The sequence below is a fragment of the Ixodes scapularis genome, unplaced genomic scaffold (genome assembly GCF_016920785.2).
Source record: "Ixodes scapularis isolate PalLabHiFi unplaced genomic scaffold, ASM1692078v2 PGA_scaffold2__306_contigs__length_199485367, whole genome shotgun sequence".
In the NCBI taxonomy this organism is placed as follows: Eukaryota; Metazoa; Arthropoda; class Arachnida; order Ixodida; family Ixodidae; genus Ixodes; species Ixodes scapularis.
In genome coordinates, this window is record NW_024609857.1 from 191534673 (window position 1) to 191678851 (window position 144179).

Sequence of the window (144179 nt, forward strand, 5' to 3'; positions counted from 1 at the left end):
AGTTACCGCTCATGCAACAGGCACAAGGCTGGCATGAAAAAAACGTGGATGATAGGAGACGGAAAAACAGCGCGGGCGCCTTGTCGTACCGGTAGTCTTGTTCCTACTGCACGAACGGTGACGTTAGCGTTCCACCGTGCTTTCCACGTGCCCCAATTAAGTATTTCTAATACTGACTAATCTAGTGGTTTTCAATGTCGCTCAGCAACTTCCTAATTAAAACCCTATGTTTATTATAAATAATTAAAACGTTATTTACATTAATTAACATATCTTAGTTACTTATCCTGCTGATCGTCACGACTAGCCCCGTACACTCTAAAGAAAGTCTGTGCGTCTACTTTCACGCACAACACTCGGAGAGCCAATCAGCGCAACTTACGGAGGGAGCTCAACGAATGACGATGCCGAAACATATTTTTAGACCAAAAAACGCGGTCTGAGTTGTGACATTAAGCAATGCAAAACGTCACGTTTGCATTGCTTAATGTAACAACTCAGACTGCGCTTTTTGGTCTAAGCATATGTTTAGACCAAAACCCAAGCGCACGCCGGTACGATACTCATCGAGATCGAAACGGCCAGGGGTGGGGATTGAACCGCAGATCTCTGGGTTCTGCAGCGCGAGCTTTCGCTCCACGTGCACCGAGCTGGTGTGCGCTAGCCCACTCGGCCACCAATCCCCCCTCCTCTCCTTCAGTTTCTTCGCTCGCAGGCTGAATACACACGGCGGCGCGACACGGGAGGGATTAAGTGCACGCCGATCACGTCATTTCGTTTGGTTACAAAACGTGTTTCATCGTAGTAGTCTCGTTTCCCCCACTATAATAATAATAATAATAATAATAAAAAAGAAGCAAGCTCTTACGTCAACCTTGAACCGCGCGGGTACGATGGCCGGAACTTATCAGCCGTGTTGGCGGATGCCCGGAGTAGCCCGCGAAGGCGGAAGCAATGGGGCAGGATTCGCTTTTATTGACGGCGTCGCGAGGACGCGAAGATGACCGGGTCGGATTAACGCAATCTGCCGTCTACGAAGGACGTCCAACGGAGCATGGCGTAGAAGCAATTCAGTTACAACACGCCGGAGGTAGCGCAGACGACGAGCAATGATCGTGCTCCTCAAAGACCCGGAGCCCGACGAAAAGGTCATCCGGATAGCGGTAATTTTTACCGGGACCAAAATATACTTTATGTCATCCTATGCGGAGCGCAAGTTCGTCTGCTTCTTTTGCAGGGATTGTGGTGACGTCAAAAGGCCGAGTTCTGATTGACTCTGATTGGAAGGATAGTAGGTAGACCTCTTTGCTAGCTCCCTTGAAGTCTACCCTCTATCTTTCCAATGAGGGCCGATCAGAGCTCGGCGTTCTGAAGTCACCGCAACCCCCTGCGCAAGAGGCAGACGAACTTGCGGTACGCATAGTTCGTAAGTGCGTGTCGGAGGGGATCGGTGGCCGAGTGGGTTAGCGCACACCAGCTCGGAGCACGTGGAGCGAAAGCTCGCGCTGCAGAACTCATCCAGACCCCAGGCTAGCGGTTGTAGCGCACTGGCTGAATTGCTCATCTACAGCTGGGAGACTCGACGCCCCTTGAGGCAGACCAAGTTCTAGACTGTATAAACATACACACAACCCATTTTTTTTTAAGTGCGCGTCGATTGTGCTTGGAACCAGTATGGTCCGTGAGTGGCGAGTACCTAGAATCTGACTATCATTGCCTGAGGCGCTCAGCCAATGGGAATGCGGCATTAGCCGATAAGAACGCAGACCAACCAATCACGAAGCAAGACGCCCGACGAAGCACTTCGTACACTCTAAAAAAATATGTGCGTCAATTTTCACGCACAACACTCGCGGAGCCAATCAGCGCAACTTACGGAGGCAGCTCAGCGAATGACGATGCCGAAACATATGTTTAGACCAAAAAACGCGGACTGAGTTGTGACATTCAGCAATGCAAGCGTGACGTTTTGCATTCCTTCATGTCACAACTTTGGTCTAAACATATGTTTCGGCATCGTCATTCGCTGAGCTGCCTCCGTAAGTTGCGTTGATTGGCTCTCCGAGTGTTGTGCGTGAAAGCGAATAACGGGGGCGCGCGTTAGCCCCCCCCCCCCCCCCCCCGCGCTGCGATTACGCCGCCTCGCGGCGACAGTCTGCGGCGGCTCATTATACAAAAATATCAACCGACTTGGCCCACACGAAAACGCCGCTTGGCGGCGTTCAAATATTCGCTAAAGTGTCATTTGGTGAAACGTGGGCGACAGCGTTCGCTAAAACGTCATTCGATCAAGTGAGTGCCTCCCGATGATTACTGCATCGGAATTTCGTCGTGATGTACTGGTACGAAGTGGCGATGGACGGTACGATTTACGACTCAAGTTAGCGCCACACGTATGCACATTCCCCCCTCCCCCTTAAGATGTTAGTTTCGATAAGCGCCGTTTGGTCATCTGAGGAAAGTTAGTTTGCGCCAGCTGAGCCGCTCTCCTCACGCAATATGACGCAATTCATCGTCGGTCTCAGAGCCCTTCTCTGTGATCTCTGTTACTGCTTACACTAACAGAGTACAGTCAAGGCGGCTGGTTCATTCACCCAGCGGCACAAGATCCAAAGATTATTGTCGTAAATAGCGTTGATGTCCTATCTGGTATTTTTGGTAAAAGTTAAAATCCAGAAGGACAACATGAGATCGGAGAAACCACAAACCAAGCAGAGACAGATAATACATGAACCTTTTCTTGTATCCCCCTCGCCATTGCTCTTTCACTTTTCCCGAGTTTTCTACACGATGAAAGTTCACCAAACTGCCTGCGCTTTCAGTCAGCATTGTACATCTTTAGGGAGGTGTAATGAGTTTCAATCCCCGTTCTTGCTTGTTTGTGGCTTTGTTGCTCTTCCTTCGTAATCTAATCAACGTGCTTTTCGAGACGAGGGCCGAAATTTTAGTAACTCACATCAGGCTGGAAAGTTATCTCTCTCCCCCGTCCCCAGGTCTAAATTCAATTCTACAGGAAGGAATATCGATCCTGACAGTCACGGGTTTGCTGCTTTCCAGCGTTTAATTTAATTCGGGCTGGAACGTAGTGTCACGGAAAACACGGACGAAGTTAGTGTCTCCGCCGGGGCTCCTTTGCATGGTGCGAAGAGGGGACGAGCACGCAAGTAAGATAATGCTGTAGTCTGTTGCAACACAAGATTTGCAGTAGAGGCCTCGCCTCCAGGTCGAGCTTCGTATACCTTCCATAATACGCCGACGTCTCGTGAGCAGCCTCCAAAGTTTTTAACAATATCGCACGAACGCGGACCGGTCTATAAATCAGCAGGGCTAGGCGTGTACCTTCTGCCACACGCGCGTAGTCTCTCTGACGTGCTGTCTTACGCCGCGATAAAGCGTCGATCTACCAGAAGGTCGGCGTTCGCGCGATATTGTTTAAAAAAAATCCCGAGTCTTTACAGTCAAAAGCTCTATGGAAGGCATCGAGCGGGTGCTTGAGGCGGAGCTTTGCTGGCGACCTTTCTTATTTCCCCAAACGATAGGAGACGCCTGGGAGGTACAGGAAACCTTAAAGGCCCGTTCACATACTTGCGTTTTGTTTGGACATTGTGCCTTAAGACCTCTTAAAATTTCTTAGGACGAGAGAACACACTGGCACGCTGGCGCCATCTATGTGTTGAGCTCAGAACTCTATTTTGCTAGAACGAAGGCTTTGCGGTATTTGCGAGATCAAATGTATCATTATCTATGAGAAATTGCCGTGTATAGCAATTGCCAAAAGCTTTCCAATTCAAGAAGAAAATAATGATGCACAAAAAAGTAGTAAATAGACAGACACTTGTAGTGCTGTACAGCTTCCCGATAGATGGCTCCAGTGTGTTTTGTCGTCATAAATATATTTTAAGATGTTTTAAGGCACACGGTTCTAAGGAGGTGGCTATAGACGCTTTGCAGCAGCTTTGCATGGACGCCGCCATAACTGACCTTCAGTTTTTGTTTCCTCTTATTCCGTTTATTTCACTTCATCATTACCATAGCAGGACAGGTTATTGCCATATTAGATTCAACTGTGTCCTTTTCTAAAGCATCGGCCTTTGTAGAGGATCGTCAATTACCGTTTCAGTTGCTCGGCATCTCGGTAAGACAAGAGAAGGTCAGCAATGGCGGCTGTAATTTGGCGCGTGTGTAAAGCGTCTATAGGAAGTGAACGAGCCTTAAAGAAGACAACGGTTGGCTGTTTTTTGTTTGTTTTGGCGCTGAGGTCTGTTTGAAAATATCGATATAGTTCAAATTGTATTCTTGAAAATACTCTGAATTTCGCTTCATCTCTGTCATATGTAATGAAAAACATGCGCACTTGACAGTGATGTCTCGTTCATCGCCATGCAGTATGGTCACATCAACCGACATGTCTGGCACACAATGTAGAAAAGCGATCTAGCCTTTTGACTTGCTTTCTCCTATACAAGTTGCGTCAAATGTGGTGTCGCAGAAAACGGCGTGTCCTGCGGCGACCTCCACGGAGGGCGCTAAAGCGGACTGAACTGACGGGTCGAGACCCTAATGTCGGTTCCGCAGAGCTCGCTCTCGACACGTGTTGCTGCGAAAGACATTACACGACTCGGCGGATACGGTAAATGTCCGGCAGGTGACGACCCTCCGCTACAAACCCCGAACCGGAGCCGCGCGCGTGATCGACCGCCGCAACGACCGCGGTCCTTGGCCCGCACCGACCGAACCCGAGGCCTCGAACTCTTCTCTGTATCTTTATGTGGACACCTGCTCCGCGATGGCGTGTCGATTGCGTCAACGACGCAGAGCACTTTTACGCTTTCGCTACTTTCTCCCTTGAGCGCATGTTTTGTTCATTTTATTTCGCTTTATCCGTCTCGGTCATTGTTTCTCCTCTTTTGTTAGCGTTGCGCGTCGCCGTGATACGGACGTCCAGGCCGGGATGTTTATGGCGGGGCCATTGTGTCTCGCCCGTTTTGTGACGGAGTCCCTTCTTGGCAGCCGGCTTCGGCGTGCAGATAAAAAAATTCCGGGTCTGGTTTGGCCCAACCCGCGATGAGGTGAGCAGCCGCCTAATAATCTCAGCATAACACATCGGCGGCAATGTTGTCATCTACACTGTCATCTATGCGGTCACGAGGGCTTAAAAAACCTCTGACACGCCCAAAAAAAAAATTTTTTTTTCATGCTAGGTGTTGAAATGGCATATCAGGGCATTACAAAAAATTTTTTCACTATAGAGTTGCGTAGTTTCTTTTTTTATAAAAAAATAGAAATATGAAGCCCAATTCAAAGTTCCCGCCTGTGCACTGTGACGTAACAGTGCACCACAAGGTGTCGGGGCGGTCAGAAGGGAGGAATCGCCGGAAGTCACGCGAGTTGTATCTCTCCTCGTGCTTACCGCGAGCGCGTGTAATATCTTTTTAAAAATATGTTAATTATTCTCCGCACCTCCAAGAGCGATCCAAGCAGACAAAATTTATTTTATTTGCTTTTCATCGCTTAATGTTGCCGTAGAGGTAGAAGAAGCGGAGTCAGTGAATTGACGTGATAACTACAATGCCTAGAAGGTGCTGTGTGAGGGACTGTCCCGGTATTTCAGCAACCGAAGACGTCCCGCTGCATGCATTTCCGAGAGACATACAACAGATGGACCTGCGGCTGACTGGGGTTCCCGCAGGACAGATATTAGAATACGCGGGGAGGCGATGGATATGCTCGATGCACTTTAGTGATGAAGATTACAACCTTAGGCGAAGTTTACTAAAACTCACAGGTCTCGATGTGAGACCTCAACTGCAGGTCTGTAAGTTTCTTGCTCATCTCCCTGCAGCAGCGGCACTCAAGAGGCTTGAATTCAGGCATCACGACGCATCGGCTGCATGTGCACCTAGTAAACAAGTTTTGCTCATGTTCTAGACAAAACACATACTTTATGCTTGACGTTTACTGGTACTTGGTACACTCACCAGTTCTTAATCTTTATGCGACAGGCATCTTCAGCCTGGAGAGTATCCGATGATTCAACGACCTCGGTGTCTCAACCTTCAGCAATGTGATCACGCGTGTCGTATGCAGGCAATCCTAATTTTTGCCAGCGTTCTAAAATTTCTTTTTTTTAATTGATAGCTTGTTTTGGTGCCCAGTATAGCTCTGTATCATCGGACTGACGGCATGCACTCGTACACTGGCTTGTACTCGCAATGCTTTCATCATTGACCTCCATCACGTCGATCCACTGACTCTTCGTCCTAAACTTTTACAGCACGCAAACTAACCGACGGTGCAGCGATAAAGAGCTATGCTCTGTTTCACCTTATTATGTACCCCAGGAAAGGCTACAAGCGCGAGCTCCTTGCTATGGAGCACATCTCGGCGGCACACGCTCTCATGACTCAAGAGCGGCTGTCAATGCTATGAGCTCGCGCTTCTAGCCTTCGCTGCGGTACAACATAAGGTGAAACGAAGTATAGTGGAACTCAAACTTCGTTTTCTACGATCGCTCGTACGAAAAGCAGAAAAAAAAAAGTCTTAGGCACTGTCGCGGAGAGCACGAGGGGTGAAGCTCACGTGACTTCCGGCGAACCCACTTTTAGTTATGTAGGTTGATGTCTCCCTTCTGACCGCCCCGACACCTTGCGGTACACTGTTACGTCACAGTGCACTGGCGGAAACTTTGAATTGGGCCTCGTATTTCTATTTCTTATAAAAAAAATTACGCAACTTTATAGTGAAAAAATTTTTGTGTAATGTCCTGATAGGCCATTTCAACGCCTAGCAAGAAAAAAAATATTTCTTTTTGGCGTGTCAGAGGCCCTTTAAGGCTCGTTCACACAGACCCGTTTTCTTACGTTACGTTACGAAAGTGACCGGGAAATCTGTGCTTCGTATTAAGCGTGGCTACCAATTCAAGGAATACGCGAAATTCGAGACACGAATGTTTCGGTGACTGAGACGTAACGTAAGAAAACGGTGCTGAGTGAAGAGTTGAACCGATCTCAGCTGCTTACGTTACGTTAGGACGAGCCTTGTATCCTTGGTTGCCACGGTAACTCACCGTCCTAGCTCGTCTTCACCGAAACAATCGCGTCTCGAATGTCAGGTGCCAGCCTATAGACCAACACGCGGCCCTGACGTCACGCAGCTGCGGTGGCGCTGTCGACGGCACGGCGCGTGCGCACACGCTTCATTCCTTCCGAATTTTGTTTCTGCGCATGCGCAGTGCCCACACCTGGTGTGGGCAAATGCGCGGTTGTTTGTAAACAGCGTGTCGGTTCATATCCTTGAAATGGTAGCCACGGTTAATACGAACCACAGATTTCCCAGTGACTTTTTGTAACGTAACGTAAGAAAATGGGTCTGTGTGAACGAGCCCTTAGACTTGTAAAAGCGTGACACGCTGGTTTTGCGCCGGTTACTCAGTGGTAGCCATGAGCGTTCTCGTGACCGTTGAGTGTGCGCTAGCTGATAACAGACTTACGTACAATTCACACCGTCAAGCAAGTGAAGCTGCAGTTCTTGAAGAAGAATAAAGTTGGGATATTTAGAGCGTGAAAATCCCACCACGAAATCTTACGCGGTCTTCTATCCAGACGCCTATGTGAACTGACACCTATGTGAACTGGGGAATTCACATATGAGCACTTGCTTAGGTTTTTTTGCGTTACGTCCTCAGTCATCGGGACATCTTTGCTTCGTACGTCGCGTGAAAAACTACTTTTTGAATTCGTGCCCGGCGTCATACGAAGCACGGTTGTCTTGATGACTCTTGATGTAAGCAGACGTGAGCTTCCGAAGCACAATGTAATGTAAGCAAATCGTACTGTTTGGACGGACCATTAAAGGGATACTGAACCAAAAAATGTAGTGTCCATAATAAGTGGCGCACCTTCTTTCCACGAGCCAGCAGCCGCCGGTGTGCGCGAGCACACGCAACGAAAATGACGCTTAAGAGGACAGTGAAATGCATGGGCTTCGGGCCAAAGGAGAATAAAGACAGGCTTTTCATCTCTACAAGTGAAAGCTACGTGCTTGTTAGACCAATTAACCGCTTACCTTTTACACCAGACACCACTGTGTAGATGAAAGACTTGTCTTTATTCTCCTTTGGCCCGAAGCCCATACATTTCACTGTCATCTTAACCGCGAATGGAGGTCTTTGACGTCATTTTTGTTGCGTGTGCTCGCGTACACCGGCGGTTGCTGGCTCGTGGAAAGAACGCGCGCCACTTATTATGGACACTAAATTCCTTGGTTCAGTATCCCTTTAAGGGGTATTCACATGGTTGGGAAATCCTTCCCTTTGCTCCCCGGGATGCGCATCACGTGGTAACAACGTCACGCTTTTGCGCTGAGCCGCGATGACGTAAACATCCCAGGGGGGTGGGGGATTTTTTGATCGGGCCGCGCGAACGCTCCCCGCCTTGGAGTGGAATATCTCTTTGCAATTGGCGGTATTGTGCTCGCGTATCTGGCAACTTCCCAGATTTTGCTCAGCGAGATACCGGCGGTGGCATCGGGATCGCCTAACAAGTGGCTTTAACTGTTGCGCATGTCGTCCGTGGTAGCGAAAGGCTGTGCTTTTCATGCTCTCCGATCAAGAAATGCTCGGCGCCAAGCCCAGCCCCGTGCTACCAAGTTTGGACCCTTCTTCTTAACTTCAAGGAGGCCTTAATCTTCAGATCAATCAAGAAGAAGCGACCAAAACTTCTAGCCAACCTGGCCAAGACCAACCAGAAGCCATGGACACGAGGACCGCTGCCGCACGGCAAGGCAACGCCGGACCCGTCGCTCACACGACGGGGAAAGCAGGCCAGGCCAGTACAACGCCCTCGATACTGGAGAAACTGACCTTCGAGGTTCCCAGTGTATTTCAATTCAGTGAGCGAGCCACATTTCTTTCAGCTAGCACGGCGCCCTCAGCCGAGCAAGCCTTGAGGGCTCTCCTTTCGACCATCTCAAAGGAAAGCCTGATCGACATCTTCAAGAGCGTTCTTGGCGAATCTCACAATATATTTCCCACAGCCAAGGCAAAGAAGAAACCGACGGTCAAGAAGGCCCCGGCAAGTTCCCCAATGTTGGTCGCAAGCGAGATGGTTCCGCTGGTACCGGTGGTGCCAGCCGCTACGCCTGCACTTCGAAACGCCACGTCTGACAAAGCCGCGACGAGTCGGCAACACGGCGCGGCGCAAGCTACGTAAGAAGTCAAGAACACCGCAGGCGTGGCACAAGCTGCGGCCGAAGAACAGTTACCAGAGGACAACTGGACAGTCGTCACTAACAAAAAGAAAAGGAAAGGGTCAGGGGAGACCCAACACAGCCAGCTGCCGTCGCCGCCGCTACATCTCGCCAACGCCGTCGACAGTATGAATACAAGATCCGCCTCACGAGAGCACGTATACCGATCAATCCACTTCTACCCCACCTCAAAATGCACATCTCGGGCACCCACAAGAACGCATCGTTCACCATGCATCTAATCGAGAAAGCCAACACGATCTGGGTCAAGACCGACTCGAAGGAGGTGGCAGAATTCCTTGAGAAAATAACGGAAGTTAAGATTGAGGACTAAACCATTCCCGTAGAAGTTTTCCGCACGTACGGCAACACCTACTCCAAAGGTGTAATCTACGACATATACACAAAGGCACAGGACCCCCATGACGATGTTCTTAACCTTGAACTAGAATCAGAGAAAACCCATGTTGTTGCTGCTCTGCGCCCTGGGAGAATGCAACACAGCAGTGCTCACGTTTGGCGGCGAAAAGCTGCCGCGCGCGTCCTATATGGAACGCGGTACACGCGGGTCTTTCCGTACAAACCAAAAGCAGTGACATGTACCAACTGCCGCCGTATTGGACACAAGCCGGACATATGCCCGAATGCTACAGTCTGCACCGCATGCGGTAACCACCACGACCCAAATCAAAAGGGATGCCCCACCCCTAACGCACCTTTCTGTCAAGGATGCAAGAAGGCGGGACGTCTCGGCACGGACCGCGCGTGCCCGACTTGGCAAGGAACGAACAAACAAATGCGCGAGGAAGTAAGAAAGTACAAGGAGGTGCATAAGCTCCAACAACAACGGGTGATCGCGACCAGAGACGTTAGGACTCCAGTCCCACCTAGCGCTTCCTCTCTGTTGGCCGACTTGCTCAAGGAAGGCAAAAACCTTGCAGCACTTCAGACTCTACCACCACCGGCACCGGCAGTCCAAGAATTGCGCAACACCTGCGCATTCCTCAAAGCCCAACTGGCCATAGTCCAAGTTCAGCAAGAAGAAAATGATCAGTACAAATCAGCCCTCAGCCAAATGAGAGCACTCACATCAACCTTCATCAAAGCATGATAAGAGTGCTTTAATGGAACTGCCTGAGGCTGCGCAAGCGGGCGGCGGAGTTCAGGGCACGACTGTCAGATAAGCCTGATGAGAAACCTGACGCCTTGCTGTTTGAAGAAACCAATGTCACCGACATGAACTTTACAGGCTACTCGGCCTACTCCAGCCCATCCATTGCATCAGAGCGCCCAGGTAAATCAGCTGTACCCCCGGGAAGATTGTTGTTTATGTCAAAACTGATGGGCCCCAGTACCAAATAGACCTTAATTTCACTGCAATGAAAATGAAGAAGTAGCGGCGGTCCAAGCCTTGGTCCTGCAGCAAGCCGTCATCTTCACGTCTATCTATTACAGACCCCTACAGAGGAAGATATATAACCACGGGTGGACCGCGCACCTGCACGACCTCCACTCACGGGATCAGAAACTTTACGCCGGGGACTCTAATCACCACTGGGCGTAAGGCTACGACACCGACCACGAGAGTGCGGAGGAGCTACTGGGCGAGATGCAGGCTTACCGTGTACATCTCGTCAACAAGGCAGGAACCAAAACGAGGATTGGAGATGTCAGACAGAAAGACACTACCCCGGGCCTCACCTGGACGTCAAACACACACACACAACACCACAAGTGGAAATGCTCCAAGGATCCCTGGGGCAGCGACCACTTCCCGTTTTTCCCCGAGTTTTCGCTTACAAGAAAGGTCAAAGAAAAGACCAAGTAAAGAGCAGTCAAGACTATCCACGGGGATAACTTTAGGACCGCGCTAGAAGCAGACGAGTGCACGGGATCCAGCTTTGAAAGTCTTCTTAAGAGCGCCATGAAAGCAGCCACAATAGAATCAAATGTCGAAGAAGGCGCTCCGACTCCTGACCTCCACCTACTGTATCGTATTGCGCTATACAAGATAGCCACGTGATGAAGCGATGAAGTGCTCGCGCTACCAACGCGAGCGCCCGGTACATCGTTCGGAGCTTTTGGGCTGAATGGACACACGCTGGAAACTGTGGGACTTAACGTCGAACTGATAATGATGTCGCAATAATAAACATCGATACATGGTGTCAGAAGTGGCCGGACCATCCCACGACACGTCGGAACAAGTAAGCGCTTAAGAAGCAACAGCCTGGAGAGATGGACCTACTCAAACCCCCGACCCACTTCGTATGACAGGTGACATAGGCCAGAACTGGAAGTTGTTCAAGCAAAAGCTGGAGCTATACTTCACCGTAACGGAGCCACACGGCAAGCCGTTAAGGGACGATGCGAAGACTGCGCTACTGTTAAGCTTGGCGGGAGAGGATGCCATCGAGATCTTCAATAATTTCACGATCGCCGAAGTTGAGAGCGCCAACAACTACGAGACCGTCGTAAACAAGTTCGACAGTTACTGGGACGCTCAAACGAACGAGAGTTACGAGCGGTACATGTTCCGAAAAAGGATCCAGGCAGAAGGAGAGACCTTCGAGCAGTTCCTTCGAGACGTGAAGAAACGAGCACGTTCATGTAACTTCGGAGGGCTGACAGAGTCAATGATTCGCGACCAAGTTGTTATCGGAATCAACGACGACCACCTGAGGTGAAACTCTTGCGAGACAAGCAACTTACGCTGGCGCAGGCCGAACAAATGGGCAAAGCGTCCGAAGTAGCAGCCCTTCAAAACGAAGCCTGGGGGCGGAAAGAGGAACACGTAGATCCTGTGAAGATAGAGACGGCAACGAAAGAACTACAAAAGAAATTCAAGTGTTCCAGGTGGGACCGGGAGCACAGGCCACGTAGCTGTCCCGCCTACGGGAAGACCTGCAGGGCATGTCAAGCGAAAAACCACTTCGCAGCCTGCTGTAAAAAAGCGTCGGTAGTCGGTGAATTGAAAGACGAAGACGACGACTTCGATATTCTCCACGTACAAGTTGACAGCCTCAGGAGCCAGCGAGACTGAACTGTGAAGGCAGTCATTGCCGGCGAAGAAGTGGTGTTAAAAGTTGATACGGGATCCCAAGCGAACTTCCTTCCCTACTCAGTCTACAGGAAGATTAAAGGGGCGGTGCAACAATTTGCGGCCTTTGGCTAATTAATTGCGGGAATTGATCCCAGCCACATATAAACGAAGGACCGAAAACTATTCTTTCCTACTTGCCCTAATTTTCATTAAAAAAAATCAAAGAAATTGGTATCTCCGGCACCCCTCAACTCAACATTGAAGCGGCACCAGCTTCGCCTGTGACGTCATTCGGAGTGGCGTTGGTTTCCGGTTGGGTTCTTCTGGCTTCCGTTTCCCCAGCGCTCGCCGCTCTCCCGCTCTCCCGTCGATTCCCGACCAACATGGCGGCGCGGCGGGCAGTCGAAGTCAAAGTCGAGGTCGAGACACCAGGAACAATAACGATTCCACGATACTACGGACCACGACCAACGCACTCCGTCGAGCGAGGGAAAGACAAAACGTCCGGGTTGCTCGTGTAGCCGCCGCAGGCGCCACGGGCGTCGACGGATGACGGCGACGGCAGGTTCTGTTGACTTGCGGTAGATGGCGCCACAAATAATTCATACCCTTTTAGCGGCAATATTAGGCTTTTGAAGCGTTTCTGCGTGCCTAAACAACAAGATTTTTTAAACTTAACCTTAAATTAAGCTTGCAATTGCCTAACACTATCACTTACAAAAAACACTGCGAATGACGTCAAACCACAGGTTCCATTTGCGGCCACCATGTGGCCGCAGGTTGGGAAAAAAAAGGGTTTTTTCTTTTGCGATTACGCACCGAAATAGAGGTATTTTGGGGTATGGTGGCACTTTTTCTTTTACTTATGCCGAAGTAAACAATATAAAAAATACAAGCTGCACATTCGTTCAGTGTTAAAATCATTGCACCGCCCCTTTAAGACCAGGGCTCCCCTTCGCCAGAGCGGTTCCATCTTGCGGTCCTACAGCGGAGGTGTGATCAAACACATGGGTGTCATCAACCAGCAGGTGACCTTCGATGGCCGATGCTGCAGCCTCGGTTTCTTCGTCGTAAAGAAAGGACGTCAGGCGCTACTAGGTCTCCAGGCAAGCGAAAGTCTTGGGCTGGTCGCCCGCAACGTGGCTTCTGTAACAACGAACAGCTCTGAGCAAATGCTGGAGGAATTTAGCGACCTGTTCAAAGGCACAGGGTGGGTACAACGCCGATACAAGATGGTGCTACGCGACGGCGCAACCCCAGCTGTCCACGCGGCTCGACGCGTTCCTCTGGCCTTACGAGAACAGCTGCGCGACGAGCTGAAGAGAATGGAGCAGGCTGCCATAATAACAAAAGTCAACGAGCCAACGGACTGAGTAAGTCCGCTCGTGATTGTCAAAAAGAAAGACGGAAAACTTAGAGTTTGTTTGGATCCAAGAATGATCAACGCGTGCATTAAGCGGGAGCACTACGAAATGCCGAGACGCGAAGATATAGAAGCCGAATTATCAGGAGCGAAAGTGTTCAGCCGGCTGGGCGCGAAGGCTGGCTTCCACAAAATCCCTCTTGATGAAGAAACATCGAGGATCTGTACGTTCGCTACTCCTTTTGGACGGTACAGGTTTCTAAGACTGCCTTTCGGAATCTCGTCCGCATCAGAGGTATTTGAAAAGACTTTGAACGAGATTTTTGACTCTCTGCCCGGTGTTCACGTGTACGTTGATGATATCTTGGTGTGGGGAACATCCAGGACGCAGCACGACCAACGGCTAAAAGGTGTGCTTGAAGCCGCCAAGCAAGCAGGACTCACTTTTTATCCAGAGAAGTGTAAAATCGGAGTCTCGGAAATTGACTTTCTGGGCGATACAATATCTCAGGAAGGAATAAAGCCAAACCGGGAACATATCGAGTCTATGAAACTGATGCCGATTCCATCCGACAAGCTAGGCGTGCAAAGGCTGTTGGGTGTAGTCAATTATTTCTCCAAGTACCTTCCCTCGTTGGCCGATAGAACGCCTTTGTTGCGAAGCTTAATTAAGCACGACGCTGTCTTTGAATGGACTCCTAACCACACCAAAGAGTGGCAAGGCATGTGCGAATGCCTAAGCAAAGAACCACTTCTTGCAATGTTTGATCCGCGTAAAGAAACGAAGGTAACGTCGGATGCATCAATGAATGGTCTGGGATCATCGCTTTTACAGCGTCATGGCGACAACTGGCGTCCCGTGGCGTACGCATCGCGGACGCTAACTTCAGCCGAGCAGCGTTACTCGCAAATTGAAAAGGAGGCTCTAGCAGTGACCTTTGGGTGTCAAAGGTTTCACTACTTTGTTTATGGCCGCAGGGTAATTTTGGAAACAGATCATCGGCCATTGATTGCAATCGCTCAGAAGGCAATTGGAGAAATGCCACCCAGATTGCAAAGGTTTTTTCTGCGGTTGCTAAAATATGACTTCGTTATGGAATATCTTTCGGGGAAACAGGTCCTTTTGGCCGACATGCTCTCGAGGGCCACGAATGACAAGTCAGGGGATGATACAACAAGCGAGGACGAGGTCGAAGTGCACGCCGTGAGTGTAGTGACAGCCTTTGTCAGTGCTACCACAATGAAGAGCATTGCCGAGGGAACCGCTAAGGACCCGTATTTACGCACCGTAATACAAAGCGTCAGCAACGGCGCGAGAGTAGAAGGAGAGCTAAAGCCTTTTGAGGGCGAGCTTTCAGTGGTGAAGGGTATTCTGCTGAAAGGCACAAAAGTTTTCGTACCCGAGGCCATGCGACCCAAGATGTTGAAGAGAATTCATCAAGGTCACATGGGCCTAAATAAGTGCAAAGCGAGAGCACGTAGATTCGTATTTTGGCCAGGTATTAACGCAGATGTTACATCTCTGATAAAACAGTGTGGGATATGCAGACGCTACGCGTACAGTCAGCCAAGAGAACCCCTTATCTTGAGCCCGACACCGGAATTTCCGTGGTACAGGGTTGGTGTTGATCTGTTCCAGTATGGAGGAAAATCATACTTATCCGTATATGATGCTCTTTCCAACTTTCCAGAAGTGGAGGAACTAAACGACACGTCGTCAAGCACGGTCATTGAGAAGATGGCGGCCATATTTGCGAGATACGGCATCCCAGTCGAAGCATGCAGGGACAATGGACCCCAGTTCTCAGGTCGAGAGTTCACCTTATTTGCTCGCAAGTATGACTTCAGACACATAACGTCAAGCCCGGAGTTCCCTCGGTCAAACGGTTTATCAGAGAAAGGCGTGCAGGTTGTGAAGCGGATCCTCAAGAAGACAAAAGAAAGCCGAGAAGATTTTTGGCTGGGTTTGCTGAGTTATAGATCAACCCCACTAGAAGAAGGACGTTCGCCAGGGGAGCTGCTGCAAGGACGAAGGTTGAGGTCAAGTCTTCCGGACTTCGGTGACCAGCCAGGTTTGAAGGGGCAGAAGCACGTCCAGACCGAGTATTCCAGAGGTCCAGTTCCGCGGTTGGAAGAGGGCCAGGTCGTCAGAGTCAGAAAGAGATGGTGGTCTAAGAAGGCAAAAGTCGTCGCCAAGACACGCCCGAAGTCGTACCAAGTTTTAACCGAGGACGGCAGGGTTATTCGGAGGAACAGGCAACATCTGCTACCGACAAGCGAGCCTTTCAGACCGAACAGACTGCAAGATGACACCCCGGACGAGGAAACTCATACAGGCTTACCGTCGGTGGTATCACCGGGCCATGCTTTAGTGCCTTTAAGCAGGCGTTCGCAATCTCCTCCACGAAGATCCCAGCGGCAAACAAGGCCTCCTGTGCGACTACACTATGACTGTAACTTTAATCAAGTGCCTTATACCCCTGTCAGACGGGCTAGTTTAGTGTCACTACAAGCGAGTGCACTTCAACCCGTTGAAACACACTCCAAGTGTGTTGGTGCTACACGGGAAAACTTAGTGTCACTCCAAAATGATGGCAATAACGATGGGTAAGTAATGGGCACGCAACATATTACAGTGCATACGCATTTTTTCATAAATAACTTCGTCGTCTTATTAGAAACACGTTACCACAAATTGTTGCGCTAAGTCACGAGTTTTAATCCAAATTTAAATCCAATTTCATCATTACGATCAGCCATTACAAGCCAGTGATACACGTCCGCACGCCGGTACGATACTCTGTTTCACCTTATGATGTACCGCAGAAAAGGCTACAAGCGCGAGCTCTTTGCTCTAGGGCATATCAAGGCGGCACAAGCTCTCGTGCGTTAAGAGTAGGTCCCAACGCTATGAGCTCGCGCATCTACCCTTGTCTGCGGTACGACATAAGGTGAAACGGAGTACAGATCGAAACGAGCAGAAGTAGGAATTGAACCCAGGGTTCCTGGGTTCTGCAGCGCGAGCCTTCGCTCCGCGTGCTCCGAGCTGGTGTACGCGAGCCCACTCGGCCACTCGCCACTCGCTACAATGAAACATCATGGAGTGTGTGGAGGACGAGCCGGAGGGCAATATCCGTGATGTTGGACAGTGGAAGCGCATGTTTGGGGCACTTTTCTCAGTGAGAGCCCAACGCCTTTCAGATAAGAGGCAGCTGGACCTGGATGCCGACGCACAGGCAAGAATTTCAAGTAACATCGATCAGCAGCTGCAGGCCAATGCCTTCACCATAGCCACTTTCATGACCGACAACGTACCCGTGATCAGTCGACAACGGTGGACTTTCCAGAGGAACGAACGGTGGTTCGAAGACACCTTGCCCCATTTGGGCGAGTTCTACTTCAAGAAAGCCTTTCGCGTCTCTCCTGCCACCTTCAGATTCCTGGTGGAGTCGTGCAGGTGCCTCCTGGCCTTCGTTGGCCGTCGCGCAGGAGCCAAGGCTGGAAACTAGATTAGCCGCTTGTTTTTCTACAATGCACTACTTTCCTGCCAACAGAAAACAAGTGCGCATCTAACATTAGTCCTATCAAAATAATACTAATTTTACGCACCGTTAATTTCTTCTGTTATTTTAACGCATTGAACACTGCTATCGAGATTACACACTTGGTCTACCGGGGCGAGCGTAGTGTGCTCCCCGAACTCACTTCATTGGAAGTGTGTTCTTCGGGCAGGGCTGGGGATTGAGCTCAGAATCACTGGGTTCTCCTTCTCCAGCGCGAGCTTCCTCTCCACGTAGTCCGATCAGGTGGGCGCTAGCCCACTCGGCTTTGATACCCCTTAATAAAGACACTTTAAAAAAATTGACGTTTACAATTCTCTGAAATGCCGAATTGGAGTGAAGCTCTTAAGGAGGAGGGAGGAAGGGTACGATTCCGAAGGGGAGGGTATGCCAGCTGCTCCCCTTCCGTACCCTCCCATCCTCCTCTCCTGTTCCCATCCCACTTAGCGTAAAAATTTAGCTAAATTTCAAGCTAAATTTAGTGGGGAAATTTTTCCGCTGAATTGACGTGTGACATCACATGACACGTCATCTGAAATTTTAAGTGTGACGTCACGTGACGTCACACGGGTGAAATCTTTCCTCTAAATTTAGTGGAAAAATTTTCAGCCAAACTTAGCAGAAACTTTTACCGCAAAATTTAGCGGGAAAATTTTAGATGACAGGACATCTGAAATTTTAATTGTGACGTCACGTGACGTCACACGGGTAAAATTTTCCCTCTAAATTTAGCGGAAAAAATTTCCGCCAAACTTAGCAAAAACTTTTACCGCAAATTTTAGCGGGAAAATTTTACCCTCGTGACGTCACCTTGGCGACACGCGTGACGTCACGTGTGACGTCATTTTGGGAAACAGCCCTTAATGCAACACGCGGTTACGCCAACGCCGCTCAACCCTGAAACAGGTGCCTAGGAGCTGTGCTCTAAAACAACGTTACATTAATGAACGATTTTTATGCAAATTGGATGATTCTGATCGATCATCGCAAGCCAAGATAAAGAACGAAGCATATCCAACTTTGGCGTTCCGCTTCGTTCCACGGAAGTCTACGAGGAGGCCCTGACACTGCCTAATCAGATCATAATTATCGTGTTGTCTCGAATAGTTACATGCTGAAACAAAAGTAGGTTCTATCATTTTCTACTAACCAAGATAGCCATGAATGACTGACTTTGTCGTCGTCTTTTATCAATTCAGCGCCCCGCTAGTCTTGATTCAGATCAGCCTGAACTCCAAGTCCACCCCACTATTTTGTTTTCGCAATGCTACTCTTTTACATGTCGTCGCTTTCACGAATTTCTTTTTCTTTATAAAATAAAACTTACGCCACGCTTTTGGTTTCTGTCTTTATGTTTTACTGTTGAAACACTCCTACTGATTCCACGCGCTCGATCGAGCGAAGTGAGTTCGTCAAACTCACTCCGAGCGAAGTGTGTTCCTCAGGAAGGAGCCGTGTGGCACACTACAGAAATGACGCTAAGGGCGAAGTGCACTCGCTTGTAGTGATACTAAACCATCCCGTCTGACAGGGGTATTAATGTGTTCTCTCTCTTTTTATTATTTGTTTTTTTTAACTAACGTGACGGCAGGACATTTTTGTAAAAAAAAAAGAAGAAAAACAGGGGGGGATGTATCGTATTGCGCTATACAAGATAGCCACGTGACGAAGCGATGAAGTGCTCGCGTTACCAACGCGAGCGCCCGGTACATCGTTCGGAGCTTTTGGGCTGTATGGACACACGCTGGAAACTGTGGGACTTAACATCGAACTGGTAATGATGTCGCAATAATAAACATCGATACACCTACTGCGCCTGTGGGCCAAGCGCCTCCAAGCGGTGCAGCGGTACCGCAAGGGACGTAAGACGCCGCAAGCTTGGCGAGCGATTACGCGCACCCCGGTGGAAGCCAAACATTACGCCCAATAACTAGACACCAACCGTTGGCTACAGTACAGTTCTTCCCTCTCTGACAAGGAGTCGATCGCCAAGCTCTGGGCGACAAGTCGAGCCCTGCTCGGGCAGAAGAAGACGAAAGGCGCGACACTCACGCTCGCCCGCAAGATGGACAAGACGGAAGAACACCTCGCGTCAATGGCCGGGAACCTTTTTTTCCCCCAACCAGGACCGATGAGTTGTTTGGCCCCGTACGACAGAGAAGTCCTTGCTCCAGACGACAGCATGGACCGGGAGTTTACTATAGGAGAACTCGCGTGGGCCACACTTTCAATCCTCTTGTGTGCGCGCGTATGTGCTTCTGCTACTGTCTGTGACGATTTGGGTATCTGCTCATGTTAACATTTGCGCCTGTGCATGTGGGCGTATGTTCATATCGTGCTCTTTGAAAACGGGATATAGGTCAGGCTTGCGTGTATAGGTAATATCCTTGTGCGGAAATCAGAGGTGAGTAGGCTGGTAAAAAGAGTGAGAAGGGGGATGAGACTGGACATGCAGATTTTTGAGTGGCTAATTCAGGTGGTCGTTTCCCGGCAAAATATTTCGCCATATCTTCGGCAAGGGTTTTTCCTTGGTCAGAAGCTGGCGAGTGCACGCCATTCTGATGGCGTTTCTCAGGCATGTGCCGGCGATTTACCGGCACAATTTTTGCCCGATCTCTAAAAGGTCGTGCAGCTTGTCTGCCAGACTGTATCCGGTATCGCCATATCCGAATCGGGAACGGAAACCAAACGAAACAACTCTCTTCGACAGCGAGTTCGAGTAAAAAACAAAGCCATTGAGACGGATACCCATTTGTGCTCCGGAAAAAAGACACGAAAAACGACAAAGATAAAGGTAAATTATTTTTAAAGAAGCTTGCGGAACGTCAGTTTGCTCTGGGACACAAGGCGTTGTTAAACCGCTGTAAAAAAAAAAAAAAAAAAGGATTGACAGTGCTTTAGCTCTATACTTGAGCGCATATTAAGGCCCCCATGCACATTTGCTCTTGAGAGCGTTTGAGTGCGTTTGACTGCACTGCGTCGAGAAACAAGAGCTGGTCACCGGCTCATCTGTGCTTCGCATGAAGCGTGCATTCCAATTGAAGGAACAACTTGGCACGCGACATAAGAAATGCGGATGTCCTGGTTTCTCGCCGCTGCAACGCAGTCAAACGCATTCAAACTGCATTCAAACAGTTTCAAGCAAAACTGCCGGGGGCTTTTACGATTTCAAAGGAGTGGGCGGAATGAAAAAAATACTGAAGATTCCAGAGAAAGGTAATGACGAGAAAATAGAATATAAACAGCGACGCTATTAAGCATTCTGGGGGCCTCGTAAGATGGCAGCAGTTCTTCAGAAATCCACATAAAAGATATTAATATTTGTTGCGTGTGCACCACACATATCTATTAATCTGCCCTCATGTAAAGTTTCTGATATAAGATCTTGTAATTTGTGTGGACTGTGGTAATGTCAATATTAAAAAAAAAAAAAAAATTCTGAAATCACTTTTGTTTACCCTTATCTCAGAGTCCAAAGACATGCTCCTGATACCTACAGCGCGCCTATTGTACTATAAAATATTCCAATAAGTTGACAAAGCTCACGCGCGACCCAAGCCAACGAAAACCCCAGTTGCTGGCGCTTTGTGTTCGAGAGGAGAGGGTCACCTGGTGCGCCGCTGGCGCGGTTTTGGTTGTAGGTGCCTCCGGCCAGGGCTGGCCGGCGATCGACCACCCGAATGCCGCTCCTGTGGGTCGTGGGCATCATTGGCTTTTCACGGGGTGTTGATGAGAGTTTTGAGCTTCATTGCACGAAGGGCAGCCGGAAAGTTCACGATGAATATCTCCGGGTAAAGGTTCGTTCACACACTTGTAACCGAGAACGACCGAGAGAGACGATACCGGTTTTTAAGCCTCTTACGACGTCTTAGGACCAGCTCCGCAGCAGCGCACCCGGCCCTAAGACGTCAAAAGGGACTTAAAAACCGGTCTTGTCTTTCTCGGTCGTTCTCGGTTACAAGTGTGTGAACGAGCCAAGTTTCGACGGAGATTTTGCCAGTGACGGGTGAAGAACCGACTGCTGTCCGAAGCTTCTTTTCTAAGCTACAGCAAAATTGTGCGCACATTATACAGAAGGCGTTGGCTGCAAACATGATGACAGAATTAATATCTGCGGATACACCTGAAGCATCTTGGAAGCATCTTTGCTTCACACATTCGTATACTTCGACCATTTTTAAAGCCGGGGTCGCACTACTTGTATACATCGTTCCAAAGACACTCTGCGTACATATTCGAATGCGAGTCATCGCTAGATCCATGCTTTGAATGCCACGCATGGCAATGAGTTCAAGGAGAAGACTTGGCACGCGGCATTCGAACCACGAATATTGCGGTGACTCGTGTCTGGAGACTATCTGGTGTGCGATAAACCAGCAGTGTGACCCCGGCTTAAAAAAAAAAAAAACAGTTTTTATACGACGAGAGCGACAGGACCGCCATACAAGGAAGAGGCACTTCTCAGACAGTGTCAGCAGACTCTCTTTTGTCCGGTGCATTAGTACTGTGACCGGGTCGTTAGGATCGCGCTTGGATGTTTTAAGTGCACTATCTAAGTATCGAGCGCAGACAAGCTGCGCTTGCATATTGTTTTATGACAACTCTCTAGAGTAAAATATGCTGCCTTTTTTGCGTTCAATAAAATATATGTTCCTTGTGACTTCGTGCTTGTAGTGTCTCTTGTTTATATACCCTATAGGTTTGCGGGGTTTAGTAACTATATCTACAGGTTTGTTGTTGCTAGAAAATCTACGACGCAGTTTGTGTCATTCATTTCGTTTCAACACGCAGGAGGACAGATGTCTTCGTTCGTTCGGAATGAAGTCCGTCAGTTCTTTGCCCCTTTAGTGATGAACCTGCAAATAAAGCACGAGAGCGCTTGTGATTTTGTCGGTCAAATAGAGACAGTATTTAGATCTTCTGAAGCTGTCACTATCCTGATGTCTAAAACGGTCAAGAATAACAGACGCGCTGGAGTCTTTGAGATAATGCGGCTCTCGTCGAGGTTATTTCCTCGTCAAATATGACCTGACCGGGGTTATCTAAGGAACGACATGAGAGGGAGACCAGTTGCCTCCACAGCGCGAAATGCAAGATATCTTAAGAGCAACAAAGGAACCGGCAATGTGTGCTGTAAATGATGGCGTAATTGCCGGAGTTGTGACGGTTAACCTCCCTGGATGTTACGCTCGGCGTTGGAAGGCCTGGCGCCTGGTAATGTTACGGTTTGTTGGCGTAAACACGGTATCGACGGCACTTGACATTTCACTCGTACAAATGAGTATAGAGCCTAACATTTCATCCCGTGAGTAGGTAAAGCCTATACCTTCCACTTTACTAGCAGTTCCGGTTGCCGCCTTACAGTAGAGGAAAGCAAGAATACGAGTACAAAGTCAACCGGCGATTGCTTGTTCGTGCTGTGTTGTATTGTGTCCGTCGACTGCGTTCGCTGTAACTGCAAGAGCGACAATGAGACGAGCTACATACACTACGGGACTCATATCATAGGGTTACAAGCGGTGATGTTAGAGATCAGCATGCACGCTTTCTTACATTTTACTCCTCAGATGTTTCAATTAGTAAATTTGTACCGCTTTGTTTGGCTGATATAATATTATAAAGTCTCAATAATATTCTAACGATAGACAGAAATACGGATGTTTTTTATTCATACGAAAAGCAGATCATGGACTCAATATCGGAAGTTATACTTTTGTACACTTGCGCTATTGCATGGATTGCCTCAATTCATTTACCCAAAAATAAAATTAAAATAAAATAAAATATATATCCATGACGAATTACGTTACTAATCATGTAATGATTTATATAAAAAAGTTTCTTGTTTTCGTTACGCGTTTGCTATTTCGCCGTTATTTTTATTTTTGGGAAAACAAATCGGTTCTGCCAAATGAAGTGCCATATGGCAGGGCCGCATTGCTATTGCTGAAGGTCGAAAAAGAGCATGCCATCTGTTTTTTTCCGAATTCAGTGCCTGACAAACAAAGTCATCAATCGAGTCGCTTTTTACTGTAAAGCACCAAGCCCTGTTTGTCGAAACTGACATTTACGTACCGTCGAAAAGAGGTTGAATTTATTTAGGGCTCACAGGAAATATTATTCATTTTAGTAATAATTCCACTGTTTGTGGAATTATTTCCAAGTAAATCAAGTTGGGACACCGATAGCGTCAGGACTCTGTACGCTGCTCACATCACCCGGAGCGTGACCACATTTTACGACATGACAGACAAAGATCCATATGCTCTTGCCACGGGGCGAAGGTAATTTTTTTCTTGACGTCGGTTAAGAAAAAAAAAAGAAAAGAAAAAAAGAAACAAGACTGCATTGGTCATTTAAGCGCGGGGCTCGAGAGGCGCCCGATAGCTCACGTCGTCAGCTTGAATTCGAGCAGACGGCATCCGTACGCCAGAGGCACGTCGTCTGCGACTGGCTCGCCACAATTTAAAGCTCGTCGACCTTTTAATTCGTTGCGTACGCTTCTTGAAGCAGCACGTCCTGTTGTTTTACTTTTTTTTTTTTGTTTGAATAAAAATCTTTGGGTTTCGGCGAAACAGAAAGCTTAAAGTGTCAACGTCTCTTCTATTCGTTCCCATTAGCTCGGGTGACACAACAGACAATAAATTGCATGCCGCTTCTTCCCCCTTCCGGAATTTACGACAGGGCGTTACTTTCGGTTTCGTGCACGCGTGAAGTCATCCGGCCTTGAGGAGTCTCTGGCGTACGTGACCAGTTATCACCGGGCGACAGCCCCGGTTCCAATTTATGGAGTACCCACTGTTCTTTTCGCTTTTTACTTTTATAGATCTTTTTTTTTTTTTTCGTCTTTTCGCCGGACGAAAGGAGGAAAAATGGGGATCTGTGAGCGCAACGCAGCTCGTTGCACGTGTAGCGAAAAGCTCGCGCCGCGAAACCCAGGGATCCTGGCCTCAATCCCTAGCCCTATCCGTTTGAATGATATGAATGAGCGTCGTACCGGCGTATTACGCACTGTACCGCGTAATGGTTTCAGGCTAGCAATGGTACCATACTGGCTAAATTTCTCATCTGCAGCGAGAACACCGGACGCCTATGGGCTCACTAATTTCCCGTTGCAGTGCTGATCACACACGCAACAAAATATGGAGTTTTAGAATAGGGGACGCTATCGATCCCCAAACAACTTCTGGGACTTCGCACGGCGCATGCTTAATGCTACGTCCCACGTTGCTTTGGGGGTCCCAAAGCTTATGGGCCTCCTGTTCTAAAACACTCCAACTCTTTTATGAGGCAGTTTTCTTTCTCGCAACTTTGAACCATCCTAAACTTCTAAACTTTGAGATCCTCAATATGTATTTTTGGCAGACATGTACACGTTACCTTCATAAATGTAACTAAATATCATTATTGGTTACCCGCTCGAAAAGTAACTAAATGCGTTACTCGTTACCGATCCTCAAAAAGAACCCGGTACTTTACCTTCAAAGTAACGATTTTTTTTCTCGTTACTTCGACGACCAAATAAACAGCTGCTTTCGTTTCGTGGTTCATTGTTTCCTTTTAAGTAGTCGTTGCACTTAAGCAGTAGCTGCCTCTCGAAGTTTTCGTCAGTTACGTTTCCTGGCTTCCTGAAGAAAACATCACCGGCGGCGCTGAAGAGTCGTTCTACTGACGCGCTCAATGGAGTCCTTCTGACGAAGTGTTCGAAAGTGTTGTGCTCCAAGACCAGCCAATGAATCTGCGATTCCCCTCTATATTTTGTTCTCTCTACTTCTAAAGTTCCAAGTTGGCAATCGGTTATCCGCCTTCCCGTGTTTGCGACTTCCGGGTTTACATTCGGTCTGCACCCGATTCTAGAATGTCCAACAAACGAAACCTATTGTGTTCACTGAATGAAGAACATTCCCAGCTGTAGAGTTCGACTGTCGTGTTCAGCGATTAACGTTACTCTAATGTCATACTGTTTAGTTGTTTTTCGGGTTTTCCATCTGCCTTTGTCGGAATGTAACGAAACACCGTTACTCGTTACTTGGCCTTAAAGTAGCTAAATAGGTTACTCGTTACCGAAAAAAGTAACTAGGTAGAAGTAACTCCTTACTAGTAACGCGTTACTCAGATGTCTGATTTTAGGTCTATTTCTGAATATGGATTCTTTTTTTTTCCTTGGTGATTTTAGTAATCTAGACATGTCAACATATAATAGAATGTTCTTTTTTCTTTATGTAAACGTAGTTTTCAAACTACTCGTATAACAGCTCTTCACGAGGCATTGCTGGATCTATTTTAACACTTTGTTTTCATCGGAGTGAACTGCTTCCGTGGTTGGAAACACTATTAATGATAACCTTTCAACATACACGCTTTTTAATACAGGCTATGCCTCAAAAAGAAACATGTCATTCTCGTAACTACCTTTTTCTAGGAACATCAAAAATAAAAACCTTGATTTTCTTAAGCAGCAGCAAAATTCTGAAAACTGAAGTGCTGTGAAAACTGTTTAGTGCATCTGCTAACGAAGCATTTAATTGTTTCTGTGAATAAAGTAGGATCCGGTTATGAATGTTGCTTTTGATGCATATTCCAGAATGTTGCCCGTGAACCTCGTAATCCCTGGGTTATGCCCAATATAATAAGAACGATATATAGAAAAAATATTATTCATTATCGCCGTGGGCGTACAAAGACTTTAACATCTGGTCTACATTAAAGATGAGCAAAGAGATAAGTCAGGCAGCCAAAACGTGGACATTTCAATGATAAATTTCAAGATGATAAGTTGTTTCCATTATTGCGCACAGTATACGTCTATATTTTACCCATGGAGAGTGGGAAGACACAAGGAAAGGGCGACACAAATCACCGAAAACGTTTAGCCCTTTCTAGGGTTAAAAAATCTCAGTTCTGAACCAGCACACTTGCTCCCTTGCATTAACTTAGTTATATTCATGTTTCTTTGCTGGTATGCGGGAGACAGACGCTTGTCAAGCAGCATTCGAATTTCTACTTTCGAAGCCTCCACTCTGCCAAATAAAAAAAAACAAAAAATCTGAATTTGTTAATTACAAATCCCTAGTTCTGTTCTATACCGGTAAACCTGCAGACTCCGGAAAGTGACCTCCTAGCCGGTTTTGGCAAAACCCGGGGGGGGGGGGGGGGGGGGGGGGCAGGGGGGCGGGAAGGTCGAATGAAAGCTCTCGTTTAAAAAGAACGTTTTCAAGATTCATATAAAGAAATCGTGACCCACAGATTTATTTTTTGTTGCTCCGAAACACGGACCGCACTCAACTGCAACTCTCCGCGGGGTTGCTTCTCGTTTTTGAGAACCTCATCTGTTGTCTTGTTTCTTTCCCTTATAGTATCGGGACGTTTTAAATGTGGAGGCTAAAAAAAAAATCTACAAGCTTTTTTCCTTTTTTTATTTTTTTTAGTAGAACATCCTATAAACGTTCTTTTTTTTATCCGTCACCAAAACAAAGTATTAAAAAAATTATCCCCCCTTTAAAAGAAAACAAAATAATATAAGGAAAGGGTGAGAGATTTTCAACGAAAACAGGAAGAGGTAAGCCGGAGGTTGTTTTCTGGTTGGCTAAACCGTAGGGAAGAGTAGAAGGGAATACAGACGTTTAGAATAAGTGTAATGTCACGCACACGCACACACATCACACACACAAACACACACATGCACTTGAAGATGATCTTGAAGGCCAGTATCTTCGACATCATTTTGGAGCGCTTTAAAGACGATACGTGGATGCCACCAATTGATCCATGGTCTCAGGATATTTGCCATAGCAAATGGCCCTTGGTCTAGCTGTTGATGCGTCTTTTTATGCATTCTCATTTGCATAACAAAATGCTCAACGTTTTTCTTGCAGTTGCATTAATCGCATCTCTTAGTCCCCCGGAAGAAAGCGGTCGAAACAGACGTCATCCACGCGTCCACCGATGTCGTTCGGACCATCGAGCCAAGGGTTCGAAGCCACAGGACCCTACGGTGTGGCTCGCGTGGCAGGTTATGAAACTGTATGTCGTCTGCGCTACTGTACGTATTGCAGCAGTGTCTTACAACGCACAAGGTTGGCATGGCGAGCGCTGACACGCGAATGACGAAATACACGAACCACAATCTCAATCTTCCGCAGAGCATGAGGAGCTGAGAAACGACAAGCAACCGAGCAGCCAACACAGACACCGCAGTCAGCGTTGCTACGGCTACCAAGCGGCGGAAGATCCGGGTGTATTTGAAACCGAAACCGAGTCGCAATCACGTGACGTAGAGTCGTGTAAATAATATGGGAGCGTGAATAAATGATTATTTGTTTTTATCATTTTCAATTTATTCTTTGAAAATTAAATAAAGTTAAATATCTGTTCCACTTTATATATAACTGATGATGACGTTTTGTTACCCTTTTTCCGACACAATTTTGTAGGGTCTTTTCAGAATCTCGAAAACATAATAATATTAAACGCGGGTTGTAATACCCAGACGCAATATTTGGCCGCAAGACTTAGGATTGGGAAACAACGCCTTAGGGCTTTAATGAATATAAGAAAATTAGGATGAGGTGGATACATTTTCTTTTCATACCCCTTTAATGCTTACCAGGTCCAACTTAGTGGCATTATCAAGGAGTTCGCGCCCCCTGCGACTGTTTCTCAACTTCGCCCTGAGTTAGTGATGGGCACTGGAATCTCCTAACAAGTAGCATGGCTTCGATGTTGCTATACACCACTCACCCTTAAGCTCAGACTAGGAGCTCCGCCTTCAGCGCGAGCTCGCTGGCTTCCGCATTTCTTTGGTTGCGCTTGCCTGCGCGTTCATACTTGAGTTAGTAAGTGCAGAAAGCTCGCGCTAAAGACGGAGCTTCTAGTCTCAGCTTAAGGGAGAATGAAGTACATGCTCCGTTTACCCTTAAAAGGGGCGGTGCAACATTTTTCCTACTTTGCGCGAATACCACTTAAAAGGAATCCCTGACGTTTATGATCAATGAAACGCGGGTTCGTTTTCTCCCCACGCAATCGAAGTCTCAGAAAAAAATTAAAGAAAAACGAGCAGTGTTTATTCCCTCAACTCGCAACCAAAACAAGCGGCCACTTGATCTGGAACGGAATGTTTGCCGCCAGTATTGATCATAACCACGTGCTGGGGTCAGCAATATTGCACCGCCCCTTTAAGCTAAGACTGCAGCCAATATAAAAGGCACGAAAGCGCGAGGTCGTTGCGCTAAAAAGTTCTTCCACGAAGCAAGCATCCGCACTAGAAATGCGCGTCTCAAAGCTAGGATCCCGGGTCAGCACGCCCTTGTAGCTTTGGTTGCAGTCTCAGCTTAAGGTGCAACCCAACCGTGAATGCCGTCTTGGTTCCTTTTTAACGGTTTATAACTTTTTCCTACCTATTTTACACTCATGAAGTTGATGTCAAATTAAGTAACTATTCTTCAGCTATACTTTAATGTCTCAATATTACGTTTATTCTTTGGTGTTAGTTTATTTTTTAGCTTCTAATATCTCGCGCTAAAGACGGAGCTTCTAGTCTCAGTTTAAGGGAGAATGAAGTACATACTCCGTTTACCCTCAAAAGGTGCGGGGCAACATTTTTCGTACTTTGCGCGAATACCACTTAGGAGGAATCCCTGACGTATATGATCAATGAAACGCGGGTTCGTTTTCTCCCCACGCAATCGAAGTCCCAAAAAAAAATCAAAGAAAAACGAGCAGTGTTTACTCCCTCAACTCGCAACCAAAACAAGCGGCCACTTGATCTGGAACTGAATATTTGCCGCCAATATTGATCATAACCACTTGCTGGGGTCGGCAAAGCACAGGACACACACGCTGAGTTCCAGATGTTGTTAGGCTTAGGCTATTGTCGTCATTATCACGATTGGACACAGGTCACGACACGAATGCTTGTCGAGCTATATATTATCACAAGCCGCAATCGAGTCCTCACTCAATGCTTGGGTTAAATATATGAGCCGCATTCAAATATCGTCACTGCGACCCCACAGCCACGCCATCAAGTTTTCCGAAGGAGAGACTGAAAGAAAATGCTCGCTCTTGTCCTTGAAACTACACCGCAACAAAGGAGTTCCTTGGTCTTTGGCGTTGCGTGTGAGTATACTTGGGGCCCACTAGTGTCAGTAAACTCGTGTAAAGTGAAAAGCATTCCAAATGAATATCGTTGCACCGCCCCTTTAAGCTAAGACTGCAGCCAATACCAATGGCACGAAAGCCCAAGGTCGCTGCGTTAAAAAGTTCTTCCACGAAGCAAGCATCCGCACTAGAAATGCACGTCTCAAAGCTAGGATCCCGGGTTAGCACGCCCTTGTAGCTTTGGTTGCAGTCTCAGCTTAAGGTTGAACCCAACCGTGAATGCCGTCTTGGTTCCTTTTTAGCGGTTTATAACTTTTTACATACCTATTTTACACTTATGAAGTTGATGTCAACTTAAGTAACTATTCTTCAGCTGTACTTTAATGTCTCGATATTACGTTTATTCTTTGATGTTAGTTTATTTTTTAGCTCCTAATAGACCACAGTGTCTGATATTAAATAATGTTTTTCTCAACTTATAACGTCGTAATGACCACGATAATTTACGTAAACGGTCTGTCAGATATAGTAAATAAAAAAAAAAAGCAAGCAATGAACAGTACTGAAAACGTACAGTTTTACAAAGAATAGAAAGTTAAAAATAGTGTTATTTCATCGTGCTATAAGCACGGAATCACGTCAACTAACAAAAATAACGAGACATACAATTACGAAGCATCTCTTGATATTACATTATTCAGAAACTGCATATTGATAAATTTCACATGAAGTTCAGTATTCAATCATTAACTTTTCCCATTCAGTTAGTGCAATTTGCATTTTCTAATATCAAATACAGTTGGCGACACATGATGAAGAATAACTCGACTTGCATGTCGTCATGTGCCGTTTGGAACACCACATGACTGACAGAAATGACACCAGATGTGTGGGTGTCAGATGCCTGGATGCCCGCAGTGAGCGAGCCAAAAGTGTAAAAACAAGCGCGAGGCGGCGAGTGGACTACAACTACTTTAACTGTGCATTTGTAGGCCCAAATGAAATTGAGAGCGTGAAAGAGATTCCGGCGGTGGCAACTCCACGTTGTTTAAAAATAATTTTTTTTCATCAATTGAAAAATTTATTTTTTAAATCACACTATGGCTTGTTGGAATTATGCGACTATACTTTGTTACATACATAGCCGTCTCGGTGGCTTTTAACAGGACTAAATAATATATGAAACAGTATTGGTGTTTCTAAAGCAAAGCGCCGGCCTCCTTGTCCCCATTTGGCGGGTTTTAACTCCATCCGAGGTGCCCGGAATCTGACGGAGGCCTATTACTGAGAAGGCACCCTGCAATCGAGAGTTCGGTTACACGACAAAAGGTCTCCACTTGGTCACGAAATTAACGCGCTGTTTTTCTGCTGGGGTGTGCCGGATTCCCTTCGTTGGTTTCAACTGGAACCTCTGTATTGTGGGCGCTGCCATCTTGGTGCTTGCGGAGAGCAGACGCCACCGCCGATTGTCATGATTAAAACGTATAATTCCTCAGCGTTAGTTTCGGTGTTAGGAAGCTCATGTAATATTGCTTTGCTCTGTCGCGTACTGTTTAAACATTTTTGGGGGGCGGAAGAGCGTTCCCTGTAATTTAAGATCAAGCTTCAGATAACTGGCAACAATGAGTTTAAGCCTCAGTATGGGTAAGCGTCGCTACTATGAAATGTAGCTTATTTAGTGGCACTACGTTCACCCTGCGATCTGATTTTTGACTTGGCTTTACCTTAGATCAGGGTGCAGCCAACACTGCGGGCCAATGATGCCAGTCAAACAGGGCCAAGTTTGCTTGGTCATGCAGTTCGTTATTTTTTTTTGTTTATGCGGTCATCGACTAAACCAAATAGAGTTGAACACGCCGTGAAATTCCGTCTTTAGTGTGTGTGTGTGTCTGTGTGTGTCTGTGTGTGTGTGTTTGCGTATTTTTTCTTTGTCTTTATATCTTTGATTGCGCTTTTACTTGTGATAAAACAGGCCATAGTGTTTAAACTCCGGAAAAAATATGTAATATAAAAAAGTAACAGGTTCATGCGAATACAAAACAAAACCGGAAATTAGAGCGGTTTTAGCATTTAACTTTTTATAATTCTGATCGTCAAATACCTCAATACTCGTAGCGACGCTATATAATTGCTCACCTTGATTTGGAAAGAAAACACAAAAATTTTCTTAAACGTTTTCTATTTGTTTTATTGTTATGTTTCTATTTCGAACATCTTTTATGTTGCACAGAACAAATTCATCATCTGTACTCCAAATCGCAATTATGTGACTTCATTTAGTTCCATAGCCGCCTCAAAGACAATGAGACAAAGCGCTGGCCTACAAAGGTAATGACACTTAAATGACTAGCAGCGTTAAAAAATAACCGCAATGTTGACAACAATATGGTATCAAAGAAGAAGCTGGAAAAAACTTGTGAGAGCTTTGAAAGAATAGCCTCTCCAGAGATTGTCGTCCTAGTCGTTTTTCTGAATTAAAAAAAAAACAAAACAATTCTGAAATCACGAAACACTATTCAGGATTGAGAACGCCTGTCTAGAGCCACTAAATGAGCTGTGCTTAGAGTATCGGCACTCTGTTCCCTGAGATTGTTGTGGGCGCCGCCATTTTGGGGCTTGTGCGGAGCAGACGCAGCTGCCGATCGTCATGATTCAAAGGTGCATGCTACTTCCCATTAGATTATGTATTGGGAAACTTATGTAATATTGATTCTGTCTGTAGCGAACTGTTTAATCATTTGTGGAGGGCGGAAACAACATATCCTCTAATTTTAGATAAAGCTTCATATAACTGGTAACCATGATTTTGAGCCACAATATGTCCAAGTGTCGTTAACCTGAAGCGTAAATTATTTGGTGTCACTAGGCCTGTCTTTACAGGCACGCGTGCCCGCGCTTTTAACAATAAACGTGTTTTTTTTTGGTGGAAGGAAGTTACGTATTTTAGGTGACTAAAATACATAACTTCCTCCCGCCAAAAAACAAACAAACACGTTTATTGTTAAAAGCGCGGGCACGATTTTTGTTTGTTTACTAGATTTCACTATAATCTGCGGTTGTTCTTAAAATTGGCTTACAACAAAGACCACCGAAGAGCACCTGACTTATAGGTGCTCTTCGGTTAATTTTCCTTCAATGACAGGCCTCCGTCCACCACTTTTTCTATTTATCTATTAAAGAGACCATGAAATGACTTTTTTACTTTTTCCACATAACTTTTACAATAAACCGTCAATGTTCACTGAATGCGGAACAGGCATCCGTTTTCGTCTCGGTTTATTAACTTCTACACAAAAAATTAATGAAATATCGACTTTTTCTTGACCGCAAAACAAGCCGTGACGTACGATGTTTCCGGAACCGGAAGTTCTCTCTGCAGTAGGAGATGGGAGCGTTAGCGAGTTGGTGTGCGCCGGTGGGTTTTACTGCGCCGATGTCACCGACGTATTTTCTGAATCGGCACCTCTCATCGCCGCATCGCAGCTGAACGAAATTCAATGAGATACGTTGCGCTACAGCGACAGCATGGGACTAGTCCCATACGCCGGTATGCCTGTTGGGAAGTGCAGATGGGAACAATTTGCCGCGGCGTTTTTCGCGGTCTCGGAGATGCAGGAGCGAGCCGACGTTAAAAAAGATACGTTTGAACTGTCAGCAAGAGCCACGTAAATACCTGTTCACACTCGGAGCGGACGCGCGCGTTTGATGAAGTGCTGTATTCGCGCTGTTGGTAAGCGCTTCGGGACCGATCTTTTACAATTGCAACTCGATACTGACGCGACACTCGGCAAAGAAAGGTTGGACCGGTATTGCACGTATACCTCCCACGAACTGTTACAGCTCGACAGTGACGTGCAGTCTGTCAGAATAAAAATGGCATACCAATAACAAAGTGTACATACCGTGCTACGAAGGTAATCCATACAGCGTTTATTTCAGCTCTATATCACACAAAACAAGGAGAGGATCGACGAGGGTCCCTTTTCGACGAGTGTTCGTCAACACTGCCTCGGAAAACAAGGGGAAGAGATTGACCTCACCTCTTAACCTAAAATTGAGGTCAGCGACCAAACTATAATACGGAAGGGTCCACAAGGGTAGCGCGGGCATATTCCATTCAGTACGCCAGCCGGTCGTAGGCAGACGGTCTTGCGACGAAGCAACGCTGCGCCGAGTCGGAGTGCCTGCTAGGCCTATATTCTGAGAGTTTCGTCGGAGCGGGATTCGCGGCTGTTGTCGCTCTTCTCGGGTGTTTGTGGATCCAGCGTTCTTGTTCGTCGTGGTTTGTTTTAAGTACATTTCTTTCTTGCTGCTTGAAGTCGGCACGCGCGAGATGAACACGTAGAAAAATAAACGTTCAGTCAGTCAGAGTTTTGAGAGGAAGGAAACCAAAGGAAATAACCGTTCTGAACTTGGCCCTGCCCTAGTGCGCACGCGCAGTAGTTGCTTCGTTTACCACACGATAGATGGCGCTTGGCTCTCAGCCTTATCAAATTTGGCAATTTTCGCCACACATCTCTAATTATGCTACAAAATGTGGATCTGAATATTATTTAACAAAACTTTTAGGAAACATTCGCCGGCTATTTATTGTTTACGATCGCGGTGCTGGTGAGGTAGGCTCTTACCCAATAGGCGATGTGGATTCGGCTGACGTGCACCGATTCTGCGTATGCATCGTAGTGAAAAGGCAGAGCTTTCGAAGGAAAGAAGTCGCAAAAGAGTCCAGTTTTCTTTTAAAAGTTCTATAGCAAATAATTTTTTTTGGCTCCCTAGTCTTGTGTTTTTGTGTTCCTTTTCACACCTTTTACGACGTGCGGTGGATGAAATTCGATTTTAATATCATTTCATGGTCCCTTTAAAGTAAATGACCAATAATCACGGTGCATTTGTGCTTGTCTTCTCACAGAGCTCATTGCTTTTTCATGAGGCTGAACTATAGCTCGATTTGAACATTAGGCAAACCGTTCTGACGGATTCGAAAGAAGCGCCTGGGTTGCCATATATTTTTTTTTCGAGAATGCCGCATGATTGGCCCAGGTTTCAAGCATAACCAAAGTTACCAACAAAACCTTACAGTTAGGCCTGTGCACTGAGCCTTTTAATGGCCTCGGCTTCTGGCCATAACTTTGGATAAGTCGTAGTCAAGCAAGACAGAAATGACATTTGCACTCTAAACATGAGCACGTAAAGGAGGCACTTCAATGAAAACAGTGCATTAGCACGAGCTTGCAACTTTACAAATGAGGGAAGCATGCCAAATGTGCCAGGACCTAGAGAGGTAGGTACCGAAATTTATTTTAGGAAAAGCTCTGTCCGTGCGGCCAGAACACTTTTGAAAGCCGTAGGCTTTTGAAAGTGTTATGTGCGTTGGATACAATTGCGTCAGACATCTGTGCGTTGGACACGATTGCTCACGTGTTTACCTTTTAATGCGAAAGCATTAGCTGGTCCCATGGAGCGAACCGGCGTTTTCAGCTTTTGAAGCTGCGCCAAACGGCACCTAAATTTCCCTATCTTATGAAGCGAAGCCTGTAGTCTGTAGGAGCGAATGGATAGATAACCTCCCATTGGCTCGCGCGCGGCATATTTCCAAGGAACACCACCCCACACTCCATGGCGCTGCGGCCCCCGCCGAGAGGAGCCGAAACGGCCCAGGCGCCCAGAGGATCAGATGCGACTGCGACGCGAAGAACGACATTCATGCTTTCGCCTTCACAATCCAAACAAAGTGTTTTTTGTTTTTTTTTTAAGCGAAAGGATTACCGTATTTACTCGAGTAATAGCAGCACTGTTTATGAGGAAAACCGGGTTCGCTTTTCCGCGGAGCACGCAGATCACCAATCACCGCGATCGAAAGCATGAATCGAGCTGTTTACAGAACAGCGATAAAGTCTTCGTGCGAAGATACTATCTGTGAAGATTGCGTTTGTATGGACAATCGTGTTCTCGATCTGGTTGTTCCCTATGTTATTTTTGCGCACCACAATGATTGGCTGTATATGTGTTCTCTGGGAGAGTAGACGCAAGGAAGCATTCATAAATAGTGCGGCTATTACTCGAGTAAATACGGTAATTGTCTCATGGAGCGAGCCGACGTCATGAACTTTGAAACCATGCAACACGCTACCTTAAATAAACCACGCGCAAAGCTAGCCAATGGCACTTTTTACACTTCGGTCCCATTGGCTGGCGCGCGTCAACGAGGCTCCCATTGGCCGCTGCGCGTCAGTTTGTCGGTGTCACCCTGACTGTGTTATCACACTGTTGTTTTATCACTGATTACCGCGTTCTCTCGCCTCTTATCGGTTTTACGGCGCGTGGCAATATATACGGCGCATGGAATAAACCAAGGAGTTTGTTCTGCTGGGAACTACGTTGCTGTTTGTTCCTTCCTCGCACCGCAAAGCACTCGACAGTTTGAGCAATCGCTCACCAGGATTGGGCAGAAATTCTCAAAAATGTATTTGGAAATACAAATACTGGGATACATTGAAATAGTAACTAAAATACTGATGCTAAAATACATCTTTAAATATGTATCGCGATACGTATCGGAAATACATTTTAAATACAGGCAAAAAGTCTTTGAAAATACAAATACAGGAATACATTTTAGGGAAGGCAGAAATACAAATACAGAAATACTGATACTGCGATACATTTTTCACACTTGTTTGAGACGTCAACTGAGATGAAGCTTGAAGTTTGAAGTGGAAGTTTTTGATCCCGAAATTAATTTCCCGTAGGCTTGGCACTTTGCCTTGAAGGTAGTGGTTTCGGACGGCGAGGAGTCTTTAATGGGCTAAAAAAAGGTTCCATCAAGGACTGACCGCGGTCTCTTCCCTGACATACTGTCTACCTGACGAGGCATGCGAAAAGACTTTGACCGCTAAATAAATTCTATGTCGTCAAAACGTCACCAATCCAATAAGGACGTCCAATGGGGACGCCCCTGCCAACATTGATCACATGACGTCGCGGTGGAGTGAACTGGTATTCTTTATCTGTAGGTGGTGGCCTTGAGCATGAAACTTTATCACGCTACTGCATGAAAGTACAATACGTAATTTCGTTGTAAATTACCTCGTTCAAGGTCGTGCAGGCAGTGTCATTTAATTTTCGAGAATAGTGGACCACTTGAAGCATCCTGGAACATCTGTCCCATCCTCTGTTACGGTTGACAAAACGATACGCTGGCATCCCTGTTGTGAAGGTTCTTCCTGCCGACCCTCCACCACCGACGCATGGATTGCAGTCCCCAAGTTTCGCCTAGCATCACCCAAAGAGTGACCTCGTGGATTCGACCTGATATTGACGGCACAGGTGCGAGCTCTCCGAGAAGCAGCGCGCTCGGGACGAGTTGCAGGTGTACGAAGTCTGGGCCCGCACCGCGAGGCCACGTTTGGATTCCTTTCTGGGTTTCGGATCACCAGAGCAGCGCGTCACGTTCCCGTCGGCTGATGACGTACGCCTGAGCCGTGCAATATTACGGGCGCAGCCGCAGAAGCATTCGAATACGTGTTGAACATCACTGCGTGAGTCATCCTACTATTTGAAATCAACCACCGCCTGGCTCGTGCTGCAACGAACCGTGACTCAGCTTTGCCGGCAAGATGTACTGCGTACGCTAAGGCAAGAGAGGCATTTATAAGCGGACATTGGATGCTAGCAAACAATCACTCAAGAAATTCCTACCTAAGGACCTGCGGCAGAAGATGCTCCGACTCCACTCCTGGCGCGCCACCTGGTTCAAGTTCCCGACTACGCAAAACTTCTCAGAAGAGAAAGGAGGACGCATAGAAAAATAGTTTGGAGAATCGGAAGGAACCTTGGTCAACATAGCAATAATGTTCCAGCATTTCCTTGACCATGGTGCCCTGAGAAGTAATAAAAAAATGCGTTCGGACTCTTTCTTTGTTTTTATTCGGGGAAAGGGAGGGGGGGCGGAGTATTTCTCAAGAAGTGTAACGAAATACATCTCACCCTGATTGTATCGCGATACAATCAAACATTCCAAATGTATTTCGATACAGTAATATGGATACTGGTGGAAAAATGTATCGCGATACAATGAAACATTCCAAATGTATTTCGATACAGTAATACGGATACTGGTGGAAAAAATGCATTGCGATACAGAAATACAGGTACGAAATGTATTTCTGAAATACTATCACGATACATTTGTATCGCGATACTGCCCAACCCTGTCGCTCACCCGATGGCGCTGCGTGTCCGCGAGGCAGCGGCTCCACCGTTCCACGTCCAAGGTCAGCGTGTTGTACGCCGCAGATTAAAGAAGGGAGCGAAGAGCGGCGTGCGTGCTTTCGCATTCACAACTCAGAAGAAGTGCTTACTTGTGCCTCGAGCCTTTTTTTAATTATATTTACATTTAGATTACACATGTCGCTCAATTTCATATCTTCCTCACATCATAAACCCCGTCCTCGACGTCTAGGAACATCAAAACTCTCTCACAAAGTTTGTAAGCGTCTGGATTGGACACGCATATCACAAATGAACCTTCCTATAAGACAAGTTTTTAGTGCACTATTTAACGTGCGAGACACATTTTAACTTTAGAGCAATAGACCCTTTTCAAAAGTTGATCGAGCAACATTGGCGGTCGCCATTCCTTGGACACGCAGGGTGTGATTAAATCCGAATCCTCGCCGAACTCTGACGGAGCGCTCGTTTTCGATTCGAGCTGAGCAGAGTTCAGGTCGAACGCTGTCGCAATCCTCGTGTCCAATACATGCTGAGGCTACGTGCCTAAACATTGGCAGACAGTCAATGGCGCGGACTTTTAAACAGGGTCGAATATATGCTTCTATTTCGGACGCTGGCCCCGAATGCATGTTTCGACATCGATCAAATAAGTCTCGCGACGTAAATTACGCGCTCCATTTTTTAATCTCGAATAACGCTTTTTTTTTTCTTTTTACACACGTGTTTTTCTTGTACACTCAAAAAGGTTTCCCGTGAGTTCAGAGTCAGTTCAACAAAATCAATATCTCTTGAAAGACGCGATCAACAGATATCTGTCGTCAAATGCGAGCTTGCAATTCACTTTAGTGCCCCTTTGTTGTTCGCGGTTTCCTTCCCAGGAAATCGGAATCTGACCAACGAAAACAAGTGACGTTCGTATTGTTGTTTTGGCGGACATGGTGGCACGCGCCTATCAGAGCGTTATCTCAATGATCTCGCGCACACACACACCTCCTTTTTCGTGTGCAGGCTTGTCACGAGGCGACCCCGATAAGAGAAATGTACGCGAATGCCGTTGCTCTCGTAGGAAGCAAGGCCAAGGACAACCATCAGACGCCCGGAACTTCCAATCACCGACTGTAAGAGGGACATCCGGTCTCTGCAGTCTTTCAGCTCGGGTGGCCAAGCAAATGCGAATGCATGCCTGCCCAACTTTACGCGCATGCTGTGAGTACACACATGCCGGACGGAACGGAACGACAGTCAAACAAAAGAGCACGCTGCAACTCTAATGCTATATCACTTGCCACAATTGCTTCTCCACGCTTAACGATCTTAGCGTAAACCACTGCACCAAGCTTGTATATGGTACCCCAACTTATTTTTTATACTATAATTTTTTTTTTATTTTTGTCTTTTTTATACCATGTTTCTATCCCTTTGCCGTTGATTCCTTTTAACCAGTCGCTATCGTTTTTTTTTTTAAATTAATAAACATATTTTATCTCTTTCTCCATCTCTTACCGAAAGGCATTTGAGACGAGCGATTTAAGTGAATTAAGAGAGACTTCAATATACGTTCTGCGCCTTGAAGGACTGTCATCAAAACTACCATGGGGTTGCAAAATGCTCAGTTGGGGAGGGGGGGGGGGGCAATTTCGAAGTAAGGTGCGAAAACCCCCCAACGCTAGTGAAACATCTTATATGTATAAGACATCTTTTTGTCCAATCAACGCACACGATCAAATAAGATCGTATGAGCATACACAAACCTTATATGAAAATATAAGAACAATATAAGAATATATAAGTCATAAGAAAGAGATAAGAAGTTTCTCATAACTTCCTATATAATCTAATATTGTTCTTAAATCTTCTTATAAGGTTTTTGCAGGGTCTTATAATATCTTGTTTGATCATATGCGTTTATTGGACCAATACACCAAACACTAGTGAAAACACGACATTGGCGCTTTTCTCCGCATTTTACTTCTTTCGAAATTCCCGTGCCGATTATTAGGAGGTCGGAAGCCCTGCACAATGGCTGAACAACTGACATCGTGGAACGTGCAAGTCACTCCCTATGATAGCGAACGTCGAAGCGCGGCCGACGCTAGGAGCCGGCGAGCCAATCGAACCGCGTCGAAACTGCAATGTCACTGCTGTCATCACCTTTTCCTGTGGGTGTGTTTTTTTTCTTCTACTCTAACCAAACGCATAAACTGTGCCGTGACGTTGCGTTTTAGTTTGCTATTGGGCAGGGATTCCGCAGCTGAGAACAGAGGTCAGTATTTCGAAAGGGGTCTATTGCCGAGCACCAAGTTTTACCTCATAGGTTGAAACCTCAAAAAAAGCACTCCTCACCGCGCTTGTAGTTTTGATGACGAAGGCTAAATTTGAAGAGAAAAAACCGAAATGGCTCGTAATTGCTTGTTTGTGTTAATGCTGTGGCGCAGCGTATATACAGCGGCGGACACGGGAAAGCAGAATGCGGCACACCCTAAAAAAAGTCAGTGCGTCTGCTTTCACGCACAACACTCGGAGAGCCAATCAGCACAACTTACGGAGGCAGCTCAGGGAATGACGATGTCGAAACATATGTTTAGACCAAAAAACGCAGTCTGAGTTGTGACATTAAGCAATGCAAAACGTCACGCTTGCATTGCTTATGTCACAACTCAGTCTGCGTTTTTTTTTTTGGGCTAAACAGATGTTTCGACATCGTCATTCGCTGAGCTGCCTCCGTAAGTTGCGCTGATTGGCTCTCCGAGTGTTGTGTGTGAAAGTAGAAGCAGACTCTTTTTTGAGTACAGCACGTCGTTCATCGTCGCGATTTCAAGTAAGTACAATGAAATCGCAAAAAGAGTGCGTTATGTGACAATTATTTATCTACTTTCAGAACTCGAAACGCGTATCAAGTAAAAAAAAAGAAAAATTGCTAATTTCTCTAAAAAGTATGCTGTGATTGGCAGCAATAGCTGCTGCTTTGTGGAAAAGTACGTTGAAGGAGACCGGCCTTCAGCCAGTCTTCTGTAGAATTTTTGGAATGGTTCTCTGCTTTAAGTAGAGTTGATGTGGGAGGCACGTGTTAGGAGATGTGTGCTTTGGTGGAACGATCGTGCGAGACGTTGCATGTGCTGAAAAAGAACACAGACACGTGTTTTTTGGGGGGGAAGAGGGAAGAAGGGGAGGGGGGCTCAAACGCTTTTTTTTTTTTTTAGAACCGGGGTGCCCGTGATTGCTTTTGCAGTGGAAGGAGCGAAAGTATGCACGCGAGTTGTGCTGTACCGTTGCGGAGAGCACGCGACAACGGAACCTGGGCGGCGGCAGTGAGGAGGCGAGGGAGCGTGTTCGCGACAGCGCGAACACGTGGGTATTTCGCAACGGCCGGATGAGAGAGCGTTGCCGGAGCAAGAATAGCGGCGGCCTACAGGGGGCAGGGAGGGGGGAGCGAGAGAGAGCCTTGCCGTGTGTGTGCAACAACGGGGAAGAGGACAGCAGTGTCGCTGCCGTGCTTTTGCGTTCGTACGCGAGCATGTTTTGCTGGTAAGGGATACTAGCAGCTACCGCTGTAAAACACAAACGGGCATTTCTAAACTAAACCAGCGAATTGCATGTCTAAACGTTCGCCCGGACGCAGAACCCATACCCCCTGTGTTAACGGCTTTATTTCTGAATGCGTGAATGACGATACGAATAACATCACGTTCTCAATAGGAAAATGTTTCTTTGGTACGAGAAGGCCGTTCTCGGCATTATAGTTTTGCGTCACTAAGAATTTGAAACCAGAATCGTTTTCCTGCGGAGCTGAAGCCACGACAGGGCTCCCGCCTGAGCAGTGAGTTACGAGGAAACAATAGACCCTTTTCAAAAGTGCATCGAGCAACATTGGCGGTCGCCATTGTTTGGACATGGAGCGTGTGATAGGATCCGAGTGCTCGCCGAACGCTGACGTCAGCACTCGTGTCTAATACTTGCTCGGAGTACGTGATCAAGCAATGGCGGACAGGCGATGGCGTGGACTCTTGAAAAGGGTCTATTATTCGACGAAATGGTATCGACACCCAAGGCTAAGCGAACACTTAAAGAATCACTGAAGTCAGCGCTCTCTCTGCGACCGGCGAACGACGCTAAAAACGTAAGCCAAAATGCAAGCACGAGGTACTCCGTGCCGCCCGAGACAGCCGCGAGCGATGCGAAAACATACTTATGTTAGTACTGGCACGCGAATATGATGATGTTTAACACTGAACATAGATACGGTGAAAACGGCGTGCGCGTGCTCTAGGAATGCGAGTAGCATGTTCGCGACGGCGCTATGGGAAACCTAGATCAACTAAAACTGCGGTAGGAACGCTTACATGCATCATACAAAAGACAGTCTGCAAACAGATTCGAATGCGAGTCAGCTCGATCCGCGCTTCGAATGCCGTATGGCAACGAGAGTTCAACGAAAGACTTAGCACGCGGAGGCATTTGAGCCGCGGACGTCCCGCTGACTGATGTATGCAGATTGTCTCTTGTATGTTGCGTGAGTTACGTGATCCCGACTTAAATCCCGCTTGGAGTATCGGCACTTTATTCCCCATTTCTGTTTTTTTATCGTGTGCGCCGCCATTTTGGCGTTTAGTGCAGAGTGGGCGCTGTCGGCGATCGTTAAGCCGCGATCCCTCTGCTAACACAGCGTGTAAAAGACAGCCCCCAGACACGTGTCTAAGGCATGTTTCTTCCTCATGTAAGGTCACACTGGTCATACAAGAACTGTCCGCAGACATCTTCGAAACACGCATGAAGCAAACATGCAACACACTTGAGGCCTGTCCGCAGATAATGATGTAATCATGTCTGCGACGAACAACGTGTCTTTTGTATGATGTATACGAGAAGAGTGAGTGCGGCTTTATGATTCGGAAACAACACTTCCCGAGTTCCCTGTACCTCGTTTTACCTTAGGTCCAGACGCAGCCGACGCCACGAGGTGATGGAACGACTCGGACAGCGTGAAAAGCGCACCATCATGGTGTGCGTCATGTTTCTGTACGCGTTCTACCATCGCTGAACGAATCATAAGCACAGAAAGGCACAATGACTTGCACTTTTGACGCTACTTGATTGGTCCCATTATCTCGTAGCGTCGGCTGCGTGAGGACTTAAGCTGACACGAAGTATAGAGTTCAGGAATCTCAGGCCATATTCTTTTGCTCTGACGCGGACTGTGTTAACATTTCTAGAGGACGAAAAAGCGTTTCCTGCAATTTCAGATAACGCCTAAGGTAGCTGGCAACATTGCTTTTACGCACCAAGGGGGCTGAACTGTAGTCTGAGACGTAGCTCGATTAGTGGCTCCATAGGACACCCCTTGGCGCCAACGCGGATATCAGTGAATGGCGCGTGACTCTCGTAGACAGCCTGGTTGCGAAAAGCGTTACGACCCAGACCGCCGGCCGAAGGTTCCTCCAGACGACACAGACTGATACGACGCCTTCCTCAGGCGCTCGACGCGGCGCCGGCCCAGGTGTAACTCTTTTGTCTCGCTTGCACCCGTGCGTCATGGCGAGCGCGTGCGTACAAAACAACAACAGACGGTCATTCTAGATATCACCTCTCTTCGTTGTTATCTCCGCTCGAAAGGTCTTCGAGCCCTCGCGTAGCCGCCATCGGCCCGGCGGGTCATGCGGTCAGACCTTTTGCCAAAATAAAGAAGCGTAATTTCGCAGAGATAACGCAATCTCTCGTAAGTGTGCCGTCGTATCTCAAACACCGTCCTCTTCTCTATTTGGAGCCGAGGTGATCAGGCGCCAAATTCAATGAACCGGCGAAGCATTAATCTACTTAAAGGTTATTCTATTGCTACGCATCGTAGCCAAGCCACCAAATGTGTCACTCTTCAAAGTAACAACACTTTAGCTAACTGGGTGCTTAAAATCATGGTTTCCAGTTGTCCGAACCTTTATCTCAAATCGTACGAAACTGTTTTCCGCCCCTTCAGAAACGTTAAAACCTTCCACGACAAAGCAGAACGATATCGTTCGAGCATCCGGACAGCGTGTAGACCCTTTCTTTGCAAACGCGACCAGGCGGTGCTTCAGTCTTTAAAGTCCCAGCGAACGTCCGGCTCATAAAAATAATAAACACAGATCACCTAAACAGCGTCGCTTGAAACGTCGGCGAAACATTTAACCATTAATTTTCCGGGCGGACGCCAAAAGAACCAAGAAGCGCGAGATCTGTTCAAACTTCTTAGAATGTATGCTTGGGCGAGTTGGATACATATTGTAGGAAATGGCGGAAAAGTAAACTCACTCACACTGAAAATACACGCACACCAGAAAAACGGTCACCAACGTCGCGCTGACTTACAACTCAGTTTGTATTTACGTGTTCTTTCTTTTTCGTTTACCCGCATTAAAATCTTCATATCTCACTTCGTTATCTTCTGTACAAAACAAATAGCAATGTCTATCAGACATTACCTTCGAGTGTCAAGATATAACAATTCTTTTTCAGTAAGCGTTATGGATGGACTACTAACAGATGTGTCACTCCTTTTCATGATGTTAGCTCCCTCAATTATTTGACGTGTTAATTGGTGATAGTTCTTTCCAATTACGGTGCTATTTTTGAAGTCCGCAGTGTACCCACAGTCACTGCAGTGAATGCCCAAAAGTCCTGAGTTAGCTTATCGGGTGTTATTATGTTCCCTTAATCTGTCATATATACATCTTCCACTTTGTCCTATGTACTGTTCGCCGCATGAAAGGGGAAGGAATAAATAACTTTTTCTGAGCAAGATATACGAATGGGGTTCTATGCTTTTTAGTGCAGCCGGTAGTTGTTTTTGGTATGGCGTTAACCTTTTTACATAGGCCTGAGAGTTTGATAGTGAAACCACATCCCGCTAGTCACGCGACAGATACAGTAACCAAATACCGGTAGTCCTTCCCTACATTCATAACATTTCTCATAACGTTAAGGAAATTGGGAATATCGCAAATATCGACGTAGTCTTTTCCGCCCCCCTTCCCCCCCCCCCCCCCCCCCATCAAACTCTCAGGCCTATGTAAAAACGTTAACGCCATACCAAAAACAACTACCGGATGCATTAAAAAGCATAGACCAAGTGCGTCATGGCCTTGCGACTTTCTTTTGTGCGGGATTGGTTTATTTGGTGATAAAGCAAAACACACGAAGACGACGAGCGTCATGACGGTGCCCCTTTGACACTGTTTGATTGGCTCCATTGTATCGTAGCGTCGATTACTTTCGGGCTTAACGCGGAGAGCAAGTCGTCTGCTTCGTGCGCCAATATTGCGATGATGTCAGAACGCTGAAGCCTTATTTATTTGCTGCTCGAAAAAAAAAAAAAACGATCAGTAGACCTTGAGGTTTCTAGCATCGAGTTCTAACCACTATTTTTTTTTAGTTAGTCAATAAAAGCTCGGCGTCAGTCTGACGTCATCGCAATTCCCGCGCAAGAAGCAAACGACTTACTCTACGCATAGGGACGCTGAATTGATAATTGCCGCTCACAAAACAAGGATTGGAGCGTTCGGCGTCCCGCCGAATGCTCCATCCTTGTTTCGTGCGGTTTTGCAGCGGTCCCTGCTGCAAAACCCTACAATATCACTCGTACCGCGATATCTCGAACGATGGCCTTATTTTACAGAAAAAAGAAGCGCACGATTGAACAAGGCCGGCGAGACATCTCACGTCACGATTCTCATTACGTCTCCTCTTCGCTTCGTCCCCTCGAGCAGGTGAACTGAAGCGAGGTAGAGAGAAGTCAGGCCGCTTTCCTTCATTCTCGAGTGTTCCAGGAGGATCGTGACGTCACATTCTCCGCTCGATAGCGCCCTTCTTGTCTAAAAACATTGCCATCCGTTTGAGATGTCGGTGTATGAGTGATGTTTTGGAGTTTTTTGCTTCCCGTTCAATGCTGGTGCAGCCTTATTTTGTCAGCTCCACATTTCGGTTCAGCATCCCTTCAATGTCAAATTGAGTATAGCAGGTTCCCTGGGTCTCCTGATGCCATACCTCACTGCATTTTTACTCTCTAATACTAAATGCATATTATGAATGAAAATATAAACATATAAACATGTAATTCTTTTTTTTTGTTGCTTTAAATCAGTCCACGTTACCTCATAACTGATCTATGAGCCGACCTCTTCTCGTTATTGACAGCAGCACTTCCTTTCGAAAGTATGTCTTGTGAGATGGTGACGGGTGGTGGTAACCGAAGGGTTCAGCGGCGGTCTTTAATCGGGAGACGCCAAGCCTACTCCCACACCTTGCAGCTTTCTCTCGAAAACGTACCGCTACGGGCGGGTCCGAACGTCAGCCGCACAACTGATCGCTTCTCTAAAAAGGAGGAGCACGTACCACAATAGGACTGGGTCCAACGGTGTTTATTGGAACACCAAAAGACACACTGTCCCAAAAGGCTCACCCTGTCGACACCGTCCCGAGAGCGCAGTCCAGAGCGGGCAAAGGAAGACCTTCGCGACACGTCCGATTTCTATCGCATCCGCGGGGGGAGTCCCTGGGTTCCCGAAGGCGGGAACGCGCGTCGACTTCCTCCCCCCTCGGGAGTCCTCCTCACCCAAAATAACTAGGTTCCCGGATGAGTGGGGGGGATGGAAAAAGGTTCACCCGGGAGAGAGTGAGGAGGAGAACTTCTTAAACCAGGCGGCTCTCCGACGCTTCACGAACGGGTTGGAGATCACGGCAACCAGGCCGAGCGTTCCGAACCACGGCCGTTATACCGGCGAATGGGGAAGGGCGACCAACGGTCCCCACATCCCCTCCTCCTTAAGACGCTTGGTGGGCAGACATGATGTAAGAGGGAGGCCCGCCGGCTTTCATAAATAAAAAAAAGGGAACAGCAGGCTTACCGGAGCCCAAAGGGGCTCAAAGTCGTCGTCTCTGCCCAGCGGTCTCCAGGTCACAGCAGGTTGTGGTCAATGTCCACGTCGATCAGGCCCTAGAGTCCGCTGGGTCCGGCCTGGTCCTCGGTGGGCGGCGCTGGCGGTCTCGGTTGCACCGTCGCCGGGGCCGGAGCAGCCACCCCTTGCAGCCCGGCCGCTGCCAGGGCGGCGGCAGCATACACAGGGCCCCGGGCCAGCCGAGCGCCGAAGCAGCGGAGGGCGTGCGGGTGTTCCGCCGGGTCGTCCACGCTCCGTGGCCCGATGACGTCGCCTAGGTAAGCCATTGCATGCGACCATCTGGCATTGCCTAAGACATTGTCCATTAGCTGTTGGAACGTCATAGGAGCTCCGGCTAGGCCAAAGGGCATCCGAGTGAACTCGAGAAGCCCACGGTGACAAACAAATGCGGTCTTTTCTTCGTCACCGGGTTCCATCCGAACCTGCAGTTACCCTCTACTGGCGTGGAGCGTAGTGAAATATCGAGCTCCGCCCAGGTTGGATATGGAGTCAATGCTTTGGAATGGATAAGCGTCCTTGCGAGTGACCTCATTCAGCTTGCGGTAGTCCTCGCACAGGCGCGAACTGCCGTCCTTTTTCGGAACGAGAACGACGGGGAACCCCCATGGGCTCTCCGACGACCGGACAACGCCAGTGTCAATCATCTCGTCCAAGGCAGCGTCAATGGCCTTTCGTTTGGCCAAACTCACAGAACGGGGATGGCACTTCCAAGGAGGGGCCTCACCCGTGTCAATCCGATGCCGCACCGAATCGGCGCAGCCCGGACGATCCGTGAACATCGAGTCGTAAGAGTACAACGACGCAAGACGAGCCATGTCGCACCTCCCCGAACCGCAAGAACCAGCAATTAGCGTGTGGGTGGCGACTCGGGACGCCGCGGCGGCAATCACTCCCAAAAGAGGGGGGCCCACGACCGCCGGGTCCATAACCGGTTTCCGGGAAACAGCGTCTCCCACGTGGCCGCGGTTGTTGCGGCTGCTCAACCGGAAAGAGGCCGGAGCGGCGGCTGGGGGTTCGGCAAATCGCTTGACAGAGCCGAAAGCGCCTTCACGATAGCCAGCGTTGCCGAGATCAATGACTATGCCAGTCTGAGCCAAGAAGTCTCGACCCAAAATTAGCGGCACGGAAAGACCAGGGACGTGCACAAAACGGTGTCGGCTCACTCGGTTGTCCCAGCGTACAACCAGCCGCACGGAGTCGCTCGAAAGAGCAGTGCCCCCCGCTGCGAGCCGAAATGCCGTGTTGCACTCTCTCAATCGGACATAATGAGCCCGGAGATGCGCCAACAGATCCTCACCGAACTACGAAGTACTGGCTCCGGAGTTCAGGAGAGCCTTAAACGTACGGCCGGCAATCGTCAATAGGGAATTGTAGTAGACCGTTTTTCTCCTCCGCTACGGTATCCCCGAAGAAAACGACGCAGCTGCGCAGGCGCGCCGCCAGCCTTCTCTGCATAGTTCTAGGTCTTGTGGCGGATTACGGAGCGCTATCCGGGTGCTTAGCGGGCTGCGGAAACGGTCTACTACAATTCCCCAATGCCAGGAACGGGGCGGGCGCACCGAACGAACCATCGGCCCGGTACGCCGACGGCGCTAGAGCAGAACCAGGTGCTCCAGCCCTCCGTCGAGCCGCCGGCCTCGTTAGCGGCGGCTTGGCCCGTTTCCCGATGCCTGTGGATTTGTGCAGTTTCGAGCCAAGTGACCAATGGGGTCACAGTGATAGCATAGAATTTCGGGAGCCAAAGGGTTCCGTTGAGCAGGTTTCGGGGAATTAATCCTCTCGTTCGAAGCGAAAGGCTCGTTTCGAGGTCGCCTCTCCCCGCGTCGGGTGGTTCCTGTTTCGACCCATTCCCAATACAACCTTCCCGTTTGCACCTTCCTGTTTCGACCCGGCTCAAAACGACCTTCTCGTTTCATCCTTTCCCATTTCGCCCTTTCCCGAAACAACCTTCCCGCTTCGGCCATCGTTCGGTTCGTTTGTATTGTTCGTTAACAGTTGATTAGGTTCAAGTGTCCAGTGTCTCTTCTCCTTGCTCCACATTACTTCTCCCTCTCCCGAAACAACCTCGGAGACACGGCACCGTAAGATAAACGCTGTGTCAGGGAGGGCTCACCCGAACATTTACGACTTCATTGACCTGCTAACGGGATGAGGCCTTGACAAGGATATCGCTGCAGCAGCTTGCAAATGGTGGTGCCTTGCGGGCCAGGTGACCGCCGCGAACTATCACAATTCGAGTGTCACCTTTCTGATGGCGCGATTTTCCTGCTCAACTTCCTCAACCAAGGTGATAGCATTTTGTGGTTTATGATTTTTGCCTGTGTACGCGACGGTCCTGTGTTTGAACTTGAAAGAAAATGAAGTCGCAATCATATGTCCGTCAGCCTGTTTGATTTATCGCTTTTAAAAATATCCCGTTCACTATAAGGAAGTTTTAGAAAAACGTACGCAAGCGCTTTGGGTAACCTAAAAATAGCGTCGCGATATAAAAACTTAGACAACGCTAATTTTTGCTTACTCAAAATGCTTTCCTGCGTTACTCTAATACCTTATTAGGGAGTTTTTGTAGACCGCGTTTCCCCCTCCGCTATGCCCTCCGCAACGAAGAAGCCGCTACTGCGTCTGCGCGCCGATGGCCTTGCCTGTAGAGTTCTTGGTATAGTAGGGTGATTCCACGTCAGTTCATGCAATGATGGTCCGGGTCATAATTTAGATATTTTTGTTAAAACTATATATGAAAGCCATGTTTTTGGGAGGAACATTCAGCTAGATATGAACGCCGTAACATTTTTTTTCGCTGAGATATAAAATAGAGAAGCTTGAGGCGTGGAAATTGAGAAGATTTCACAATGCTCCTTTGCACAGTCGTCATTTTCTTATCGAACCTTTCACGGCACCATAACTTTTTTAATAGGTTTTACAAAAGCTTTACAACACATACACAAACAATTAAAAATATCTATAAAATATTTCTATGCAAACAAAAATATCAAACATGGCATAAAAACGCGTTTTAGAGACATATTCACAATTTTTTTGCAAATAAACCATCTTTCATAATACTTCACAAAACATATCCAAATGCGCGTATTTAAATATTCTTTACAAATATATAAAGATAATATGCCGACCCTTAAATATCTTTTTGTTATCAACGCGGAAATGCGGTCGATTTCTCAAAATGTGGCAAGATTGGGCGTCGATATTTAAAAAACTCCATTTTTTATTTTTTTTTAACTTCTCGTGGCACTTTACAGTGACTTGAACTAACCTGTGATGGCAAAAGATTGAGTAACATATGACCTCCAAGCGGGAAAAGCTACGACAAACCTTCACTCGGAGCGAGCCGACGTCTTCGTCAAGGTGGCTTTGCCGCACAGCACCAAACGTTTTGAGCGTTAGTTATGGCATGTATTTTATATTATTAAAATTCTTTTTTTCATAAGGGATGAGTATTAGTGACGCGAAAATTGACTTTGAGCTCGAATACCATTAATTAGCTTACAATTCACAGGAACAAAACGGCCCCACTGTGCGAATTCGCTAACTATGCATAAATAAGCTTAAAACTCTCAGTTATGCGAGTGGCCATGTATACATCCGGCCTCTCGGCATATGATGACTTCCACAGATGAGAAGCCTGAATTCCTCTCACAGGTGTTATGATGGTCCACTCTGCTTGCTTTACCGCACGGAACTCTTGAACCCGTTCCACAGACAGGTGGTACATGCAGACATATGTTACTTTTTTACGTAGCACTTCCACAAAGTCTTTAGCGGTGGCAATCGTTGAGTTGAGCGAAGATCTCAACTTGGTGAGCATTGGCTCTTCCACCTACTTCAACACAAGCGCTTTCTCCGTGTCCAGTGGCTGAAAAGATCCATCTTGCCGAAGAGTGCAGCTTCCGAGACAATTCGTGGAATTAGAAGCGATTCTTGAAATGCGCCGCCGCTCCGTCTGATACAAAAATTATTTCAGAAAAGACTGGGAAATGAACATTAACATACTCTTTTACGGCCTATGTGGCTAGAAGAGCGTGAGCTGTGTCATGTGTCGTGTACCATCGGTGACAACTGCAAAGCTTTGCGTGCCTTGCGTGGACGTAACCACACTTGCGGAGAGAGACACTTGAGATTTTTTTCAATGAAAACTCTGCACTTTGGTTGGAAAGAGTACTGTCTATTTTTCCGCAAGATCGAAGTGAAACATCACTGCCTTGGGTGGTAAGGCGGTTCTTGTGTCATGTATCAGGCTTCGTTCAAGGTCAAGGATGTAAGAATGCCTCATATAATTTTCGCTCTCCTATTGCCGCAGGAAGGCAGAAGTTTCCATAACCTTTTTGACGAGTTCGCCAGCGTCCCATAACGCGAAACAGATCTCTTCGTCTTCGTCGAGATGAAGCGACTGCAGCGAGATGCTCTGCGTTTTTGGGCACTTTGCGCAACGGTGCAGAAAGCAATCGTTCTGTGGAGCGCAGCAGAGGTTGATGCGCTTGAGGTCGTCTTCAGTAAATGTCTTCTTTGGGGCATTTGTTATTGCCGTTAAAAGCAACTGAAAATTGACGCAATATATGCACGCGCACACCTCGTGCTCGGGACTTTTTTTTTACCCATTTTGGTCGTAGGGAATAAAATTTGGAGATGCCTAGTTCGGGATGGGGATGGTCCTTCCTAAACAGCTGGTAAGCTTCCTTAATAGAGGGGGTCATAAACCTTTTTACGACTTTGGACATGTCGTTGATCATGGCTTTGACGACGTCCTTTTTGTTGGGGCTTTGAACAGAGCATGCGAGGTCGTCGCGTGTGTAGTACTCAATTGCAACCCTCACGTCTTCGGCATTCGCCTTTTTCCCCATGTAGGGATCAAAGGTTGCCCAAACACCACCTTTGCGCTTCAGTTTTCATGTTTGATCAATCATGTAGGCAGTCGCTTCCGACACCAGACGCAATATTTTTTTCTTCAGGGTGATTGGTGGCAGAAGCACGTACAATCGCTTGCGTTCCTGGTGGAAACTACATGCCTTCAGCGCTTCGCAAAACGCGTCAAACCACTCTGCGCAGTGCTCACAACTGTCTTCGAGTTCGAGAGTTTCGTGCGGTGAAGCAAGCAAAGTGGACCACCGTAAAACCTGTCAAAGAAATCCAGGCAACTCATCTGTGAAAGTCATCATATGCCGAGAGGCCAGATGTATACATGGTCATTCGCGCAACTGAGAGTTTTAAGCTTATGTATGGTGCATAGGTAGCGAATTCGCAGAGTGGGGCCGTTTTATTCCTGTGAATTGTAAGCTAATTAACGGTATTCCAGCTCAAAGTTCCTTTTCACGCCACTAATATTCACCGCTTATAAAAAAGAATTTTAATAATATAAAATACTAGTCATAACTAACGCTCAAAACGTTTGATGCTGTGCGGCAAAGCCGCCTTGACGAAGACGTCGGCTCGCTCCGAGTGAAGGTTTGTCGTAGCTTTTCCCGCTTGGAGGTCATATGTTACTCAATCTTTTGCCATCACAGGTTAGTTCAAGTCACTGTAAAGTGCCACGAGAAGTTAAAAAAAAATAAAAAATGGAGTTTTTTAAATATCGACGCCCAATCTTGCCACATTTTGAGAAATCGACCGCATTTCCGCGTTGATAACAAAAAGATATTTAAGGGTCGGCATATTATCTTTATATATTTGTAAAGAATATTTAAATACGCGCATTTGGATATGTTTTGTGAAGTATTATGAAAGATGCTTTATTTGCAAAAAAATTGTGAATATGTCTCTAAAACACGTTTTCGTGCCATGTTTGATATTTTTGTTTGCATAGAAATATTTTATATATATATTTTTAATTGTTTGTGTATGTGTTGTAAAGATTTTGTAAAACCTATTAAAAAAGTTATGGTGCCGTGAAAAGTTCGATAAGGAAATGACGACTGTGCAAAGTAGCATTGTGAAATCTTCTCAATTTCCACGCCTCAAGTTTCTCTATTTTATATCTCAGCGAAAACAATTGTTACGGCGTTCATATCCAGCTGAGTGTTCCTCCCAAGAACATGTCTTTCATATATATTTTTAACAAAAATATCTAAATTATGACCCGGACCATCATTGCATGAACTGACGTGGAATCACCCAGTAGCGGGTTGTGGAGGAGCGTCGCGTCATGTCGAAAACGGTCTACGAAAGCTCCCTGTTATTTTACAGAGCGCGAAACCATTAGCGCGAACAAGCGATTGTTGGTTTTAGCTGTTTGTCTAAAAAACAAATCAGAAGACTGCCATCAATATTATTAGTGTGTTTGAATGTGCTCATCTGGGCCACTAACCTAAGCGGTAAAATGTGGTACCTTCTAACACAATTTCGAAGTAAAATTAAAAAAAATCGCTCACATCGTGTTGTGGTAACGTTGTCACGCAGTGTACATAGTCCATTTCGTAGTTACACATTTTGGGAACCATCTTGAAAAAAACTTTTTAAGAGGTTAAAGTAGAAATATATTTCGTTGAAGCTTGTCTGAAAGTATTCCATATTTTAAGAATACGTTTAGAAGCAAAAATATTTCACAACATAACTGAATTGCTCGCCTGCACCTTCGCATTAATTGCATTAACATGATTTCGGGGCATATTTGTAAGCAGAAAAACTGCGCAAACTAGGATTAGAACGATGGACACTTTTCGCGAAGAGGTTGAGATGTGCGGGGCTTTATACCAACGGCTTCAATCGGGACGAATTCAAACGTAAAATATGTCTCGACTACGGGTTGAAATATGAAGGGCGTTTCGGGAACGGGTTGAAACGGGACAGGTTCAAACGGGAAGGTCGTTTCGAGAATGGGTCGAAACGGGACGGGTTCAAACGGGAAGGTTGTTTCGGGAATGGGTCGAAACGGGACGGGTTCAAACGGGAATGGGTTGTTTCGCACTACACCCCTCGCGTCTAGGACCCACAACGCAGTCCGGACTGTGCGGGCCTGACCGCGATTTGGCAGCGGATCTTCGCAACCCGTAGGCGTAGGGATCAAGCGTCCGATCAGAAATCTCTCGTGCATCTCTACCCCGGGCGTCGGTATATGCCGTGGAGGCCTCGGCCCGGCATGAATGGGGAGCGACAGTATCGCCATTTTACGCGCACCGCGGCTCAAGAGATGCCGTTGCTGAGGGTTGGGGCCTGTAGGCTCGAGACGCAAGAACGTCACCTTGAATCCGGCGAGCCTCGAGTGCCAGGTCATCCAGTGAATGGAAACGGCTGCCTCGGAGGTAAGCGGAAAAGGTCGGGTGCGCCTGCCGAATGACACGCTCAACCCGTTTCGCATTAGGGGCCGAGGGGTCAGCAAGAAGAAATAGCTCCTGCATCGCCCTCACGTACTCCAGCAACGATTCGCCTGGGTGCTGTGTGCGCCGCTCCAACTCCCGTCTCATCCGGCTTTCGTAGTCAGCGGGGAGAAATTCCTGGCGAAACAGGGCCCGAAATTAATCGAGAGTCAGCGCGTTTTGTCCGCAAAGGCGGAACCACCGCGCAGCTTGGTCAGTCAGTGCGACAGGCAGGACTCGGCCAAGGAACTCTTGATCGACCACTCCCGTGGAATGCTGGTAGTGGAGCAGGTCCCCGAGAAAGTCGTTCGCGCTTATGGAGTCTCCGTATCCCTTGTACTTGGGAATCGAGACTCAGTGCCCTGGGTGCCTACTGTACTGACTGCATCGCACCGGTCAAGCTTTCAATGACTCGTGCCGATTCTTGTAGCAGCACATCATGAGAGCTCCCAGCACCACCCCAAGGGGAGCGGCGCTGGACACCGGCGGAGCCCGGGGGCCATCTCCAAACGGAGAAGCCTCCAGGCCGCTAACAGGCGACGCGCCGGCTCGGAAGGGAGCGGCGTCGCACAGAGCCGTTGCATGGACATTGTCGTCGGAACTCAACCAAGTCGCCGGCAGCATTGACTCCAATCGGGGTCGTGCTTTGCGCGGGCCAGGGTGGGATATTGTCTCGTGGCAGAGGAACCACTTCATGGCCGTCGGGCAGCGCGCCGTCCTGAATGTGGGAGGCGCCGAACTGCACGGAACTCCAAACCCCACCGCAAAAGAGGGGCACGCTGGGTCCAGCCGCCGGGTTGCCTCGCATCGGGAAGTGACCGGGCGGTTGCCGAACCTGATAACCATCTCGGACAGGAGCAGTCGTCATGTGGCTGCCCGGCAGGTTGTCAGCTTGAACAGTAGCTACGCGCAAATGTCGGTGATCCGTGCCGCCTCCGAGGGTAGTGGCATTGAAGGGACCCACAACGCTGGCTCTAATAGGAGCGGCGAAGGGCTCTGGCCGCATCAGAGAGCCGTTTCGGAAAGGAGAAGCTCTCGTGGGCCCATCAACCGAGGCGCTTCCTTTAATCAGAGGTGCACCTGACTGGCTGGGCGACAGCACACGGCTTGCATAAGAGGCAGCCGGGTCACCGATGGGTACGAGGGAATCAGAGGTGAGCCTCTCGTAGCCACTTCTGCCAACGTGATCAGCGACCGAAAATTGGGCTGACTCGTCGACATGGCGTGAAAGGGCAAAAAACAGTGCAAGCCTAACGTTCAACGAATACCATGACCGCGATAAAGGAAGTCGTGGGGTCACATTGGGCGCCAGAATATGTGAGATGGTCACGGGTGGTGGTAACCAAAGGGTTCAGCGGCGGTCTTTAATCGGGAGACGCCAAGCCTACTCCCATACCCCGCAGCTTTCTCTCGAGAACACCCCTACGGGCGGGTCCGAACGTCAGCCGCACAACTGATCGCTTCTCTGAAAAGGAGGAGCACGTACCACAATAGGACTGGGTCCACGGTGTTTATTAGAACATCAAAAGACACACTGTCCCAAAACCTCCGCGCCGACGAGGTCAGATGAAAGGCTAACCCTGTCGACACCGTCCCGAGAGCGCAGCCTGAGCGGAAAAAGGAATACCTTCGCAACAAGTCCGATTTCTATCGCATCCGCGGGAGGAGTCCCCCCCGAGGAGGATAGAAGCGTAGGAGAGGGCATGACGACAGCCGTGTAACCTCCGCAAGCCATGCTTCCTTGACGCCTCGCCTCTTTCTCGTTTTCCTCCTTACTCTCCTCACTTACCACGCCAACGTGACCATATCACGTGACCGTACCTTGCCTTCGTCTAGGTATGGGGTACTAGGATACACCACACGCTAGCCTTCGATCTGATAAAACCTACCGGACGGAGCGCGCGCAAGCCTGCAAGGAGTCCTTCTACAATCAACCATCCATCTCACACGTGACATGTCACGCGCACCGATAGCCAGAGAGATCTACGATCACGTTGGCCACAACATCGTTTAAACTTTTTATGACTAGGCTTCACCAATATTGCAACGTACCCTCTCCTAGTACTTCTAACCTCCTTGGTCCCCCCACGTTCCCGAAGTCGGGAACGCGCGTCGACCTCCTCCGCCTTAGGGCGTCGTCCTCCCCCCAAAACAAGAAGGTTCCCGAATGAGCGGGGGGACGGAAAAAGGTCCCCCCGGGAGAGAGTGAGGTGGAGAGCTTCCCGAGCCAGGCGGCTCTCGTACGCTTCACGAACAGGTTGGAGCTCACGGCAACCAAACAGAGCGTTCCTAACCACGGCCGTTATACCGGCCATCGGGGAAGGGCGACCAACGGTCTCCAGAATCTATACATTTCAGATGCTCACTTCATAAGGTTGTTTGATTTGCTTCTGCGATTCGAATGCAGTGCTTCGGAAATTCGATAATTGCGTAGACATGGCAAATATTGTGTCTGATCGTAAATTTAATCGACAATTCAGATCGTTTTCGTGGTTGAGCTATTAAAGGGGTTATGATGCGATATTGCGTTTAAATGTCACCCATTTCACCCGAGCGTCCGACGCGAGCATGACACAAGTGTACTCACCGTCGCTCAGCCAGAATTTCCTTTGTTGCAGCGTAATTCGAGAGAAAAAAAAAGGCTCATTCCATTTAGTCTTTCTTTCGCAAAAATCGTCGACGTAGTTGCGGAGATCGCCCCAGGATGGCTGTAGTCGAATGCGGCTATCGGATTGGACACGGGCACGAGCTATTAAAGGGGTTATGATGCGATATTGCGTTTAAATGTCACCCATTTCACCCGAGCGTCCGACGCGAGCATGACACAAGTGTACTCACCGTCGCTCAGCCAGAATTTCCTTTGTTGCAGCGTAATTCGAGAGAAAAAAAAAGGCTCATTCCATTTAGTCTTTCTTTCGCAAAAATCGTCGACGTAGTTGCGGAGATCGCCCCAGGATGGCTGTAGTCGAATGCGGCTATCGGATTGGACACGGGCACTGCGTGACAAGTCGACTCGAGTTCGGCTACAATCAACGGATTAGTGGACATTCGGGTCGGGGCTTAGGTCTAGTTACTGCCGTGGAAAAAAATAACTGAACTCTTACAATTTCCAGAGCACAGGGCGTGCCATGTTGCACATTGCCCGCTCCAGAACGTGGCTATCAATCGTTGATGTACCATAGCCTCCTCTATACTCACAAAGCCTGGCAACGGAGCCATAGAATGCCCGGTCGCAGTTTTGGACCGCGAGGATCTGGTAGCACAGAGCATCAAAGAGTCATTTCCCGGGAAACCCATGCGCACAGCTTTTGCAGCGGCCAGGACCATAAACACACTTGTTCGCTCGGGAGAGGTATGTTTCGACGCCTCGCCCCAGCGAGGCGCCCGTCACGTGGCTCTCCTCTCATCCCCTGTCTGCCGCTCCACCTATTCTATTTCGGCGGCCGCTTCTTATGGCGATCTGCCAGGCTTTGTCAGTATATAGGAGGCTATGGATGTACTCGGCGTGAGATCATGAGGCAGGTTGTTCTGGCTGGTTGGCAGGATAGGAGTGAGCTCACACCGCCTAGGGAAATCAAAGCCTGTGCACTAGAATTATTTTAACGTCCTTACAGTGAGATCGAGCGAAGACACAGATTGAACACGAGTGCCTCGTCAGCGGTCGGTTGTATGTCGTGTCCGATTGCTGAGTTGGAGCCATCCGACTGTGGTCACGTGACATGGTGGAAGGGAAGGATTTTCGCAGGCCTTGATTTTTCTAGGTAGTTTCGGTTGAGCGCTGCCCGGGTTTCTTTATTTGGACCTGAGACTGCATGCTAGTGCGTAGAGAGGAAAAAAACAAAAACAAAAAACGAGTTATGAATACCTTATATAATATTAACATAAATACTTTTTTTCCCGCGCAGTATATATAAAAAAAACAGCAACAAAAACGCTTTATGACTTCTTCAAGTTCTTAAATGCTTGTACACTACGTGATAATGTTAGCGCGGACACGGCAGGCACCGAATTTTGCCACTTGGGTTACTGTCTCTCGAGAGAAGTTTCGACCACACTAGTAGTTTTGACTAGAGCCTTTCGATTTTAAGAGAAAAAACAAAACAAAAAACGGCAACTGCTTGGGGGTATTAACGTTGTCGCGCAGTGTCGCATACGTCGAGCGGGGAGTACTCGACATTCTGAGTAACTGACAGAGTTTCATTTGACGATGTCGTAATTTTCAGAGAGCCAAAGCCCATAAATGCAATCTATGAAGTCATCATCCTGCTTGCCTCTCTAATAATACACATAGCTGTTTTTGGAATCACTAAAGAAAGGGTGAGTTTATTGTTTTACCAGAGGCCACATGTTGTCGGTTTAGCGAGACAACCAACTACCAAAAACAAAACAAAGTAACATGTTCCAGAAATTGGGGTCGAAATAGCTTTTGTTGCGTGTATGCTTAGACAGCCGGAAGTTAGTCAGCCCCAATGAGTGTCTGGTGTCGCCGCTGTTGATGAGAAATTTTGTCAGTGCGGGACGCCTCCCAGCCTGGGGGTCTTTAACGCCGCAGCTCGCAATCGTGATTGATAAACGACCGCACGCCGGTACGACGCTCATCCAGACCGAAACGGGCAGGTGTGGGGATGTAGCCCAGGATCCCTGGTTTTGTGCAGCTCGAACTTTCGCTCCACGTGCTCTGCGCTGTCGTGGCGTTAACACACTGGACCACCGAACCCCCAACATTAGGGTCTAAATTTTATTTATCTTTATATATTTATTTTAGATACCTGCAGCGGCAGTGGCGTTATACGAGGGGAAGAAAGAACAAAACAAAGAAAGAGCAACAACAACATTACAGTAAAAAGTATTGGGCGAATGTAAACAAAACTATGACCACGTGAATATGTGCATACCCCCAAAAAGATACGCAAACTACACTATAACAAAAAGCATGAAGGAAATAAAGATCATTTTTGAAATAAAATTTCAGCCTTTCTACTCTGTTGAAGAAGGGAGAGCAGTGGAGGCGTACTATGGTGCCGCCATCTATAAGCGACGGTGGCAACGAGACAACCGGCAAGCCGGTTGTCCGGTTGCTGCCATCACTCATTGATGGCGGTAACTGTTCAGAGGGTTGTGTCGAGATTTATTTGTCAACGGACACGAAACTGGGGAAACTATCCCTTAACAGCTCCTCTGTAAAAATTAGATCATTGTTTGTAGTGTTTACATTTTCGAAGGGTGAAGAGTTCCAATCATTATTGTTTTAACAAAAAATGAGTTCTTAAGTAGTCAAACATTAAACCTAGGGGATACATAGGTGGGAGGAGAAAGATATAATGAGTCATTTATACCTGTTTGACAAAAATATATGCTATGACGAAATTTTAGGCGCGACGTTTTTCTGCTAGTTTTTATGTTTTCCCAACCTAAGCCGCTGCTCTTCATTTGCGTCGCACTGCAGTACGGATGTAATTTTTTAGACAAAAACGAGCTGCCCTGTTTTTGTTCTTTTTCTATTTTGTTACTTAGATATTTTGGTAATTGGTCCAACGAAACACACGCAATTAAACTCCAGGACTGGCCGAACATAAAGCAGCTTCTATTAGGCTGTGAGGTGCTTACTTTAAATTACCCTGTAGGAAGTCTAACGTCATGCTAGCCTTACTGACGATTTGGTTGACGTGTGCTTCCCAAGAACAGGAACTGAAAAATAATACACATAAATATTTAACTTCAGAGTTCTCAGGGACTAGCTCGTTAAAGAACCCCTGAAAAGAAATAAAAACCTGTTTTTTAGAGCGCAGCTCTTAGGGGCCCGTTCCCGGCTTGAGCGGCGTCGGCGTCGGCGTCGGCGTAACCAAGGTCACCCCAAGGTCACGTGACCCCCCAAGGTCACCCCAAGGTCACGTGACCCACCTTCCGAGGTCACGTGACCCCCCAGGGTCACGTGACCTCCCCGATGACGTCATCGTCACTGATGACGTCACCGGCATCCGCATCGTCATCATCACTGCTGACGTCATCAGTGACGTCACTAATGACATCCCCGGCATCCGCATCGTCATCGCCATCATCACTAATGACGTCATCGGTGACGTCACTGATGACGTCACCGGCATCCGCATTGTCATCGTCATCATCACGGATGCACTGATGACGTCAATGACATCCGCATCGTCATCGTCGCTGATGACGTCATCAGTGACGTCACTGATGGCATCATCGGCATCTTCACGTGACCCCCCAAGGTCACGTGACCCCCCCAGGTCACCTGACCCCCGCAGTACCCTTCCCTCCTCCTCCTCAAGAGCTGCGCTCTAATTCGGTGTTACAGGGAGTTGTAAACGGCTTTCACTTTTTTTAAACAGTCTAGTGTGGACACGCATGTCTAAAAAAGGATTAAGCAAAAAAAAAAAATTAGAGGAATATTGGCGGTGCTAGACGCGATTTAGTCGGCAGTCACCAGACTTGTATACGTTACTGAAAAATAGTAAGGAATTACATTTACAATTACTCAAGGCTAAATTGTAATTTATTACAATTACAATTACCCTCCCATAAAAGTAAGTGGCCGTTACCCCAAAAAGTAATCCGTTACTTTCGTGGCGTTACTTTCAACAATATTGTCTTCAATTAAGAAACAAAGGGAAGAGGGTTATTTAAGTTCTTATGGTTGCAACCTGTTCCATTTAATGACCTTGAGTATTTTGAACAACAGCTGACTCTCGAAAGTCTCGTCAGACTTTCTGCGTTATTTTTTACTGAAGATGTCGACTGCTACGCTGATTGCAGTTTACTCCGGTGCTCTCCAGATAGACGTCCGCTGATGCCACAGGCAGCGAACGGCAGAGAGCTAAGCCGCACCATGGCCCCGCTCACGAGTTTCAATCTCTGCTCAAGTCCAGAATCTCGTCTACGTCAGCCACCATTATGTTTTATGTGTAAAACTATCTGCTTCAGAGCGTCCTGCTGGGTTAAAAACAGGAAGAACGAGAAAGGAAGACTATTACCATTTTCGAAGTGCTCGTAAAAAGCTGACTCACAAAAAGGGTGACTGAGACGCAGATAACCTGGCTGGAATTTATAAATAAAGTGGGCCAACCCTAGAAGTTCGACTACAAAAAAGTAAGTAGGCTTTTAAAACAAAGTCAAATAAGGTGAAAGAAACAGAAAAAATACATCCTGTTTTCTAATACCCCTGTTACACGGGCACACTTAACCACGGTTAACTCAGCTTAACTGCTGTTGCGCGGCACCACAGATACCGCACTATACTCTCTGACAGCTATTTCAGAAGAAGTGAAGAGCGCGCGTGCACTGCGTTGATAGATGCTCAAGATGCTCAAGTGCACGTTCGCTCATAGCTTTGACTGCATAGCCGCAGAATGTTGTCGGCAAGCATTGTGCGCTAACTGCGGCTTAGCCTAACTGCAGTTAAGTGTGCCCGTGTAACAAGGGTATAAGAGAAGGTGATAAGTGTGCAACAACGAACGAGGATGCTTGTGGCAATTAGCACCTTCACATATTAGCACATCTCTTTTAGCGGATTTTAGGGTAGATGGAGGCTTGTCTGTGTTGTGACATTATGAAAATGGTCGTAGTCACTATAACCGAGAAGGACATTATTAATTCTTGTCTGTGCACCTACGGCCTCGAGCTTCTCGAAGAGCAACCCCTTGGTTTCCTCCTTTCCCCGTCTTCGAACGCAAAGAAAAAACAAAGAGACTAAAAAAAAGAAACAAATATAACTTGCCCCCTCCCCCCCCCCCCCCCCCCCACCTTCTTTTTTAGAAATGCTTATCTGGATTTTTTTACATTGTGAGGGTCTAGAAAAAATAGATTGAAGAGCCTAACGCTGCAAAAAAAAAAAGCTTTACGGAATTGAAGAGTGCCAAGCCTCTCTTTGCGCTGGCCAATTCGCGTGACACTGCACTCGACTTAACAAAAAATAATTACAACCCTTTCTCTAGAAGGGGGGGGGGGGGGGGTTCTGAAAAAAAAATGTAACGGATTACAAGAAATCTGTTACGTAAAAAATGTAAGGGAATTACTTTAAAATTACTCTAGAAAATATGTAATTATTCCGTTACTAAATTACTGATAAATGTAAGGGATTACAAGTAATTTCGTTACTTGTAACGGATTATGTACAAGTCTGGCAGTCACCTCCTTTGCAGTTATTTACTTTCTCGGCATTTTGGGCGCGTGGAGGAGAGGTGGAGCAGCTTCGCCTTCACGACCGAGATGGTCATTCCGGAATGACCAGTCACGTCATGCACTTCGCGCGCAGAATTTCAAAGAATTATCTCGCCGTTAATACGCTCTAAAAATTCTTTTCCTGTAAAATTAATTTTTTGACACGTCCAACCAGGTTGTTAAAAAAAAAACACTTTTTTTTTTCTTTTCATGTGTTCTTTAAAAAAATTCGGATGAACAGTTCAACAAGGCTATTTTGAAAGTTTCCTCACGGCAGCCGAATTAAGAATGAATATTTGGCATTATTTGCTCTTGCCATGGACTAACAAGTGGTTACAAAAAAGAGGATGCATTTCGCGTTAAAGAGATACTGGAATAAAAGGAAGTTATATTGAAGGGCCTAGATTGGACACACATATATGTCCCATCCAGGCTTTTCTTTTTGTAAATTTGTTTACGGAAATCAAGTTGATCAATATTTATGCCGATAGACGTAATTTAGGTTGCGGTACCCCTGCTCTAGGCGTCGCCCGGTGCATACAAATCAAAGCACCTTTTCTCGGCTCTCATCGGTTGACGTATTCTAGATACAGTCATTAATGTTTTCAAAAACAACCCAAGATTGCCCATCCGCTTGTGCTTCAAATGATAACATAGACAGTGCCCCCCCCCCCCCCCCCCCAAAAAAAAAGGCTTTCTTTTTTTTAAAGTTGGAAATAGATTATGCGTTGCCGAACGCTCATTACCGTCCTAACCAGATGTCAAAGTTTCAGGCCGAACAGCTTCTCATTCAAAAGTTATAAGTGATTTCTGAAACTTTCCATGGGAAAATGGTGCCAAAAATTGAGAACGGCAAACATGGGCCACATTTTCCCAATGAAAGTTTCAGGAAATCACTTATAACTTATGAATAAGATATCCGTTTGGGCTGAAACTTTGGTATCTTGTCCGGAGCTCTAGCGCGACCTTTTGGGTGGAGGATCAGCGTTCGGCAATTTAGAATTTATTTTTGCGGCAAAAAACAACAACAACAACAACCTTTACATTTATTTTTGGCGGGGAAGAGGGGGGCGGGGGGCGGGGACAGCCTGTACATGCTTGCTGGCGTTTGCGGCATTCTCAATGATCTTAGCTCGGTGAAGCCGCGTATATTTACGAGTGCGAGTGGTTCTGCATTCACCGAGGTGTTTAGAGGGAGATGTGTTCAACCGACCTAGTTTACAGCAAACAAATGCCCCAAGTACGCGCCCTGGGAAGAGCTGTGCGGGTGCTTGGGCTCGTAGCGGTATTTGTCCCAAGCCTAGCGTTCACCGTGAACCACAAGGTGTCTCAAATAACAGCCAGGCTCTTTAATTCGACCGCAAAAATCGGTTTCTTAACCTATTGTGCTACGATCCTGTGCAGCGTTGCCCAAAGGTGATGCATTTTTTCTATAAAATTTGCGAAGAGCAAACTTACTCGAGGAAAATGTAAAATTATAGATAAATAAGGCTTAACTTCGATGGAAATGCAGCGAAGCCACCGATCTCCACACAATAGGGAGCCCCATTGTTTGAAGACTGGTGGCTTCGCTGCGTTTCCATTGGAGTTAAGCCGTTTCGTTTTGTTACTTTTTTTCAGCTAAGTTCGATCTTTGAAAACTATAGAAAAAATGCACCACCTTTGGGCAGCGCTGCACAAAATCGTAGCGCGACAGGGTTAAGAAACCGATTTCTGCGGTCGATCTGATGACCCTGGCCGATATTTGAGACGCCCTGTTCGTTCTTTGATCTATAGCTCGATTTGTTCCTTTGCGAATGTTAGCGTTGAATGAAGATTATTGTTTCCGTAATAGTGGCCCCGCTGCTCCGGGAATTGTACAACCGTTGTGATTGCAACCATGGTTTAATACCGAGAAGATACCTACCTATGCATGTAGGAATTCGCGAGCCATTTGGCTGGAGGCAATCGGGCGTTCGGCTCGCATCACGTTTGTCTATATTCCTGTCATTCCGCTTCAAAATGCAAGTAGCTTTCAAGTTTTGCAGAGCACCTGGCCATACCAAAGCGAGTATTTTTACGTCGCGTTTTAATTGTGCGTCATGAGCCTCATTCACCTTGCTCGCGAATACCATGAGAAACTGCGCGTACGGTACAGCAAAGCTGAAAGGACTGTATACTAATTTTGTTGATTTTTTTCAGTCGTCGGTCGCTTATTACCGCGCATCGATAGGCGTCACAGGCGCTTGTATTGTACCGTGGCTCGTGCATGATGGAACACTAGAACGCCGCTTTCATGGTCGCGTCTTCTGAGCGTTGCAGAAGTTTTTTAGACGTGGTTTAGTAGCAGACGGACGGAGGCGAAAACGGACGCCGACGCGCGGCTTTCGTGTCCGCGTCTCACGGGAATCGCAGAAGACAATAGACGGCGGTGAAATAGCAGACGATGCCGCAGGCGGCCGCGCGTCTGCTCGCGCGACTAGCTGGCGGTGTCAGACGCCAGTCTAGACGAACCAGATGTCGCAAAAGGGACGCACTATAAGTAGGGTTCCGTGTTTTCGGAGTTTATTTTCCGTTAGACTCGGAAGGTGTTTTTCGGAGTTTATTTTTTGCCAAAGATTCAGAGTTTATCGGAGTTTATACTTTTTTGATTACCAATTTTCCGAAATTCGGAGTTTAATTTCGCAGTGTTTCCTATTAAAAATAAAAAAGATAACTAATAACCGGATGTATATGTATGCAAGATAAAAGATAAAACGCGCTTGTATCAATTAAAATTTCTTGAGTTGAATTTACCTATTGTGCCATTGCCATTGACAATACTTATTTGTCCCACAACAAAAGTCGTACACAAGCATTGCTTGGATGACCGTCGATACCTCAAAATCAATAAATTCCCGGAGGTAGTCGCCAGGGAGCTCGTAGTCATCCCATCCTATTCCATTAATCTAGCCTGTGACCGCGCGAGGTGGAGTGGATAAGGAGGTAATAGAGAAGTTTCAACTGCCCCTGTTCCCTATTTTATACAATCTATACGGTCCATAGCTTTCACTGTTACGAAAGCATACCCTCTCCTTTCTCTAAATCACAAATTGCATGGCCCAAACTGGAAGCCAAAAAGAGTGGCTTTTGTCGTGACCCGAATGTACAATGACCTGTTGCCCTGAATCAACCATGACAAGACAAGCGGTAAGACCCTTTTTGACAACGGCCCGAGATTTGAAAGATAATTATTGTGGCATTTTGCCATGACCATTGATCCATGCGCTGCTCAAATTGTTAAATAAAGTCTTCTCTTTTTTTTTGCGGTGGGGGTGAGTGCCATTGGCACATAACAATTCGCAGTTAATCGGATAAATCTGAATTGACCAACATTTTACCGGCAGGTGTTTTTTGGACTTTTTCGGAATTACACGAAAACACGGAACCCTAACTATAGGCTTGTTAGCGTGTTCAGCCGACCAGCCAAGCCAATCCAGTGGTAGTGTGGCGGGGCCTAGAGCGTTCCGTGACCTCCACCTAAATTGCGCCCAGCAGTGTAAATATTGCGCGAATGTTCTAATATTTCGTGGGAAATTCATTAAAAGAAACACGGGTTCGTTTTTAACATAAAAACGAACCGGTGTTTCCGGGATGCTTCGCTACATGCAAACGACGTCGAAATGCACATTGCTTTTCTCGTATACGAAGGATATATATACCACTGATTAAATTGCGGCAGACCCTCGAGAGGGCATCTAAGCATCAAATGTTCGTTTCATTGAACAAGAATGGCCATACTCTCCCCACCACCGCTTCTGCTATCTCCACTTCAGTGCACTCCCTGCTCCTTGGGAGGCCTTACGAAGAAGACTGCTGCACGTCCAGTGAGCCCTTCGTCCAGCGACACAAATATGCGCGCAATAAGGAGAGACGAGCGAAGCACGTCGATTCACAAGGCTCCTCCTTGGCACAACCCCGGGGGTCCTGCGTTCGGTTCTCCCTGGGGAACGTCCGGTGTTTTGTTCATTCTTCTCAGTTGGTTTACTAATCAAACTTTCGCGCATGCACATGCCTTAATTTTGTCTCGCAGGTGATAACTGTTCGTGGGGTGCCCAAAAAGATGCTATCGCGTTTATTAGAGCTGGTAGACTTAAGATGTGTTCAATAGATCCTTTCCGAAAGTCAGTCTACGCACCCTGTGCTGAGCCAAACCCGACGCTTTAATGACGGCACTACACAACTTCTCCGCACTAGGAAGAAAAAACCCACAACAAACGAAAGTCTTTGAAAGCATAAAGTAGAAAGGGGAAATAGATGTTGGTTCTTTTACGTCACCTTCGATTCACGAAATCGAGGGTGCTTGATTAAGCCGAGCACGATCTCCTATCACCGCCATCAGAGCGGCAATGTTGGAGCTTTTGGGACTGTCACAAGATGATCCTGACTTTCGAAAAAAGGTCTATTGGAGGTCAAATTGCCCGGATGCCAACAAGTCACTGCTCAGGCAAAGAACCTATGCTCCAACAGAAAAAAAAAGTTGTTTGAGGCATCTGTGCGTCACTCTCCATTCATTTTAAGCCTAAATTACAAAATTTTAAATAAAAAAAAAAAAAAAAAAAAACTTAGATACAACGATACAGGGTTTCGAACTGGAATCGACCCGAACCGAAAACCGGAACCGAAGAGTTATTTTTAGCCCAACCGCAACTGAACCGAACCGAAATGTTCGCCGCCATCTTGAAACTGAACCGGAACTGAAGAGGAAAAAATTATAACGGTAACCGGTTCAAAATGGTTCACGGTATTTTTTTTATTGTCTGTTAATATCACAAAATCAATATTTGAGGATAAAAGTTTGGCAGAGCTCTCTATTTTTATCTCCCAGGCAGCACACAGTATTGTGCCAATATTGGCGTCGGGTCGGAGAAATCTGGCCAATGTCATTCTGATACTGTCGGTATTGGCGCTGGATCATAAATATCGGGCCAGTATTACCGTCATATGGCCGATGTTGGCGGAACATTGCTTGGGTCGGCCAACGCCACGCTGATACCCAGTATACAGCGCCGTTTTCCGGTAATTTCTCGGGTCTGAACCGGCTATATCGGCGGGTATTAGGAATTCTTGACCGTTTTTAAAACGATACTGAATTTCGGTCAATCGCGCCGGCCAATCGCGGGGGCCGCCGCCGTTGCCACGGGCCGCGCCGAGGGCGCGCCGGGCAATCAGCGGCTGGAACTGGGTTTCTCCGTACAAACAAACGGAAAAAAACTCTTTTTGTAGTAACTTTTATTGGAGATTTGTACAAAACGGCGGAGGCGCGTCATGTTTTCTAAAATCTCTTGTTTACAAGGTTTGCGGCACAGTTAATATTGTTTTTATACAACCATGTCTCAGCGGTGATTTCAGGTAGCGCGTCCCGACCTAGGGGCATCCTAACTTCGTCAGTAATTCGCGGCGCGTCCGCTTGTGAGTCGGGGGTGGCACCCTTGAAGCCCCTTCCACCGTATCTGTTTGGGAGCCACAATGGCCGATTAAAGCCGAGATGGAAGTCGCGTGCAGTGCCTCGAGTGGCCGGTGCGAAAGAAATGGCGGCGTTGCGATCGCTATTACCCCTGTTCTCGAGTATGGATCGGTGCCACTTTTTCAGAGCAGGCTTATGGCAGTTTCCCAACTGGTCGGCTAATTCTATAGTAACGTTGGCTTGGCCCACGTCCGCTTACACCGCAGCGGCCGCGGTCATGTTAACCAATATTCGCCCATCTCTGCCCAGAACGCGAATGATATCGCCGATTCTGGCCCACTTTTAGAACGAACGTTAACCGATATTAGCCCAATACTGGGCCGTGGTGCAAAACATGAAGCTGCGTCAAAATTGTGAGCAATATTCCCCCCGACGCTGGCCTAATGTCGGCGTGCTGCCTGGGATATTGATCATATCATCGTATACAAAATTGCAATGCATGAGAAACAGTGGGTTTTCGTGGTGCTGTTGTTTTGGCGCTATGATTAATCGTGTGTAAGGTGGTCACGTGACGTCACGGTGTCAAAACATGATGTCAAGTAATGTGACATCACGTAGCCCCGTGATGTCAGGTGACCTAGTCATGTGACTTACTGCGTCAAGTCGATTTAAATTGAGAACGTCACTTTCTTCATCAGTGTTTTCGACTCCGTGACGTCACATTACATGATAACTTTGCATCGCGAGTCACGTAACACCATGGCGAACTCGATTGTCCTGAGACTGAGTCGGACGCTTGGGTTCATGGCATCGCCAAACATTCGGCTAATAGGTCATGTTCAATCAAAGATGAGAATAGCCTAAAGGCCCGTTCACACACTTGCGTTTGAATCCGACCGACTGAGACAAAACCAGTTTTTAAGCCATTTGTGAGGGCTTACGATCGGCTGCATTACTGACCATCCGGTCGGAAGTCGTCCTAAGAGGCTTAAGACCGGTCTTGTCTCACTCAGTCGGACTCAAGCGCAACTGTGTGAACAGGCCTTTACTCTAACAATAAGTTAAGCTCAGCCCATGCTCTATGCTTTGCCAGTTCCCAATGCATGACTATGGTGAACACTGTCGGTATATAATTAGCGTCAGATCACGTGGCCGCTTCCTCTAATCCCGAGTTATGGAGTGGAAAGCTGTTTCTTTCCTTCATTTTTTATGCGTCTGCTATTGCGCGGAGAGGAAAACTAACGAATATTTTTTGCAAGTTACCAAAGCCAGGAATTAGTGCTTAGCGGTATTTACTGAAAACACAAAAAGTGTTGCACTACCCATTTCACATGTACACATCATTGAGGTACCCAAACGTTTTCGCTCTCGCTGTACTGCCCCAGAAAGTTGTCGCCGAGAATAGAAGCATGCAAAGAACTAAATGCGACTTATTAATTCGACGTTACATGGAACTACAAGTGTGTACGGGGGGGTGGGGGGGGGGGGGGGGATACCTGAAAACAAAGATCTATGGTGGACAGCCGAACGTTGGCAGACGTTGGCGATCTCACAGGAGTGTCATTTTCCGGCTGTTCCCAAAGCTTCGTCCCCACCCCACCCCCCCCCCCCCCCCCCAGCTCGTACGAAATGAAAGCAATGCAGGATCATTTATAACCAGTGACATAAGAATAGTTGTACAATTAACCTTCCCAAACGGAGCAGAGAGTCCTCAGGAAATAATAGGTATTCTGTGAACAAGCAACGAAAAAAAAAAAGGGGGGGGGGGATACTTTTAAAAACTTACCGTGTTGTTAAGGTTCCTCTACCCTATATCATCGGCACAGACCAGAAAGCGTGGCCCCGGAATCTACTTTTCTTTTTTGCAAAAACACATGCCTGAAAGCGCATTTTCATAATGATAGACAGCTGCGCCGTTTCTCACGAAGTTGCGCCAAGCATGAATAATTTGCGTCTCTAAAATACATGGCTTGCACTGAGCGCGAACCTTCTGCAGCGTACATGTTGCACCACCGGGCTCGAGTTTCTCAGCAAGAACAAATCGCAATGAACCATGTAATGCGATGCCGTCATGAGCAAACCATGTTAAACAGTTCAGTTTTTCGGTGAAATGCCATGTTCGCAAAACTAGCAAAAGTAGATGTCGGATTTGTAAAGTTATACAGAATATATAGCAGTCTCGTGCTGATATACGGCAGCCTAATTAAACGCTAGAGCGCATGACTTATAATTTGTAAAGCAGAGCTGTAAAGTGAGAGCCGAAAACAAGCGCAGGTAAAACAAGACATAACATTAGCCTCTTTAGGCGGTATTTCGCGAAGTTTTGAGTAGATGCGAGCTGATGGCGAAATGTGGTTGATGTTAAGATTAAAACAATCTTCGTCCCTCCTTTGCGCTATTTATGTGTAACTAAAAATAACATTGCACTTCTGTTTGTTTTTGTTTTTTTGTAGTAAGGATCGATTTTAGTATTTTTTTAAAGAACATTAGTTATTATCTTTCTCTTTCTGCACATTTCGTGTATTTGCTTTTAGATCTATCATGAGAGCACAAAGTCCTTTTTGGCATATTCCGGAACCCGATGTTTTACACTGACAAACAGCGAACACAAAGCACTTTTCCGCAAATCGGCTGAACAGCTGACGTATTTTTAAGTCTTAAGCGGTTATATGAACTTTGCACAGTCAAATTTATTGATGATAATAAAATATATTTAACCACTGAGTGAAGAGTTGGCAACATAAATAAAGGTGTGATCCAGTTAAAAAATACATAATAAGTAGATGCTCCCCAAATTATCTTGAGGGTGCCCTGCAAATTTTTCCAGGCGTTTTTATTATCGATAGGCACGTGTGTAAGTGATTTCGGAATACCATAAACAAACTTCTGCAAGCTGATTTAAATAAATATGCGTTCCTGACACATTCATGAATTCCCAAATCCATAGAAGTCTATTATTGCCTCTTTTGTGTTATAAATAGCAATTTCATGTCTGTGGGCTGGGCAAAGACATATTAGATAGGGACGCGTGGTGGAGCTACTACGATTACGCACGCGGACTGTCAGAAAGTGAGCAATTAAGTAGCTGCCATGTAGAAATACTATGTTGTTCTATTTAACAAAAAATCATCAATTAGCAAGCGTGATGCTTGTTTGCAAATTGAATTGACGGGCGTTTTGTCAAGAACAAACCGCAACAGCCAGGTTATGCCGTTTATCTTGTATAAAAAAATATTTACTTTGGTACGCGCTAGTTTAGGCCAGACTCGATTCGAGTAGAAATGTGTGTATAGATTAGAGTGAACAATTGTGACCACTCCTTTTGTACATGATTCTTCGTCTGCATCACGGTGTTGAGTGTAAACTATGCTGGTTAGGAAAACATGCGTTGTGATTGCCGCTCAGTGTTTCTATAAATGGTAGACTGAAAGAGCTTGTCCTGAGACTTCCGTGGCATTTTGAAAATATTATTGTTTCTAGCTGAGTTCCGTCGTCATCACCTAGATTGTGAAGCGTAATTCGTAAACGATATTTCACGATATACATGGCGACGAGGTGCCCATTTTATGATTTTATTCACTGCAATGAATTCCAAGTTGAAGAGCACAACTACGATCCAGCTTTTAATACAGCGACGCAAAGTTGTACCGATCGTGGGTACTTTAGGCGACCCACCACACTTCGTGAGGTAAAATATATGTAACTGCGATGAACAAATGGACGTTGAATCGTATAAATACAACGTTTTGTGTGTCAGTCTAGATTTTCTTTTACTGTGGTGTCAAAATTAAATAACGCAGTTTCTTATTTGTGGTACCTGAAAATAAAAGTAAATAAACAATAAAAAACACAAAAAAAAACTAGTTCCTTGTTTTGCGGCGGAAATAGTGCGTATTGCAAAACAACGCGGGGAATAGTATATTCTCAATTTAGCAGTTAAAACAGGTTCGAACCGGTTTGAACAGGTTTGAGACGTTATTTTTGCTCCCCATAACCGATCCGGAACTGAACCGAAAGCCGTGAACCGAAACCCAAACGGAACCAAAAAAAAATTTCGTTTCGACTCTCTGCAACGAAATAACGTACACGTAAGAAAAACCGCGAACTTGTGGCGAATAGAAAATTAGCTTAATTTACGCGCACAAGCTAAAGTCGCTGATAGCTTAATAAATCCCTGGGCGTGGCCTATTATATTCGCGCTCTTTGGTTCCTGATTGGTTCGTGGGTGTTTTTATCGTCCAGTGCTGCAATCCCATTAGGTGCGTAGGGATAATAAGATGATTGGGACTCAACACGCCCTGCGTTTCCTAAAGAGTCAGTGGAAGTATACGAACTCGAACGGTGCTCACTTTATGGTGAGATAGGTTTTCGTCAATGTTTGATGGCGTAAAAATCGCAGTAAAAAAAATGTGCCTCTGGTGCGCGTGCGTCTTTAAAGTCAAGTCTAACATGTCCCGTATTCCTGCATAACGTGTTTAATTTTCTACATTCCATGCGCATCAGTCATTTCATAACTTATATCTTTTTTTTTTCTTGGAGTTCAATCAGCTCCTTGCTCTTCTGGTGGTGAAGTCTTGTATTTGAAAATTCGTTGTTTATAGATCAATCTATCCAAAACCACTGTTTTTCTCCCCCTCTTACTCTATTTTAATTAAACACCTGAAATAATCTGATAATGCAACGAATGACCAGCCTTTTTTGTATGTTATCTCGACTTTGAATATTTATATATTTGGCTTTGACAACAGCTTCACACACTTCTTTTCCGTTAAACATTGAGTACCGAATTTCAAGGTGCATGGTATTTCTTTGTGTATTACAAGTATATTTCGTTATTTTATATTTGCTTAAATACATCATTGCTATCGTAACTTTTTTTTTCGCCTATCGTTTCTCATGCTACTCATTTATTGTTTAAGTTTTAACATCAGTCATTTCCCGTTAACGATCGTTGTTGATCTCATCGATGCAGCTGGTTCTTTGTTCCAATCCGAATACATAACTTGCTTTCATAAAAACAACCTCTTTCAACCAGATTTTGTTTCATTCTTTGCTACAATAAACGCAGTTACTGTAATAAAAAAACAAAACCATTACCGGTACATAATCTTTTCTGTTTACGTATCTCTTTGTTAACTTCCCCAGTCACACCCGAGCTGATGGGAATAGTTGATACTCGGTTGCCGCAAGATCGATGCACTATGCCAAACTGGGAAAGTGCATTCGCTTGCGTAAATTGCTTCTTTTACCTCTCTCTCTCTCTCTCTCTTGCTTTCTGCACTGATATCCGGGAGTGCTCGGGCTATCGGCGTTATCAAGGCAGCCGGTCTCGTGCCTGCTGCTTCTCGGTACCTTGAGACGCAATCTAGTTTCTTTTTTTCTTATTTTTTTCTTTCGAAACAGTTTGGAGTTGCGACCCAGACTGATCGTCTCAAACCAGAGGTCAACATTAGGCGTCGTTTCAAGTACGCCACCCGGGGCCAGATTGAGTCAGGCGCCGTGAAGCGCGCCAACTCCCTAGATTCCGCGAGATGACCGGCGGCCGATGCCGCCCACGCTGGGTGCCAGAAGAAAAGAGTTATTGCGCCAAGACTCATGCCACTTGAGAGATTGCCGTCCGCTTAAACTTGATCGTACGCATCCCCACCCTTCCCAAATAACGCATTAATTTCCAATAAAAATATTACAAAACACGGAATTATAAATCAGGACGTCTCTTTGCTGACAACTTAAAAAGCTCAGGGTGAGCGGATCCCCGAACATTTTATTATTGCTTCGCAGCCGATAAGGTTGCTGCACCAGCCGGCAGGAGATAAAAAAAAAAAAAAAATCCATTCAAGAAGGAAAAAATCGTAAACATAATAAACAGCAACTTGTGATTCCGAGGCTGTTGGCGACTAGGGGTCACTGGCTGTGGTCACCTTAGACCAGGGGTCTCAAACTCATTTAAAGGCCGACGTACACTTCGCGCTTTCCACTTTTGCCCGCCTCCCCCTTTCCTATATCCTCTCCACTTTTAACCTTGCCCCAACTGGGCTCTCCCTCGCAGCTTAGGAGAGGGGGAGTGCTGAGAGGATTATCTTCCCTGCAGAAAGCCGAGGTTGTACGTCGGCCTTTAAGTGTAAGGGCCAGACAGCACTCCCCCCCCCCCCCCCCCAAAGTTGGGGGCCAACGGGAGGGGAGAGGGGGGGCAATATTTTGACATTTTGGGACAATTCAAGCAGCAAAGGTGTTTCAACTGGCAATTGCAGCCGAATGTCCCAGCGACACACCATAGATTTCCTTGAGAAGGTACCTCATGCTTTCTGCTTATTTTAAGCTCGCCGTATTGCCAGTGACGTCTATGATTTACATAGACAACAACTTTGGGCCCACGCCCGATGTGATAAAAATGATTATAACACCAGCATGTCGGCAGTTTTCGATAGAACGAGAGCAATCACGCTGTCGTTGCCCTTTCGCGCAATTTCCCTACTCTCGCCACCAGTCATGGAAACCGATATCTTGTCATACAGCAAGCCCTCTTAGCTTTTCTGGCAATTTTTCTAGCAGAATTACATATAAAAAAATGCTTCTATTTCAAACTTGCTTCCTTATGGCCAGAAGCCTGAGCTCATATAGTTTTATCTCTGGCAGTTTCTCCTGCTCAGCGAGAGTTCATGCAGCCGAGGTGCCTCTTTGAGCAAAGCTCGAGCTTGGAGCCTAGTAGTGGTAGTGTCTTTCCTGTTTGACTTACACGAAAAAGAACAGTAAAGCAAATATTTATTCAAAACAATACTCAGTAAAAAAAAAATATAATAATAAAGATATATATATATATATATATATGTATATATATATATCGCAAAATGTGGAGCGGAAATGAATCCTCGACGATTTGAAGCTATTATTTATGCCGTATGTAGTGCTCGAGGCATGGGATGCTTGTAGGCCGCGTCCTTGCGAGCCGCGGGCCGCATGGGGCCCGCGCCTCGCTGGGACGTGGCCTGCAAGCAACATTGCGGCTTTGCAATAGTATCGTGTTAAGATAGTTAATACTTTTCTGTTTTATTTGCTTTGTGATTTGTTTTAATTCTAGAGCGCAGCTCCTAGGCGCCCATTTCCGGCTTTCATTTTTTTTTTTTACTTCTCAGCTTTTTGTCGCGTTAAAACCACCCGTATGCAAATATACTTTATTTCATAAATTACCCGAGCTCGAGGAGAGTGCTCGATTGTAGTCGCACACACTGCGCGTTCTGCCTTTTGCAGTAACTGTTTTAAAGTAAAAACCCTTAGCGAAAAGTCGTTCAAAATCAGTATACTGAAAGTATACTATTAGTGAACTTAGGGTGTGTACTGAAATCGTACTAGTTTCACACTTTTATGAAACAAAATAGTATACCTTTAGTACACCCCAAGTACATATGTAGTATACCATAAGTGCACCTCCAGTGTACTTTTAGTATACTGGAGGTGCACTTATGCCGGACGGAAGCTGATTGCAATAGCAATGGTCTTACGCAGTTTTCAAAAGTCTCTTCTTTTTGAACCTTTTTTTTTTTTTTGAAGACAAAACTAAGCAAATCAATATAATAATAATAATAATGTCAATTTTATTATATTCGTAAAAAATTCACAAAACGATTAGTCTATATTAGGTTTTATCTAAACTTTCGGTTTTCTTTTTCAGTGTAAAACCGAAACTATCTCAAGCAATTTTTCCCTTGTCGCCAAGGCTATTTTGATTCATCAGCGCATGCTTGCACCGCTGGGATTTCGGCTTTTGTGGAAGGATCGGCTCTCGCTGCACATAAATAATGACGACAACCTCGCGTTTTTAAACAATGAGCGTGCCCGTCTTTTTTGACGAGGGAAAGACACGTTAAATTTACGTCGATTTTTTACAGTGTGGAACTCTCGATCGACGGTGTTCGTTGTTGCAATTGTCAATCTCTTTTCACGTGAATTGAGATGTCTTAGAGTTTTGCAAGATAAGTCTACACCATGAAACACTTTCGGTGAAAGCTTGAGGTTGTTACATAAAGGCGCCAATTTCTCCAGCCAATTTCAGAGCGAGCTTCCATTCATAACACCACTTCGCTTACGCGGTTCAGAAGTTGATTTGCGCTGCATGCGACCATGCAAGGTGGAGCATCTTATGTCCCCATTATTAGCCGTGGTTTCTTTTGCCTCCTGTCCTTTTGATTGCTGTGGATGCAGATGTCTGAAGCAGCGTATAGTGCGCTGAGACCTGCATTACAAAAACACCGGATTATCCTGCAAACGTAATTTGTCTACTAGCCTATGAGGCAGCACGCAAGTGGCGGTGCACTTTGAAAACAAAGTCATTTGCATGCTTTTTCATCGGCAGCATTAAACACTTGGTGTGATTGCTTTCAATCGCCTAGCTTCCGAATAGTGCTAACAGGTTTTTTACAGTAAACTTTTATTCTTCAATAAAGGTAACAAATACAGCTCAGGGAAAATAAAAGCTTTCTTTGCAATAAAACTAGACTGTTCAACTGATAAATATAGTAGAAATGACTAGCTAAAATAATTATTGAGAAGTTAGATAACGCTACTTTCCGTGGCGTACAATGTAGCTTATTTTTTATTTGTGCTTTTTTTAGGCGTAAGTCCATGTTGCATTTGCGACGTAAGTATGCTCTGACAGTGCCGGTCGTTTCCCCGGGGAACTTTTGGACCACGTGGTCTGCAGTGAAATGAGAAATGAAGCATCCCTTTGTCACATTATGTCAGCTATTTTTTAATCAACTGGTTTCAGGAAAATTGGGGGCTCATGTCATGTTGATGCACTCTTCGTATGTGTCGTGCGACTCGGCGGACATTATATGGGTGAATAACCGTGGCAACTTTTTTTTAAGTAATTAAAATCCGTAAATTTACTTTTTTTTTATTATTGCTCTTTTAGAGGCAATCGTTATTAGAGCCTAATACAATCAAAACTATTCACGAAACAGCAAGGGGCTTTAAGATATTTATTTATCAAATTTCGCACTTTTTCCCTCGATTCAAGAACCACGCGCGGCAGGGGCGGGCAAAGTGGAGAGTGACTTAGCGGTTTCGACATGGCATATCGGTGATGGCATGTTTGTTTCTGTTAGCGAGAACTTCTCATACTGGAGTTCTATGCGTTATTTAATTTTCTAGTGAAGTTACAACCCTCATAAAGTGCTGTCGCATTCAGCATGAACGAAGTTGCACTCTTTTGACAGCGTGCCTTTGGTGTATGCTCCAGCATCATACTTCCAACGGGTCGATTGAAGAGAATACGTAAGAATAGCATTTGGCGCTCTGTCCAGTGCGCTGTTTTTAATCAGGCGACGAAAGGCAGCGTTTTAGCTATGAATAACCCAAAACTCGTCACCTTTTCGCAAATTGCTTCAGTTGGGCTAGAGTTTATTCATAGCCCCTTTAAAATTGAAAATTCAACATGATCAATTACACTGTCAATTAAAAAAGCTAATTAGACAACGTACTGTGTCGTTTATTTACTCATCTAATGTCCACCGAGCCCCACAAATATTCTGTGAAAACGGCATCGGCCTATCTATCGCGTTTGTAGTGTGTTGATGTTAAAAATCGCACTATATATATATATATATATATATATATATATATATATATATATATATATATATATATATATATATATATATATATACACCCGGTTATTATAATTTGAGTACACCGACTGCAAGCACTGAAAGTAGACCTTTAGTATACTTAAGTGCACTTTCGGTATACTGATTTTGAACTACTTTTTACCGCGGGCACTACGATTCTACTACATGTACTAGTTTTGTACGGACGAGTATACTTTCAGTCCACCGCCATTTTTACTGGAAGTATACTTTAAGTACACTTAGAGTATACCATCAGTACAAAGACCGTACTGAAAGTATACTTTTAGTATACTTCAGTACACTTCGAGTGTACTGATTTTGTGGGAAAATAAGCGCCAAAAAAACACGGACAAAGAGTAGATTGACAACGACACAGGGCGCACTCTCAACTGAATTTATTAGGAAAAAACACAAACTTATATAAGTTTGTGTTTTTTCCTAATAAATTCAGTTGAGAGTGCGCCCTGTGTCGTTGTCAATCTACTCTTTGTCCGTGTTTTTTTGGCGCTTATTTTCCCACGATGTACCAACTGGCCCATCTAAGCATTTTATTACTGATTTTGAACGACTTTTCGCTAAGGGAATCCAATGCGAATGGCACTTCGCACGCGCGTTCATCAACGTCTTAATTTGGTTGTTTGCTTCAAATATTTAATACGGATATGGCCAGCGCGCACAGTGCTTGTACTTAGGTTCCGAGCATTTTTTTTTTTTTTTTGATGCGTGGAAGTTGGAATACGAGCTATTTGTCCGAGGACACACCTAGGCTGGACGAGCTCTTTCTTAGCAGGAACAACTGTCAAAGATAAAACTATGAGCTCACGATTCTCGCATTCAGTAAATATCGCCATTAAGATACGAGTATTTTGTTGGAAAGCTGCTGCAAATATTCTCTCAGGAAAGCAGGAACTGCGATGTGAAGATTTTTTCTTTTCAAAGCTCGATTAATTCTCGTGTGAATTAAACAACGGGAATGACAGTTTGCTTTTTCTCTTGTTCTAATGAAATGCCTGCAAAATGGTGGGGTCGTGCCAGCTTAATTATATGTCCTATAAACAAACCAAAATCTAAAAATGGGAAGAGCTGCAAGTTTACAAAAAGCAGAGGGCACGAAATCAAATTCAGAAACAGAACTTAAAGTAACGTATTTTGAAGTAATAGTCTAAGTATCGACGTTAATTTCGGTTTCCCTTATAACTCGAGGGGTGCCTCACAGCGTAGTGATTAAGCTGAACAATTGTTTGCAGAAAATTAATTTTCGGACATTTTCTAAAACCCTACCATCAGTGCTAACAATTTATCCAAAACGGTATTGGAATGCTATCAATCTCAATATTAAGCCCGTGATATTCGTGCTTAATGATTTAAGAGATCCTTTGTCTTATAGTGATTGTGCATCGCTCTCAAGCTGGCATTTATCGATTCATTCTCGGACGCTTATTCATCCCCCTTACCCCCATTGCAACAAAGTGTATTTATACCCATGTACCCTACTTTAACGCGATAGCGTTTAGGAGCTCCGGTCGCAAACAATTCGGCTTCGGCGTCGGTGTCGGCGTCGGCATCAGCGTCGGTGGGATCAAAAAATCCTGTAATGCAACGCGGGCAGGCAGATGTGATATCACACGGGCTGTGACGGCATGACCCTGCCCTATCGACGTACTAAATTTGGATCTGTTGAGGTTCGGGCAAGCCAACGGCCATGGAGAGAGTAACTAAATATCAGTGCGTCATATTTTAACTGGACGACGGGGAAACCTCCTTCATCTAGGGGGGCGACCCGTGGTGCCGAAAGCGCGCGATATGTGACGACATCATGAAGTTTTTGGTCCTGGCGTTACTACTGGTCAGAGCCGCTAAAACCTTTCTTTTAGTCGAAATACAAAATGTAAGTGGCGCGAATTTGTTACAAACTTTAATGAAAGCAGTTTTTGTTCAGTATTTTAGATCTGAAAAGAAACAAATGCAGTTTAGAAAGTACGAAAATATAAAATGACCCTTTGATATACCCCCCACCAAGCGATGGAAAAGGTGGCGCATACTAGCAAGGTGTAGTGGGATCAGGCGCCGACGAGCGGCGAATGTAGAATAAGGTCCCAGGTGTACGCGGCGGCGCTGCAGTCGTATGGGCTCTAGGAACCGACCGGTTCCGAGCGTTCCGAAGGCCTTCGGCGAGCAGATGTGGCTTGCGGTTTGGCCGTTTGGCAGTTTGGCAGCGCGAAGTGGCTGCCAAACCGCCAAACGGCGGTTTGGCGGCCGTGACACAGAGTGCGGCACTCTGTGTCCGCACTCTGTGCGGACACAGAGTTCTGGACTGATCTTTATCCCGTGTTTGCTGTCGTTTGTGGCCAATGACGTGTCATGCCGAATTTGTGTTTGGTCGCGCAGCAAATGCAATGACAGCCGCCCTGGCCACCCGCTTCATCCAGCCTATCCAGCACATGATTTAGTGGCGCCCTCTCGAGCCGTCGACACAGAGTGCGGCAGCTGCGAGCCCTTCCTGAGCTCACTACCCTTCCACTTGTTCGCGACCACTCAAGACAGGACCAAGGACGTCATGAAGGAGGTTATTTTTGCTTGTTTTAGTAATTTTAATTTGCCTATATCTTTTAAGATGAAGCGAAATTCGAGAAAATAGAAGTTTGACTAAGTTACTACGTTCAGTGCACTCAGGTTCGGTGCAAATTAAAAACCAGTCAAAAAGTCGTTGCAGGGCTCGTTCAATGAAATGGCTTTGCGAACGGGGCCCGATAACGCTATCGCGTTATCGGGCTCAAAGTTGTTAGCGTGATTAATCATTTAAAATTAACTTGTTCAGCGGGAGTCGAGGCTATTAATTCCAAGTTCTTGAAAATGCTGTTGAATATTCTTCGATAATACTGGCTAAAATATTTAATACTTTCTTGACCTTCGATGTTTACCCGACGACTGGAAGGTGGGAAACGTGATACCGATACACAAAGGTGACGATCAGCGCTGTTCTCTCAATTAACGTCTCATATCACTAACCAATATATCATGCGAGGTTCTGGAGCATATCATGTCTTCACACCTCGTCAATTTTTTTAGAATCCAATAACTTTTTTTCACCGGCGGAAAAAGGTTTTTGGAAAACGTCTTCCTGTGAAACTCAGCTACTTACTTTCATTCACGATCTTCACGTCATTCTTAATCGTGGTTCCCAAGCTGATTACATATTTCTCGATTTTGGCATAACATTCGATAAAGTAAGTTCACTAAATGTTGAATCCAACATAATTTCTTGAATTCGTGTTTTTTTTTTTTTAACTGACCGGTCTCAATTTGTATTCGTAAATAACACTTCCTCACCTTTAGCCTCCGTAACGTGCGGGGTCCCTCAATGTTTTGTACTGGGTGCTCTCCTATTTCTTATATGTATATATATATATATGAAAAAAATATAGTATGATCCTCCTATGCATGGGAAGCTCCTATAGTTTGTTTCAGCTTAAATCCAGACGCAGCCAACGAGGAGGTGATAGGACCAATCAAGCAGCGTCAAAAGCGAACGCCACTAAGCCTTTTTGTTCATGATTGGTTCAGCGATAATGGAACACGCACATAAACATTATCAACACCATGATGGTGCACATTTAATGCTTTCCGATTCGTCGCATCAGCTCGTAGCGTCGGCTGCGTTTAGACCTAAGGTGAAATGAAGTATAATCCTGCTCTTCTACATATCGCCGCCTCTCGATAAGCAACGCAAGATAGGCATGCCATCGTGGAAACCTTCAACTTTTCAGGATTCATTCAAACCTCGAACTACGCCTTCTTGGAACCACCTTTCTGCGTCGGTGGTAACTTTATTTGATGGCGTCGCTAAGTCTTCCTTAAAGGGGCACTAAAGAGGATCCTGGGATTGCTTGTTCTTTGTCATAACTGATTGTACGGGCCCTAATCATCCTAAAAATACAAAAAATTACAATAGCGCGACGCCGGTTTTCTCTTTAAAATTGTGATGGAAGGTCAGGACACACCTCTTTCTGAGCCGATTTTTCCGTTCAGCGGAAAAATCGGCTCAAAAATGAGTGCGTCAGTTATGAATCAGTTATGGCCAAGAACGAAGGGGTGTGTCAGTGAATCAGTTATGACCAAGAACAGACGATCGCAGAATTCCCTTTAGTGTCCTTTAACAATGTCGATATCGTAGTCATTCTTATTAACATAAATTACTGCATTCTTAAAACTTGTTTTATGTTTTGTTCTTGTACCTGCCTTCTTAACACACTCTCCTATGCAATGTCCCCGTGTTTTTCAGGGTATTTGGAATAAAACAAAATAAATAAAGTACCTGTTCAATCCAGGCACTCAAAAGTGTAATTTTAGAGTTTAGGCAGCGCTTGACGCATAGAACTGCATATTACACCCCGTGTTTTTAAGTATCTTGATAAAGATGTCAAAGTTTGTCATATGGCAGAAAAATGAGACTTTTCTTTAAGAACTATTACTATTAAATTGCCTATTTTTGTGGTTGTCTGCGGCCGCCAAGTGTAACAATTTCAATTAAAATGTTATAAAGTAGAAATAATCAAAAATAAATGCAAACTGTCTACTGTAGCTAGTATAGCAAATGTAAGTGAAATGATATTGTCTGTGGGATAGGGCACATGGTTCTATCAAAGTCGCGACCGATGCCATCTGCAAAACTTCCAAGTTCCGTTGCTTGCTCGATTTTATTTATTCACAAAACTTCCCAGAACACTTACATTTTTTAATTTTTACACGCCGTCGTTTCTTTTTTTTTTTTTTTGTGAATTACAGTTTTTTCGGTTCGAAGGAACGCCTTCCCGCCTGCGCGTGTAGAGTCACTGCGGGACGTTTCGTTGGCGTTGTAAAACCGGTGAAACGGTTCAGGTTCAATCCCATACCGGCTGCAGCACTACGTCGGGGCAGTGAAGAGCGTTTGTTTGCATTAAGAAAATCACTGTCCGCGAGACACGATCGCGACCATTTCCGCCGTACTCTGCCGAGCGGGAGAATCTGGGGACCCTCGCTAGAGCGCTTCCAGCCGGTTCCGCCGCGAGAGGGCGAGCAACGAACGCAGTGTTGCGTTCGTTGTTCGTTGCTTTAGGCCGTATTCCAAAATTTACTCGATCTTACTCCAGGGTAGGGACTTTGTACCTTGGCGTTCCAATACCTACCAGCGTCCGGCGCTTTTTAATCTATGTTGTCACGTGACACAACCCGCCGGAGTAACTCGGATTCATTTGGGTAAGATTTAGAACACAGCCTTAGTGTTGCGCAGGTACGCAAGACTAAAACTCTCTACTGTTAAGCCAAGAGCTCTTCTACGCGTACGTTTCGTAAAGCCGCATTGCGAATACGGAATTCGCAGCGAGATATTTTAGTGGCGCCCTCCTACGGTTTCCCCTTGTGACGTCATTACCTTGCAAACAACAAGTTCGATGGTGTTTGTAAGTAGCATGGTGGAAGCTTGAAATCATTGCGCTCTCAAAGGAACACTACCAACACCGTCAAAGCTAAAGTTTTTTCAGTCCTCTTATTTCCGTCGATGATAAATCTTTTTCTGACGTCATAGTCAGCGTTTGGCCAATCGTGGAAGGCCGACCAAAGCGACGCTTTCGGTCGCGCACGTCGCCAATACTAAAACCTCACAAACGACAGAGTAGGATCTGCGGAGGCGCCTGAAGCATGCTCGAAGCAAGTTTGCTTCATGCCTGCTTCGAGCACGCGTGGAGGGAGTGTTTGTACGACCGGCATTATGGGACAGTTGTACAAGTAAGACGTCAGACAATGTTTGCAGACTGTCTTTTGTACGATGTATTAGCAGGTGTGGCCGCGGATTTGCGCCGAACGGCATTTGCGAGGTGCAGTACGACGATACAAAAACCCTCCGTTATATGCTTTTCTCGGTGATAGGTTGGGACAGCGTCATACATCATCGCGCCGCCAACAAGGATTTCTTTTCATGGGCGTCACATCTCTCGAAAGAACGAATCAATCTCCTCTCCAGTAGAGCTCTGCAATCGCAGAATTGCCACCGAGTTTGTTTTATGCTTGTGGAGAGAGTTGACCTAAATAGAACTGGGCTAGAGCGGGAGATCGATGGATAGACCAAGAACATCGGACGCTGCCAGCTCACCGCTTGTGCTCCCTCGCAATGCGAGAAGCGTTCGATAGCAAACACTATTTTCCTGGGGCCCTATGTTGCGCTTTTTGGGCTCCCACGCCGACTAGGGAGAAGGAGGTGACGTCAACAACGCAGCAAACGCAGGTTGGATGTTGATTGGTGAGAGTCGCAGATGACGAATTTTCTCAGAAGGAAACAGAGAAAAAAGTGAGCTTTGTTTTCTTCTGCGGAAATTCGTCATCAGCGACTCTCACTAATCAACACCCGAAATGCGTTTGCTGCGTTGTTGACGTCACTTCCTTCTCCCTAGTCGCCGTGGGAGTTCAAGAAGTGCAACGTACGGCCCCTGATGTACCGTCAGGTAGCAAGAATACTGGGGGCATTGATCGGCGTCTACGAGGTGCTGTAAACAATAAAGTATATCACGTCGTCTAATTTCATTACGTAAACGTTCCGTAACGGTTCTGATATTTGTTACGGCGCACGTAATATTTCCCAACTATACACTGATTCACACTGCACCGTTTTCTTACGCTACGTTACATTAAGAGAGCTTACGTACAAGTCGCCGGGACGCATGTGCTTCATACTGAGCATGTCTAGCAGTTCAAGGAGAAGGCATGACACGCGACATTCGAGACACGAATGTTTCGGTTACTTATACGTAGCGTAACTTAACGTAAGAAAATGGGGCAATATGAATGCAACCTACTTGGTATTAGTGGCGAGATGTTTTGGTGGCGGCCTCCTATGGTTCCCCCTTGTGACGTCATTACCTTGCAAACAACAAGTTCGATGGTGTTTGTAAATAGCATGGTGGAAGCTTGAAATCATTGCGCTCTCAAAGGAACGCTGCCAACACCGCACCGTCGAAATTAGTTCTTTCATTCCTCTTATTTGCGCCGATGATAAATACTTTTCTGACGTCATAGTCAGCGTTCGGCCAATCATGGAAGGCCAACCACAGCGACGCTTTCGGTCGCGCACGTCGCCAATAGGTTATAGACACTCGAAAGCGGTGCGCCGCGACTGGTGCCCCATGCATCTGTGCAAGCACGTGAAGCGTGCGCGTGAGTGTACCTTCGGCGAGCGTGCATTTGCACGGACTCGTCTGCACGAGCCGAGACATATCGCAGCGGCCTATCGCCCTACTTGCCATCGTCTATACGTCTATTGGCGACGTGAGCGATCAAAAGCGTCGCTGTGGTCGGCCCACCACCATTGGCCGAATGCTGACTATGACGTCAGCAAAGGATGTCTCATCGACGGAAATAAGAGGAATGTAAGAACTTCAATTTGGACGGTGTTGGCAGTCTTGCTTTGAGAGCGCTATGATTTCAGGCTTCCGCCGTGCCCATTACAAACACCGTCGAACTTGTTGTTCACAAGGTGATGACGTCACGAAAGGTAACCGAACGAGGGCGCCACCGAAACATCTCACCGCTAATAGGAAGTATTCACTGGCGGCCATAGCTGCGTGCACGACTGCTGAGCGCGTGCTGATGGCGAGCTTCCACAGTTCTTTTGCAACGTGCATTTCGCACCCACAAGATTGGCGGTCTTAGCAGCCTATTAATGTGGGCTTGTTCAGAGCATGCGCTCTAGACATCACCCACAAATATGGCGTCCGGTGAATACTCCTTATAGGGAGTATTCACTAACGGCCATATCCGTGTGCGCTGCTGCTGAGCGCGTGCTGACGGCGAGCTTCCGCAGTCCTTTTGGAGCGTGCATCTAGCACCATCAAGGTTGCTGGTCTTAGCAGGCTATTAATGTGAGCTCGTTCTGAGCATCCGCTCTAAACATTTACCTCAAACATGGCGTCCAGTGAATACCTCCTATACTTGGGGCTTTGGGACTTTTATTTTAGCAATGAAACCAAAACTATGAGTACCCGTGCGCTCGTGCACATTGAGCCCCTCCGATCGCAGCTGTGCTCGCGCGGTCTTCACTTATTTGGAAGTGCCAGAAAAAGTTGTCTCTGAATATACCAAAAAGAGTAAAAAAGAAAGAAGGATCTGAGTCTAGACTCGAAATGTCTCCCTTGACATTGATACCCGAAACGACATTCGAAATAAAGGCCGTCCACATATTGCCTCGTCTGCAAGCTAGAGCGAGATATTTCTAAGGCCTTTCAGAGATATCAGTAAAATTAATTTTTTTTGTCTTGTCTTAAGTAAAGTAAGACACTGCACAAAGTAATCTAAAAAAAAAGAGAAAAAAAAGGCTAAGGACGACAAGCTTTTGCTACGGATCGCGTCATGCGTGAGGCCGCGGCTTCATTAAATTCCCTTGGGAAATAAACGAAGATGGGAGATTCCGAGAAATTTGTCTGAGTTGCACGAGCCTATCGCTCTTTCACGACTGCTGAACTGTTCTGCTCTCTTGGGAGCAATACAACGCAGGTGTCCACAAATACACAGCAGACAGCGGAAAGACGATGGACGGACGCCGGCTAGAAACAGCAGCAAACAACGCAATTAACTCTAGATCCGTGTTCTGAATAGAAGGTAGAAGAACAACCCTGCCATCTACTCAGCATTTGGAGATAAGAAGATTATAAAGATTCGCGCAGGCTACAATTCTTCACATATAATATAGTTAATAGGCTCATTCGATGTACCTGCACTAGCTAGCCTGCACCGGTGCAGAAAACTGTGGCCGCGTTGATGAAAAGTGCAGGGCTATGCACTTCCCGTTGTGCTTTCAAACAGCCTGCACTTGAAAATCGAGTACGGCGGCCTGCACCCAGTGCACCTGGTGTACGAGTTGGAGGTAAATCGAGCGTACCTACTATAAAGTTACCGTGGAAATAAGTTTTTGTTAAAATTTCCCAAATGTAGACCGCCATGCCTAGAAGGATGTAGAACCAGGAGCTTTGTTTCGTATGAGTAATATGATAGAATAAAAAAATATGAAAACATTTTTATGCCGAATTAGAGCGCAGTTCTTGAGGAGGAGGAGGGGAGTGTACGGAGGAGAGGGTCACGTGTGACGTGACATCACGAGGGTAAAGCTTTCCCGCTAAATGTGACGTAACACGTAACGACACATCTGACGTCATACGTGACGTCAGGTCTGACGTCAGGCGTGACATCACGTGTGACGTTACGAGGGTAAAAATTTCCCGCTAAATTTGGCGGGAACCTTTTCCGATAAAATTAGGGGAAAATTTTCCCGCTAAATGTAGCGGAAAATGTTTCCACTAAATTTAGCGGGAAATATTTCCGGGTTGAGTGGCGTCACATGTGTTGTCATGAGGGTAAAATTTCCCCACTATATTTAGCGGATGAATTTCCCGCCAAATTTAGTGGAAACATTTTGCCGTCATGACGTCATGTGTAACGTCATTATGGGAAACGTCCCATAATGCAATACGTGGTTACGTCGACTGCGACGGAGACGCCGCTCAGGCCGGAAACGAGCGTCTAATAGCTGCGCTCCACAAAATGAAAGACGTTTACGAATCTCTGTAATGCGAAACTAGAGCAGAGCTCTTGGGGAGGAGAAGGGGAGGCCACAGAGGGGAAGGTATGCCCCTCCTACTCCTCCCTCCCCTCCCCTCCCCTCCTCTTCTCCTGCCGCTGAATATGTTCATGGGTGACGTGACACGAGGTCGTGGCGTTATTTTCCCCGCTAAATTTAGGGGAGAAACAAATTTAATGTTGAGGTCACGTGACGTCAATTTCTCCGCTAAATTTAGCGGTAAACTTTTCCTGCTAACTTTAGCGCGGAAACGTCCCATAATGCATCGAGCACGGTTACGCGACGCCGACGGCAATGCCGACGCCACTCAACCCGGAAACGGGCGCCTAAGAACAACGCTCGAAAAATAAGAGCACGATATTTGCTACGTTTCAGAGCGCTGCTCTTAGGCACCCGTTTCCGGGTTGAGCGGCGTCGGCGTCGGCGTCGGCGTGGGAATCGGCGTAACCCCGCGTTGCATTATGGGACGTTTCCCCGTTAAAGCTAGCGCAGAAACGTTTTCCCTCTAAGTGTAGCGGAAATTTCCCGCTAAATGGGAGGGGAGCAGGAGAGGAGGAGGGTAGGGTATGGAGGGGGAGGGGGGCATACCCTCCGCAAATGCTTTAATAGGGGGAATACATTCCACTCTTCGAAAATGCAATAGCCTCAGCGCGGACAGGTTTTCTGGCCTTGGCGAGAGCCATCTGTGGTCGGGGAGGTCTCGGCTTTCGAGCGAAAAATGATGATGATGATGATGGTGGGTCTTGATATTGAGGCTGGCTTTTTCCTTGAAAGGCAGTGTCCGGTGAGTGCGTCGCTGGTCGTTCGAATGTGTCTTTTTATTTATCTTATTTTATTTATACATGTATACGCGTATAAATAAAGAACACACCGACGATAACGTTGAGGGGATGACACACCGGGCGACACCGGTGCCTCAATCTGAGCCCTGGACCTCGGTTCCTCGGAGGCGGCAGCTTCTACTTTGACTGGGCTACCTCCTCGGAGCCTGATGCTTCGACCCCAGTGGACCCTAGTGGACTCCACTGAGCAACAGCGCCATCATGTTTCTGGGGCTCCTTCATGCACCGGTCGAACGGCGTGCCAGATCCCCATGGCTCGCTGCTGACCAGCCCAACCGGCCTCCACAAAATCTGGAGTTCTACTGCCATCCTCCTCAATAGAACCATCAGAGAAAAAAGCGCCATCTGTCGTACGCAACGGCAACTAGTGAAAGCCGCCGTGTTGCAGGATAGTGCGCGCCGCTGCATACGTTACGTAGGCCGTCGACGCTAGTCAATTCCTCCCCACGATGCCAACGTACTGCTGCGTACCCCTCTGTAAGCAGAGTGGGTATCTGGACAAGTCTGGCATTAAGGTACGTATTTGTAAATGTACTCGTTATCGGTTGACGGGCGTCGGTCTGGTGGGGATGTTCAGCAGCGCAGCCGCGCAAACATTTCCCTGCTGAAGTACAAGAACGGAACACGAACCGTTCCCACGCTACGCTGCTTGGGTGTTTGAGTCCGGTGTTTTTAATCTCACTTTGTTACGTTTGGACGTAGAGTTTTCAAGTTTCAGCTAGTTTGAAGAAATCAAAGCGTCAAATACAAATATAATGTTGTTCGTGGTATCGCTTGTGGACGTGACAGCTTCGCGAGCGCCTAGCTTCAGGTATGCACGAGCTCGCGGTGCTTCCAACTTGCGCGTGTAAATTGTATGTTAGGTACGCATGAAGCCATACGACCTGACGCTTTAACCTGCCTGTAGCGCACACATCTGTGCAGCGCATGCTTTATGCAAATCAACATGCACGCGCTTGCAACTTCTGCTTCACTGCAAAGTTTGCTGCTCTACATGTCAACTCCAAAATCTCCCTCAAGAAAAAGGGACTCGACCTATCTAGTAGAAACTTGCGTCGAATGTGTCTTTTACTGATTGAATTTGCGCATTGAAATTTTAAGTCTTAATTCCAAGTACAAAACAACAACAAAAAAAATGCCCCCAAAAGGTCCGTTTTTTTATTTGTTTTGCAGTAGAGGTTTAGATTTTTATTGAGTAAATGGGACAAGTATGTATTTGAGGCAAGTTTCAACTTGATACTCAGTTGCGGATTTCTGATGGGCCATTATTTGAAGCTTTGTAACTTTAATTTTGAGACACTCAAAAATAAGTGGCTCAATGTGTCAAGTTCAAACTTACCTCGAATACGTAGTTTACTAGTCCCATTTACAGAACTTACCTCAAATACATATTTTACTAGTCTCATTGACACATTAAAATTTCAAGTGTCTACTTTAATACAATAAAAATTTAAAATAAAAAAAACTTACCCATTTTAAAGCATGGGTTATTTTTTGTATCTAAAATCTAGACTTAAAAATTTTAATCCATAAATCCGACCAGTAAAATATGCATTCGAGGTAAGCCTCTACTGGATACGTCGAGTCCCTGATTTTTGTAGGCGATTTTATGTCGAAACTTTATTTTGGAGTACCCTGTACAGCAACTTGAAGTTTTATTTGTTTTTGTAATATTTATTGTACACAATCTTTGTCATACATGAAACCCGTGATTGCTGTGTACTAACGATGGCTCGTGCGGGTCTACGTATTTGAACACGAAGAAGCAATCTGCAGAAATTTGTGAGGGCCGGGGCGAGCGGTGGCGGGTTTTTGGAAGTCGTCTAAATGTAGAAGTCCCATAATCCCGCTAAAACCACCCAGCTAAATTAGAGTGGTACTTGCATTTTAATAACATTTAATTTTTTATTTGCAAATTTCATTTCATAGATTCTCAAAGAACACTGAGAACTACAAAAGATGGATAGCCGCCATAAAACGAGATGAAGGGAGGCAATTTCAAGTTTCATCAGCTACGAAGGTATGCTCGAGGCATTTCCTTCCTGAAGACTTTCTCCCGAACGTGGCAAGTGGATTGAAGCTACTTCGCGACAATCCTGTACCATCTCTGTTCAGCTTCAAGAAGCCAAAACAGCGGCGTTGTGCTCCTCGGGCAAGAGTACCACCACCCGTTCCTTCGCAACCAAACACTCCTGCGGAACACTTCCCTGTAGGAGGTAGCCAGAGTGACGATTCAGAGTCACCGGTCCTCGTGGACCTACCGCCGTCAACTTCAGCTCAGACAGAATGTGCATGCACATGCAACCTTGCAGCAAAAGTTGCCGGCCTTGAAGAAGAACTTGTGAAGCACAAAGAAGAGATAAGAAAACAACAGATAGAAATCAATGCGAGCAGAGCTCTACTGAAAGAGAGAAGCGATCAAGTCCACAAGCTTCGTTCGGACTTGGAACACGTCTCCATCAAGCACAGGAAGCTGCAGGAAGAAAGCTGTGGCTTTGGCATTCAAAAGTTCCAGTCAAGTAATGTCGATGTCCAATTCTACACGGGACTCCCATCATACGCCCACTTCCAAGAACTTTTGAAATTTGTTGAACCTGGGAATAAAGGGGAAAACATCATCTACTGGAAGAGTACTGCGACACCAGAAGACGAAAAGAGGGGACGACCTCAGAAACTTTCAATTGAAGACCAGCTGTTTCTGGTCCTTGTAAAGCTGAGGGTAGGACTTTTCCATAACACCTGGGTCATCTGTTCAATGTTTCAGAGACCACAATATCCAGAGTGTTCCTTACTTGGATGAGTTTTCTCTACCTGCGTCTGACTGAACTGCCACTGTGGCTCCCAAGGGACGTCGTGGACACCCTCATGCCAGCCACGTTCAAAGACAAATATCGCTCTACGCGAGTGATCATTGATGCTACTGAGCTGCGGTGCGAGGTATCTAGCTCACTAGTCACACAGTCTGGAACATGCTCTTATTACAAGTCGGCAAATGCCTTTAAGGGTCTCGTGGGCATATCGCCAAATGGACAACTGACATTTGTCTAAGAACTATTTATGGGCTCAGTCTCGGACCGTGAAGCGGTCGTCAAGAGTGGATTCTTAGAAAGGCCATTTGAGTTCGGAGATGCTGTGATGGCCGGCAAAGGCTTTAAGATTCAAGATCTCCTAGAAAAGAAGGGAGTTCTCTTGAACATTCCTCCCTTCCTAACAAAGGGTCAGTTTCCAACTGCAGACGTCCAGGAAACGCAGGACATTGCGTCTCGTCGGATCCATGTGGAACGAAGGATCCAAAGGATTAAGACATTCCACATTCTGGACCTCCCGATAGCCATCTCCCTGGCCCCTATTGCCAATCAGATATGGACGGTCTGCGCCATTCTATCAAACATGCGGTCACCTCTGATGAGGTACTCCGAGTACCACAGAGCAAGCAGGACAAAACATCGGAACGACTGGACAAGAGAACTGTCAGGAGACAGTCAGTCGATACCCTGCCAGAGCTTCAAGAAAGCTCAAGCTGCCACGCTACTGGAACTGATAGACGAACTGTTGAAAGTGTTTGAACATCATTTGTATTTCATTTTTACCTTCTTTCTTTTTCACACCACGCCTAAGATGTTTGCTTCAATCATTAAGGTAGGGGAGAATGATGTGTTTTGATATTTTAGCAAGCCTTTCGGTAAGACAAAGAAAGGCAAGCTAATCCAAGGGGATCCATTTCGGCAACATGAATAAAGACGGTTATCAGTTTACATAACCGGCCTCTTCTTTCTGGTTCAAACCACCAGACACAACGCTGCCTACCTGTTTCGAGGTGCTATGCTTCCTTGTTTTCAGCTACTAACCCTTGTTCAACTGCAATTGGAATGTTTTGAATGTTTGTTTCCCGATTCAATCAGGCCTGTGTGAAATTTAACCTTTTTAAGTCACTGCGTGTCATTCTCCCAAATTTTGTCTGTTTTTGTTACTTTGCTGCTGGAGTGATTGAAGTCCAGGCTAGAGGCAAGGTACTCATAGCCCTTAGCTTGTCCACATTTCTACATGCAACAAAATCAGCAAACTAAGAAATGGAAACTCAAGAAGGTAGGTCAAGGGTAAGACGGGCTGGGGAGGAGGAAGCAGACGGACCCTGGAGAAGAGGGGGAACCCCCTTCTCGCTTTAGCGTCGCATCAGCTTCCTCCTCTCCGGCCCGTCTTACCCTCGCCCTACCTTCTTGAGTTGCAACGGACTATAGCACTCGCAACAAGCAGATGGCAACTTGTGAGCCATTTAGCCCCCACTGTAAACACCTTGACTTATTTTCTGCCATCACACAGAGATAAAATTAAAAGGCTATGGCATTTCAAATCAAAATCCTCTCACAAATGCTTGCACTGCATCAAGACATTGCTCTTGAGCCCTCCCAAACATTTTCCTGCATGGTAACCTAGATGTATATGTAAATTATGAGATTTCACTACTTTCGTGTTCATTGTGCCCAAAACACCTCTCCGACTTGGTAGTGTGCATTCTACAAAGGTGAGAAAAATAATCTTAAAATTGCAATAACATTTTTAAATGTGTCGTTTCCTCAGGAGGATTTATGGAAGTGGAGGTATGAAAACTAAAGGAACTTACTGTGAAATGGAGTTTCAGTATGATAATGCTTGTCTGTCTCTAGAGAAAATTTATGACTAGGCTAGGAAGTTCCAAAACTGCACAAATGCTTGCGAAGCCTGTAACCGCTGCAAAAAATAGGGCGTCGCCACTTGATATGTGTTCCTCAGTAAAAAAGTCTTGGAACTTGTGCCGTGTTTGAACTCCCAACTCCAGTACAGACAAGCATCGCCATACTGCAGTTCCATTTAACAAGGGACCTTCAAAGTTTTCAGTACCTAAAAAATGATGACACAACACTACTACTCTTTGGTGCCTCACTTAAATGGTGTGGATATCTTTATGACGGTACTCGGACATCATGCTGACTTACTGTGCTGCCACCAATTGGACACTCTCGAAATGATTGGTAATAATACTGCCAACTTACGGAACGATAACACCGTATCTCGAAATGTCATTGCAAGTTTTAAGTTGATTTGCCCTTGTATAAGGTCTCAAAAAAAATCTACCAATGATGACAATGTCAAATTAAAACTAAAGTGGACCAAGAGGTATGTCATTAAGACTCAAACAAGCTTTTTTCAAATATACAGGGGTAGAGAAAAGACCTAGTTATACAGACCAACATAATAATTGAGAAAGTAAAAATAAATACAATGTTGCAGAAAAGCGAAGCTGTGCCTAGGACAGTTCATATTGGCCTTTTACATAAAGAGGTACCACAAGCAGATAAGGTTTTTAGCATAAGCTATACGCAAGATTACTCTGCATTTCAAAATACAAAATGAAGTCACTGCACAAAAAGTTCTGCATGACTGTGTAGAGCTTGATTTGATAAAGCAGGGCAACAAATGTGCTTTGCCATAATTACAAAAGAACTGAACTTTCCCGTAAATTGAACAATGACGCCTAGCACTTGATAATGTCACCAAAAGAAGTCAAGATTTCCTTCCCCCACTAACCACTTTGGGAAAGCAGCGCTTCATACAATTCTGAAAGTCAAATAAATTTTATATTCGGGATTCTCACAAAAGAAATAAAGTAACTACAGGAGAAAGAGAAAAAAAAAACTGCGAGTTGGTGAACAATATTCATAGTAACCCTAGACAGGAGAAATCAAAAATTGAACAGAAGCAAAATAGGAAATGACAACAAAAAAACACAAAATGTCCTCGCTAATGTAACAATTCAAGGTGTGGGAGCAGTTGATCAAAATAAAAATCTTGGAGCTCCATGCTCACTTGCACTCCAGTCGTTAGGGCAAAAGCGAATTCTTTCTACAAGAATGAACTGTTCACCAAAGACTACAAAGTCGCCCCATTGCAGCCCTGCAATAGCCATCTGCCCAAGAGTGGTTGAGCTCCAAGATTTTTATTTTTATCAACTGTCATGGGTACGCTTGAGTTTAGGGCAATCCCCCTTAATCTCAGAACAGAACTTTAAAGTTTTGAGTTCTTCTACAGACTTGTCATAAAGGGTCTTCGGACACTTTACTTCCAGGACTCCATGGGGAGGGACCTTAGTTGGGTCGAATACAATTCTATCCGGTGACGCACCCAACCAGGGTGTCGAAGGATCGACAAAAATGCCGCACGATCCAACAGTCGCACTGTGCCCCAAGCTCTGCAGCACATCCATGTACCGCTGGACAGCGATGGGCTCTTGCGTGATGCCATGCCTGTGAAAAGAAGGGCAACAACTCTAAAATCCCTACAAAATACATGATTAGTTCGTCTTTTTGATAACGCAATCAATCGAGCACTCGAGAAATGCCTTAGAAGGCTACCGCTGTAATAAGTTCATGAGATTGTGTAGGCCAGATATTTTTCAGTGTGCAACCATCAAAGGAGAAAAGGAGTCGCTGATCCTACATTTTTACCAGAATTCTTTGCGGTTGGTGATCTCTCTATCGCAACTTGTTCTCCGGCGGTTGTGCACTGAAAATGTGTGGCTTACACAAAGTGCACGGTCTGGAAAGCCCACTAAACCTGTAAAAATATTTGGTGGAGGCGCTAGCACCTGTGCACAAAACTAGCACTGGCACAGCCTTTTTGTGCAAAGTGTGACGAGCTCTGCACAAAAAGCTAGAGCAAAAAACCCAACTAGTCTGGTTGAAGTGATTTTGGGACCATGATTATTGTAGTATTTTCAACTACTACTGTAGTTGAGGCTCCGTACTGTTTCTGGGGGTGACAGAGTAACAACTTCTTCCACTAGATGACATAAAGTGATTTCCGGTGCATGTTACTCCAATGTAAAGAGCTGCGCTTTTCGTGCGTAAAGCCCTGAGACGATGTGCAAAGAGTAAATGGAGCATGGTATGATGTTTCTTCCGGGATTTTGAAGTGTGTCCGGTGCTTCAAGAGAAAAACAAGCAAAATGCGGATGAAGAGTTGTCGTCTATCGCGTCTAACGTGTCGAACTGCGGTCTGCCTACCTTCCATCAATGAAAAGTGGCCAAGGTAACAAAATTAACAGGTTCGGATTTTGTTACCAGCTTACGCTTGTGTCAGAAAGTGTTTACAGCATAGTAACAATACAATATTTGTTTTGAATAGACTTGTGACTATCATATGTGTTGTTTTAACACAGAGTTTCAATCGGCACTGGACGGAAACTCAGCAATTATTGACAATCGTCGTTGTGTTCGAGGCGGCAAGAGTGAGGCAGTGGTTTTAGACTAATATTTTTTAATCGAATATTGAATAGATGCTGTGCCTTTCTCCATGCCTTGCACCACTGTTATACTATGCTTAAACAAAAATTCAGCTGCACTCGAAAAGGTTGTTCCCAACCTTCTAATTGCCCACTTATGAGCTCTGTTAAATTTAATCTAGCTATAGTTATACACTGGCCTCAGACAGTAAAATGCATACATTACGATGGCAAGTAAATGACAGATTTGACATAAAATTAAACCTATACACGAACTCAACTCTGTGACGTCGCGGCGCAGTGGTGGCGCATCGGACGCACTTCCGGTCTGGGGCTGTGGGCAGAAGTCCCTATGCCCTGCAAAATTTTGAAAGGAACCAGACAAAAACCTGCCTTCTCGTCAAAACGCCACGACTAGGGCCGTACCAAAAGAGTCGAGGAAGGTTTAAAGGTCAGTTTTTTACGTGCTCCGTTCGTCCAAGAATCTGGATATGTGCCGTGAGAAGGGAGAAGCAGACGCCATCGGACAACAATTGCTTGGGCGGGAAGCACTTAGGGTTGAATTCACGGATACTTGTGGTCATCAGATTTGTTTTGTTCCAACATGAACGCCAGAAAACCGTCAAGTTGTGCGGACCACCTGCAGACTATGTTCAGTCCGTCTTAATGTTCAAACGGCCGCCTGATCGTTCAAACCGTCGTCTGCTTTTTCAAACGTTTCTGCTTGTCGTCTGCTCTCTTAGACGACGCCGGCCCGCAGACCAAATGTTAGCCCGGTATTTGCGATAATAAGTAAGTGCAGGCCTCAAAGGACTTACGTTTGAAGGTTGGAAAGCAAGCTCGATGTAAACAGTAGATACAAGGAGATATTAATCATTGTTACCAGTGACCATCACCGACTTGTTATGCCTAATTCACTTGGTCCGATTCTGCTTGCAATTTTCAGTATCGGCGTCGACCATCTCGGCTACAGTTCACGCTGTTGCAGCCCAAGCGGCGTCGCGACTGAAATTTGCGAGCGAAATCGCATCATGTGAATCAGGTTTTAGCTTACATACTGCGGCGTCCACGCGGAATGAAGCGCCACATGTCACATTATTCACGCGAAGTTTTGTGGTGTAACGAGCCTCCGTAATTTCGCTGACGCCGCTTCAGTAGTCAGACATCGCCAAGAAGATGTAGAATCAATAATTCGAATGCGAAAAAGGGCAGGGGGACTCACACCGACGCCGACAAGATCGCATTTCAATGGTTTGTTTATGGGCAACGGGGAGCTTCTTGCCCACACCCCCATCGCGCATGTGCGGCGCCGGTGGCGTCCGCTAGGGGCGCTCCGGTTTGCTTGTAAACATGAGTTGGTGTATAAGGAAGCCCCGCCATACCTAACTGAGGGGATTCATAAATCTTCTTAGGTGACAGTCACACTCATTTGTCATTTAGAAGGTACATGCATACCTTCAGAAGTAGCTTGTTTGAGGGCGTACATTACGTAAGTCGCCCCCCTTTACCTAGCCGAAAACTCTTCCAGGGCGTCACCAAGCACTCCCCGAGAAAGCTTTGGAGAAGCACCAGCTTGTATGGCTACCATCATAAGCGCATGTAATTTGGCAAAAACCGAAATAGCATAAGGTAAAGCAACAATGCCTTCGTGCAACGTGTAGTAGCCGCTCCGAGAACTCCGACTCGAGTTACTATAGTAACTCGAGTCGGAGTTCCCTTGGCTCCGAACGTATATATACGTTCGGAGCCAAGGGAGCTGCTACTGAACGTGCCCAATAGGTATTATGTTTCATTTTATTTAAGTAATTTTAAGTAACGCCTGCGTAAAGAGGGCATACCGTATCGCAGGATCCCTCGAGAGGTCTCTTGTGCTGGTTAGGTTGTGCAGCCCTTTCTGCGACCAGACCTCACGTGTGGCTGCCACTCCAAAGCTCGACGCCGTTAGTCGAAGCGCACGTTCTTTGTGCCATCTTGGACTTTTTGCTTGTTGTCTTGTATCTCGTTCAAGGGCCCTTGCTTGAGTCGGTGACAGGCATAGCCCCTGCAGTAGGAATTTTTCAAGAACATACTGAAACACAGTTTGGGGGATTACATGGCTAGCCAACGAAGAGCATTTGGCACGCTCCGATGAGAAATTAGGTATTAATGAGGCCAAAAGAAAGAACTGTGTTTGCAAAGCGTAACCCAACGTTAGGCCGTAAATTCAGACACCAGAAAACCTCTCCCGGTCAACTTCATCTCAACATACACAAGACAGGTTTGAAAAATGCAGGTGTTGACACGAGAATGGGAAAATTGCTTGTGAACGTGCATTAACTGTGCATGCTCTCCAGTGTTGCTAAAGGCAGTGAGCGCGTGCTCGAGGGAAATACGTCATTGAATTCTTGACTTATCAGTGATTAAAGAACAACACTGCTTAATTTTTTGTTTTTGAAAAAAAAACAAAAAACAATGTAGTCCTTTTCAGTATCACCTAGAAAGGCCAGAGGTCAAATATTGCAATGTAGTTCTGTGTAAATGCTTCTTAAAAGGTCCAGAAAAATTCGCAACTCGCCAAGTTGCCAAAATCGGCTGACTGGAGCGAGCGAATTGAGGCGCAACCAACAGCACAGTTAAGGTTACGGCATGGATGTAGCCAACATTGAGCTAAATGTCGTCACCATTGTCCCCTTTTGCTTGTTTTTATTTCTCCGGGCACGCGTAACGGGTGACGTAAGCAACAATTCCTCTCGGCACGCCTCCACAGTGGGCTTCTTGGGAACCGTTCAGCCGCCCCGCCGTGGTCCCGCCGTTACCCGCATCAAAACCGCAGTCGTAATCTCACCGTTTCTCATTACTGTGTCTCAGAGTTTCGTCCACACAACGAACACTATGTGTGCAGACTTATGCCGCAGTTGTGCACACGTCGTCGAATGTCGTAGACACCAAAAGATGGCGAAGAGTGCGGTGCAGACGACACTTGTGCCTGGAATACGCCTGCCCCAATCCTGCCCATCGTTCCGTCGAGGATCATGTGACATCTTGTACCACATCATAGCCGTGTTTTTGGTGGCCCGAGGCCAATGTTGCCAGAGGGAGCTGAAGTTTCGGTTTCGATTTCTGCTAGTGTTCGAAATTAGATTAAGAAAGACACCCATAGTTTGTCGGCAGCACGCTGGCGTGGATAGCCACATTTCGCTACTGCCAAGGTAGCGCTCTCATAAAGTGCTTGCGCCGCGCTGAGCTCAGCCGTGCAGCCTGTTTGCCCAAACGGGCAGTGCGGCCAGGCCCGCACCTCTAACCGGCGGCTGGGTCGCTGCGTGCGCTGCGCTGCCATGGAGAGGGCTTCTCTAGTGCGGTTTTTGGAACTATGCCGTGCGAGAGCCAACAGGAGGCTTGTTCCTTGACACTATGACACGCGCCAGCCAAAGGGAGCCTATCAATCAGATCGCGGCTTCAAATAAACGACAGGCTTCGCTTCATTGGGACAAGGGAGTTTAGGTGCTGTTTGGCGCAGCTTTAAAGCTGATGACGTCGGTTCGCTCCATAAGACAGTTAATGCTTTTGCAATAATATATACACAGTTTTTTGTGAAGCAAATTACGTAGTGTCGTTTACTAGAGCTTTTTAATGCAAAATCACTGATTATCCTGAAATCTTCGGAATTGGCGGAGTTGCAGTTAAGTATATAGAAATCATGCTTAATAATTAAGGCGTTTGCTTATCTTAGAACTTTCCAGAGTTGCGTCGGCATTGTTTTTTTAGCTTTCTTTGTGCGTGTCGGCGTTTTGGAGGGAGCCTTTGCGAGGCCAGAGCGGCCGCAATGCGAGAGCGGTTCCCCCACGGTCGTTAGGAAACGTCTCGGGTTTCGGGAGTCTGCTCGGAGAGATTCCTGGGACGGCGCGTTCTTGGAGCTGCTTGTGGATTTTAGCCGAATGTTCCTGTGTATAGAGGGGTTTGCCGCGTAGTGTAAAATTGTCACTTTTTACCCAGGGCAATAATTTAGCGGTTGGCGCCAGTCAGACTGGGAAAATTGCAGAGAACAACTCTACGAGGAATTTGGGTTTGACGGTTGGAGCGCCAAGATGACTGCTCGCCGACCATTGGAGAACAGTGTACCACGTGTGAGTGGTAGAATTTGAAGAGATTGGTTGATTCCTGAGGGGAAAGGAGGCCCCTACAGGCCTACAAAAGGAATGCGAAGAGGATATTGGGGGATTCGGACTTTGGATTTGACAGAGAGAAATGGGGACGGGGGTCGAGACTTGAGACGAGGCAGGATGGTTTCCCAAGTTGGGAGTAGTAACTAGAAGTGTAAATAAATGCACATAGTTGTCTACAAGCAGTGAGTCAACCCGTCAATCAGTGACGTTCGTGCCACCACGCTCCAGACCATTGGAGCGGAACCTGCCTCCCACACCACCGGGAGGAACAACGAACAACTTTAACTGTTGTCCTTTAAAGGAGAATGAAGAAGGAGACCTCCTGGGGTGGACTTATGGTGGTAACAATATAAAGACCTCGCTTATGAAGAAGCTAACTGTAAGCTGTAATTTTTTTCTTTTTCCGTTTTTTTTTTGTAACGAAAAAAAGTAAACACCCGAAGTACCAATCACAGCTAACACTGAAAATTATTCGAAGCCTTCCAATGGGCTGTGACGAAGCGGCGTAAAGCATGGGTTGCTAATTGTGCTTGAGGTATTCAGTTCATACAAAATCAGATGCACATTATTTTTGTATATTGATCTTCCTTAAAGTATCCTAAGAGCAATGCTGACATTACCTCAAGGATCTTGTGGCCCTCAAAACACGAAGGCACATCCCAGGGCTCGGCACCCCTGAAGAACTCGTACTCGTGCAGTGGAGGCGGATCGGTGGGAGCACTCTTGAAGTGAATGTTTGTCACCACCTTGAACCCAAAGGGCAATTGCGCTTGTTGGTACACCTGTGGCGCAAGGGCAGACGAAATGCCGAACTTTGTTTTCACGAAAACCTGTCCGGTCCCTCCCAGCAAGCTCCTGCCAAACTCGGTGGTTCCATCCAGGTCCATCATGGCTTCAGCGAAGTTCTTGGTGGCGGAATCTTGTTCGCTTTGACTGCGGGGAACAGCTCGGCTTTCCTAGAGGCGACTTGTTGTTGGAGTTTCTTAGCCACCTTCCCGGACACTTCTCCAGTCAACAGACTGTATGGAAGTTCCCCTGATGCGCTCGCCTCTTGGAACCCTCCACTGCTGTGGAAGGTCAGTGCAGGAGAGCTGCACTGGCGCTTCAGAAAAGCCCTTCCTCTGCAGCAGTTCAAGTGTCCGAACAACCCCCATCAAGTGGTTGCAAGCAGCCTTTCCTGCTGGGCAGTCGCAGTGCCCATCTTCAACATTGCCAGTAACACTGAGGGCAGCCACCACGGTGTACGGACGGTCATTCTTTTTTTTTGCTTCGGAAGTATGAAGCTTTCAGGGACCATATCCCTGCGCTAAAGAAAATAAATAATGTTGTGATGTTATTTTTTATCAATGGCTAATGCACAATGAAGTAACGAACAGAGCACATTATACATTTTTTTTTTGTTTTGCAAATAACTTTGGAAATTAAATGGTTACATCACTTCTACATCACACATTTTTCAAATATTTTGCTTTGCATCCAACCCTGTGGCAAAGCACACTACTTCAAAGGCGTTTATGTCACATCACCGCAAAGCATTTCGTCGTTTTGTGTGAATGAGTACAAAGCGTGCCACAGAAATAACAAGCGACCGCTAGTTTGTCCTTTTACCTTGCACAGCTGCAAAGGTAAAAGTATTGAAAGGTATTAGTGGGTTTAAAATGTGCTTATCTGAAGCACCGATCAAGGCGATAAATTTTGGAATTTGACCCTACCATGCGGAAGTAAAGATTGCGCTTCATGTTCGCGTGAGCACTCTATGTTAAAGGCTGAATCGCATCTGAGCGATTTGGCGAGCGGCGAGTCGAGCGACGGCACAAGCGACGAAAGTCGGCTAAGCGACGAAACTTTTTCACTGTCGCTTGTCGCGTCGCTTGGTTTGGGATTTCTAGAAAACGACGCTCATCGCCTTGGTCGCTCGCTCGTCGCTTTTATGCGGTGTACTTCCCGAGCGACAGCGAAGCTAGTCCCCTGCGTCTGTTTCGTCGCACATCCGGAGAGTACTGGCGGCCTCTAACTACAGCCCGTAAATTATAACCGGTTCCTATAATTTTCTGATGCATACTAATACATGTCTGATGTCGTAACTACAAAGATCTTAGTAATTACCTTTTTCTTGCGTAGTTGGCCTTTATGAATGCGGCGACCACGAAGCCCTCAACGAGGAAGTTGTAGCTTCTGTCGAATTGTCGTTCCGAGTCCGATCGGCTCTTGAAGAAGCGATATACCTCATCATCTTTAACGGCTGGGAGTTGGGAAAGGTCGTTTACCCAACCCGTGATCGGGAAAACGCTACCTGCAGCCATACAGAGGCGAAGGGATCGACGAAACAAGAACGCTACAGTCAAAACAACTATGCCGGCCGCAACGGAGTCCTTCCCAATGGCGCCGGCCGCCAATGTTGTTGGACTCGTTCAGCGGATTTTCGCTGTTTCCAGATTTTTTGAAAAGGGTCTATACCAACAATCCATGTTGTTGTCACCTTGCATCTGTATATTCGTCGCATTGTCATGTTCACGAGGCGCGGCAACACGAACCTCCATGGTACGGGCTGCTGCGTTTCCGGGCGGCTCTCCAGAGCCATAAAGACTAATGACAAAATCCTTTGCTGACCAGCAGCCGGTAGCGCCTTAAAATAGAGAACAATAGTGTTTCATCGTTTATAAGACACAAATTCCAAAACTACACCATACTTGTGGCGCACATCACTGAAATAACACACGCAATACAGAAAATAGGGAGTTTTAGCAGACCGTCTTTCCCCCTCCGCTACCCAGAACTCTACAGCCAAGGCCATCGGCACGCAGGCGCAGTGGCCGTTTCTTAGTTGTGGAGGGCTTAGCGGAGGGGGAAACACGGTCTACTAAAACTCCCTAATAACAGATTGTCTCTTGAACGCAAAACGGCAAGATACACATGATTGGGAGTTATTTTTTGTTTCTAAAAGCCAAATTCAGAAACCCAAACTAAACTAATGTTTGCTGAAGCTACCATGCCTTATCACTTACAGACTATCAATGCCATACCGACTGCTTCAAGTTTTCTTTTTTTCCTAAAACCATTACTGAATGGAATGAGCTGCCTTTTGACATCGTAAACACGACTTCCATCCAATCATTTAAAGCCTCGCTCTTTTCATTATTTAAATAACCTCGAGGCTACTTATTGCTTATTGTTTTGATTTTGTTGTGACTGCTGTCTGTTAGCCAATTTTTCAATGCACTGCTCCTGAAATAGTTTGGCAGCTATATATCTCGAACTAAGTTGTGTTGGTCGTTTGTGTATATAACATCGTTCAATGTCTTGTTCGCTTTCTAGCGTAAATGCTAAAATGTACATGGCAAACTGTAATGATGCTCACTGTTTCGTTTCATTGTTGTGCAGTATTTCGGTTGTCGGTTTCACGGTTTCTGCTCTTTAATATGTTCGTTGCACTGGCCTTGTCCCCTATTGTACGTTTCAGGCATTGTTTAGAAGCCCGTCCTACAACGCCCTCCTTGAGAAGGCAGTAGTATCTGTAAATAAAAATAATAAAAATAAAATAAAAATAAAAAATATCCTGTGCATCGTTCCGAAAAAGTATCAAACGAAAACACTACGCAACACTTCGGGCGTTGTTTGACACCTCGAGAGACTGGCTTGCACTGGTGTAGCGTAGCGCGTAGCGTAGCGCGTAGTCGTAGTGCGTAGTCGGGAAATGTCTGCGACTGATGATGATGATAGCTTACTAGCCGCCCCCCTCTAAAAAAAAGAAAAAAAAAAAAAAGACGGCGCGGCGCGGAGATATATCCGAAGACGACACCGCCACTAGTTACGTTGACCGCCACGGCCGCCGCTAACATCCTGGTGCGCATGCGCGTCGACTGACGCGGAGCTCCCCTCCGTGAGGGCTGGATGTGGCGTTGTAGGCGTTCTGTCTAATGTAAATGAGCGGAGTGGAACGTATTCTCCCTGGTACTGTATTTGCCATCCCCCTCCGTACCCTACCCTCCTCCGCTTCAAAAGCTACGCTCGAATTCGGCATTGCAGAAAATTGTAAACGTATTTCATTCTTTGTTTTAACGCATAGTCTTTCTGCATTGCAATGATAAGCTCGGGGCACGTGGAGCGAATCCTCGTGCTACAGGAACCCAAGAACCATAGGTTCGGTCCCCGCCCCTGCCCCTTTCGATTTCGTTCCAGCTTATATACTGTCGTGTGTATAACTACTTCTGGTGCACGTTAAGAACTCCAGGCTAACAGTCGTATTGCACTGGTTAAATTTCTCATCTACTGCGTAAACCAGCGTCGCCATACCTCAAACGCGGACCAACCTCATGCTGTCTGAATCCGAGTTTCTTATTATTGACCGCTTTAACGCCTCGAGCGTCATGCGCCGTTATTGGTGCCTCTTAGCGCCTCTTAGCGCGTGCCTCTTAGCGCGTGCGTTTATTTTGCCATTTTACTACATCTGAATGTGACTCACGAACTTGACACAAACAGTGCCTCATTGTTGGCATTGCGATCGCGTATAATTGACCTTTTCCAGAGATCGTTGGACGCACGAGCCAACTCTGAGAAGGGGGGGGGGGGGGGGGGGCAGGGAAGGTAAGGCACCATTTTTTGGGGCTCTCTCGTCCGCTCAGTCGCTCAGACAGTGATGGTGCGGCTTGACTACCTCCGCCATTCTCGCGGCTTGGCTTTATAGTCGTCATGCCTCACCACTGCGTGGCTGTTTAGTCGTACAAATAGCAGCAAAAATGGTCCAAGAGAGTCGCAGCAACCTTTCGCGGGTGGTGCACGAAAGCACCCGAAGTCGAACACCCCGTCATTTTTGCCCCGCTTTGAAAAGCTTCCATTTCAGAAAGAAGCCTATGACGCGAATCGATCGTATGAGGTCGCAGGGATCTCAACGTGACGGCGGCAAATTCTGCCTTTAACTGAAAGACAGAAGGTGCGGAAGTGAGTTTGTGTAACGCAATCACGCCGTGCCCCGTACTCAAGTAAAAAAAAACTGGACAAAGCTTTCCTTTCTTCAGGCGTGCTCTATGCACATTCTCGTCTTGCGACGTTAAAAGTAAGAACAAAAACAAAATATATCAGTCCCGTGCAAAACGTTGATAGCGTGCGAAACGGATCCAAGCCCCACGGCGACAGAACAGCGACCGAACGCTTTGGCAACCAATCGTGAACTCTCCTGTTTACAGTGCAAACTTGATCGAAAGTTCGGAAACGTGCTGAATACGAAAAGAGAATGTCTCTAACGGCGAATTCCAGAGGTAGATCCGGAGTGGTTTCCAAAACTTGCGAGGGAGGAAGCAAACCGCTCCGTGACACCCGCTCCAAATCGACGAGCGGATATGAAGTCGCATTTTAGGAGCGAGCCGCTGGAGACGGTCTGTGGTTCAAAATGGCCGCTGCTTGAACTCGCATGAGCTCGAACTTGACGAGCAGATTGGGTTCTCCGACGACCAATCAACACTGTTACTGTCCACCAACAGAAAGAGCAAACAAAAAAAAAACAAAAAAACCTGACACAGGTTGGGCGCCGAAGCACGGAGTACATGTTACAGAGAGGGTAGATCCGCGTTCGCCTCCCCGAAACGGTGGTGTACGCAGTGATGGCCAGCGGCGGAGCTGAGATTGCCGGTAAGACAATAATGAACACAGAGGAAGAAAGCCATCGCTTGCATGATCGTTGCCTAATCTGTTCTTGCTTTGTTGTACAAGAAGATACCGGCAGCATGCACTGTACAAAGGAAAACAATCAGTTGCGGCGAAATGAACACGCCAAACTTTCCGTCTGCATCCTTCTTAGGATTTTCTGTCGTGCCCCTTTTCGTTCTTCCTCTCGGGATGGCAGATGTCGGCGGTTACGATTTACCACGCTCCAGTCCCGCCTCTGCGCCCCCTGAACCATACAGGGTAGCAGCGTACGAGACGCAATGCACGCGCCTCACGCACTGCCCGTCACCACGGAAAATCGGTGGCCGAGTGGGCTTGAGCCCACACCACCTCGGAGCACGTGGAGCGGAAGCTCGTGCTGCAGAACCCAGGGATACTGAGTTCAGTCCCCACCCTTTCCGCTTCGATCTGGATGAGCATCGTACCGGCGTGCTGTCGTGTATCACTACTGCGTGGTGCACGTTAAAGACCCCAGGCTAGTGGTTGTACGGCACTTAATAAATTTTTCATCTGCATCTGAGAGACAAGTTGGCCTTTCTGGCAGACTAAATTCTATATAGTGTATAAACATACAAACAACCCAATTTTTTTTTCTGCGCCGATGCAGGAGGTTCAAGTAAATTGAGCGAAGCTACTGATGGGTGGCTAATGCAGCGGTCCTCTATATTGAATAAATTCAATAGCGAGTCAGCGCATGTGTGTCGTGCATGTTCCTTTTCTCTGCCCTTGTCTTTTTGTGCGCTGTGCTGTTCACCATGTCTCTTGTTTCCATGAATGAAAGTGGAATTGATCATACTCAAGATGTCAAGTGATCATTTAGTGAAGCGTGGAAGGCCATCCACAGCGACGCTTTCTGTCATGCACGTCGCCAACAGCAACGCTAGGGAGCTATAGCCAACCTTAATCACGGCCGGACTGGAAGCGCGCGCTCTCTTTCTCTTCTTGCGGCCTTTGCAATTGGGGCAATCGCCACCTCCTGCCGCAATTCGCGGGTGGCACTGTCACCTCACCTCTGGTAAAGCCCCTCGATGTGTTTGCGCTTTTATCAAGGGGCTTTAACCCCTCGGCTGCCGTTTGCCGTTTGCACAGAGCGCGTCTGACAGTGTATCTCAGCGCTGTCGCAACTTGCGGCCGAGATTTTTATAGCCTCTGACACCTGATCCTTACGTCTAGACCCTCAGCCACTATCTAATGCGCTTCTGATGAGCCCAAAACGGTGAATATTTGGCGCACATCTCCGAGATATTCGGGAGTAAAAAGTAAGTAGAGACAGCCAATGGAATTGCGGAAAAACTATACTCGTCTTTACCTCCAGGACTTCTGTTGCAACTCAAGAACACGAGGAGACGGACCCCTTCTACGTGGAGGAACTTTAAATGACAAATCATTCGTACATGCACTCTCGTGAAGTGTGAGCAGGCGCAATCTATCTATAGCCGTGGTCTGCATCATCATATCATAGGACCCACATAAAGTCGGTCAGCTGCTCTAGACGAGGGTGTAGTAGTCTGTACAACTTTCGCACAGTGCATATTACAGCCTAAAATGCTTCCTCGAGGGCATGCGCACATATCCAGCTGATTTTTCGTTTCCATTTCTGTCCGTGACCGTTTTTGCATGGTTAATCAGAAGTATTCTGACGAACCGTTGCCAAAGCAACAACCTACGAAGCTCGAACACCAGCGCAAAGCAGCTATACTCCGTTTCACCTTATGTTGTACCGCAGAGAAGGCTAGAAACCCGAGCTCATAGTGTTCGGAGCTGCTCTTAACGCACGAGAGCTTGTGCCGCCGAGATGTGCCGCCGAGATGTGCCCTAGAGCAAGGAGCTCGCGTTTGTAGCCTTTTTTGCGGTACATCATAAGGTGAAACAGAGTATAGAAGGGACTCTCCGAGTGGGGTGAAGTGGGGTAGGGTTGTTGCGCCCTCGCGGTAAGCAAGTGAACTACATACGGAGAAAAAATGCCATTGATACCTGGGCGATTGCAAAGGCCGTAAGAAGAGAAAGAGAGCGCTCTCTTCCAGTCCGGCCGTGCCCTAATTAAGCTACGACAAAGCGTCATGCACGCGCTGAAAGCTCGCGCGGGTCGTGCACTGTACGTTTTTTTGGTGCTTGCTTTAGAACGCCATTCAGTTGCAGCAAGCACGAACCCTTTGATTTATCAGTTCATCATGTCAGACTGCTTGAGGTCTGCGACGAGCCAGAAGAAAGTTTCCGCCGAACCATCGCTGTGCCAAATCAACACCGACATGGCCACATTATCGCTGGAAGAGGCAAAGCAGGTATCGTACAACCACTCAGAATCTCGATCACCCTTTTCTGGTGGGGATATTTATATAAATGGTTTCTGAGGACATCGTGGTGCTCACTGTGGCGACTTTGACTGATCACCGTCGCTCTCTTTTTAGCAGTTTACTTGACAATGTAAAAATCGTAACTCATAATATATAGAATCATGAAGTCATTGTGTCGTAGAATTGTTTAGACGGCGAGAAGTTAGCCAGTCCCCATGGGCGTCCGGTGTATCAGCTGTAGATGAGAAATTGAGCCAGTGCAGTACCCAGTGCTAGCCTAGGTCTTTAAAGGGGCCAAGATTTTTCAACTCCTTTCTCCTCAGCTTTTCTCTTCAACTCAAAAGCGAAATGAGAAATCACGCGGTCGTGAAGTGCGTGAAGTACAGGGTGTCACAAAAGAAAATGTACAAGGTCTTTTTTACCGCAAAAATAAACTAGGCATCGCCGAACGCTCATTCCCCGCCCAAATGTAGCGCTCGAGGTCACAACCAGATGCCAAAGTTTCAGCCCGATTCGAGAACTTAATCAAAAGTTATAAGTGATTTTCTGAAAATTTCAATGGAAAAACGGCGGCCGACGGAGTTCTCAAACACATGGGGCTCTATGGCACCAGAAACCGAAAACGAGCAAAAATGGGCACCATTTTCTCATTGAAATTTTCAGAAAATCACTTATAACTTTTGAATAAGTTATCGGATCGGGCTGAAACTTTGGCATCTGGTTGTGACCTCTAGCTCTACCTTTGGGCGGAAAATGAGCGTTCGGCGATGCCTAGTTTATTTTTGCGGTAAAAAAGACCGTGTAAATTTTCTTTTGTGACACCCTGTACAATGGCTACTAGCTTCCACCCCCCTTCTTAAAGGGCCCCCAAAAGAAAAAAAAAGAATTAAACAGTCTGGGACGGACATGCGTGTCAAAAAAGAAAGTTTACGTTAACATTTTTTTGTTTTTTATTTTAGAGGAATATAGATGGCGAGAGATTTATTTGAAATTTGAAATTTGAAAAACCATAACGTCGCGGAATGGTCATTCGCTCAACGAGATGGTAATTCGCTCTTTCTACCTCAACGTGAAGGCGAAGCCGATCCACGTCTCCTCTACGCGCCCGAAATGCCGAGGGAGGAAACAAGTGGAGAGGGGGTGACTACCGACATAATCGCGTCTCGCGCAGACAGTAATGGTCTAAAAATATTTTTTTCGAGGTAATTTTTTTTTTTTTCAAACGCGTGTTCAATCCAGGCTGTTTTCTTTATTTTTTCAATGGCTTTTTAGGCATATTATGGAACTTGTCATTCGCAAGCGATGATAAGTGCCGTCACGGCACTCATCGGCCACAAACGCGAATGGACCGATTTCGCTAAGCGTCCGGCGCATGCTTGACGCATAACTTTAGTTCCCCGGAGTCAGACGGCTGTGCATGCGAGGGCTCGTGCTGTCTCGTGCTCAAGAGTCAAGACGCGCAGAGCGCCAGCGGGGTTATCGCACGTGCAGAAAGACGAAAGTTCCCTCGACGCACTGCGGCAGCGGTGGCATAGTCAAACTGGCTGCCGAGATCGGCCTATTCAAATATTCGTCAACGGATTGATTGTTGACGAGCCCATTCGTCCGTGTGAAGCAGGGGTCGTGTCCAACGGGGCTCCCTCACTTGGCTGGGAGAACTTCCGTTTCCGGTAGAAAGGCGTACTTTACGTCCCGGCTACGTGATTTCGCATATTGGTGGCGGAGTCCAGTCTAGTCCAGGAAAAAAACCAGACGTAACCGTTTTTTTTTTTTTTTTGGGGGGGGGGGGGGGGGCGGGGGGAGGGGGGGGGGGGGGGCGGGTGGTGGCAAAATTAGAGACATTAGAACGAAAACAGATTCCTGCTCCGGATTGTACGAACATTTAAGAATAATTGGGGTGTTCATTTCGAAGTTGCTGGAAAAGAATTTCATGGTCCCTTTAACGTGAATCACGAAGTATTGATACACGACCGCACGGCGTACGATGCTCATTCATCGCTAAACGTGTAGAGGTGAGGATTGCGCCCAGGATCCCTGGGTTCTGGAACGCAAAATTTCGCTGCTGCGCTCCGAGCCGCCGTGCCATAACACACCCGGCCACTGATCTCTTCTCGCACCATAAGTAAGCATCGCTTGGTGCAGAAGCCTTTATTTAAGAAACATCACGCGCGAGGCGTGCGGAGGAGGGGGAGGTCGAATGGCGCCGTTTGATAGTTTTTGCCGTTAGGAGGGTGGTTTCCGCGGTGAACAGTCTTAGCAAAATAAATCTTTCGGACGTCTTGAGTAAGAAATTCTTTGCGTTCTCGACGTGCCTTCTGTCTGGCGTCTCGCAAGCTTAGATTCATCACGGAATATGTAAATAGAACCGCTATTTTATTTGCATGTGCAGTCAAAATACTTGGAGCTTGGCAGATGAGCGGAGTCGGTGACTTGCTAGTTCTAGTTAATTTAGACTTGTTTCATCTAAGGGAAAGCTTTCTTCACACATAAAACACCATGACGGGCGAGTTATTCCGTTATATTGCTCTCGTTGGCCTTGTGGCAAGACCAACCAGTAAATTTCGGGTGATCTGGGCCGGCTTGCTAGTAACAGCGTCTCAGCTGAGACTGGAGAATGGAAAGTACTGCCAAAACCAGCGCACGAGCTTTGAGACACTCAAACCGCGTCTCAAGACGTTCGCGCGCCCCAGCCTTTGCAGTGGTTTCATTTACCTAGTCGCAGCTGAGACGCCGTTCTAGCAAGCCGGCCCACAAAGCCATGCTTTACGTCCACGCTTTTCATTGCACGTATATCTTCCATTAAAAGGAACATTTTTCATAGCGGAGTTCGAAGGTGCGCGCGGTCTTCTACACTGCTTCTATCAAGTAGCTTTTAAAGGTGACATGAAATGAATTTTGGGCAGGGGTAAATGGTTTTAGATTGGGACTTCACTAATCGCATATCGTTTAGTGGGCCAAAAGAAAGAATGCAGAAAGTCAAAGCTAGCTTTTTGATACGAACATTTTAAAGCATCTTTTAGTCTACAGCATGTGAGTAAGCGTCTCTACCCTTGAACTATTTAATTTGACAAGTGCAATGGCGCCATCTTGATCACGCAATTCTGTTTTGTATTGTTCATATGATCGCCTAGTGTCAACGTCCGGTAGTACAAAACGTGGCCCCGTTAAATAAAAACGAATTTGAGCTGTTTTGAATTTTATTACTCATCACAAACTCTTTTTAGTGCAAAGAAATAGAGCGTGTAAGAAGTCGCTGATTTCTCTTTCGTGCTTATAAATGTGAAATGTTTATTCCGAGCCGTTGATAGCCAAAGTGAAAAACCCGTTAGGTGAAACACTGGATGAACGGTAAAGGTGCGAGCACGCACCATAGAGTCCGCAAGGCGTTCCGTATTTAAACAAGTAATACACCCGACAAAAAAAAAATTCATAGCGGTTTGGAAGAAATGAGGGTGTAATAAGTGGAGAGCATTTCAGCTGTATGCGTAAGAGGGGAGCGTGTTTTCGTACGTCAGTTCGGTACAAATAGTCACAGGTGCTAAACGAAAAGCACCGAATAAACAGAAACAAGGAAGTAGACAAGAAGAGGTGACAAGAAGAGGTGCATTCTCAAAGGAAGGTTTATTGAAACAAACACACACTATTCATACCCTCTTTCTGGCTATTCGTTTAGATAATAAGACGCTGTGTCTGTCAGGTGCATTGACGGGGCACTAACGCAGTGCTTTCTGGTGCAAAAGGTATCGTTAAATTCTAAGGCAGTTTTATGCGCGTATCTCCTGAGAATCGTTTTTTGTGGTAATTCTGGGTCACATGGGAAAACCTATATCCTAGTGCACTTCCAGATTACCCGGCGGGGACTGTCTTACTGGCTATACGTGTAATTCTTTCTTCTACTATGCATGACCGTACATGACATCTTGCTTGCTTATTATCTTGTTATCAGCTGCCCGTGGAATGTTTTGTAGGAGTGCCGAGAATGGCCCGCGTCGATATGAAGTGGGGCCAACAACGCTAAACCGCGAAGTATCCCGCTAACAGCTATCGCTGTAATATCGCTGCAAAAAAGAGTCGTGGTTCGCTCAACGTATTGTCTCTTCTCCTAACAGTGTCCTTGCGAGACCGACGACAACGCCAAGGGCCGAAGCTTGACAGAGCTCATGAGCCCTCCTCCTCATTCCGATGTGTCCCCGCTGCTGCCCGAAAAGTCGAAAGCACGGTCGAGGGTAGTTCCACAGCCGAAAGTGCGAGGCACCAACGGCCGCGCCGTGAGGAGCGGGAGCTCGAATTCGGACAAGCACGCCAGCGGAGACAAAGAGAATGTTGACAACGACGTCGAGGAGGTCAACCTTAGGATGGGGCGATATATGCAGCAATGGTATATCAATCACGGAAAATAGAAATAAACGAAGCAAAGAAGTGTAACTGTATCTTAATGGGCAGCGCATTTTGAACTGCGCTGGGTGTTTACCGTGTGCTTTGCTGAGCCCGTGAGTTACATCACATTCCGCTACAATTCGCTTAGAATTGAGAACACCAGGAAGCAGTTATGGGCAACAGTTAAGGATAAAAGAAAACCCGAAGATAAATTATATCTTAACTGTGATAAGTTGTTATTAATCAGGATGTGTATGTGTGGGACGACGAAAACTGTCGAAGGTGTAAGCTTACGGGCTCTGGGATTGATGACGACGTAAACGAGGCACAACATGATCCTAGCACTTTCCGGTCCGGAAGAGGTAGGGCCGGTGACAAGCTACGTGAACAAACTCGCGAAAGACTGGCTCGTGCCAAAATTTTTTGGGTGACCATGACCCACTAAGTGCAAATTAACAAGCCTATTTCACCCGTGCTCGTAAAAACCAGGAAACGACACCTTCTAACTCGCAGACGCCGTTAGAAGCGTCATAGCTACGCGCAAGAAGCAGTGACGAACGTGTTACTTTTTCCATCTGTTTCACTTACATTTACTAACATAAGAAGTGTTATGAATAAACGAGATCAGCTTAACTGTGTTGTCAGCTCAACGAACTCAGAACTAATTTTTCTTATGGAAACATGGCTCAGTAAACATGTCTGCTACTCTGAAATTTTCCGAGGTGATAAAGCATATAATGTATATCGTTTTGACAGAGACGGTAGACATGGGGGTGGCACACTCATAGCCGTATCACAGATTATACCTCCCTTTCGCCTGGATGTTGCTTCCGATCTCGAAATGGTGTGGGCTAGTATCACTTTAAATTACACAAGATTTTTACTGGGTGTCTGCTACCGCCCGCCAAACAGCGCAGTTTCATTTATTGATGATATGCCTGCCGTTATGAATCCTATTGTTTGTCAATATCCTAGTTCTCCTGCTGGTTGATTAGGACATTTTAATTTCCCTGATATCATGTCGTCTGACCCACCTTCTTTTCAACCTGTTTCAACTCAGAATCCATAATTTTTGGATCTGTGTGCGTGTTTTAATTTGACACAGCTGGTAACGAAACCAACAAGCTATGCCAATGATACAGTGAACACACTTGATTTAATTCTGTTGTCACACCCTCAACTTCTATCTTCCCTTACGTATCTTCCAGGCTTAAGCGATCACTCCTTGTGAAATTTTGATCTCAAAGTTGCTCCCCCAATCAATATTAAAAAAGTGAAGCTTATTTCTTACTACAATAAATCCACTTTTGATCTTATTAACCAAAAATTGTGCAGCTTGCTGGACATCTATCTGCAACAATTTGATCAACGAAGCGTGCAGGAAAATTGGAGATTATTTGGTTTAAAAGTGAACGAACTGATTGATGCGCTTGTACCCATCAGGCGTATTTAATCTGATGCTAACGCACCTTGGTATACTAACACCCTAAAACGTCTTTCCAATAAAAAACAGCCACTTTTTCGTTTAGCTAAATTACCTAACACGATTGATCGGTGGCAAGCATACTTTGTGGCTGAGGCCACATATTCCCAAGCTGTATCTGACGTCAAAGAAAATGTTTCTAAGAACACTTTATCCAGTCTTTTGTTAAATGAACCCAAAAGTTCTGGAAGACTGTTAATATAAATGAAGGCGGCTTAATTTCTCTTAAGGTGTATCCACACGACGGACCGAATTGCTGTTTTGGTCAGCGGGCCGCGCATCACGTGATCTTACGTCACCGCTTTTCGAGGTCCGCTGGCGGTCCGCGGCCCGCGCTTGTGAGATATGCCAAGCGCTTTTCTCGCCCGGACCTTTGCGGCGGACCGCGGCGTTTTTAGTATAATTAAAGTGCTAAGTCTGGCAACAAGCTGACTTTTGTTATTTGGATTGGAATCCAAATCCAAAGTCGTGTTCTTTTGGCGCCAACTGTTGAAGACGAAGAAGACGAACCTTTTGTTGTGCGACGATGGCGGCATGGTGCGACGATGCAACTGTTTACTTCATCGCGCTCGTGGAGCAATTCCCCGCTCTTTGGGACAATAGATGCATGCCATTTTCGGTTCACTTAAGTCCTCCTCGTCGTCAAAAGCCAACGCCAGGGCCACCGCGGCCAAAAGTCTCTTTCGTTCAACCTCCATCTTGGCTCCTTACAAATCGCCTCAAAGCAGCTCGTTGCATGCTTTTGGCGGAGCTGTGAGGTCGAGGGTTAGACCGGCCCGTTCGCTCTGTCGTCTGCTCTTTTGGTCCGCCGTGTGGATACTCATTGCAGCCGGGCGGCCCGCGGGCCGCGCATCACGTGATCAATCGGTCCGCGGCCCGGTCCGTCGTGTGGATACACCTTTAGCGATAAGTCTGGTGAGCGAAATCTCTCCGGCAGAATATCCATCAGTGCCTAATAATGTTTTTTGAAATTATTTTTCTGTAGGTGATGGAAATGTATGTTACGACGTTCCATGTTGTGAGTTCAGCCCAATGTTTCGCATTTCTATGGAGCCTACTGGAATTGTAAAGTTAATTGATTCTTTGAAGGTATCCCGGTCACGTGGAAGTGATAATATTACCTCAATATTTCTAAGACAAACTAAAATGTACTCATCCTTTTTTTTTTTTTTGCCAAACGTTTCCAGCAATCTCTTGAGTCTGGAACGCTACCAATAGAATGAAAAATTGCGAGGGTTTTTCCACTGAGTAAATCCGGTAGCAAGCATTCCCCATTAAATTATCGACCCATTTCACTCACAAGTATTCCCTGTAAAATCATAAGGAAATACTATACTCTCATATTTTTAATTACCTAGAATCAAATTAAGTTTTTGCCCCTGCTCAACATGGTTTCCGTCGCTGATTTTCTTGTGAAACGATGCTGCTTCATTTCACCCATTCTTTGCACGCTATACTGGACAAAACCATCAGGCTGACCGTATTTTTCTTGATTTTTCTAAAGCATTCGACAAGGTTAATCATAAGTTACTAATGCTTACACTTTCTTCATTAAACCTATGTCCTAATGTTTTAACCTGGCTGGAATGCTTTCTTACCAACCGCTCACAATATGCAACTCTAAATGACAATAATTCATCCCTGACTGATGTGGTATCGGGGGTACCCCAAGGTTATTTTCTAGGCCCGCTTCATATTCAAATATTCATTAATGATTTACCAAGTTGTGTTTCTTTCTCCATGCATTTATACGCGAATGACTGTGCAATTTATCGGGAAGTTCAAGATGGTGATGATGAACGCCTTTTTCAGTCTGATTTAACTAATATTACTCTTTGGGGCAAAAAATGGCGTATGGAACTAAACCCTAACAAATGCAAACTGATGCGGGTCTCCCGGCAAGGCGCGCGCCCTTCAGTATAAGTATACACTAACTGACATTCAACTTGAATCTGTAAACTCATACCGTCATATGGGTGTAACTATATCATCTACTTTAATCTGGAAACCCCAAATCAATATAATAATCGCCAACACTAACCGCATGTCAGGATACCTACGACGGAACTTCAGAACGGACCAAGTTAACTTAAAACTTCTTTATAACAACACTCTTTTCGGCCAAAAATTAGAATACGCAGCCTCTATTCGGGATCCTAACCACGCCTTTCTACATAAAGCTCTCGAACTAGTTCAAAATAACGCCGTTTGTTTCATTTTGTCTAATTATAATCGAACAGCCAGCATATCATCAATGAACTCCAGTTTGTTGTTACCCTTTTTGTCATAGATTAAAAAGTTTTTTCGACTTTGCCTGTTTCATAAAGTGTATCATCATCAGTCACTGTGAGACCATTTCTTCACATTGCCTAACTATTACTCTTCCCGTCTGGACCATCAGAATGAAGTTGGATTAACACGTTGCCAAACGAACACTTTTTTTATATTTATTTATCCCGCATACATCAAACGACTGGAACCACCTTCCAGCAGATATCGCCACCTATACCCGATTATTTTCTTTTTCGCCAATCTGTGTTTACATTTCTGTTTGATGAGCCGACATGAGTCATTTTATTTGGTTTATTTTATTCGTAACAGATGTTGCGGGCTTGAGAAATTTTATTCTGTTTATTTTGTTCGTGACGGACGTTGCTTGCAGCTTTTGTATTTTTGATATTTGAATCTCTTGCCGCATCTTTTTTGTTTTGTCATTTTGTTTTATTTTGTTTTCTTTACCCCTCCCCTTTACGATGCTTCAGCGCTTGAGGGCATGTACAATAAATAAATAAATAGAGATATAGTGACAATTGAGCTTCCTCACACAATTTGGGTGGGTGGAAGTTCGTTACATTTGGCGTGTTCTACTTTTGCTTTATTTCGAGTTACTCGTTTTTTGTGACACCGTTATTTATAAAACTCTAGCCTAAACACATTCTAAAAAAAAGAAAAAGAAAAAAATCAGCTCGCAAGATTGACGAAAATTGTAAGCCCACAATGAACTTTTACGACAAGCCTTTGCTTGCAGCCTGCTAACAAGTTAAACAACAGCGATTGTGTTGAAACGATAAGAAAAGTATAAGATGGCTAAGCAACGCACAGAATGCGCATTGTAGAATAATTCTCCTGATTTTAAATAAGTGAGCACAATAATACCATTGTGAGAGATCTGTAGATAAAAGCATGATTGATAAGTGAATTAGTCGATACGCTTATCTTGGCGAGGAATGCGTTCAGTACGATGATGTTCCATAGCCTGCGACTGGTTCAGACCGACCCCTTCGAAGATTTGAATGAACCATAATATCGATTGCCGCGGCAACTGATACCCATCAGCCAATCACATTGCGAGGTTTGTTTGTCTGTATATAATTGGTATTTGTTCGCGTCCGGCTAGCAGGCAGGGAAGGCAGTGGCGCCACTTTCCCAGGATCGAGTGACTTTATAGTGTGGAGCAGCATAATTATACTAGCAGACAACGTTATGGGTCATTTCGGATGAAGTGAGAGGTGCCCACGAACGACTTTGATTGGCGCCCAAGGTGCTCGAGCGCAGGTGCGCCCATGTATATCTTTTTATTGCACAGCCACAGAAAGTTGTCCCCGATGAGAGGACTGATGCCTTGTCTAAACATCGGGCGCGTGATACGGGCACTCAAGAGGTCCCATGGCTGAGGTCCGAGTTTATAAACACGCTTATCGTCTATTGCCGTCTGCACGAGCAGCGGAAATGGTAACAAGCGCATGGAGGAGTTTCGCGCTGTCGGACCTGAGCTAAGCGCGTCCCTTATCTCTGCTAGATAAACAGTGCTACACGCGGCGGTGTAACAATTATGCTAGGGTGGGGAGCGGCGGCCTTGACCTTGTATACGCATTTAGCTCCCGTGGCCTGGGTGCATTCGTGGTTCTAAAGATATCGGTGAGAGCGACTAGCAATCTGGAAGTTATTCAATGTTTTAAGGTTGTTTTCCATTCATGAACGAAATATACTTCGTTTTATCTTCAAAGGCGTCAAAAGCGCGCGATCATGGCGTTCGTCATATTTTTGCGTGTGTTCCATCATCGCTCAACCAATCATAAAAATAATGCCAAGTGAATTGCGCTTTTTACGTTGCTTGATTGGTCACATCACCTCGTAGCGTCGGCTGCGTCTAAACTAGAAGGGGCCATGAAATGATTTTTCAACTTCTTCCTTCTTAGCTTCCCCCAAAACTTATCAACCGCGCAGCGTTGTTCAGGAGGAATGAGAGAAGGAACTCCTCTCTTCTTTGGAGCTTCCTCTGTGTACCAGCACTCGCGATTCTCACCGAAGAGCTGTGGTCCTCAACCAGTGATGGTTCGGGGACCTCTTCTGGATCGGCTGAAATGATGGGACACCCCATTCGCCCAGGGGGGGGGGGGGGGGGGGGGGGGAGGGCGGGGGCAGGGGTTGGTATTGAGCAATTGGAATGAAGAAAGGATAAGTAAAGGAAACTACCTGCTTCGAAACCAACTTTGCAGCTCTGAGATAGAGAATAATTGGCCATACTTACCCAGTGCATATGATTTCGTCAATTGAGGTTTGTGGGGCAGCCAGCGCCAATATAAAAAAAAATAAAAGTCCGAGGTCACCTAAGCACTTTTTATGAGTTCCGAATGCGAAAGCATGGATGTCGTTCTTCCGCTCCCTTAGTTCGTCTGCAGTGTGCTGGCGTGAACAGCCACGTTTCGCTATTGCCGAGGTTGCGGCCGCCGACGATCAAGATGCCTCAGGCGGCGCCATGTTCCTCAGTGCTGAGAGGAGCAGAAGCGGCAGCAGCCCCCTGCCGCTTGCATATTGTTAACGCGCAGGCGATACAGCCCCTAGCAACGGCGCTCACACCGGATTGGCTGGCTCGTGGAGATAGACGCTGCCGCCGTCAACATAGGCAGCGGTTACAACGAGTTTCCGAAGCGGTAGCGTGGCTTAATGGTAAGATGTCTGCCTGTTACGCAACGGACCCAAATTCAAACCACAGGCATACTTTTTTTTCTTGAACATTTTCTTTTGTTAAGACACTTAATAATATTTACCCCTTTTTCTTTTTTCGCAGAAGTAACGTCGAAAAAAAAAAAAAACGAACGTTGTTGAAATTTTTTTGTTTAACCAAATAGTATGGGACTGTTTTCCGGAGGTGCATGGGGGACAGTGGATCATGAGTTGACGGCTGGATACCGCGAAGCGGCGTGTACGGGGGAAGCCAAGTGGATTAATAGTTCTGTAATTAGCAGCCGCATACTATCGCCGCGAAGCGGCGTGAACACAGGCAGGGGGATTAACGCGCTCTCAAGTGATACACACGCCGTCCCAATCTGAAATTTAATTCCCCTAGCCTTGCCGAGTAGCCAACCCGGCGTGAGCGTCGTTGTTAAGGTGTCTATCGCCTGCGCCGTAAAAATATGCCACCCGCTTCCAGCAACGCCTGAAGCGGGTTTGACGTGCAGCGATTTTGGCCCTTGAGCGGCGCGATTTCTGCCGTCGCGGCGCTCCGGCCAGCCGCAGCGGCTGCGCGGCACGGTTCCACCAGATTGGAAATTTTTCGCCGCGGCGGAGCGGCAGCTTTAGCGCTGGCCACTCGCGGCGCGGCGGGAAATCACGTGATAGAAGAAGAAACATTGCGGGCAAGCTGGCGCATAGGACGGCGGCGATTTCACGATCTGGAAGCAGACGACAAGCATAGAAAGTACGCAAGCGACTGGTTTGCGGTTTCTTTTTTCCGGCGGGTCGCGCTTCTTTGTTTCAGCAGTCGCGTCGAAACTGTTCAGGAGATTATGGAAGAGGCGGATTGTTGTCCTCTTCCTCGGAATTTGTTTCCTCAATGAATTACGCGGTTCTTTTTTGCTTTCCTCGTCTGAGTACCAACTGTAGCGAGCGCAAGAGACGCTAATCGCAAGTGGCTTGTGCGAGCGCTAGTGAGGCAAACAAAAGAAGAACTGAGCGACATTGACGTGTGTTTTTCAACACAGATCATCACACCATGTAAGACAAAAGGTATCGCGCCCAGTTCAATGAACTGCTTATCAGTGAGCACATACCCCCATTTCGGAAATGCCAACTACTCTAACGCCGTCCATGCATGAGGCTCGGGTCGGCCATACATCAATTGGAGGCTTTTTACATCCGAGGAAGGCGCTGCCCGTGGAGTTGCCGAAAATGATCCGAGGTTTGATTCTCCGTGACAACAAAGTTTGAAAAAAAGAAAAAAAAAAAACAACAACAACATAAACAAATAAGATCAACCTTTATTTAGACTTCTAGACGCTTTTTTTAAGGTGAAATTACAGGGGAAATTGAAAACTAAGGAATTGAAATTGTTTTAGAAGCCGATGTAACCCACTGTGCGCATCTGCTTGTTAATAGCAACACTGGTCACCGCAACGGCAGAAAACGCTCGTGTGAAATGAAACCTCGCAATCCGTGACGCAACGCCGCAAGCGGCAGCGATTTCGGCCGCGGAATCGCTGCATGTGAAACCCGCTTCACACGAGAGCGGCGGCCGAGCGCTCCCTTTCCTCGCGTGCGAGCCGGTGCGCCAGGAACACAGCTTCCCTGCGGAGTGGCGTTCCCTGGAGCTATGCGCGTCCTACTAGCCAATGGGCATCTATAGGGAGGGACTTCGCTTGAATTTTCACGGTTTTATTGCCGTTACAGCGGTTACAGACGCCGCCTGTTCCTAAAAATGTCTTTCGTGTTCTTTCGCGGTTACGGACGCTGCGGGCGCCTGGGAATTTCTTGCCGCCGGCCACTCGCGTTGTTCGCTGTTACAGAAGCCGCAGGGTCCTGGGAATTTCTCGCCATATATTCGGCCACAAAACTTAGGAAACAACATCTTTTGGCTTTAATGAATTTGAGAAAATTGAGTTGAGGTCAACACTTTTTCTTTCCATGACCCCTTTTAGGCCCCCAAGGCAAACATGGCGGCACCCTGCATCGCTCACTTCAGAGTTAATCCGTAATGGTCGCTCCACTATTAGGCATTTTCATCGGCAACGAATGGTGAAGCCGGCTTTCGCCGTGCCCCGCTTAAATCATAAAGTAATGAGTGATATATCCCCTGTCTTTAAGATCGAGACGCGGTCATTGTTGACAAGGCAGCATCTCGCAAATCCTAGTGGCTTTCCTTGATTTGATCTCGTACACGAACGAAGAGAGAGAAAAGGAACAGAAAAGGAACGCTTGATCTGTACTGCCGGGTAGATGGCTTTCGATAGCCAAGAAATAGGTCTTCAAAGCCTGACCAGATCGAATACATATACAAAAGCTGCTCGCATAGGACGCTGGGGCGGCTTCGCCTTAACGTAGGCATAGTTGAGCGGAAGCACGAAAAGTCGAACAAGGAGCGAGATACAAGAGAAAAGGAGAAAAGACCTTTGAGAAAAAAAAAAAAACAAAAAAAAAAACGAAACCGAATTGATTTGGTCTTAACTTCAAACATTTAATGATTGTTAAAGAAAACGTGTAGATTAGGTTTTTCCTTACCCATTATCTGTGACGCAAGCGAGAAAAGGAGTTTGTGAAGCGCAAATATATTACGTGTTTTATATTTTCACTCGATTGATTTCGCCTATGACCCGCATGGGCGCAGCAAGCGAGAAATGCAAGCATGCCTGCCACGCTGCCTATTGAAAACCCTATTTTAGTCGTTTCCACTGTTTACGAAAATCACAGTTCACACGCGCTATATCACGACCCAGCCAGCGCACGTTCGCAATTGCGGCCAGCCAGAAAGTGCGCGTGCAGGACACACAAGCGCAGCAATGAACGCGCCCTCATACGCTTTTATGGAAGGCCGGCAGCGCGAGTATCGCTCCGCTCGTGTCCCCCTAGGGCTAAGAGGCTCCCCTGCAGGGCCTGGCAGACCGCTACGCTACGCAGCCATTGAAAGTGAAAAGGTAGAGCCCCAGACGAGAGTCATGTAGCCACCGCCCCGCTGCGGCGAGACGCCGAAACACACTTGTCCCGAGCGATGGAGTATCCGCTCGTGCTTCTCGCGTTCCTCGGGCACGTGGCCGTGCCTCGGGCTACTGCTTCTCTTCTCGCCGGGTTTGAAAACAATGTTTTGGGTCCTCGCCGCTGCAAAAGCTGTGCGCTGAATACCAGACTTCCCGAAAAATGCTCTGTGCTAACAGATCCTCGCGCTCCAAATCTGCGACCGGGCACTTATATGGCTCCGTCATCAAACCGACAGGCTTTGTGAGTATAGAGGAAGCTATGCCTTATTCTACAGCTCCATAATATTGTAGCGCGACTGAGTGGCGTGAATTTGGCACCATTTACGGCTGCTGGATGGTCGATGAATCCGGACCTCTGTACTGGGCTGATTTAAATGATGAGAACCTACACCGTACGCTCTTGCATGTCGCGTGTTGTAGACTGTCCATTCTTCGCTCAGGAGATGCTACTTTCAGGGGGTCGTTCATGATGCGAACACTTAATGCGTTCATGCGGACGCGCTGTGCAGAAAAGCACAGCTTGATTGCATAGTTTATGCGCAGAAGCACTAATGATAAGAAAAACTGGAAGCTCACGGAAACAGCTAGAAGAAGGCGCCCAGTTGCTATACCAGACTGGCAAAGGGATTGGTTATACAGAATGCGATGTGTTACAGTGGAGAGGCTGTACACATGTGGAGATTGGATGGCCCGAAGCGGCCCTGTGTCGTGCGAGGTAATTGTGAGCGCTCCGTGGATGTCTTACCTGTGGGTTCTGCGGTAGCGGTGTAATACCCGTGCCACACAGGCAACTCGAACGCCATTTACAACTATGACATTTGAACGATCGGCCAATCAGCGCGGGACACTCCGAGCGTGTTGCGTTCCATGCGCGACAGATCGCGAGCCGATTCGTTGATCATACGAATGTCATTAATTTTAAATGGCATTCGAGTTGCCCTTGTGGCACGGGTATAAATTACACTTTCCCAGAGCCTGTTGGAGTGTGAGACGTGGTAGACGGAGCGTGCAGAAAATGGAACCAATCGGACAGCCAGTTTTATTACGTCGCCGCTGCCGCCATGCATCGTGGGATCTGTAGTATTTCTGCACGCGCGACAACCCGGCTTAGGGTCTGCGCGAGGAGAGCACGAGGCGGCACGAGCTGCCTCGTGCACTGGCGCCTGCCTCCTATCATAACTTTTCTATTGGCGGCGAGATGTTTTGGTGGCGCCCTCCCAGAGTTTCCTCTCCTGACTTGGTGAAACTTGAAATAATTGCGCTCTGAAACCAGCATTGCCAACATCGTCAAAATTGAAGTTCTTACATTCATCCTATTTACGTCGAGAAATTTTTTTCTGACGTCATAGTCAGCATTTGGCCAATCGTAGCAGGCTGACCACAGCGACGCTTTCGATCGCGCACGTCGCCAATACTCACAAAGCCTGGGCGTTAGACAACGGAGCCATGACTGCCCAGTCGCAGGTTTGGAGAGCGAGGATCTGGTAGGACAGAGAATCAAAAAGCCATTTCTCGGGGAACCTGAAGCCCGGGGAATCTGGACGTCAGCGCACAGCTTTTGCAGTGGCTAGGACCCGAAAAACACTTGTTCGCTAGGGAGAAGTGTGTTTCGGTGTTTCGCCGCAGCGGGGCGCCAGCCCACGCGGCTCTCCTCTCATCCGTTGTCTGCCGCTCCACCTTTTTATTTTCGGCGGCCGATTCTCGTTGCGGTCTGCCAGGCTTTGTCAGTACACAGGGGACTATGGGGGAGGATCGGTGGCCGAGTGGTCTAGCGCACACCAGCTCGGAGCACGTGGAGCGAAAGCTCGCGCTGCAGAACCCAGGGATCCTGGGTTCGAGCCCCACCCCTGCCCGTTTCGATCTGGATGAGCATCGTACCGGCGTGCGGTCGTGTATCACTACTGCGTGATGCACGTTAAAGACCCCAGGCTAGCGGCTGTACCGCACTGGCTAAATTTCTCATCTACAGCTGGGAGACTCGTCGCCCCTGTGAGGCAGACCAAGTTCTAGGCTGTATAAACACACACACAACCCAATTATTATAAGGGACTATGCTCCTATGAACTACAGTTTTGGCGGCGTCACGCATCAGTGGAACGTTTAGCGCAGAGCCCTTAACGTTCCACTCATGCGTCACGCAAAGTGGAACGTTTAGGGCAGAGCCCTAAACGTTCCACTTTGGGAGAGTTTGGCCAATGGGCGGAGCAAAGGCCGCCATCTGCCGCGAACGTTTCCCCCGCGGTAAGAGCGTTAACTAAAAGGACGACACTGCGTCGACTAATCAGCAGACCTCGACGTCACAACATTGGACGTCACAACGGTGACGATGTTGAGTAGATGCCGCACCGGGCGTCGGCGGTGACTCAATCTAAGCCCTGGGTCTCGGCACCTCGGAGGCGGCAGCTTTCTGCTTTGACTAAGCTACCCCCTTGAAGCCTGGTGCTTTGACCCCTGTGGGCGACAGCGCCATGATGCTCCTGAGCTCCTTTGTGCAACCGTGCAACGATCGAGCGGCAGGCTAACAATCCCCTTGGCCCGCCGGTGCCCCCCCCCCCCCCCCACCAAAGTCTGGACGTCTTAAAATCGAACTGACATCCTTGGCAATAGCAACAATCCATCTTGTCATCATCTTGCATCTGTATACTCATCGCATTATCATGTTGGTTATACGCGGCACCACGGGCCTCCATGGTACGGGCTGTTGCCTTTCCATGGTGCCGCGGCTGAGCCGAAAACAGACATTACATTACATTACATTACATTAGCGATGCTTGCAAGCAACTACGCAGTTTGCTCTTATTCGCAACGCGCGCTCGTTTATTTTACCTTTGAATATGGACGACGAAAACCTCACACGCGTGAAGTGTTCAGTCACCAAGAGTTACACCTTTTTACTCTAGCGACGTTAAAACGGCTTAAATTAGTCGACTCGAATTTTTATAGCTCACGACCACCGCTAGGGGCTGTTTGGCGACCTGTGTTTGGCCACGAGATGCTCGCCTATACAACCCAATGAATGGCCAAACTCTCCCAATAAACGGCTCTGGCTTAGTGAGATCGGTGCCGAACACTGGCGCCAGCTCGCAGCAAAAAAAGAACAAAACCGCTGCTGCAAAGTGAGCGTCTGCTTTCGTTTCTCTTCTCTTCTGCTGCTCTATCTTGCGCTCTTTCTCTAGGAAAGACCGGAGCGCACTCGTTTCACGGAGCAGAGCGCTTCTGTATGTCTGAACACGTGATGTTTTTTCCCCACTGTAAGTGACTAGAAGGTACTCGAGAAAGAGGTTCAGCGTGCACTACTCTCCAATCAGGGAGGAGACGAGTGTTGCGTTCGCGTTCGAATGGCAGTCGACCTGTTGACCTCCGTTGTTGGCACCTGACCAGATAGGGTTAGGTGTCAGTGTAACGGATGACCAATACCGTGGGTTCACCGTGAGTTTAGGAATTCAGAGCACACAGACCAGGCTGCTTTTTGAACATTATTTTATATTCGTAATGGGCGTTGATGTGGGCGATGAGCGGTCCCGTCGTTCGCTGCTGACTGGCAGGTGTCTCCAGCAGGTCTTCTCTCCGTGTTTCTTGACTGCCGTCATTCTTTTCGGAGGTCTCCTCGTATTCCACACGTCCGCATCTCTCGGGAACACCGTGTCCGTGTCTGAGGTTGACTCAGGATCCACAGCCGTGTCAAAGTTCATGACGATCCCCGCGCACGCGTTAGCATCAATGGAGGCATCATCCGGCGAGGATGACGCCACGACTTCCGTGGGTCCGGCCTCTCTCGTCATTTCAGCGGATCGCGAGTAGCGCTCGTTCTCATCACATAATGCAGTAAAGACTCCCGCCCGAAGTTAGTAAAACCCGCACCCTAGTTCAGACCTAGAGGCAGGCACGTAGCCAGGGGGGGGGGGGGGGGGGGGGGGCCGGGGGCGAGGGGCATGGGGCCCGGCCTTCCCCCCCCCCCCCCCGAAATATTCTATTTTGCTGGGACCCCCTCTCCCCCCTCCCCCTCATACAGCATTTTGTCGTGGGCGGGTCCCCCCCCCCCCCCGAAACAATATCCTGGTTACGTGCCTGCCTAGAGGGACCGCCTCTATGGCTCGGCGGTCTATCTCAGGGTAATTTCCTCTTCATTCGACGTCCGCAGTCGTTGCCCAAGCCCCACGACGCTGCAGGGCGGCTCGATGTCGTGCTCTGCGCGATTTATACGGTTTGCGTGGACGAGTTTGGTGGACCTCTCAGGGATCTGCTTGACTTTGAATGTAACTGGAGAAATACTCTTTTAATACCCGATAGGATCTTTCCATTTAGGACTGAGCTTCTTCGCCAACACATTCAAGAGTCAAATGGATCATGAACGTCAAGGACCCGAGCTCCCAAATGGCTCAGTGGTATCTGCAATTGCAGGAATATAATTTTGGAATGAAACTCAGATCCGGGAATGTCCACAAAAACGCCGATGCGTTAAGCAGGATTGCTTAACAGAGTTTGTTCTTATACACTCCGTGCGGGAACTATAGGGGGCGCTTTGAAAAACGCGCGCAGCGCCGCTAGCGGAGGAGCTGGCGTTCGACCGTGAGGCGCGTTCAGCAACCTGCGGCGCCTTTTCGCATGCGAAGCTGTGGCGGCGGAAGCGCGTACGGACGGAACTTTTGATTTTTGAGCCGATACGTGGAGGGTGACGTTGCATGAGTGCTGGGAGAGATTTAAGAAGGGCATTTAGCTGTTGCTCCGCTTCTTATATATTGAGTTTGAGTCGTTATTAGGGGTAATTTCTCTAGTTGCGGCCAAAAAAAGGAGTTGGAGCAATTTTCTGAAAAGCAAGACGGCCGCCTCCATAATAGACTACTTCCATAAAGCCCTGCATGCAACACGGCGCGCGTTGCACTCTGGGAACTAGTTGGCCAGGGAGGAGGGTGGCATGGTTTCGGTTTCGATCGACACGTCGACAAGAGATTATTTTCTGGTCCCGAGAGCGTCATTTGTGGTCTCTAAACTAACCTAAATGGTCATACCTCGAAGCTTTAGAACAATCCCGAGACGTATAGCTTGTCTTAACACATGTTTGTTGTATTTTTGTAATTGAGCCTTCCTGTTAGCGTTCCAATCGAGGTATGTGGACGAGCCAGTGCTGGGATTCTCGACGCTGCGAAGCTCGGGTGCTCGGGGATCTTGCTTGTGTACGAATCAACAAGCTGTAGCAACCAATAAGTATGCCTACATCGAGCTCGCGCCTTTACATTAGTGTTGTTGATCAGGAAGTTTGCTTCGGGCGTCCATAGACGAAATATTACTTTTTGCAATTACTGTTTTTCTTAATGTGCCTGAGTATGCGAGGTAAAACTCGGAGGTGCCATTGAAAAGCTCAATTTTAACACACTTATCTCTTATCTGTACTGACCCGCAGCACTGCACGAAGTGGAGTCCCCACCCGCTTGCATTCCACTAATATTCAACATCGCGTATGCGCATAAAGTTATCCTGCAATCATAGGCGAATTCGCACATACAGGCCGTTTTAAGAATGCAAAAGTCGAGCACTTGTGTGAAGAATGTCGCACCGTTCGCCGGCAGTGCGTCAGACGGGCATGAACCCCTATGCGCACCGCATTGGGGTTCATGCATGCCCGTCCGGCGCACGGTGCGACATTCTCCAGACAAGTGCTCGAATGAATTCAAAGCGCATTTGACGGCTGCTAATGGCCATAATATTTGTCATGTGATTGCTTTCTTCCTGCCTGAGTATGCCGAGGTAATTTCAGACACACCGTTCCCGGCACAGATCTCGGGCGTCAGTAAAAGCTCGTCCAAAAAGGCTTAGCGAGGAGTAGGGGACACTTGTTAGGGCCTCCGTCGTAGCTAGCCGATCTCAGCGTTTGCGAAAAGTTAATCTTCTATCAGCATAAAATTCTAGTGGGAGATATATGATGACACGAGGAAGACATCATAGTAACTTTTGTGCAGTAGTGAGGTCGAATTTATTGCGTTTCCTTAAAAGTTCATGCGCAAACGCTGGCCTCAACTTTGATACCCTGTGAGGATGCGGCTTGCTTTACGCCCAATGAAGTAACGAGAAGCGGACGTTTGGCAAACAAAATGCGTGTAATGCTTCAGACGAACAAATTTCAGTTGTAGTTCACTGGTACTAAACGCGATTACTGACATTGAGCTCAAAGATGCACTCGTGGGGTGAGGTGACTAAGCCACGATTTACTACGTTCGCATACGCACACACAATATCCGGTGTTTCGGGAACCAAGGAAAGTGCCCCGGTCTTCGTTTTGTATCGCTCGAGAATGAGTGTATTGTACGTTCGTGAAAAGTCAGATAAGCGAAAACGCAAGCAGCGCGTTCGGTCGCGGCGTGATAGCATGAGATGAAGCTGCTCAGTCGAAACCGAAACTGAGTGGCCAACTAGTTCCCAGAGTGCACTGCGTGCTATTTCGCCGCGATGGGGCGCGTCGGTTTTGGAAGAAGTCCATTGCTTTGAGTGGGAAATTTATTTCGCTCGTCGCTGTAAACGTAGGACTGCTGGAACGATGATATTGGAGGCGAGTGAGATGTACACTAAGTTTCTGCAAGAAGTGTGCCAAGTTTCATTAAGACGGCAGGTGTGAATGTTGTTTCTAACGAATAAAGAAATAAAGCTGTACGGTATATCCAATATTGGACCCAAAATGTTGTGTCATAGCGGGCTGTGCAAAGTGCAGATTTGGGCACACAGGTGCTTGGACTTGAAAGTAACATGACACAGCACTTATTATACAAAAAAAAAAAGGTGGCATAGGGAAACCAGGTGAAAATTTGGTTTGGGCGGCGTAACTCAATGGGAACCGGTTTTGACCATGAAAAGGCTGTCAAGAGAATACCACTGGTCGGGGGAAGTGGAGACTTTAGAGGTAGGAAGGGACTAGTGGACTGTACGTCCAATTGAAACACCTTTACGAAAGGTGGTTCCAAAGCCGAGAAAACAAAGTTGTCGGCCAACACACGGTTTGGCCGCCAAGGACTTTTGCCGTCAGCTGTTGTGTAATAACCTGCTGTGCGAGGTGCTGATTTTCGGCCCACAGGTACTTTGACATGACCGTCACTTGGCACAACACTTATTATAACAAAAATAGTTGGCATAGCGAAACCAGGTGGAAATTTAGTTTGGGCGGCGTAACTAAATGGGAACTAACTGGCTTTGACCGTCAAAGGCTGTCAGAAAATACCACTCATCATGGGAGGTGCACACTTTACAGGTAGGAAGGGACCAGTAGACGGTACTTCCAGTTCGAACCACTTTGCGATAGGTGGCTCTAAAGCCGAGAAAAAAATTGTTGTCTACAGAACTCGGGGTCTCAGTGTTTCCACATCCAAAAGGAGGCTGATCAAGAAAGAAAGCACACCACATAAAATTCCATACTCAAACGCCGATTCTCCAGTGATTCCGAGTTTCATGGTTGTTTTCTTTAGATTTATATTTGTCACTTTTTTTTACCGTTCGAATCTTTCTTCATGAAGTACAGATTGCGTGCCATATTTGTCCGGAATTATCATCGACTCGTACGATGGGGACGAAACTTCTTTGGAGGGCATTCCTCCAACGAAATTGGCACTGCATACCCGCGAGTGTGGGATGGCATTTCAGTTCGTCCCATCGGCGCTGACACATGTAGGCGTTACTGGTACGAAAACAAACGCAGAGCGCAAAGCGGCAGTGTAGAATATGTCAGCCGTGTCGACACAGTGGCAGACATGATCGGGACACCAAATCTCTCGCGTCGTATGGCACGGCTCCATCGTTGTCGCTGTCCCACAAAACATCGGCGAGGTGAAAAACTGTGAAAGTTTGTCTCCACGAGATACGACGCACAACTATTCAAGCACTTAATGACGCAGCACAGGCTGCGTCATTAAGCTGTGAACCCAGCGCTGTGAACCCAGCGCAATAGCACCACTCCGACTTCAACGCGTACCAACGTACGCGGCGTGGTTTCGGTTTCGTTTTCTCTGGGGTGCTCACTGCCTACCTTCGGTACCGGCCGCGCGGCGGCGCGCCAGTCGCGTCGCACGGAGTGTATACTCGACCTGACTAAAATCCGTGGAGACCAGCGGAAGGATCCGGATCTTCTGGCGATAATCGAGAAACTAGAGAACAGAACACGCCCAACCGACGACAACTCTCTTGGCTTGGATAGGGAGGGCTGCACAGGCGCAGCCGGCCAACGGAGAAGGGACTTCAAGCTCGAGGGGTATGGTAGAGGGTTGTGGCGCCGAAGACTTGGGTTCCCACTGTCTTGCGAGAATTTTATGGCACGCCGTATGGGAACAGTATTACAAATTCAAAGAAAGTAGCATACTCGAAAATGTACGTACTGTATTTGTTCGTGACGGGATGTCGTAAAGTGAGGTTGGTAAATTCAAACTGAAACTGTGGCCAAAGGGTTGCCGAGATGTTTGGTACGGCGCTACCCCGCTAGGATCGCTTGGGTTTCGCCAGAGGTCTATAGACAACTGCAAGCCTGGCGCCGTGACTGGTGCCCCATGTGTGCAAGCACCTGTAGCGTGCGCCTAGACGTAGCTACGGCAAGCATGCATTTGCACGGGGTTGTCCGCACGAGCAACAACGCGACTGTGCCCAGTCGCCCCACTTACAATCCTCTATAATTAAATAGAGGAGGACTACAATTACACGGACAACAAAATAAAAACCTCGTGTACCGCGACGTTTTGTAATTCGCCGGAATTTTTCTATATTTTGCCGTGATTGTTTGCCGCTAGTGTTCGCAAGGAAAATGAACTCACAGAATTACCCTTAGAACCTACTACATGTCGTCCATTATGAAGACACGAAAATGCGCGCAATTACCCAGTTCGTTTCGAAACTTTTATCTTTGTAGCGGGGTATCCATATTAACGCGGCCCCTACTGACCACAGAGGACAGTCACGCAGGCACGTAGCCAGGGGGCCCCCCAAATCTGCCATTTTACTGGGACCCCCCTCTCCTCTCTCCCCCTCATACAGCATTCTGTCATGGGCGCGCGCCCCCCCCCCCCCCCCCCCCCCCCCCCCCCCCGAAACAAAATCCTGGCTACGTGCGACAGTGCGTTCCTTCGGTTGCTCTTGCCGACCTAGGGCGGCCCGGCATCCTGGGAGTATCCTGAAGGTCGGGCGATCGATTTTTGCGAGAAAGCTAGCAGACGACGACGGTCACGAACGCCAACACTGCCGTCTGCGAAGCCGCTCGGTACGTCACAAGTGACGTCACAGGTGAGGAAGTATCGACGTTACGAAAGGTCGTTGCAGACCTTCGGGGCAGAGGGAAAGGACGTGTGGAAGGGAGGCGCGAAAAGCGGAGGCGAACCGGTGTTTCAGGCTCGGCGTTCGGGAACTGGGTTATTGCGACAGATTCCTCCGTTTATAGTGGCGCTGTCTTTCAGATCACCTTGGGAGCTCACACGGGCTCATAAAGCACGTTGGTTAGGGCGCTGGCTCCGGTCCAGGCTGTGGCTTTAACCGGACTGTTCTTGTACAGAGTTGCACATAAAAAGAAGCTTGAATGAGTCGCTCCGCGACGCCGCTGCGGTAAAAAAACACGTGACTGCTGAAGAGCACATGTACGTAACACGTTACAAGTAACGAGTTACTTCTGCCTAGTTACAATTTTTGGTAACGAGTAACGTATTCAGTTACTTTTTCTAGAAAAGGAACGGGTAACGTATTTACTTACTTTTAAGCAGACATGTACCAGTTACTCAAAAAGTTAATTAAGTTAAGTTACTGAGTATTAGCCTCAAAAGTAATTTGAGTAGAGTAGAAATTATTCAGATAGTGAGTAATTGAATAAATTACTAACTACCGTAAAAAAGTAGCTTACTACTTTTGAATTTACTTTTATATTTTTTTTATGCTAACAAGAAGTGCATAGGTTTTGATGTGTTAGCGAAATTCTGCTGGCTGAAAATAAAGCGGCTTGTGTTTTCACAGGAATGCTGCAATAGCTGGTTCTGCTTCTACATGCCTAATTGTTTTGTACTTCTTTTTCTTTTTGGTCACTGATGTACTGCGGATGTATCTTTTCTCCTTTGAGGTTTAGAACTGCCTCAGCTTGATTTTGCAGACAGTGCTTGCTTGTTTACAGTGTTGCGTAAAGTAAGTCTAAAAACTACTTGCAAGAACAAATTAAAGGAGAGGTTAGGTACTTCAAATAATGTAGTAAGCACACCGGGTACAAAGTACTTGAAGTGAAGTACTATAAATACAATCTATTTTCAAAGTGAAGTAGAAGTACTTTTTAACAAAATCTTTCAGAATGCTCTTTCATTTCCTGTAAAAATTTTTTTTTTTTTTTTTTTACTGGTACGCGTTTGTTTGGGGGGAAATTGGGGGCGCATCAGTTTCTTTTTCGGAAATGGCGGCAAATAATATAGGTCGCCACAAAGAAATTGTTTTATTCTCGCTGACGAACTATTTAACACAATCAACTTATAAGGCGCTTATTTGTATCGGTCTTATAGCCGCCATTACTTGCCTGAGGGTGGTGTATTTTTTTACTTCCTTTCAGTGAGGATGCAGTGTGTAGTATCACGATCAGTATGAGTGCGAACACCGCTCCGCATGGCACGCGGTACTATCAGTGCCCCCTGGCGATTCCCCTATGAAGCATCAGTGCACCTTGTGGTCAAGACATATCGTTTCTAGCGATCGCCGCACCACCCTGCACTTCCGGGTCGTCTGCTAGCGAAAAACGGTCGGCAAAACTGCGAGACTGTTCACCAATGACAAAGCGCAATTTTTGCTACCAATGTGCACCAGGAGAAATTACTTGTATAACTATTTTTAGCGTCATCTTTTTTTATTATGAAGTTTTAGTAGATTATTCTCATGACTCCGATAACAATACCCGATCCTTCGCCGACGCCTTTAAGCATGCATCATATTGGTATGGGAGGTATGAAAACAACCAAGACTGCCTATTATTTACTTCCCGTTAGTTTTGCGAGAGCAAAGGACCACCAATGCGAAAGGCAAGAAGTTAGCGCGGTGCAAGCGTGGGTAATACCCTTCATCATAGGGAGAAGAAGACGACGACGACACTGCTGCTGGTAACCCTTTTCGTGTCTCTGAATTTTCCTTACGTAGCCGATAAATAGCGTGTTAAAACAGTACATCCGGTGGTTAGCAACTAACAGAACGACATAGGATCTTCGTGCGCAAAGGACCTCCTGAAGGGAGGCCAGGACATCAACAAATATGACCTTGGACATCGAGTCATCGAACGCTCCAATGTCCATCGAAATGGATGAAGCTCAGGCAAGCACATCGACGATCATCAAAGACGGCTATGAGATTCCGCCCATACACCGCACCGTTGAAACAATGAGCAGTTCCTCATCGACAATCGTGTCTACTAGCGACGAGTTGCACTCGGACGACGGTGACTACGAGGTCGTTCATGGCAAGAAAAGACGAAAGACAAGCCAGAGCTCAGCATCGCATTCTAAAGAAAAAAACAACCTACAAGTCGGATTCACCGTACTGTACATGCCAACTGACACCAGCAAGGTTGCATCGCTCAGCAAATTTAAACTGACTGACTACCTGAACAACGTCGCACCAGACATGGTTAGTGTAGTTCGTATCAACAAAGCTCGTAATATCGTTGCGGTTGACGTTAAAAAGCCTGCCCTCAAAGCCGAACTCCTGAAGCTAACCAAGCTATGCGCACTGCCGGTGCGTGCCTTTCTACCTAGCGACCGCACAAATTGCTATGGCGTCCTTCGAGACATCGACCCTGACTGCACAGAGACCGACATAAAAACGCGATTACAGTCAACCGCCTGCATAACGGAAGTGAAGCGCCTTGGCAAGACATCACCCGTTGTGCGAGTGTCGTTCGCAACAAAAGTAGCTCCTCAACATGTCAATGTTGGTCTTGTAAGAACGGAAGTAATTCCCTACCGAGCACGCCCCTTGCAGTGCTACAGGTGTCACAAATTCGGCCACATCGCAGCTGCCTGCGCAGAAGAAACCCAGTTATGTTCTCGGTGTGGACAATGCCACAACGGCAAGTGCGAAGCCAACCCCTGCTACGTCAACTGTCACGGAAATCACGCTTCCAACGCACCTGAGTGCCCAGTGAGGGCAAGGGAGGCAGAAGTAGCGAGGTACAAGTTGGAGCACAACACCACATTTCGTGAGGCAAAAAGTGCTGTGCATGCAAAAAAACAGGCAAACAAAACAACGGATTCAAACAACATACAAGAATCTAGCTCCTCCGCTAACACTACTCTGCCTCTGACTGCTCAAGACTTCCCCCCTCTCGAAGACGTAGAGAGCACGCCTGCAAATCTGGTCACCGTTAAATGTACCGCAACCACTACAGTACCAGTTTCTAGGAAACCTTCGTTTTGGGACAAACCAGACATCAAAAACATCACTTCACATAAGACCTCCAACGTGAACATGACGGGACCCAACCAAGAAAGTGGAACAAAGACTGACTCTGTGTTTAAAGCCATAATCCCACTTATGTTCACTGCTCTTCGCAAGATACTGGCCACAACGTCACAGACATCAACACTTCATCAAGTGATCAAAGCCGTCCTCACATTAGAACCCATTATTGCAATGCTATGCTAGAGCGTTTCCAAGAAAGCCTTACTTGTCAGTACAGATATTTTCTTCACTGTAACTCGAAAGCTAAATGGCATCGAACAGATGAGCCAGATCATATGGAAACTGAGTCTGTTGCAATAGAGTGGAACGAACCCTGTTCATCACAAGCCCTCTACAAATTTATATGGTATACGCTTCGTAAAACGCTCTCATCAGATAATTTAAGGCACAAACACTTCATACACCAGTATGAATCACAGATATCAATGCCGCAGGACAGTAATTTTCCACCATTCGCCTGCCCACACCAACTAATCCACGATGGGAGACATTAATAAGAGGACCACCAAGCATCTTCAACCCCTCTCCTGCTCGGTTTTTCAATGGAACTGTAACGGATTGAGAACGCGACTGCCTGAGCTCCGCAAACACCTATTGGACAACGCCTACAATGCAGTAGCTCTCCAAGAACCAAGAATGTCAGCCGGCGACATGCGCATTGCGGATCATGTAGTGTACGCCAGCAAAACACATGCAGCAAGAGGGTTTCCGCGGGCAGCGCTACTAGTACGTCGAGAGTTGCCACAAAGTGAGGTGGACCTCAATGATTTATGCACTGAGAGTGCGGAGTTTGTGGCGGTGACGGTGGAATGGAGAAGACGTCCACTCACCATTGTCTCGGCATACGTGGCCCCTAACGCACCCTGGGACACCCATGTACTTGCTGACATTCGAGTCCGATCCAAGGGAGACCTTGTAGTAGCCGGAGACTTCAATGCGCACTCGCAGTCTTGGGGAGACAAGCAAGACTCCCCACGGGGACGGGAGCTACAGGCAACGGTCGAAGCACTTGACCTAAGGAACATAACAAGTGGGAGCCAGACGTTTATCCGCCCTGGAGTGACGGGAAGCGTGATTGATCTCACCTTCACAACTTGGTCCCTGAGGCTCAGTGCAGCCCCTCAGGCAGACAGCTGGGGGAGTGATCACCTTCCAATTGTCATTGGAAGACCGCCGAAAGTCCCTCTTAGGACTTGCCAGGTAGTCGACTGGGACCACTACAGGACACTGCTTGGAGAAGCACTAGAGGGGGGATTTCCCTTCAATTCAGAAACACTGTCGCGCGTCCTCAAAGAAGCCACCCGTGAAGTCAGCGTGCCATTAACACGTCCTAACCCTGACCTCGAATGGCTTAAACTCCGAGCGAGAAGACGGCGAACCCAGCGAAAGTCATGGGCCACCGGAAAACCGGAGGATATCCTGGCCTATAGGCGACTGGATGCCAGGTTCAGAAAACACGGAAAGAAACTGGCGCGCCGACAATGGCGTCTCAAGTGTAGTACTCTAGACAGGCCATCCGGAGGAAGCCGGGCTTGGAGGATGTCGAGAACACTGGCGGGCCGCCCGATTCCCCGAAACCCAGTCCTTGGAATGGCCGTGGCCATGAACCTCCGACCAACAGACATGGCAGAACTCCTCGCGGATACTTTCACTAAAGTTCCGCTGGTACCGACAGTGGGACCGCCCCCCGAGAATTAGGACAAGTTCCGTCATCCCACGGCACCTCTGATGCAACAACCGGACACCGACTTTACTCTGCATGAGCTGCAGTACGTCCTTGATTCCCTTCCCAGACACCGCGCGTCACTAGGCCCGGATGGAGTCACCAACCAGGCCCTGAGAAACGTCAACGAGTCGGCACTCCCAGCAATGCTAGCTCTCATCAACAAAGTCTGGAGGACAGCTGAGCTGCCAGACGCCTGGAGGGTAGCAACAACGATACCACTGCTGAAGCCCGGCAAGCCCCAAGACCAGCTAAGCTCATACAGGCCTATCTCCTTGACATCATGCCTCGGGAAAGTGATGGAACGTATGGTGCTACGCCGTCTTGTTTACCACCTAGAAGGGGCAAGGGCTTTACCGGACTGTTTTTCGGGATTCCGGCACCATCGGAGCACAGTAGATGCAATGGGAGATATCGTCAGCTCACTGGAAGAGGCAAAAGCGCAGGGTTGGTCTGCGGTGGCCGTCTTTCTGGACGTCCGCAAAGCCTTTGATGCCCTCCCCCACAAGGCCGTCATTTCAGCTCTACGCTGTTTCGGGGTAAACGGACGTCCACTGAAATACATTTGTGCGTTTCTTAGTGAACGCACTATGTGTGTAAAGGCAGGCAACGCGGTGAGCAACCCCCGGAAAATCATCCAAGGAGTTCACCAAGGGAGCGTTGTTAGCCCGCTACTTTTTGCTCTGCCCATCGCGTCACTCCCAGCGGCGGCAAGGGTTGGAGAAGAGCCGGCGTTTCCTATCAGCATGGCCGTCTATGCAGACGACGTGGCACTCTGGTCCACTGCCCCCAGCTACAGAAGGCAACGTATGGTATGCGCTCTCCAGCGAGCCCCGACAAATACAGTGTATCGTCTCCACCAACTGGGCTTGGCAATATCAGCCGAAAAAACGATTGCGCTGTGCTACGCTCCAAAGAGGCCAAGCAAGTTCATGCCCACACTACGCATTGGGGACACTCCAGTAAAACTGGCGAAAACGGCCACATATCTTGGCGTCACGTTGGACTCGAGGCTATCCTGGGGCCCAGCATTTAGGGAAGTGCTTCAAAAGATGCGAACCCATACAAACATCCTCCGGATGCTCGGCGGAACTACTTGGGGAACCTCATCGCACATGATGCTGCAACTGTATAGGGGGCTCATCCTGGCCCGCCCATTGTACGCCCTACCTTTCGCAACACTCAGTGCCAACCAGCTCAAAAACCTTGAACAAGCGCAACGCGTGGCACTCAGGATTTGCCTCGGAGTTCCCCGCACAGCCTCGTCTCGACATACGCTCACAGAATCTAGGATTAACTCTGTAGAGAACATCATGCAAGAACGGGCGCTGGGTCATCTGACTCGAATGAGCAACTGCGACTCGACCATCACACTCCTAATGAGGATCGCCGAGCGCGCTGAATCAAGACTAGGAGCGCACCTCTGCATTCTTGGTGACATAGCTGGCACACCAGGACCACTCGTTCCACTCCCAGAGCTGCACAGAGATCCCCACCCCCTGCGGATCAGCCTTCATATCCCTGGGCTGCGGTCCAAGAAGAACGTAGCAGTGGTCGTAGCAAGGTAGCTCACGGAAGATCACTTAGCTACCCAGTACGATGGGTGGACCCGAGTGTACACCGACGGGTCGGTGGACCCCTCCGGAGGCACAGCAACAGCAGCGGCTTTCTTCGAGGCAGCAGCTGTGGGTACCAGTGAGCGCCTGGATCACCAGGCATCCTCCACCACGGCAGAGCTAGCAGCCATACGGCTCGCCCTCTGGGGTATTCGGACAGGCTGCACACAGGCCTTACGCTGGGTCATCCTGAGCGACTCAAGATCAGCCCTCGAGCTGCTATCTAGGCTCGAACGGGCAACGCCCCTGGCCCGTTCAGTCGCGCAGGATGCAGTCGAGCTGCAGCAGGAAGGCAACGACATTGCCTTCCAATGGCTCCCAAGCCACTGTGGCATTAGAGGCAATGAAGTTGTTGATTTTTTAGCGGTGCGGGCTCACAAGGACCCCGCGTGCCCGCTTTCAACCGTTCCCCGCTTCTCAGACGCCAAGCTCCTTGTGAGAAGAGCCATCGCCCTACAGCACCCGGACCCTGTAGTGGTGGCGGGTGCCTTCCCAGCTCGGGTACCGCGCGGCTTCGACCGCCAAACTGCCGCAGTAATGCACAAATTACGGACCGGAAGCGCCTTCACCCCGGCGTGGATAAGTCGTTTCAGACCCAATGTTGACCCCATATGCCAGACCTGCGAGGAAACGGCCGACGCCGAACATCTCCTCCTGCACTGCAGTGATCACGAAGAGGAGCGCACCAAACTCCGTGATGTTTTTTCCCGCCTAGGGCTACCTAGTACCAACTTGGAAGAACTCCTGCGTCCAAGAGCCTCACGAGCTACTACGGACAAGGCACTCAAGAGTGTAGTCAGCTTCCTGAGGAGCGCGAAACTCCTCGAGGTCCTCTAAGACTTCCAAGAGATCTGGGTTGCTTGCGGCTCCTGGGGCTCTTAGAGATCTTGCATCCAGAGGTTTTCGGGAGTTCCAGGAGTCGCGATTCTGTACCGAAAGCTGCAAGAAACTCAACACTCTGAAAAAATCCTCTTCCCCCTTCCCCCTCTCTCCTTCTCTATCTCTTTTTTCCCTTAATTCCCTTCCCCATCGACAGTGACAAGTGCGCCCAGAGCGTAACTAACAACAACGTCGGTTTTCTAATAAACATCGCTTCAACAACAACCTTCATCATAGAAAACAGCGCGAAAAAAACGACGAGGACGAAGACACACATTGGACGTCCTTGTCGTTTTTTTCGCGCTGCTTTTTTTTTCGCTAGCAGACGACGCGGAAGTGCAGAGTGGTGCGGCGGTCGCTAGGGACGATATGTTTCGACCACAAGGTGCACTGATGCTTCAAAGAGCAACCGCCAGGGGGCACTGATAGTACCGCAGGCCACGCGGAGCGGTGTTCGCACTTATATTGATTGTGATAGTACACCTCCTGCAGTGGGCGAGAATTTATACAGTGGGGAGAAGCGGGGACACGCCACTTCTTCAAATGACTCAAGTCTCGCTAAGCTTCGGGACACAAAAAAAAAAAAAAAAAAAAGTCTTCGGCGCTTTTCCCGTAGGGTTGTTGCCCTGGGGGGCACGTGAAGATTATAAAGAGTTTCGGACCGCTCAAACTACTACCCTTTCCCTCCCCCCTCCCCCTTGCCTACGAAATATGTTTCCCCCTCTTTGCAAATGTCAGCTGATTTTCCAACATATCTCTTTTTGTGCAGGAACGTTTGTTTATAAGCAAACCTACCCCTAAAATTCGAAAATAATTTGTAATTTGAGTAGAAGTTACTCGGACAAATTAATTAAAGTAAACTACAAATTACTGAAATCAAAATGTAATTGAAACTTATTAAACTACCCAGAAAATTAGCTAAACTACAGTAACTTCAGTCGAGTAGTTGAACAACGTACAAGTCTGCTTTTAAGGCAAAGTAACGAGTAACGGTATCTCGTTACTTTTGAGCAGTAACGTGTACAACACTGCTTAAACAATCTCGTTTTTATTGCAACTTGAGTATGAGTCTATTGCGACAAAGGCAGATGGGCAACCCGAAACACAAATAAGTAGTATGACAGTACAGCAAAGTATATTGCTGAACACGTGAGTCGAACAGTTCGGCTGACGTGTCCAGCGATAGACGTTGCTATACTGAACTCTACAGCTGGGAATGTCCTTCACCCAGCGGACCGAATGTATACTTGGAGGCTGTCAACGCGGGAAGGCACATTATCCATTGTCAACTTCGAACTTTAGAAGTAGAGAGAACCCAAGAGAGAGGGGAATCCCAGATCCACCAACTCTTGCTGAAGCACAACACTGCCGTTCCTTCGAACGCGTCGGTGGAACGACTCTTCAGCGTCGCTTATGTTCAAATATAAGAATAGCAGGACTAAACAGGGGAGAGATATTATCACCAGGAAAGCTACAGGGCAGCAAGCAAGTTTTGTCGATGATAGTTTTCATGATTGCACTGTTGGAAACAGTTCGCGCGATAGCGACATCGGAATAGAAAGCAAAGAGTCACATTAAGGCTTTTGTTGCAAAGCAACTCGGGAAACGAGCGATACGATAGCGATTTTGTTAGAAATGAATTGCCTACAGTGCGAACCCTACACCTTGCGCCCCTGTAGGTGGAACGGAACCTAAGCCCCACCGTGTATTCACGACAGGAAGAAATATTTGCATTTTACTCACAGAGGTTATCGAACACACAGAATTACATCCGTAGTTTGTGCTTCGCATCGTGTGACGTTAAGTTACACAATAAAAACAAAAGGAAGTGTAAAACGCAAAGAAAGGAAAACTTTCGACTGTGTCTTTCTATTAACTGTGTCGCACTTTGTAGAACAGTAAGCATGCCATTGAAGAAACGTGAACGCTTTTTTTTTCACTAGTGCTAATGCACGGTGCGACGGTACACCTATTTCTTTCTAGGTTCGGAACAAAAAAACAAACAAACAAACAAGCTTTGAAATCAGGGTTGAGTGACCCTTTCAATGGTTCGAGTTTCCCAAGCGCGCAGCCGACCTTTGAGATTACGCACTCGGATTCACCACCAACGCAAAGGCAGGGGATGGGGCAACCGGACAGCCGAGGCGACACGGGGCTCATTTCTTTCCTCTGATCGCTCGATGGTGTACTCGAAACCGGTCAGTTTACGTCTCTTGTACATCCTTTGATCCAATAAAGTCATTCAACCTCTGCGATCAATTTTATCGAGTCTGTCGCTTTAAGGCAAGAATGGTTTTGTAGGCACTGACGTTTGTAAACCAAATTGCGAGGAATCAATATTGCGGGTCTGAGAAACAAAAAAAACTTGACGAAAATTTGTTTTGCGTGTTGTCCCCCTTTTTATGTTTTCACAATGTTGAACATGTTTCTTGCTTGCCTGCCTCTGTCTTTTTTATCCATTGCGGCTTGTTTTTGGTTTGAAAGCAACCAAACTTCGCTTTCTTTCTTCGCCATGGAACGATTTCTCTACTCTCGCTAAACACTACTTAGAATCACTGCTTAGCGTTAATAACTGAATAAACTTGCTTTAGTTTTTTTTTCTTTCTAGACAATGCCAGTCGCCAAAGAAATTCGAGAAATATGAGCATCATTCATCCTCTCAACTCGAAGCCAGAACGGACGGCCACGTGGCCAAGTGCCTATCCTATGCCGCCATCGTTAATCATAGCCCAATACTTGTAAATTAGCCTAAAATTACTCTTCTTATCAATATTAGAAAACAATATATTAGAAAACAAACGACTACGCAAGTTATGCTGCGATTGACAAGCTGTAGCTGTTAAATTATGGAAAAGCATATTCAAGGAGATTTGCCATCAGCCAGTGTGCTTTACTGTTAGCTTGGCCCAGCTCGTTTGTCTATACTTGTTTGTCTTGCCTCAGCGGGATCTGTAATGGATCCTCAATACGTGACTTTTGCGAGCGCAGCAAGCGCACGGGGTTGCGGGCCCAGCTTGTTTACGCTCCGCGAGAGCGTGAACTGAACTTCGCCCATAGCGCCTGGCTGGGAAGAAGACACCGCTTGTGCCTGCGTGGGAAGAAACCTCTCACAGAACGACCGGAGGCACGCCACGTATACGCACGCAAGAAACCATGTAATCAGAAGTTAATCTAGTATAATAAACGCTATTTCATTTTCTCCAATCAACGTCGCATTATTAAATAACGGAACGTCAGCACCCGGCTACCGCTGACATTACATTGTTTGCAATGGGTACTTTGCCTTCAGTGTGATTGATGTAGGAGACGTATGTGATGTGTGTGCTTTGGTAGAACGATTGCACGAGTATTTGCATCTGTTAAAGAAGGACACAGAGACGTTCTTTCTTTTTTTGCTGAAGCGCTCTTTTATAATGGGGCGCCCGTGACCGCTGCAGCGGTGGAAGAAGTGAAAGTACGTACGCGAGCTGTTCACTAAAGGCGCGGAGAACACACGAGAACGGAACGTGGGCGGCGGCAGTGGGGGAGGGGGGGGGGGGGGGGGCGGGGAAGGGAGAAAGAGCCTTGCCGTGTGTGAGGAGAGACACGGAGAAGGAGAGCAATGCGTCCCTGTAGATAGGGGTTCTGCGTTTGTATGTGATAATTTTTTGCCGAGAAGGGGCACTAGCAGATACCACTGTAAAAGCAGATACCACTGCAATGACCTGCGGGTTTTCAGAAGTGCCAGCTCAAAGTGTTAAATGTTAATGCAAGAAGTTTGGCCAATAAAGTAGAAGAAGTTGAACATATTCTACTGTTGCACTCTAAGGACATTATGGTTATAACGGAGACATGACTTCACCCTAACATTGATAATTCTGAACTATGCCCACCTGGGTACAATATTGTTAGGAAAGACAGGGCTTCTAGGGGAGGCGGTATAGCAATATTTTTTAAGCAATCTTATCAGCTTACACCCGTTTCTATGTCAATTGATTACGAGGTCTTGTTGTGCAAACTCACTTGTCATAATGTTTCTCTGATGGTCTGCGCAGTTTATAGGCCACCAAATACCCCCGTTAGTATGATTATCGACCTCAATACCTATCTGCTCCAACATGTTAAGTGTTCCACTAATTTTATACTACTTGGTGACTTCAACCTACCACGCATCGACTGGGATACCCTTTCCGCACACAGCCAGGATCGTGCTAATGGGGAAGCCTTAATTGACTTGGCGTTTTCTCTTAACTTGACACAAATAATTAACAGCCCCACTAGGTTTGAGTCGCTACTGGACTTGGTCTTTTTATCTGATAACCTGGGTTCAAAAGAATACAGTTTTGAAGTGGTAGAGGGTATCTCAGATCATGACATGGTGCATGTGTCAATTTCTTTAGGCCAAACACCTAGATCCCGCACTACAGTAGTTTCAATTCCCGATTTCAACCGAGCTGACGATGTTTCTATAATAGATTTTTTGGAGTTGTCTCTTGGCACATTTGAAGAATTGTCTATTGAATGTGGTGCAGACGTTGAGGCGTTATGGTTTAGTTTTAAAAATAAAGTGAACAAATGTGTGGTGAAATATGTGCCCTATCGAATGAAAAAGACTCATGTTCATAACCCTTGGATTGATAGAGATATTTTGCATTTGAAGCGTCGAATTGCCCGAGTGAGGAAGAAAACTAATCGAAATAGGACATCATCATGTCGCCAGCTAATCTCTGGTCTAACCTCAAGCATTAAAAAAAAGATCCGTACAGCGAAAGAAAAGTTTTTCAATGTGACTTTGCGTTCTTTCATCAAAAGCTCGCCACAAAAATTTTGGCGGTACATCTCACCCAGGGGGAAGTCATTTGTACAAAGTAACCTGTCTGCGAATGAGTTCAACGCTTTCTTTAAATCTGTTTTTACTGATGACGACGGGCTGACCCATGGTTTTCGTCCTAGTCTAGTTCCTAAAATTGATGACGTAACTATAACACAGGAAGGAGTTTTCAACTTATTACTAACTAAAGTAGATACAAAGAAAAGTGCGGGCCCTGATATGATACCAAACACATTCCTTAAACGATATTCCGAATGGGTATCGAAGTACTTAGTCATTATGTTCAGAGCTTCTATTGAGCACGCTGCCCTTCCTAGTGATTGGAAAACGGCAAAAGTAATTCCAGTGCACAAAGGCGGCGACTCTAACTTAGCATCTAATTTCAGGCCCATTTCTTTAACAAGTACAACATGCAAATTAATGGAGCACATCATCTTTACACACATCGCAAGTTATTTGGACAAACACAACCTTATATATAAAAAACAGCACGGCTTCAGAAAATCGCTTTCGACCACAACCCAGCTAATTGAACTAACTCACGACTTGGCGGAAACAATTAACGAGCGGGGACAAACTGATGTGGTATTTTTGGATTTCTCAAAGGCATTTGATAAGGTTTCGCACCCAAAACTAATAGTCAAGCTTTCAAATGTACTAAAAAAACTCTCAAATAACTGACTGGATCACGGCGTACTTAACAAACAGGACCCAATATGTTCATTACAAAAAAGTTGACTCCTCCAAACTTCTTGTCACGTCCGGTGTACCTCAGGGGTCTGTACTTGGTCCCCTTTTGTTTTTAGTCTTCATTAATGACATAGCTGATAACATCAACATTCCCCTGCGTTTGTTTGCTGATGATTGCATAATATATAAAAAATTAGGTGACCTGGATGATAATTATAAGTTACAGAAAGCACTCGACGAAATATTTAAATGGTGTACTCAATGGCAAATAAAACTAAATTATGATAAAACAGCTGTTATGACAGTATCATGTCAAAAAAGACCAATTTTATTCAGTTACAATCTCAGCGGTCAATCATTACAACGGGTAAACGAATTCAAATATCTTGGATTAATATTCAATAACAAGCTAAACTGGAACCTGCACCTGGAAACGACCGTCAACAAAGCAAGAGGTACTCTGTTTGCGCTAAGAAGGAAATTAAAATTTGCCGATCCTGATACTAAGCTCATAGCCTACAAAGCATTCGTAAGACCAATTTTAGAGTATGCCTCATCAGTGTGGTCCCCTTACACAAAGGTTGGTATTAACAAACTCGAAAGTATTCAAAAGCAAGCAGCCCGATTTATATATAATAACTTTAACAGGAATACATCCCCCACTCAGTTACTTGCAAGGGCCCAGCTTCAATCATTGGATAAAATGGCCGATGTCGAAAGGTTAAAAATTTTATATAACATACTAAATGGCAGCATTCACATTGATAGCACCAGTTACTTACAGCCATCATTGTCCGGGTCCTCACGATTAAACCACTCTAGATCTTTAAGGCAATACAGGTTTACAAATGACTGTTACCGGTATTCTTTTTTTCCTCGGGCAATTCGCAGCTGGAATAATCTAAGTAATGATATTGTCACCTTAACCTCTGTTCATGCTTTTATAGCGGCTGTGGAACGCTACGATTAACGTGTTTATTTAATGTTCGCTTGGTGTTGCTGTGTGTACTGTGTTTATGTTGGAACCACTCCTACTATAGCTCCTTGACTGGAGCTGGTAGTATCCCTAAATAAATAAATAAATAAAGAAAACGGAGGGACCAATCGAAACGGAACTTTTCAGCTTCCCACGCGGCCGACTAAATTGTATCGCTTTAACCACTTTTTTTTTTTTTTTTTTTTTTTTTTTTTTTATAAGTATGCTTGTTTGGGGTGGTTATGCATCTCCCCGTCTTACTCCCACGTTCCTCCGAGTCTTTTTTTACCCGTTTCCGTCATCAAGGGCAGTTCGTGCTTGCAATCCCGCGGTGGTCTTCGCGAGCTTCTAAAAAAAGAAATACATAATAAAATATAAAAGAAAACAACACAGAAACACCCAAGAAACAAATGACA

General features: G+C 46.8%; 2 pseudogenes; one reads left to right on the forward strand and one right to left on the reverse strand.

Moving 5' to 3' along the window:
* Window positions 1–11977: 11977 nt before the first annotated feature.
* LOC115317114 lies at window positions 11978–91109 on the forward strand (annotated as a pseudogene).
* A 2115-nt stretch (window positions 91110–93224) lies between these two features.
* On the reverse strand, window positions 93225–99733 carry LOC115317113 (annotated as a pseudogene).
* Between the last annotated feature and the right edge of the window lie 44446 nt (window positions 99734–144179).